This window comes from Thunnus thynnus, chromosome 9, assembly GCF_963924715.1.
Source record: "Thunnus thynnus chromosome 9, fThuThy2.1, whole genome shotgun sequence".
In the NCBI taxonomy this organism is placed as follows: domain Eukaryota; kingdom Metazoa; phylum Chordata; class Actinopteri; order Scombriformes; family Scombridae; genus Thunnus; species Thunnus thynnus.
The window spans coordinates 26,658,172-26,802,350 of NC_089525.1; the positions used below are offsets into that span (position 1 = coordinate 26,658,172).

A 144,179-nucleotide genomic window follows, 5' to 3' on the forward strand; every position below is an offset into this window, starting at 1 on the left:
TCTGTGGTACTAAGCAGCCATTATTGAAGAGTCTGCAGTACCTTGTGAAACCGATTGCACAGTGACAGTGCAGTTGGATTTTCTGTTGAGTTTCTGTTCACACTGCTCTTTTTTGTCTGTTAAGCCCACAGTAACTGTTACCACTCATGCTAATTACTTAGTTAGGTTTTTTTAAGCAAGATGTAGAGGGTTATTACTCTAAAAGTTGGGTGCGGGTTAAGAGTTTGTTTTTCCCCAGAGACAAAATGAATTAAAGTTTGTTGCTTTGAGTAGAGACGCTTAAATTCTACCATGTTGCTGCGGTCTAGGTTGACTGAGGCTGCTTTGGTTTCACAGCAAAGGGGGGAATGAGCAGAGGGGCATATGGGTGAAGGGTGGAAGCGTCAAGTGCTGGATCGTAGTTACGCTCATCCACACTTACACTCACGCATACACAAACATACTAAGAGCCAGACCAACTGCCCACGCTGTCACATCTTGTGCCAGTGCAGTGAGGTTTCCTCTGCAAAGAAACACTGCACCCAATACGGAAGGCAGTCTGTTTAATATTATAAAAACCACATCGGGAGCTGGCGGGTTTATGCAGTAGCATCTGGCGTCACCACAGATGCCTGCCAGGTCGCACATTAGATCAGAATAATTGGCTAGGACAGCAGCGTGAGATGGACAAATGAGAACCTCCTCCTGGGTCACCTGATGGCCAAGGGGGAGAATGAACAACACAGCTCAGTGTCTGATAAGGAGCTTGTGGAATAAAGAAAAATAGATAAGGCTTAAGAGAGAAGTGCTTACATCTTGTGTTTTAAGGTAATGCTTCTAATATTAGGGGTAGAATTGATATGAGTGAATATACTGATGTAAAACATTAGAATTACATATAATGTTATAAACATGCGGTGATGTTTCACTCTGCATATTGCAATTCACTTACTTACTCATTCATGTACAAACCAGTAAATAGTTGTGTGAGCCAAGTTGCAACTCACTCAACACATTGAAGATGAAACACCTTGGCAAAGAAATGCTAAAGAGAGGAAATTACATGCTGTTAAAATTCCATGGTTTGTGAATAAACAAATTTAAGACTGACCATGTGATTTTGTTGTTCTGCGAGGAATATATAGCACCGTAACTCAGGTTCTGCCAATTTCTGCTATGCTTTTTACCTTATTTGAAATTTGAATGTGTGGGCTATTATTTTTACATATCATAGAAAACCTCTCAATCTAATTCATTTTAATAAAGGTCAGATTTTCTCCCACTTAAATGTACTGATATCATTATGGAAACTACACATCTTTGCCAAATATTACCATCATTTCTGCCAGTGATGTCTTTAGACACACCCAGCATTAGTTTTATGTTTGGTACTATTATTTTTTAGTGTTGAAGATATCTTCTTTGACTTCTCTGTTGAGTTCACTGTTCACTAGTCCTAAGTCCTGCACCTCCAATAAGAAATGGAAGAATTTATTTTTGAAGTTCAGTACAATGAAATACAAACAGTTGTTGTGAAAAAAGAGATAAATAACTTTGGCATACAGAAAATGAAAAACATCCATGACACACTGAAAATGTAAAATTACTAACAATAAAAACTGAGGCTAATATTACTGTACAGTGACACATGAAGCAAACAACATTTTGGACCTAAATTTCCCTTTCAATAAACAAATAAATATTTAATATGAACAATCTCAAATGTAGCAAGAACTGCTTGACGCTAGGCATTCCTGAAAGCAAGCAGATTTGACGCAAGCATTGCTGAGATGGGTCTAATGCAGAGCTGTGATGAAAAACACCCAACAGGTTCTACATGTGCAACTTTCAACTTCTGCTTGAGACTCTTTGGTAGAAAAGGCACGATAGTACAGAAAAGAAATGTAAATGAAATATTTACACATGATACAGTCTCATAAGCGAGGTGTTTCAGCGATGCTGTGGCTGTGTTTCACCACAGATTAAATTTGTGGTAAAACAAGAGGGGAGCAAAGAAAAACTGCTCATGAAAAAGCACCTTTCTTTGCCTTGATGGTAATAACAGAAGAGCAGAGGGAGCAAGGCGGCTGGAGCCAGCTCACTTATAGACATAAAAAAAAAGTACTTGAACAAAGAAGCTCCCATTTTCCATGACACTATCAACCCACGCTGGCTGAACTTTAAAAAAAACCTCAAGAAGAAGAGACAAAAATGCCTCAATGCCAAAAACAGTTCTTATCTCTGAGGGGCTGAAGAAAATTGTCTTCAGAGCACATAGGTAATAGTCCAGATCTGCTCCAGTGAATTTTTGTTTCCCTACAATGCACTCAGAGCACAGTATTGGTATTCCACAGCAGTCAGATCCATTCAGTCAGATTTATTAGATTCCAGTCTGTTCTACTTCATCCAATTAGCGAAAGGACAACAGGATAAAAAGAGAATCTTGTTAGCTCCCAGTGGAAGTGGATGAGATACAAAACATTGCAACAGTGGCGGAGGTTCATCTCTAACGTCCTGTGCGATTCCAGTGGCAGCTATTACACATGTCTGAGGTCAGTCCCAGTCATCTTTACACACACAGGCACACTCTTCATGGTGCTCCAAGGGAACATCAGTCATGGACTTCTGCAGGCCTCTGCCACCGCTTCGGTGTTTCAACAGTAGAACCTGCCAAAAAAAAGAGGATACTTGAGTAACAACTGGAGATTAAACACTGTTTAACACTCTTGTCAGACAAGATATGCTAAATGGGTAACCAGAAATTAACGATTTAACAATATATTTCTGTAATTATGCTGTTTTTTGTTTTTTTTTTTTTAACAATATTTCAGTCTTTTCCACTGAAAGCCTATGCACCCAGAGCACAAAAATGATTAATATACCATCCATCTTTCGAGGTTTGAAAATATCTATGACTTAATATCTGGCTTTCAAAACACAATTTTCAAGCCCATTGCATTTCATTTCAAGCCAAAGATGAAAAGTAACCAAAAATATACACATGAGGATGGAGCAAATAGCATCACTTCAAATTCATTTGGCAGACACTTTTGTTAAAAGGAACTTACAATAAGGGCACTTAAACTCCATAGTAACAAGAGATGATCATCATCAAAACTTGGAAGTGCATCCTTCACAAACTATTAAAAGTGTGTTGTCAAAAAAGACAAATGTGAATGTTGCTGCTTGTACAGCCCTGCTGCTACAGTTAAGTAGTTGGGGTAAAATGTTAAGTTTGACCTGTTAATGGCACTGCAGAACTGGTTATGGTCTCGCCAATTTCAAAAGGGTTTCTTCAGTGGAGAGAATGAATGTGCTCAGAAAATGTCAACCTATTACTTTATAATGTATCTTGTGTGCAGCAGGAAATTTTTAAGTGCACTAGACTAAATGCTACTATACAGATGAACAAAATCAATTGGATTAAGGACCAAGAACATCCTTAGAAAATATGATGTTATTTTATGAATAGTTAAATCTAGTGTACAAAGTTGCAAGATGAAATATTATACCATACAGAGGCATCAATTAACATTAATTTCTGGTCTTCACTGCTAATGGGGCACACACAAAAAATATGAAATTGAAAATAGATTAAGCACCCTTTGAATGTAGTAAGCTGCTACTTTGGTAGCATCTTTGTAACTGTTATTGCCATAATGTTTTGCTTTGCATTTCCTTAGATCTGTTTGTAATCAAACGCTATAGGAAGATTCTGCTAACTGGTTTCTGGTTGGGTTTGTGTAGGTATCACTTTTCTTAACTTTGTCAGAGAGAAGAGAGAGGAGGCTGATGGTCATGCCACAGGAACTACCTTCATTATTTAAAATAAATTGCTTTTAATTCTACTGAAAATGTAAAATGCATTACTTCATGGCGGCAAAACTGGATTTTCAAATTTCTGTGTCAATATAAGCTATTTTTATATATATAGCCCCAAATCACAAATTTGTTTCAAAGCTTTATGTAATTTTAGAACTGTTTTCTTGAAAAATACATGAATTATATTTATTGGTAAAGTAACAGATTAGGCAACATGTTTTCTCTAAAATAAGTATGTTTTTGTAGCCAAATAATTCAAACAGTGAATATCACTATTTTCATGCCTGAATTCATATTTACCTCATGGTATTTCTTGGTGACCCTGGCAGGAACACACTGGCAGTCGTAGCAGCGATGAGAGCAACAGGCACAGTTTCCACCACAGCGCTTCACCAGGAGGCAGCTGGGCCAGAAAATGGCGTCCGTCCTCTTTAGCTCCTCACGCAGGGATACAGAGAAGTTGCGTGGAGTGCAGCTGTACAGTCGAACTTCCTCTCTCAACTGATTGAGATCGGCCCCTCCTCAAAGTCACAGAGAAAATCAGAATAACTTCACGTCAATACAATTTGCATATTTCACTTTTTACAGCAAATAAGTAAAAGTATGTTTGAGTTTATATTCAATTCTACATTCTTGAACGTTTAATTTAAAATGATAACACACAAGTTTAAAGTGTCCTACCTCTGACTTTCTTATTATGGATGAAGGATTTCCCCAGGACATGCCATGAGGGTTTGTACAACTCCTCCATATCCAGCTGCCATCGCTCCGGCTCCAGGTACTTCATGACCTCCTCCACAGTGCTCAGCCCCGCCACAGCCTCTGACAACTCATCAATTCCCTGTAGGGATGGAGGAAGCACTGCAGGACTTTCGGGTTCTGATACACTCTGCAGGAAAACCAACAAATGAAATGGTGAGAGACGGCACAGAAAGGGCCTTTATGTAGATACAATATCAAATTATTTACTTATATTATGTATTAAAATGAGTCCTGCTTAGGCTCTGCTTTTGATGTGGCTGTACACTATAGCACATAGAAATGCATGTGCAACGTTCCAATTAGAGCAGATCTATTTAACCCTTCCTGTAAGAAGCAGGATCAGCTCTTCGGTGGCAATACACCAGTGGCAGGCAGACGGTCTAAGGCTTTCCTGTATTTGAGATTCCCTGTTGTCCCTCATTGATCTGCTTTCTGCAGGGCTAAAGATGATGAATCAGCGTTGCTACGGGGAACTAAAAATGTCTTTGTTTTTCTCTACCAGAGCTGTATAATGTGCTCTTGTGCCATCTGAACCCTCCATCGGATACACACTACTCTCCCAACATTATGAGGTCTGCAATAGCATCCTTGTTCCTTAGAAACTATATTTTTATGTTTCTTTTGCCAAATATGTTTAGAATAGAAATGTAATTGCTGCCTGGATTATGGAAACCAGGGTTCGCATCCTGAGTCCTGTGTGTGGTTAGGGTTTAGGCAACAAAAACATTTTTATTAAGGTTAGGGGAAGATTAGTGTTAATAAAATAAACTGTTGACATTTTAGATATTTAACTAAGACTATGATCTTTCCCCAACTTTAACCAAGTTGCCGTGGGTGTCTTAAAATAGCCATGAAAAAACTTCATCATGCTTTTGTTATGAGAGGAGAATATTTTACTGGAAAAGAAATGTAATACATTTTACACAAATGTTCAGTATCAACATTTGTGACTTGCTAGATATATACTCGTTATATGTGAATTCACAATGTTTCATCATTATATTAATAGAAAACCTAACATGAGCATTACAGAAGTACAGAAATATTGCACTTGGAGACAATAATAAATTGACCATACAGACTTTTATAGGCATTTAGGTTACACCCTTAAAACTCCCTTCAACTGCCTGAGGAAGTTTACAGGTCAGCCACTTTCTGTGACATTTTGGAACTTGCAAGCTTGCCCTAGGTTATAAATACTAAAACAAGAAAATTGTACAGAAGGAACAACTTTGTCAGCACTGACAAGATGTGTTTTATGTCGACAATGTGAAAAACTATTAAGGTATAATAAGACTCTACAGTGGTACATTTTATGTCATGGTGAAAAATTGAGTTTAAATTGAGTTCAGGCTCATTAAATGCTACAGTGGTTTGGACTTGAGTTGATTTAAACCGAAACTATGACTGCCCTGACCGGCTGGTAGCCAATCAAAGCTCTATTTGTGAGATCTGGTGATGTGTGGAAGTACTGTGACTAGAGCTCTTTATCACAGAGAGATATTTTGTTGAAAGGCATTTCCACACTGGACACTGCATTGGATAACCACTTTATCATCTATATCTGACAGCAGATGAAGAAAACCTACTCCTCCACAGAATAAATGAATATTTCAATTAAATATACCACCTGGCAGGTCTGTTTTCAACTACACTGTGGGAATGCTGGGTGTGTCCCTGCTTTTGCAATCAGTACCTCCCTGAAAATCAAGCTCTGGGTGGGAAAAATTGCAAGATTGTCATGCATGCTGAACTCCTGCAAGGTACATAAGGCATTTAATACATTTGAAATGATTCCATGCGCTTGAGTTGAGGGGCAAATATAAATAAATTACATCATTTTTTAGGTTGTCAAATGTGATCACATCTCTGTCACCCCATCTGCCTCACTTTGCATAACAACATTTGTCTATTTAGCTCCCTTTAGGTGGCAGCATTATTTGTTTCAAACTCCCAGCCCTCCAGGCTACAGCATGCAGTCACAGAGAAGATTGATACCTGGGGTGTTGGTCTTCCCACGAGAGAAGAGGCTAATCTGTTAAACCTTTCAGTCCTGTGACGCTGCGTTTGTCCAACATGTCAGCTCGCTGGTCTCTCTAATCTTATGTGACTGACAGGTAGAAGGCAACATTGTGACACTTAAAAAAAAAATGCAGCTTGTGGAGCATTGAAAACATCGGCTGTTGGCAGCTGGGTCTTAAAGCCTTTGGAGAGGCAGAAATGTTTGAAAAAAAAAAACAGATTCCAGGAATCTGTATCTTCCCTTTGATGACTTCTAGGGGGGGAATTAGAAAGGAATCCAGTGAGAAATGGGGGTTAGAAGAGGAAAAGTTTCCCTTTCGTCAGAGGCCAAGGCACCGCATTGCAAGGATTTGTGGTTTGATTCCTGTTATGGATACTTATGCTAAAAATGAAAGTATTCATGCTACTGGGAAAACCATTTGGACAAAAGGTTTCAGACAAGTGGCTTATTTATTTCACAAGAATACAAATATCAATCCAAGATACTGGAGGGATTTACGTGCTTTCCAGGGTTAATATGGAGTTCATTAACATGAAGACGTTGTGGAATTACTCCAGAGTGTGCATTTCAGCTGGATCCCAGCGGGGGCAGCACAGAGATTTAAGACAGATATACTGTAGTTACTTTTGTGATAGGCAATTAATTAGTAAAACAGATCAGCAATTGTTTTGGCATTTTCACACTGAATGAATAGTTGTAAAACAGGGAACACCCTTTAGATTTATTGACAGCATAAGTCCATATAACATACGCTGTCAAAACCCAACACCCTTTGGCATTCTCACTGAATGAGTAGACTTTAAAAGAAGATGCCAGTGGTTTGACATGGCTGCACCACAGGCTGCAAAAATACAGCTGATGCACAGCTGTGTTCATGCCATAGATTTGACTCATTGTAATGAGACTGCCTTGATAACCACTGTGCATATCTTTGGTTTATTTGGCACCTACTGAGATAAATAGACACAAATGTGAAAAGACTATTTATGGAGAATGGACAGATCATATAGCACACAAGCACAAGTAAGAGTGAACTGGACAGTCCTTTCTCTGAACAGAGCTGCATTTCCAGACAACAGAGGAAAGCTGTGATTCTTATTAGTCGAGCCTTGGCAGTGGCTAGCAGTGCGGACTGGAAGCCATTAACAGCTTGTGAATGTCGACGGTGCAACACTCCCCCAATTAGCAGTGCTCTGCAAGCTCGGCTTCAGATAGACTAGCCAAGCAATCCTTAAGAGACACATCAAGATGATGTGAATAAACTATAAGTAGCAGATGAGGGCTCCCATTTCAGAAATTCAGGAACAAAGCACTTAAATGGACCACCATAACCTCTGACTGAATTCAGAGCAATGTGTCAATGTGTTTGACACACAAAGACTTGATGTATGAACACGCATGCAGTTAGTTGATAAAAATGTTGAAAAGTACAATAGAAAAAGGCTGTTTGATCACCATAACCAACTCTTCCTTTGTTTCCATTTTTGTGTTAATAAGATGTTTAAAAAAAAGAAGTTTAAGGAACATATTAATAGAAGGGACTGAAACAGAGTGAGTGGGATGACATTTAGCAAAGTCTTGGGCTTGGACCACTGAGCCACCAGGTCAGCCTAGACATTTTATTTATGTCTGACAGTGACTGCATGGAAACAAAGGATGTACTAAGCTGCTTGTTTCCATTTACCAAAAGCACAATGTGCATAGATTTCGCAAATGTCTTCTGCATAAATAAAGGTAACAGTGGGATATAGCACTGTTGCAATGGAAGGATAAAGAGCAACATTATGCAGTTACAAATTTGGTAAATGCACAGTGTAAATTCAGAGATTATAGTTCTTTTTTCCAGACAGTTATTTTTGCATGATGATAATTTTGAACTGTCTGTGCCTAAATTAGCCTTTAATCTTTTCTTGCATAGTGCCCTTGCACACACTAATTTCAAATGAACTAAAATTGCAACTATTATTCTTTATAAAACTAAGTATTTAACCTTAAGGACAACCTGAACCTTGTGAGACATTAAATTTAAGGTATTAAACTCAAACCCAGACTGGCATTTATTATGTTCCTCAGCTCCTTGGTGAAAGGACTTTCCTGTTGGTTGCAGTTTGTGTCAGTCTTTTATGTAGAAAATAGCTGATCCAGCAGACCAAGGCAGACATAATGGAGTGTTCTGTCCTCAAACTAGTCTTCTGAAATATGTGCAGTTGAGGATATTACAATAAGAAGATAATATATGCAGACTGCGCCATAGAATAATTGACAGGATCTGGTGAATGGTAAAAGGTTGGACCTTTTTTTCTAGGTTACGTGACGTATCAAAGTGCAATAACTTGTGAGTCACCTCCTATCACTACCAAACTCCCTGAACCCCCTGCCCCTTTAGAAATAACCTAATTTTCAAGCTATGATTACCTCATTTCCAGCACTCTTTGTTCTTACACAGCACAACCACACATACGTATTTCTGGTAACTAAAATGACAGGTTCAGCTAACTATGTTGAGATGACAATTCTGAAATAGCATCTTGGGAGACATCTGGAAAACAATATCTTCTCTTTCACATGAAGTTGCAAACCACTTCCTTGCACAAGAGAGCTTTGAGTAAGCAACAAGGTCTGTTGTGCGTGAAAAAAGTGTTTTTACTCTCTCACTATACACCACACACTGCAATTGAGGTTGGTGTAAAAACAGACCTTAATTTCATCATGCCAACGGTAAAACTCCTGCATGGCTTTGCCAGTCATTACCATCTGCTTTAACAAAGATTTTAGTCTTAACTTCTCTATCTAAATTTCTCTAGTCACATTGTAGATTTTATGTATTTAGCTTGTGCTGTTATCCAGAGAAACATAATGAGCGGTTTTTATCTTGAGAGTGTAAAACTTTTTTCAATCCATTACAGCAAACAAAGTGGGTAGAGTGATCTTAATGCCAGCGTAGCAGTGCAGTTTAATTCTGGATTGGGACCTCCACAGAGACAATGATGTATGTTTTGTTTGCTCTTTTAACCCACAACGCCTACCACCCAACACCCCTCACGCTCCATTCAACAGACTCCTTCTCTTCTGTGTTTTAACAACCTCTTCGCCCCGGCCCGTTCGCTTTCCCAAAATCAGTTCCTGTGAATTACAGACCGGGTCTTATTTTTTTCCCCCTTCCATTCCATAGAAGTGGTGGGGAGGAATTATTGCTTGTTTAAATATAAAGTAAAGTGCTGGCCCCTGCGTGGCACGAGGTTCCAGTAGCTGCTTGACCACAGAGGAAACAGAGTGCTGCTGTTCTAGCGTGCTCCTCCTCTGTCGGAGGAAGGTTCAAAGTAAAACCAAACTGAACCTGCAGAGGCCAAAACTTCCTTTTCCCCCTCATGGTTTCCGCACCTTCTAGAGTTGGAAAATGAAAGACAAACTTGGCCTCTTGTTCCGTCATACAGTTGGTGGCAGATATTTCACCTCACAGTAGAATAGTTTCATTCTGCTATAAGTATTTGAATTTAAAAAAATTAAAAAAATGAATATGTATGTATATATATATGTATATATTTATGTGTGTATATATATATATATATATATATATATATATATATATATATATATGATTTTATTTGACTTTATATTCATCTGATAACACTAACCCTCATATGATTATTTAAGTAATAATCCAATACATTCTCATATAGATATGGATATAAAACCTCTCATCTCTCAAGTATTGATAACTGTCAAGTACCAGAAGCAGGCACTGAATTTCTGTCCAGATTCGTAGTTTAGTTTACTAATGCTTGATCAAATAGTTCCTGATTTAAATTAACAATTTTCTGATTTCAGACTATTCTGGTTTAGTGTATATAAGTTCTTTGACAGCTACTTGTGTGTTTGTTAAATGAAGAAATTCCTTTTGTAGAAAAACAAGTTTAAATTTCACAAAATAAACTATTGATCAAGTATTATTTTCATATTATTTGGCACCTGGAAGTTGCTCAATGTCCTCTGATATATATTCTTTAATAATAATAATACTAATACTAACAATAACTTTATTTGTATAGCACCTTCCCTACAAACAAGAAATGCAGCTCAAAGTGCTTTATGGCAAAAGAAATTCCATGCACTAAAGAACTTGAAGAAAAAGTTTTTTGCTTTATTTTAAAACTATCGAGCGAGCTGGCTTCCCTGATATCTATCAGTAGTCTGCTCCATAGTTTTGGGGTGTAATTGACAAAGGCTGCTTATATTCTTTATATATATTTTCATACTATTTACCTAATATTGTCATTCTGTTTCTCCATTGTCTAATTTTTTCATTGTCATTTCTGTCTATGCTGTATACACAACATTCATTGCATGTCTGTCCATCCCAGAAGAGGGATCCCTGGTCTGTTGTTCTTCTTGAGATGTCTTCTTTATTTTTTGGGAGGAGTTTTTCCTTATCTGAATTTAGCATTTAAGGATAGAGGGTGTTGTATGTTTTACAGATTATGAAGCCCTTTGAGGCCGATTTGTCTGCAAGCTGCTATTTGCACTAGAAGTTGTAATTCAACAACATTCATTATCTCTACCACAGGAAGCTTGTACATGCAATGATAAACTGTTTACTTTCAACATATATTTTCGAAAAATACAGCCTTGATACCCAGCATGACACTGAATTCTGTGTCAGTTAGTAGTTGCTATGAACAATGTTGTTTTGGGTTTTAAGGGTGAGGAAAGAATGCAATAACAATGTGTATGAGGGATAAAAGAACAGGAAAGCTTTTCAAGCAGAAAGAGAGAGGATATAAAGCGCCATCAGTGACCTCAGTTGCCTATTTGTGCTTGTCAGATTGCACAGTGCTGCAGGCCATTAGGGATTAATGAGGAGTAGAGCTGTTTACTTAAAGCAAGTGAACAGAACTAAAACATGACAGGTTAAAACATGGCAGTTGTCTCTTCAGTTTATCTCCGGGCTTTTGTCAGCGAAGGGATCAGGGACAAAGGGATTCTGTGTATGTGTGTGTGTGGTCTTAAGACCAGGATAGAAAAAAAGAAAGTGAAAGAGAATGAGGGATTGGAAGAGGATCAAGGTAAAGATGACTAAAGTCTGAAGTCTTTTTTAAAAAATATTTTTTCAGATATTTGAATTTTACAGTAGTTATTCAAGCATGTGTTTGAGGCAGAACTGCAGAAGCAAAAAAAAAAAAATCTCACTGCTTCAATTCAAATTTAATGGGTGGATCCAAAGAACTGTAGTTATTCTGGTAAGATAATTTTTGACTAGCCAAGCTGGTTCCTAACCTCTGAATCACTGCCCACATCTCTGATTCATTCAACAATTTAAATTGGTCTGGTGTTGAGCTCATTGATGGCTGTTTCCCTGGCTCGGAGAAACAATTGGCCAATCTGAGCTTTGTAGGCAGGAATAAGAATGGTGATGCAATCCTCCTTCAGCTATATATATATACTGGGGATCCATAACACTGGAGGGCAGATACAACCGAGGTATTTTGTTTTTTTATATTGTTTTTTTGGCTCCACCCATTGATATGAAGCTCATATCTTAGCAAAGTGTATACATAATCACACTTGACACAAACTTTCATGGTACATCTGTTGCATGGGCCTCTCCCTGATGCTCTGTAAGAATTTAAGGTTATGCTGTACAAAACTCTGGATACATTTTTCTACCTGCATATCTCCCAAAGGTCTGAAAGGTGAATGGAAAATGTTATTACAGTCTTGGTTGCGGGCAAAAGAACAAGAAAAATAATAGGAAACAGAAGAAAGAAAAAGTGGTTATGTTCTTTTGCCAGATATATATTGTAGGACTAAATATAGAGTAAAATAACATGGGTATCTTTGTAAAATGGAATACTGTAAAAAGCACATAAAAGCGGATATTACTTTTGGGCTAATGTATGTGAGGATAAAACATGAAAAGAAAATGAGACAGACAGACAGCAGCGTGACAATTTTCCACACAAAAAGCACTTCTATCTCTTAATTCCTACTTTCATTTCAGGGGCTTGAATGAATCCCCCTGAGGGTCAGACCTCTTTGTGAATGGCAAGCCACTTATTTTCTCCATCTCAGTCTCAAGCAACACCATCAGTGACACTGAGACACCTTGACTGGATTTCTAGATACAGTACAGGTTTAAAGGATATGGTTTTATATAGATCAATAATATAGAACATAACAGTTATTAGTTATTATGATTATAAATGTGGCAACAATACTAGACACAGAAAATGAGAAAATGACTGAGTTTGAAACCACTTTAAGTCAATTTTGTCCACTAAAAGACAATCTGTAATCTGTAACTCCAAGAAGTAGCACAAGACAGAGTGTTGTTTTCAACTGTTGTGCTGTTTTGGAACTACTCCAGGGTCTGTTGCAGAAAATTCCAGTTTCAATCCTTTCAGGAAATGTATGTACTACACCCTTAGGAGGGAAACTTTGTACTCACCTCTGTCAGTGCAGAGATTGTGGCCTTTTTTTTTTCCCTGTGTAAAAGTGAATAAGACGTTCTGGCGTCTGTGCATCCTCATAAGGAAAATAAATGATGGTACAAGTGCCAGATGTTCCAAAGTACTTTCTCATCAAAATGCTCAAAACCTGCAGTACACTAAAGCAGAAAAGTATAACCAATTAAGACAATTAAGCCAATTAAGAGAGCATGCTATGCAACAAGGAAATTATTTTAATTGTGTTTGGATGGAGAAAGTTTGCATACCGCCATATCAACTCCCTGAGGTTGGTGCATTTACAAATGGAGATAGAAGCTGAAACATTATATGACAGCTAAACTCTCAACAATATAAACTCACAATGCACGTTTTTCAGCTCCTGACCATTGATACTGTACTTACCACAGGCAGAAGGGAGTAGTGGATGCAGAATCCTGGCTCAGAGGGGAAGTACTCATCAGAGATGAAGCGGATCCTGATCTGACTACCTTTGGAAATGTGAGTAGTTGGTACTGACTGGGATCCACACCAGCGACCCAGAATGGTCTTTTCAGTCGGATCCTCTATCTCCACATAATCATACCTAGTAGGGTGAGACAGAGAAACAGCAGGACGTTAACACGAAATATGATTTTTCTCAGTTATACTACAACTATGAGCCAGTACTTGCTGGGTTTGGGCATTCTTGTGGTACATTTCGACCTCTACACATGCATGTTAGTAGATTTTAATTGCATTTTTGCTTGTTAAAAGTTTGTCAGCACCTTTAATACTTGCCATGGTGCTGTTTCCTTGGCATTGCCTTGCCCTTCTGGAGAGATTGTTAATATAAATGGAACTGCCCAGGGAAATAAAGGCTTAACCAAATTAAACAAGAAAAAAAAATCTTGAACAGCAGGTTACAGTTACAGTTTCTCAGCGGTGAGAGATGAGATTATTTATTGCCTGAATTAAATGAATAAAAATGAACTGGAGATTGCTAGTGTGTTCAGGACAAATCTCAGGTTGGCTGACAGTGCAGCATAAGCGGCTGTTCTTACTGTTTAGCAGTTATGAATGCTGATGTAGCTTTTTGACAGGCACTGATGCTATTTGTAGTCATTGAAATATAGTTTTTCATTAAACCTTGAACTAGTTACACTGTATGTTGACTCTGGGAGAGCTCCAGGCCTCTTTAACTGGACTACAAAACAAATTCTCAGCTGTTTGAAAAACTCACTTTGTAAACAATTACATTTACATGACAGTTGTTTTGTGCTAGATAGACTGCTGAGTTTAGACATAGATATGATATGAAGCTGTGCTTGCAGATATCAGATATCAGCTGGCCACCTCGGTGTTGCTTGTGCTTTAGGTGTTTTGTTGGTCTGCGTCCAGCTTGCGCTGAAGCTGCTGCTGTTACTTTTTCCGGCAGAGAAGCAGCAGCAACAAGAGGTGCTGTCTCTCTCTCTGTCAGAGACAGAGGGAGAGCAGCAACAAATCAGTGACAACAGGGAATCAGGCACATGGCACAGGGACCCGCAGTAGCAGCAGCTTCAGCACAAGCTGGACGCAGACTGACAAAACACCGACAACACGAACAACACAGAGGCGGCCAGAGGGGTGGAGAGGAGGAGGAGGAGGAGGAGGCACCTGCACTGTGACTCGCTTTCTCCCCCTCTGCCTCTGTTATCTCTCCCTCTCTCTCTTCACTCTCCTCATCCCTCTTCTGATAGGACATGTATATATATATATATACGTTGGCTGGTTGGGGCCTGACCTGCAACCAGGCTAGGGTGGGAGGCACGTGGCCAAGCTCCCTATGCCACATCAATCTGTTGGAGCTCATAGCGGTTGAGAGGGTGCTGCACCATTTTGCCCAACAGCTGAGGTGGAAGCACGTCATGGTGAGGTCAGACAACACCACTGTGGAGGATTACCTCAACAGACAGGGGGTGTCAGATCCCTGGTCCTGCACAGGGTAGACTCACAGGTCAGTCTAAACGCTTTGCTCATAGAGACTGAAGACGGGTCTTTAGGGCGGCCCTTCATATTGGGGCAGTGACATGCAGTTCACAATGGAGGAGAATGGGGGGGAGAGCATCATTTCTCGGAATGTGTGTCGTTGACAAAATGTAAGAGGTGTAAGTTTGTTAGTGGTTGTTCTCACTGCGGTTCAAGCAACTACCATATATTTAGAAATCCCCAGACTACGGTAGGTGGAGATCTCCGATTGTCCGGTATCACGAGACTATGTGCAGGGTGGCGGTGACTGTCCTGACCTGGGCAGATCACCACCTCTGCTCTGAGAGCCTGCCACATTCCGGGGTCTCTCAACACAGGGGAGGACTTGTTGTCCAGGGTGATCCACTCCAGGAGGAGTGGAGGCTCTCCTTGAGCTGCTGTAGTCTCCATGATTCAGAATGCGCATGCCCCCTCTACCTCAAGGGCTTACTCATTAGTGGGTATTTGCGGACTGGTGTGAAGCCAGGAGCCTCCCCTGAAGGGTATCTTGGATATCCTGCAGGGTTTATTCGACAGTGGTCGCACCGTATCCACCTTTGGGGTGTTTGTGATGGCAATTACGGTGGTCTACATCGCTTCACCACCAGGAACTACCCCTTGGTGAAGCACTTCCTATAAGGGGCCCACAGGCCGAGGCCTCCCACTCATCACTCATCTGGACCTCCAGACAGTGCTGGACTGCTTAGCAGGTCCACCTTTTGAACCTCTGGATCAGGCAAACCTAGAGGTGCTGTCTATCACGATGGTGCTCCTCTTAGCCCTGGCATCAGCTAAGAGGGTAGGCAAATTGTCCGCATTGTTGAGGCACCCCTCCTGCTTGTCTTTCAGTGATGATAGGGGATCGGTGGACCTTTGACCAAATTCGGCCTTCAGGCCTAAGGTCATCACCTCCTCGTTCAGGTTGAGGATTATTCGCTTGAGGGCTTTCTTCCCCCCTCCTCACACAGACAGGAAGGAGGAGCGTCTTCACACTTTGTGTCCTGTGCATGCGCTCAGATATTATGTGAAGTGCACAGTGGCCTTCAGGAAGACATACCAGCTATTGCCATGGCGGTCGGACTCAGGGAGCCTCTTGCTCACTGGATCTGTGATGCGATCTGAGGGGACATCGTCTGGAATGGACTAAGGTGTTTTTTGTGTGGGTTTGGCCTAGTGTTGGTTCAGGCCCAGCTGGGGCCACATCTTATCCTTATGTCCTTCACTTCAGGTTCTGACCAACAGTGAAACCCATTAGAAGGCGGAGCATAGAAATAGTAGTTACCTGGATGTAACTCCAGTTCTATGAGTACCACAACTACCAGCCCAATAGTGAAGTCCGTTAGAGGGCTACACACGTACTCATAGAACTGGAATTACATCCAGGTAACTACTATATATTTTAAAATACACTGTATTTTTCTGACTATAAAAATAACAATCACTGAATAAAATGCAGGAGCTGCTGCTGGCTGAAAATGAAGTATTATAAGTGGAAAAATTTCTTTGCATTCTTTAAAACAATACTGGTTTTGACATGATGGTTTTAACAGATTTCATTGATCAACTGTCATGTAATTCACTCACACAAATGATAATATACATTTCAGTTGAGAAAAACATAAATAAAATCATCATTTCTATCAGTGCGCTAAATATTTCTTGTTTGTTGTGGTGATCAAACTTTGTGACCCTATAATTATGTGACAGTCTCTCCCTCCACTGGTCACCTTGCCAACCCATAATACTGGTAAACATTCTGAGGTGGAGAAGCATATGGCCATGCTCCAGACTCCTTTGGTGTGCCAAGGCTAACATCAATCAACCTCAGCACTTAAGACACGCAGAAGTTCAGGAGTTCAGTCTTTATTATTTATACCTGTGTGTGTAACCAGTGGCTTCACTGCATTCAATAAAGCCTTGTTTTACTGACTCTTCACAGTCTGGGATTAATCACTTTGCCATTTGCATCAACAGGCACGCTAACCTCTCAGTCAGTGCTGCCAATTCGGATATTTGGATTTCAAGGACATTGTTTACATTTTGCACAGGCTTGACAGATTCAGTTCAAGCTGGTTTCAATAAAACAACATGGAGGGACACGAGCAAGACTAAAAATGGATTTTTCTGTGATGTTAAATAAACTGAAGGGGAGGGGTGTCGATAACTTTACTGACTCTGCTGCCTTTGATTTGGAAAGTTATACAGGAAGTTTGTCAGCAGTACAAACAAACTTATTGGGAAAGGTTAAACTGAAATTGTACGTCTGCGAAAGGATATATTCACAGATTTCATGTCATGTTTAAATGTGCAAATGGTAGATAAACTAGTTGATGCATAAAACATTTATTTATTTAAATGCAAACCAGACTAACATGAATATAAAAATGATTTTGGAAAAGGATGAGACATCAGTTTAGCTTCTTGGTGCCTTCTCGATGGAGGTCAGTGGAGAGGGAAGCTTTGCTCACTAAAAATCATCCTTCAGACAGCTCCAGAGCTTTGACAGATGGCTCATCAATAATGCAGGATGCCCTGATCATTACACATCGCCATGTGTTCAGAATCACCATGTCAAACAGCGGTTTCTCAGATTTACAAATGCACTGACATATATACCAAACTGTTGTACAGTCACAGTGAAGAGAATCCAAGCAACAAAGACATTTTATATACAGCACAAACAGATAGGATTACTTCCCTGTACACTGCAAGGAAAATGTGTTCAGTACTCACAAATCCCTCTCCTACATAGTTTGCAGATTAGTAGCACAAACACTGTTTTTTAGTCCTCTCCTTTCAGACTAAAGACAGTATAAATACATAGAGTATAAATGCCTTTCTGAGAACAGTCCTGTCTGTGAGCCGTCAAGCACGACTCTGCTGCCATGCCAACCGGCAGCAAGACCAATCCCTCTCCAATATGCGTCTCCTCCAGTGGATTTGGTAAGAATGCTTTTCATCGTGCCACAGACAAACAGAATAGCAGATGAGCATCTCAACTACACAGCCTCTCTCTCATCTTAGCAAAGACTTCTCGCTCCAGGCTTGCTACCAGAGTCAAACGTGTCTCCCACTGTTGTTTGTTTTATCCCAGGCCATTGCTGTGAATCACTGGACAGGAGATTACAGGCTTGTTTATTTGCATCACATTGTGCAGCAACACAAGGGTAAGAGCAGTATATCAATAACATTATGTATGAATGTTTTTTTTGCTGTAACACCATTGGAATGAAGGTCTAAAGGGAAATACTGTGAATAAATTTTTAAACACACATGAAAGATAAAGTAGATATGCAGACTAGGCCAGAGGCTTATGTATGTGAGAGTGTGTGTGGGGGGACAGAGAGTGTGTGTGCGCATGTACTAAAAGAGGGAGAAGGAAAGAGGACGAGAGAAAAGACAAGTACTGTAGATAGACTTGTGAATTTGTGTCTGTTTCTGCTTGTGATTGCATGCTGCATTCATCTGTCTGCCAACCCTGCCAAGAGTGTGTATCTTGGGATCCAATCAAAACCTGTTGGGCCTCAGTTGGGGTGGTGAAGAGAATGAAAAATGCAGGAGCTGGAGTGGTAGACGTGGCGATGACTTGAATGACCCTGGAAAAGGATGTTGTTATTGTCTCTCGCCCCTCTCCCTGAGGACGCTGACTAGTGCAGTCTTGTAAAAGCAGGACGGCACAAAAGTTGTCAGTCTGCACCCTGCCCCACTGTGGAACTTTCCCTCACGGGGTTTCGACAGCAACACTAACCTCATTCGTCAACAGGCACCTGGCCCACCAAAGAGGCGTGCTGGGGGGCTCGGATTACCTGCTCTCACATACTGTGTCTTAGTTTTTCTTATAAGCAACAACCAGTAAAAAATAGATACAGGCAGTACACTGTGCAACAGAACCATGAATTCTGGATGGCAATACATTACAGCAAATTACCGTATTTCCTCAAATAGTGGCCGGGGCCTTTATTTACCTCAACTGCAGAGGATACTAGGCCTTTATTGGAAGCAGGTTTACATTAGAGAGAGGCCTTTATTTCTAATTTTCTCTGTTTGAAAAGTATATTTTTGCATATTTTAGTATGAAGTTTCCTTGTTTTCTGATCTGCTTCCGTTTACTCTGTTAAATTATTTTTACTGCATTACCGGTAATTATGGTAATCCACTTACTCTGACATGCAGAACAATAATTCTAGCACTTGAGTTCCACCTGGAATGTTTTGGCAGTGCACCACTTAGCAGTTGCATGTTGGTAGCATGCTCATGGATGCTCGCTGGCTTAGCCAAGTTACCCTGGTTACCCTGGCTACCCATGCTCATGTAGTGTCGCTGCTGTCAATATTATTAAAATATACGCTGTTATCCCCGTATTTAAATGATATCGCATCTCCTCCATCCCCCTCCCCTCTCTGTGACAGTCAGTTAGAGGGCTATGCAACTCATAGAACTGGAGTTACATCCAGCTAACTACCTTATGCTTAACTGGCATGCACATTATATAACAGGCACCAGGAGTTTATCCACCCTTTTTTTTTCCCCGGCCTGTTTTTGGGGTTGGCCTTTATTTGTTTGTGTCGATCATGCCCCTGGCCTTTATGAAAAACCCAGCTTTTAATAGACTATCGTCTTTTATTTGAGGAAATATGGTAAATCAAACCCAGTCTCTCAACCAAAATCAGCACCAGAATCATAAACAACTCACTAATCAATGAAACTGACACTGCAACAGAAGTATAATGAATGCCTCATTTTAGGTTATTTCTTATAAGGTACATTCATCTAGTGCTACCATGTCCAACATCTAAGCCTTGTCAGTGCTGTCGAGAACTGTAATTCGCTTTGTCATCCATTAGGGGGCTCTCCAGGAATGATTAGCGAGGTCACCCTCCCCCAGCTCTTCTCCACCTTCCCCCGACTGGGCTCCTCCATGCTAACCAGTCAGTTGTGATATATTGACAGCAGGGCACTGAGCATAATGCACAGAGGGTAAATTGATCGTTGGGGCTTGGGATCCCTGTTTAAATTGAAAGGCAGCAGAGACAAACCCAGGCAGTAATGAAAGTGGGCTCCTCAATAAAATAGAGGATGTACTGTATGTATGCCAATCAGAAGTGTTTTTCGAGCAATCACGTGAGCAGCTTAAAATATCAATTAAATCAAGTAAAACATGCTGGTCTGTACCACGTCACCACAGTGTCTTGGGCAAAACAAATCACTCTGCTGCTGGGTTTTCAATATTCACAAGCTGTCATGGCAGACCAAAGGCAATTTCACAAATGGCCACACTCTGACTCTAAATCTTTAAAGATGGTCTAGAACACAGGCAGGACACGTCCTTACCTCCACCCAACACGTATCTGACATACCAACCGAGGAAGCCCCCATTTAATGAGAGCTGGCCAGGCGAGCAGAGGAAACTCTTAATGAAACACTGTATACTTCTGCAGGAGGTTATCCTTTTACAAATATGATGGACAAGATTGTCTTTCAGGCAAAAATGCATGGACCACTGAAAGTATACCCTAAGCCAAATCAGTGAGGGGGATCCTGGTAGAAAAATTATCCACTCATCCCTGTGCATCTCTGGTGCATGCTAACCCTTTAGCTCACATTACAATGGAAGGAAAGGAAAGAAAGGACAGGTACATATTCCAAAATAATGCGATACAAAATTATAGCCTAATATTCAGAATTACTGTATAACAAATTTAAAGTTCATGTCATGTTGTTGAATTCCCTGACAGTCTGTTAGCATAGAGAAACATTGATAACCACTGGGTCATTGTCACCATGAATTAGATGTATTCTTCCTTTACAAGGCTAAGAATATTTAGATCTGCTTGTATTTATAAGGAGACATCATAGTATTGATCTAGTATGTTCTTACTTGCATAGTCCATCTTCGGGGTCCTCTAGACCAAACCTCTCATCAAAGGTGAGCTGGATCTTCATGTTGCTTGATGCCACTAGTCTCCAGACCAACACGGTATTCCTGGGATAAGCTTGTGGGAAGTCTGGGCTGTGCACCATTCCCTCTCCAGATACTGTTATTATCTTCTCCTGTTGGGATTCTTGCACTCCTAAAAGAGAAAACAACAACAACAAAACAAACAAATAAATCAATGTTTTGCATTTTTTTTGATTTAACAGAAATTTGATTGATTCAAAGATATTCAGTTAACCCACAGAGATCAATCACCATGATTTGACTTTAGAGGGATTTGTCGAGGGAGGCAAAGCTTACAACAGGAAGGAGGTAGTATATCCAGGTGCTCAGTATAAATGGTGAAAGCAGTGTTTTGACCAAAGATGATCTTCACTGTCTCTCCGACTCAGTTTTGCTTACTTTTGTGTTGTGATACAATGTCTTGACTCCATGAACCTAAAACATTAGCTCAATCAGCAGAGCACTTCCAAGCAAACACTGCCAGAGGATTTTACCAAAGCTCCTCTCATAAAGCCATCAATGCCCATTGGGACCAGTGACTGCAGGGTTTTAATCACACTGACGAAGCGTGTCACTCAGTCCCCCAGGGCTCAATCAGACCCTGTCACCTTCAGGAGAAAAATTGCCAGGATACTTCCACCTGAGCCTCAACAAACACCACAATGACAACACCCTGAAGTCATGCTGATCACACAACCCTTTTTAATTCATCAGGTCAAAATAATAGATAAAATGATAATATGTGAGAGGAGATGAGAAGAGGATTTTTATATTTTAAATTATCAAAATTGATAAAATGATTATTTAGGATAAACGTAGCATTGATTTATCATATTTAAAATAACTTATGGTGCAGAGCACACAGCATAATAGTCATTAACAATTGTCCATTAATACAACATTTGTGGAAATTCACTTATTTGTCTTACAAAGAGTAGATTAGTTTCATCCTGGCTTAGCTTAGCACAAAAGCAGGGAGTTAACAACTAATCTTTTTTTTTATATAAGTGAGAAATTATGCCTTTAAGTAACTCCCAAACGGTCTTGTTTCTTGTTAGCAAACGGGTTGGCAAACAGGTGCTCAGAATTTTAAAAGTGTGCCAAGGTGCCAAGGACACAGGTCTTGCAGACCATGCTATTAGTCAGAAAATGTGTGAGCTAACAGATTTTTGAACTGCATCATCTTGTTTTCTATTTCTATACATGTTAAATATGCAACAGTTAAATACTTCAGCTGTAGAGTTGAGCGTGCACTTTTGACAGAGCTAAGCTAACCTTTTCCCTCTGCGTACAGTCTTTGCGCTAAGCTAGGCTAAACTTGCCATGCGCTATGTTTGCAATGACTGTACAAATGAAAGTGACAATGATCCTCTAAAATCACTCTTGGTTTGACAGAGAATAAGGAAAATTCACAAAATGTTGTATCTACATTTAAGAGAGCAGCAAAATCTTCCTGGTTTGTCCCATAAAGGAATATTGCGCTCTAAAGCAAAAAGAAATTATTTGGATTGCAGTATGGAGGCCGGCCGATAAGGCTACAAAACATTGCGCTTGACTTTTTTTTTTTTTTTTCTAAACAATGTGGTGATGGTTTGAAGTTAAAATTCTACATGTGGCATCTATCAGCGCTAAGGAGTTTGGGATGACAAAAATTGACAGCACAGCAATATAGGCTACTAATAACAACTCTGACTCAACATACTGCTATTAGTATAAACATGCGGTGTTGAAATTTTGATGACATTCTTTCTTAGATGATTTCAGACTATCCCCAGCCTTTCCTCAGTTTGTTTAAGTGGTGTTTAGTTTTGTACCACTGATGATCATTCAGTATTCACAAGCCAATCCAATATATCTACACGTCAGAGGAGCCAGCAGGGGTTTAATGTGCTCAGGAGACGGAGTGTGCTGCTGGAGGTTTGTTCATTAAACGGATGAGTAACCATTTCCCCAGTGCAACTTGTTTGGACAAATTTATATTTGAAATACATTTTGAGCCTGATTACTCTTTATTTTGCCATAAATTTGATTTAAGGATGTGATTCATGCCCAGCAGTGTGATTCATGCTGGGGTTTTTTGCTCGCAATAGAAACAAAAACACAGATCACGCAGATCAAGTCTGTGCCAGGTGCTCACCCTAATTCAGTTCCACACCAACTCTGAGTTGCTCAGGATGGTTCCAAGGACAACAACTCTGTCTGAAGGAGTGGTCACTGAAAATATGTGAGTGAAACCAATGACAGCTGGGTTCTGTCTGTATTTCACTGGCAATACCCATTCTGGCAATTCAAAGTCAATAACAATTTGAACAGAATTGTTGAATGAAAGCACATTCACTAAGTGAAGTATTAAACATTCAATATTTGGTAATATATTTGCTCTAACAACAAGAGAATGTTGAGAATAAGAGAATGAATGGGGAAGTTTTGAATTTAATTAATAGATTTTTTTTTATTTGCAGCAACAGTCCAACATTTTGATCTACATGAAATCTGTACTCACACCAAAAGTTGGTATATGATGCTTCTGCATTTTGTGCTTGCCTTTCAGTTTTGTTTAGGTCTTAGTTTTTGACTGGAGGGTAAATCTGTAATCCAATGAAAACCAGCATTTTTTATCAAGATGCAACCCAACAGCCACACTTTTCCTCCTGGCATCTGACTGATGCTGTCTATCAACGTAAGTCGATAAAACTTAAATGACACCTTTTTTTTAAAAAAAAACAATTACTTCAGATTAGAGATATCACTTTGATGTTTTCATTTGGGTTTGGTGGTGAGCCAGGTGGGAAAAGAATGAATGACGTGCCAGATCCAAAGAAAAACATAGCCCAGGCATGATTTCTCAATGAACAGGCTCTTTCACAACTGTGTGAAGACCTGGCCTCAAGTGCAAACTCTCATCAAATATGGGTACTTTTTTAGAGCAAATCAAACTGTTATTTCAGTCAAACATGTATTTCTTGCGGATTGAAAACAGACATTTTATGTAGCATTGGATTGAAAAGTAGGCCCATTGAACCCATATTTCTTGGTCTAGGAATCTTTTAGGACTACACCTTTCAGGGTTAATAACAGCATGATCAGTTTTGTTCCTGCAGTCAATATTTCTTTGATGTCTTTTCTCAAATTATTGAAAAAAAAAGCTGCTTGCCCTTTTAATCTGCGATGCAAGTAGCGGCAACACACTAGGTTTGATTGACTGTTGCTGGCTCAGAAGGAAACAAGCCGATAGTTTTCATACTATTAAAGCTTGGCTCTCCATCACAATGACATGTTTTTAATTACATCCCCATTACTGTGGGCTCTAACACACAGGCTCATAACCTACATAATTAATAATGATGAAAAACCATGATTCTTTAATATGACTCCAGATGTGCTGTATTGCATGTGTGACAGTAGGTGCACATATGTTATTAATAAGTAACCAAAAAAACAAAAATAAAACATCAACAACAAAAACGTGCACAACTATAAATAGATGTTTACTTTTTGGGGCTTTCCCTGTACATAATTCTTTTCGAAAGTCTGCTAAATGTTGACAGGACTGCCTCTTTATTAAGAGTGTAATTAAAAGGAGCATGTGAAAGGAAAATCTGAGCCTGCTGTTGCAGAGAAAGGGAAAAGAAGGAAAAAAAAACTCTTGACATCAAAGCATTAGGTCCTGATGAAAAGGTATTCCCGAGATCTGCCTGGATGAAATCATACTTAATCCAAAAAGTCTGCAAATATCCTGCTTAATCCTTACACACTCATCACAAGTAATTGCAGTGTGTGGGGGAACAATGTGTTTGCATTCCTGTTCGGTTCAGGTCTTTGTGCATGAAGCTCAAGAATAAACTGTGCAAGTGATTCTTCACTATGGATCTTTTGTACGCTTGCATCAAAGCAGAAACTCCTCTAAAGTGAGCTCTTTCAGGGTATATCAGCTGAAAACCAATATATGATTGAAGAAACATCCACAAGGTCACAAGCCAGCCTTATTCCTTTTTTTCTCCTGAAGCTTTTCTTTATCTATGTAATAAACAATACTGTCTTTTCATACTTCTTTCTTCAACTTTCCCACTGATATCCTCCCTCTCTGATTTATCCTCCATGCACTGTAAAATGCACAGACACGCTACCACTCGGGCCAGATTCTGGGCGTAACTTTGACTTGAAAATGACCTCACTCTCGGGGTTAACCAATGTCATCTAATGATCAGAGAAGCAGTCCCCTAGAGTGAATTACCTCAAACATGACTTTTCCTTGACCTACTTTTTTCCTCTGTGAGGAAAGTAGAGCCGACTATTAAGGGAGGAAGTGACTCTGAATAAATAGGAGCCTATACAGTGCAGCCATTGTGCTTTGTTCACACGTTAGTGGGTGAACCATTCATGCTGTTAAACATTAACCTTTCCCCTGCCAAAACAAAACTGGAGAAGGATGGACATATGCACACTGTTACATTAGGGCACATTACAGCCCTTCAACATGAATCAAAGCAGCTAATAAACTATTAACACTACTAGTAGTAGTAATGATAATAATAAGAAGGAGGAGAAGAAGAAATGAGTAATATACAAATTAATATAAATACAAGACTGCAAAGTTCAGGGGATACAGCACATTAGAAGATGTACACACAACCAAGTTCCACCCCCCTCCCCCCACACACACACATAAAGCCGATGCACCTAAACATGCTGTCACGCAGAAACATTACATACATGCATGCCCAGATGCATTAATAAATGTTAGATGCCTCCAAGCAAAGATTAACTAATGAGAACAGCCCGTTTGTTCAGACTGCAGCATGTTTCTCATAAAAACGGAGAGGGAGGAATGAAAACCACTCATTCTTACCTCTGTTAGGCTCACTAAATTCATCTTTCTTCACATGATATCATTACAGTCTCTTGCTAAAGCAGCCCTTTGCTTTGGAGTTTATCTGGTGGTCACACTGACTGATATAGTCAACATAATTTTGGCTTTCTTTTGTAAAACCAGCAACATTTTGGCCCTGCTACTATCCAGATCTGAGAAAGGAGTAAATATTTCTGGCTGCTTCAAATATGAGGTTGGCCAAATGATTATTTTCACACATCATGGTCTAAAGATTGTACTAACACTACACTGTGTTCTCCCAGCAATGTCATGCATCAAGAATAACCAGTCATGACAGCCATTTCCTGTCCAGTAATCGACAGCCGAGTCACTGTGACACTAAATCCAAATTGTTTTTAATTTCAGCTCTGTTACCTGCTGATCAAAATGAATGAAAGCCCCTAAGCGACAGAGTTGAAGCAGCTTTGGTCAGGTGATGAAACTGTACCTAACAATGCATTCCCCCTTTTTTTTTTTACTACATGGGTTTCAGGTCCGATGCAATCACTCCAACATCTGTTGCTTATTAAGACTGTGCAGTGGTTACTACAGGTGCAGTAAATTCCCGACCCTGCTTATTGCTTTTGGGTTTACAGTCAGTCGGGTAAAAAAGGGCTGAAATATGCCTTGGGAATCTTTCATACCATTAAAAATAATTTGGCTGTGTGGGACTCAGTTCTGTAGCGATTTTAATCTGCCAGGCATATGCTCCTGTGTTACGGTCTAAAGAGGAGGTAGAGCAGGTTTGACACCCAAAGTCAGAGGAGCGGTTGCTGAGATAAGGGCTGAAAGACTAACCCCAAAAGACACTTGTTTGAACAACCTGATGGATGCCTGTATGTTGAATTGGAAAATACAATACATTGACATATCCATTTGCACTCTATGTTAAGATCCTGTGGAGGACTATTTTTTCAGTGCAGGTACGTAGTATAATTTTCTGTAGCCTTCTTTATCAGTATCTGTATGATGTGCTTGCACTGTGTTGATAATAATATACAAAAATAAGACATTATTCACTTTGAGAGTAGCCTGATCACGGACATTGACCAAGACATCATTTCAGTGCTTCTGTGGTTCACAAGTAATATCTCTGGTGTTTGATATTATGTGTCATAAAAGCTAACACAACTCTCAGACATGCAGGTTATGCAATTGCAGTTGGGCCTCAAGCCTCTAGATGGCTCACCAAAACTAATTGTGCTGTTACCCACAACAACAATAAAACCACAAATGCCCCACAGCACGAAATGTAGTCACAATATAAATATTATCCATTAATGGTTTTTAAATGAATTCAAATGAATTCAAATTAAGTTGAACAATAGAAAATATCCTTTTAGCCCGCATCACATCAACAAGATGTGTCATGAAGGAGGATAGCGGTTCCACTGTGTGTGATGGGACGCATGACAAATATGTTACATCACCAGTCATGGAGGACATAAGAGCATGATAGAAAGGTTGCTGAGACTTATGAAGATCCATTAAGACAGACAGTAGCAGGGCTGCCAGACAAGCTTTTTCCTCCTCATGTTTTTTTTTTTAAATCAACAGAAATGGGAGGAAAAAAAGCAAAACATCACACTAATAATCTTGTATTTGCTGTCCAGAGTATATTGTAGCTCCTCCTTCTGTCTAGTTCACTCTCCAAACTTCTTGAACTTCAAGTCCTGTCATCAACAGGTGGAAAATTATGACCCGTGAAAGCTCTTTAAGTAAAGAGTCAAAGGTCACAAGAAATGCAATCAGTCCCAGCACTGAAAGCACTGAGTCCCTTGGTTCCACTATGTCGTAACATAATAATGCAATACTTTATTGATCCATGCAATGAAAAGCTCAACTCTCTTGCCCGTCTCATTACAGGGAGGCGAGACCAGTGATCCTGGGAAGGGGGAAGGGTGATAATAATGTGCTCAAGAACATTTTAGCAGGGCAGATAATTTCCAGCAGGGTGCTGAACCCAGGGGTCATCTGACTGAGGGGTGGTCTCTCTCTTTCTCTGAGAGTAGGTCAACCTTGCTGAGTGGGCAGGAGGGACATCTGTTGACACCTGCTGCAGAGGCAAAGCAAAACATTTGCAGATCATATCAGATGGCCCAACCTGATACCACCAGTTTGTGTGTGTGTGTGTATATTCTGCAGCTTTCCCACATATGGTCCAACATTGGTAACCCTTCCTTTTACAGTTCCCTTTTATAGTATTTACATGGTAAATATATGGTAAATTATAATATATTTCTGGGTAATTACCACTGGTAATAAGTAGGTAAATAGGCTACAGAGAAACTACAGCTGAAATACTAAGAAAAAACAACTCAACTCAACTCTACTAAGCACTGTATAGTTTTGTAGTTTGGTAATAACGCAGACATAATGACAATAATAACATGACAATTTAAACTGAGACTGTAAACTGAAAAGTAAACTGAAACTGTACTGTAAAAGAAAGCAATGCTAAATCCCATGGTATTACAAAGTCCTTACCACATCCTTTCATCAAAATGGATGGTTTCCCTTCCCATGCAATATAGACAAACTTGTACCACATGTCCCATAGTGTTACTAACTTAAACAGGAAATTTTATTGAATAAGTATGCTGAAACTGGAGAACTGTCATAAACGTGATAATACAACACTATGTACCAACACAAAGCTTAAATTGTTGTTACCATGTAAATATATAACTATTATACACTTAATAGAAACTGAGTTCAAACAGAGTCCATACTGTAACACTTGTATTCAATGCTATGATACTTTGTTTACCTGGTCTCTGAGGAGTAAATACGTAAAAACTGAGCGGTTAATGAAACAGTTGGCAGGTTTATTACAGCGCATTAAATATTTCTCTTACAGTTTATAAAAATTGAAAAACCCAAAATGAAATGCCCTTAATCTCTCTCTCTTTCTTTCCCTTAAATGTCTCTCTATCCAGGTAGGATAAATTGGTGTGTGCTGATCATTCCTTATCTGGCAATTTTCTGCAAATCTGTTATGTCAATCCTGTAGAATGGAATCCGAAGCAGCTGGTCACGCCGTTTCCAGGTTTCCCTCAGGTTGTTTCACCACTGGGACTGACTTGCCATCATGTTCCAGCAAAGGGTTAACTTCAAGCTACAAATCCAGCGTCATCAAAAAAACATTCTGCACATACAGTGTAGAATAAATCAGACAAATCATCATACAGTCTACTTTCAAATGAGATCTCATCCATTTCCTCAAAACTCAATTTCACAACCCTATTGGGATTTTTCTTATAATTTTATAATATTCCACCAAAAATTAACTTCATCTGGTATAAGTGAAGCAAGGCATTGCTCATATAAATGAAATACATTTCTCACGTCTCTCATATATAATTATAATTCCTTTTAACAGGATCCGACAAAGCAGAATAACTTTTACAGAAATTAGACTTGCATAACTATATTTAACATATTATCATACAGCCAATAAAAATAAATTTGGGCACACCATATTCATCCAAAATACTTTGTAATACTGTTCAAAATACTGTTCAAAAGACTCCAATTGGTTTCAGCTTAATTTTACACAAATTAACTGAATTGCTCATATTCCCTTAAGCTAGCAAGATGCTATGCTATTAACTGTGCCACTAGAGCAGGCTGATTCAACTCACTGGAGTTTCCAGAGTAAGAAAAAAAAAAAAACACAATCCAACTCCCTTGGCATACGTGACAAAACAATTCTAAAACTTCAAGAAACAAGATTGATTTCTGATGATGTTGCTGCACTTGTGCTTTTTTATTTATCAAGCAGAGTTTTTAGCTCTGTAGTTTCAGACGCTTCCTTCTGTCTGAAGAGAGACAGAAAGAGAGAGAGCTGATGGGATGCACTGAGGGTCAAAACAGCCTGATTCCAAGGGGCTGAAAAATGAAGCCAACATGGAAGTGCCAAAAACTGCAGTTCCTCGAATGGCCACTTGAAGCTGGCTCCAAAAGCAAGTCAATCCCCATAGATCCCCAAGTTAAAATTCCCAATTTTACAGCAGAAATAAACATGTTTACAGCCTGGTACATAAAACGGTTTTGGTTGCTAATTACTCCATTCATGACAACTGTACAGGGGGTGAATTTTTATATAACTTACCCCTTTAAATTTTATTTATGTTTAAAGTTATGCATAATTAAGGGTGTGGCTGCTTTGAGTCACAAGCGGGTGTCGTCACAGGCAAGTCACTAACGTATCCATTGTATAACCCCAGATTCATAGAGTATAGGCATAGCCATAGCCGTCACTATTTCATTGTGTTCTCAGTTCATGAAAGTTCATTGTAATGTTTTGGTCGCCTAAAAAGTCTTGTTCAGCATTTGGTTGTACTACCTCTAAGGAGTCACATGTTTTTTTTCCAGTAAGTACATTTTGTTTTGATGGTTTTAAACCTGTTTTTTCGCTAGTGAAAATTAGCATTAGCATTAGCATTAGCACAGTTAATCATAGACTGCACCATGCTAACGAAGCTAGCAGAGAGAGAGAGAGAGAGAGAGAGAGAGAGAGAGAGAGAGAGAGAGAGGTTTATATCCTCCCAAGTGAATGTGAACTGTGTGTAGATGCAACAGTAAGGTTTGTGAGTGTGTGTGTTAGTGACCTGGCCACGCTCTCGTAGCTGCAGCAGGTGGGCGAGCAGGAGCAAAGGGAAGAGGGGGGGAGGCATTTATCAGCCCTCTCAGTGGCTCTAGGAAAAGCGATGCACGCTGGGAGTCAAGTTGACAGCAGTTTTCTTCAGATCGATCTGCAGCACCGCTCCAGTTTATGACAAAAAGAGTTCATGACATGGAATGTCATCTGCCAAAGTGGCTAGTAAGAGTGACTGTGTTACACGCCACTGCCAAACTCTACCCGCATTTGGCGGGTGGGTGGGTGCTAATATCATGATAATATGTTGAATGTAGTTATGCTAGTCTAATTTCTGTAAATGTTATTCTGCTTTGTCAGATCCTGTTTAATGGGATTATGATTTTATATGAAAGATTTGGGAAATGTATTTCATTTATATGGGCATTGCCTTGCTTTACTGATACCAGATGAAGTTGATATTTGGTGGAATACTATAAAATCATAAGAAAAATCACTAAACAATAAGGTTGTGAAATTGAGTTTTGAGGAAGGGATAAGATCTCATTTGAAAGTAGACGGTATGATGATTCATCTGATTTATTCTGTAATATACATGCAGACATTATTTGTTTGTTTGTTTGATTGTTTTTTGATATCTTGTCTTGATGTTTTTTGATTTGTAGCTCGAAGTTCCCAGTCCCAGTGGTGAAACATGCTGAGGAAAACCTGGAAGCGATGTGGCCAGCTGCTTCGGATTCCATTCTACAGGATTGACACAACGGATTTGCAGAAAATTGCCAGATAAGGAAAAATCATCACACACCAATTTATCCTACCTGGATGGAGAGACATTTAAGGAAAAGAAAGAGAGACACTAGGGACTTTTACAGTACAGTTTCAGTTTACTTACTCTGTAAATTGTAATGTCTCACTTAGTAACATTGCAGACCATACATGGTAGAAGTTTGTGTTTATTGCACGGCCAATAGGATAACCAGGTACAAACGATAAGGTAGATAAGGTAGTTAAGCCAGATAAGCCTGGTAATACCATGGAAACACACAAGGCTTCCTTTTACAGTACAGTTTCAGCTTAAATCTGATAAACTGGGTGTAGCCATGAACAATAACTATATAAGAAAAAGTAATTTATTGGAAAGTACTATCTTAATTTCTAGATAGTACATAATTAAACTTGGGCTGTTGCCAACATAAACCTTGGATAACTACAATTTTAACTTGAATAAATGGGCAATAGAGGAGGTGTTTCTATAAACTGGGAAGTACACAATTATATCTAAGTCATTACCAAGCTAAAACGTTCACAACTACACTGTGCTAAGTTGAGTTGGTGAGTAATAGTGGAGGTTTTTCTTAGTATTTCAGCTCTAATTGGTCTGTATTTACCTACTTATTACCAGTGTTTAATCACATAATATAATATATATATATAATCACATAATATACTGTAATTTACCATATATTTACCAGGTAAATACTTAATTAAAGTAATTAGGGGATGGATAAAGGAAGGGTTACCCTTACACTTGAGTAAGATATATTTTTGTGCATATACTGTATGTCTAATATGGGCATATGTTATATCAGACGAACACAGAGTAATAAAGAATTGAGCAAAGGGATATTAAACATATCTAATTCATACATAAGTGTGTGAAACAGCTCCAGGAACATCTCTAAGAGCAACAAGGGTTTGCGGACCGTGCATCAACACATGCCTTGTATGTTATTACAAAATGGTTAAGAACACGAATTAACTGTATACTAATTGCTAAAACAATATATAGTACTCTGAAGATTAATACATAGTGTAAAATTGATAGTTTGGATAAAGTGTGAAGTTGAGACACAGCTCTTGTCTTTCTGTGTCAGGAAACATCAACTTTATATTAACATACAACACAACTATGAAAACTAAACACGATGAGCCTTAAAACTTAGCTCAGAGTTGCTAGAAAACAATTAAAATAAAAACCAAGATCCAGTAAATATTTCCATAAAAATAGCCTGCACTGAAAAATCTAAGAAGCCCTCAAGCCCATGGAGGATTTAACTTCCATTACTGCTTTGAAATGTACCCTTGATGCAATGCATAAAAGTGTTATCTGAGAAATGACTACAAATTGTGATAAGGTTTTCTAAAGCCACAGCTGCAGGCTGTTAATGATAGTGATTGCGCAGTAGTGTGCAAGCACATGTGACGTTGTGTGAAAAGCAGACACACCAAAGCTAAACCGAAGTAGTTCAACCCCTTGGGCTTCGGCCCGTCCAGTGACTGAAACCTTGTCACCACACAACGGCTTCTCCTCAGGTTACAATGGTTCCCCGCCCCTGAATGATTTTTTTTGGAGCCTCTAATTAGTGCTCACATTTGTGTTTGGCATCCAGAAAGGAAGATTGAGTGTCAGTCTTTTTACTACAGCCGCTGACCCTCTGGAATTCTGTATCTGAGCCCCTGAGCCTGGATTTAGACATGATATCACCTCCAAAATAAGTCATCAAGTGAGGAATAAATCCATCCAATTTCAGTTTGTCTCCCTTTCATTCATGAAATAAAGTGCACCAACAATTCCAAGCAAAGTTACTGTCTCTCTTATTTAAAGAGATATCTTAAAATTATTGCTCTTTAAAAAAAAAAAAAAAAATACCTGTCTTGTTACTCTCTATTTGCTATTTTGGCAAAATTGCTGGTAGCATCAATTTGTCTGGAATTATAAAAAGAAAAAAGAGAAAAAGGAAAAAGAGTGCTAGCTACCCAAACTTAAAGAAAAGTATGGCACAAATAGAAAATTTCAAGGACAATGACATACCACAGATATTCACTGACTTATGATCTCTGAGAGTTACAGTGTAAAAGCACTATAGTAATAACAAAAAAGAGTGTTAAAAAGAGAACCGAAACAATTGCCAAGAATTTTAATAAATTTCATGTTTGTTTGACTGTATGTCCAGATGACATACATTATATAGGCCTAGGATTTTCTGTTTCCTTCCTTTCAAATTTCAATCAAGACCTGGACCTTCATTAATGCAGGTCGCCCCATATCAACCTTAATTTCCTTGCCAGCTGTCAAACTCAGAATATTGTTAAGTGGTTGGACTGATAGTTTAGCACAAATTTAAAGTAAAAAGGCTGCAAGATGTTTTGCAAAAAAACACTGGGAGACGGGCCGAACCTCCCCTTCTGGCTAGAAACCAGGCGTTGACAGATGAACCACGTCTTTTTTAAACTCCTCTCCACAGCTGTGGACAGCAGCTCCAGGCTGCTTTGTAGTCACATCTGTGAGCTGGACAGCTGGATGTTTGGAGAAAATTACAGTTTGATCTGTGGCGAACCAGATTGAAAGACAGCTTTGCAGTACCAGATCCAGACACTGAGATTAGGACTGATCAAAGATCCAGGTTTTGCAATGAATGTAGCTGAGAGGATTGATAGCTGATCACAATCCACTTTGTAGTTCTCTGGCTCCGAGACAGAAACACTCAAATCTGCAATGAACAGCTTGGAAGACGTCAATCATCTTTTCAACTACTGATTTCTAAATTTGCTCTGGGACCGCACATATCTGTGCTGGAACCTCAGAGATGCCTAGGTTGCAACTTGAATAATGGCCGCATTCATACACTAAGTGAATTTGTCATCACACATCTTCCTCCCCTTGTCCTGTTACTTTAATCTTATATCATGAAAATCCAAATAACATAGACCTCCCAATTCCCAGTGTACTAAATTTCCTGACATATGTCATCCTCTTAAAATGTTAAAACATTATAGACACTGAGAAATAGCCATCTAAACATGACAAATGTTTGAAATTCCAAAAAATCATGCAATTTACATGGAAAATATAACCTCTGAAAAACCATTTAAGAAGCCTGGAGCAAGCAAATCTGGGTAAAGCCTTCAAAGGTCTGATGAGATTTTCAGCTGTGGCAAATTGAATGATTAATCCAAAGCAGCAGACAAGGAGACAAGTAAAAGAACATTTTAATTGTGACAGTTTAAGAATAAAATTCTCTGGTCTATGGCTCTGTTTCCAGATACAGATCGATTTCTTTAAGCGGATTGCCCTGGATCTCTAATTACTGCCACCCCACCAAGCCCTCCTAACCTTTTGGCCCAGCTGTCTAGAGAAGAGGAGCTGCAGTGCAGAACCCAGTGTAATGAAAGTATATTCCTTTCAACCTCTATTTACCCAGGGAGGGTTTGCTGAGCACAACTGCTCTTTTCCTGTAACATGCTGCTCTCACTTACACAGATACAGGCCTGTTGCTACCCACTACAGCCTCAGTTCTTTGCTTTGGTCAAAAGAAAAGTGACAGTAGTTGTTGAAAGAGGTGAGGAGCATGTCTAATTCATTGCCCTAAAATCCTCACAGTATTCAAATTGACGACCCCCTGGTCAACAGCTTGCCTCCCCAACAATTCAGCTGCCACCATCCAAACTGCCCAGTCCACTGCTTTCCACCATTCATGACAAAACCAAATGCATGCCCTCCAAATCCAGAAGAACAACGTCTGTGCATACATCCCAGCACAACAACTTGCCAGAGGGCTGGCTTTGCTAAACCAAGCAAGTTTGTACCTGGATCTTCAGAGTTGACATGAGTAGCAATTTGAGGATTAGAAAAAGGGAAAATTGATGTTTCTGAGGGGAAACGTCTGTAGGCGAGGGCAGTGACTTAGTGTCTGCAGGTTAATTCCCATAAGAGGGGAATACAATTATTGTATAATTGCAATGTTGCTCACAGAGAGGCTCTCTATGGATCCATTCATCCAAGTGTTTCCAAAGGATTTGTATTTCAATCACTGTGGCGGTGCTGTTTAACGAAATACACTGGAGTGTATAAAGTTTTGAAAAGCTGATTCTCTGAAACTGAAAGTTGTCCTCTGTCTCTCTGCCTCTTTACCTTTACTGTTCTTAGCAGTGTTATCAAATATATGAACGATATATGCTTATAAAAATATTACGCCAGCACAATGTCTTTGACCCTTTCAAATCTTACAGATTGTTGCTTTGAATTTCTGTGATCTTTAGCCGTGTTTCCATTAGATTTGTAAGAGAATTTTATGCAAACTTTTGAAATGTCGCAAAAAGGAAAATGTGAATTAAGTGCGTTTCCATCAACTGGTTTGAAGCGAATAAACTAGGCTACGCAATGAATAATTTCGTCAGCAGATGACGGTAAAGGTGTAAATAATCCGCCAGTAAACAGAATAGAAGAAGCAGAGGTTGCCGACCAGAAACCAACAACAGTGATTCTCATCTCAAACAAACCTGCTCCTTATAAACACTTCCAGCAACTAAATTAAAAATCTGCAGCTGTAGTTGAAAGGGGAAAGTGATTATGATTTGCTCACATTTAGTTACAAATATTTAATTAGTTACTTATGCAAGTACATGCAAATGTACTGTAACTCATCCGCCACCAGTCCCTTACTGCACAGGGTGAACTTCATTAAGTCTCTTTAAGCACTTGAACTGCATGTAACCTGTGCTTGAACTTCAATCACCTTTGCTTCTAACCATATGCACACTTCACCATGACTAATATCTTCTGAGCACTGCTGTGATGTCACCAAACTCAGTGGGTGTCATTTTTATGCGCTTGTTTGGGGAATGGTTTTGAGAAATGCCAAGTAAATGGAAACGCTAAGCACTTAGCAACCAGTTTTCCTTTTTTATAGTTTACACAGGTCATTAAGCCTGTGACTGTCCACTGTTTGACAAAAGGCCTCCCAGTACTCCTTTCCTCTCATCTCCCTGACTGCTCATAAAAAAGCCTTTCCATCATCTGTGTCCATTTCCCTCCAAACTATTTGATGCAATCCTCATCACAGAAACATAAACTAAAATGGAAGCACACAGCCAGCCTTTAAAAGCCTTATTTTATCTTTGGAAACAATAAATATTAATGAGGATGCATTTAAGGAACAATAGCTGTAATAACCTACTGAGATAAATATTTAAAAACAGATGCATCTCTCTCCAGTGCTAGTAGAAAGTAGATATGTACATCTGGGTAAATACTTCTTACTAGTACCTCACAATTCAATTCCTGAACTAAGCAATCAATAGCTGCAGACTAAGTGGCAACCTGTAATTATCATGTATATGAGGAACTGGTAGTTTCTAATAAATCACAAATTTACTACTGATTAGCCAATTGTTGGGTAATGATTTGGAGAGAGATGCTCTACATTACACCCACAAGAAGGAATCTTTATTTAGATTCACTAGTTTCATACATGAGAGCTTTTCTAGTCAACATTTTTAAATTAAAATGGATTAAACAGCTATGTGTATTGTGAAAGGTGTTGTAGTGTTTAAGTATTTTTCGACTCCTTGTTTTGGTTTTACAGTGCATTTTACTGTTGCAATTAAGTCTTATATCTTATTAAGAGACATGTTAGCTTGGCACATAAGCTTGAGGTGAAGGGAAATGGCCTTCACCACTTTAGCTTTTAGCAGCTCCAGAGTCATATTTACGTGGTGTGTCTTCTTAGCTGGCTAGCTAGCCATTGCTGAACCTGCAGTCAGGAAACACCTGTTTTTGTTCATTCAGTTGTTCAGTTGTTGATTGGAAGGCAGCTCTGAGTAACAGAAAGTAATGTAATGATTGATACAGCTAATCACCTCTGCTACTGAATAATGCAATTAGTTTTTCAGTGAGTAATGACTATTTGATTACTTTTTTTAAGTCGCTTGCCCAACACTGCCTACAGTATAAGTTTGTGCTGAAATTATAGCTCATGATAACAGCCTAATTGATAAAGCTAATTAATTAACAGATAATTTATTTGCCTCTCTGATTATTGCTGTAGTTATTGCTCCTGATTTACATATAACAATTCCCGTCAAATTAACATGATGAGAACTGATTGGCTATCATCCAGTATTAAGACAATAGCTATATGTGTTAATTTGTGGGCACTGGCTTTTCACTAAAGTTAGACAGTCATAGCCACGGTCTTATATGGAGAGTCCTTAAGGTTGTAGTTGCTATATGCCTACTGTATCAACTAACATTTAGCGATATCCCATTACTGGCTGTGAAATGATAGTGATCACCAAATTCCACTATATCCTTTATAAATGCCAAAAAGGAAACACATGTCCAACAAATATCACAGATCCAATTTGGCTGAGTTTTGAAAATGCATCATAATTCATTCAATTCTATTCACTATCAATCATTTTTTAGGGCATTTTAAGTAGTGGTTATCTACATTTTGAATTAATTTGTTTTAGTGATGTACAGTAAGGCCACATTATTGTTAGGGCATGTTGTAGAAATGTCTCATTACTATGATTTGTATTTCTGGAAAATGTATTCAAACAAAATACTTGTGTTGTGGAATTTAGGCTTCAGTGATCTCTTTGAAATGTAGATTTATGCAACTAATGTGGATTTCCACTGAACAATTGTCAACAAGAGGGAAACAGAGTGATGAATAGAAATGTTGTCAGCAACAGTGGTGAAAAATATTTCATGCATGCATGCAGAGATGTCAGTGATCTGCCTGAGAAAATCTATCACCATGAGCATCTGATGCTGCAAACTATGTCAAAAACAAGCCAACTCAGTGACCCGCTTTAAATCAGAGCTAAGGCCTGTCAACAGGTGTGAAGGGAGACAAAGTGTTGAACAAACTTTGGCTGTCAAGGCAGAAAATGAAAGATAGAATTTGACAAACGGAGTTGTGCATGAAAGATCTGCCTTGCCAATGGTGTCTCATTAGTTGGCGTGGTTCCGGGGCCATGTTAATGCTGTCGTCTGTAAAAGCCCTAATTAGAGGCAGCTGAACAGATGTAAGATGTGGAGGAAAAAAGAGGAGGAGGAGGAGGAGGGGGAAGAAGAGGGGGCTTAACACCTTTTCTACAAACTGGTTGGTAACCTGTCATACTCCTCTTACAGGGTCTGTATTTCCCTCAGCATTACTCATTCAGGTGTCCTTTGAAGCTGTTATCAGACAATCTTCCCTGTGAAGAAGAAAATGGAGTGGAAAAAGTCTTGGAGAGATATGGAGTGTGAATGTAAATGTTTAACACCCTAGCCAGTCCATTTCATATAGCTTCAAACTAGTAGTAGAGAACCTACCCATATATATATATATATATATATATATATATATTAAAAATCTAAAGTAGGCACTTACTGTCATTGCATGTTTGTACTGCAACTGTTAAGCAAACAGCATGGTATGGTACTATCTGGTCTTTTTCCTTAATTTTTTTGTTTATATTTGTTTTGTTTATTAAGCCAGTGGTGGTGACGTGTGGCCCATTTCAACAAAATTGCAAAAAAAAAAAAAAACCCAAAAAACTTTGATTTGCTACTTAAGATCATTTCCTCTCCCTAATTTTGACTCATATTGCTAATCAAAGCAAACACCATATTTGTAGCCCATGCATGAGTATGCAAGAGTCTTTTCATCTGCTCTGCTGCCACCATATACAATCTGTGTATAAGTAGTGCTTAAAAACCCTTGCTTCCATATGCAGAAGGTTCAGCAGCAGTTGTTTTACAGATGCATTAGTACAGTCACAAATGTTTAGCATGTGATTTAGTGCCAACTAAAAGACATCTGAAAACAACTTGTCTCTCTACTACAGTGCAAGACCATAAATTTTAGACTCATCCACTCTGGAGAATGTATGTAAAAAACACTACGTCCAGATGTGAAAATGGCAGTTAAGTGTGGATAGAAGGCCAAAACAAAAAGGAATACATACAGTGCTTTCCTTACTTACTTATATCACTGAATATACAACACAATCAATCAATGCATAAGAAAAGCAAAAATTACACGTGTGCACAGTCATGCCTTATAAACTGCTGACAGAACAGATAGGACAGCAGCCATGTGTGCAATGTACAAATTAACAAGCAGCAAATGTGCCAAGGCTGGAAACACAAAGAAAACACCATTAAATAATGTTTTCCTTTTCTTAATACCCATTACAGACTTGAGTGGCGAGCTTCACAGTTTATGTTGCGTTAATGATCACCTGGACCAAAACATAAACTCACTCCACACTCATTCTAAACCAAAAACACAATCTTCAACTACATTCAAGACTGAAAGCCTTTAATTTACACATTGCAATTTAGACATTTTAGGACTTTTTCAAGATTACTAGACACTCTCTTATTTCTGCTTGCTTTGCTCCAAGTCGTAACAATATGTTGTGTCACCAACAACACTAAGAAGACCTTTCTTGCAATTGACATTGTTAACTTGTCAGTCATGGATGTTTTAGGTGTGCCAGTTCCAGGATTCTTGGTTTGTGCATGCTTGCTTACTGGCATGGCTTACTGGCACACCTAAATGGGGTAGCCATAATTAATGTTATTAGTTGCACCAGTGCTTTTCTTGCTATGACAAGACCAAATATCTGCTGTGATAAACGCCTGTTAACTTGCCAAATCCTCTCAGATTAAGACTCCTTTATTATAATTTCTTTCAGAACAATAAAAAAAATCCAGCAGTAAATTACAACACACCCACAACTTCCTACAGACTGGCTTATATGATGCTAATATGCTTGTAGAGGGCTATCCCACTGTCTTGGTGCAGCCGTGGAAAAAACTGCCAATTGGCATATATCATGTTACTTCCAGTTCAAAGCTTGTTTGACATCCTCTGATCACACCATCTAGTCACTGTGTGTAATTCCAGATCCTTTTTAAACTTGCCTGGGTTCTCGCCACTTGACTGAATTTGTCATAAGTTGTATGCCTCAACTGGTGCTGAGCCACGCAACATCTGGGCATCGAGCCCTTTCCTCTCCACACCTCTGCACTAAGTGCCTAACCACAACCAGAATCAGAATCCCTTTTAATCATCAAGCATGATAGATTTACAGGCATTTAGCATGGCAACGTGTGCAGAGACAGATCAGCCACTTATAGTACGCACTGGCACACAGTGCAAGGACTTGTAGAAAGAGTGTTGCAACTTCAGCAGTCGACTAGATGTCCAAGTAACAAGAGAACGAAATGTGAAAAATAACTCGACATCACTGACTGACTTACTGGAAGAGTCTTCGTGTTTTTGACATGGGGCTGTTGAATGAATAAAGTGCACTCTTCCAGTAAGTCAGGTAGTGCTGCCAAGTTATTTTTCACATCGTACAAGGACAGCAGCTTCTCACATTGCAACAAAGGTACAGATTGCACATTGTAGCATATTAATCACAACAGTTTCCTCAAGGAACAATTGGCTGTGGAATAGAAAAGGCCAAGCCAAATATTAGGATATTAGATACATCGATGCCTAAAAATGTCATCCAGTGGGTTTTAAGACTTTCAGATCATATTTTATTAAGTATCACAGTAGAATAAAATTCCAGATTATCAAGAGTAAAAGTAACCATAAGTCAAGAGTGTTAGAAAATGAAGCTGTATCTCCAAGACTAAACATTTTCCAGTATCACACAACAATCCTGTATTACAGAGGAGCTGGCTTGAGTTAAAAGGTAATTTCACTCTTATTTTATTAAACAGATATTGCTGCAGATCCTGTTCAGTGTGCAGTCAGATACACACAAACATGCACACACACAGTTGGTGAAATCATTCCAGTCAGTCATAAGACCTAATAGCTAATGTGCATTTTCATTCCATTTGGGCCGTAGAAATGGATACCCTCCCAAAGGGATCTAAGTGTAAGCATGCCGTGGCAGAGCGTATCCAGTCTGCACCGAAAACCTATTTGTGCTTTGGGAAAAGCCATACATTCTCAAAATAGTATGTGTGATTGGGTTACCGTCTCTGTATGCCAGTGGCATAGCGTCGTATATCACATCTCACCATGTGCTAGGTGACATAATCCAGCCAGCATGGAGCGGTGCTGCGCCGATGATTACTGGGACAGGTGTGTTTTTTATTCCCCCCTTAAATGCACTGGAGCTAGGATATTTCACATCTCCATTTAATAGCTTCTGGTTCTTTTCTCACTCTCCTCCGATGGCACATAAAGAAGACACAATGTTAGTTTGATTTCAATGGACATGCATGACTTAAAAGTAAGTATTGTGAGTATTTTAAGTAATAGGAACTGAAAGCAAGAAGAATGTCTCTTACAAACGTTGTAGGGATGAACATTTGAGTCATGTTTGCGTCTTGTGCCACATGAATGCCACATGGAGAAAAATATTCTGATAAAGTGTACATCAGTTCACCTATGCATATATGAACCCTAGCATGCCAAGCCAGCACAATGTCCGAGTAGTATCTCAGACTCAGTCAAATGCACACGGCTACACTGTATAAAGTGTCCCTCAAACAAGTGATTTACTTCAATATTGAATCTACTGACTGCTTCTACAGCAAGTATAAAAGTGCACAATTTGATGAGGCACAAACAAGTACTGACTTAAAAAACAAATACTGTAAAATATGTACATTATAATCACCAGTGGCAAATGTAAAGAACCACTGAAGAAAGTTTTAAATACATGGATAAACACTGATAATCAAGACCCACTGTAATTGGCGGTTAATATGAACATAATGCAACAATGAAAGTTAAGTGTACTGGTGATCTTCCAGGTTACAAATATTGATATTTATTAGCATTTTAACTATATAGCAGCCTGTCATGTAGTAAGTACCACATCATACACAAGGTGTGCAATTTCAATAAAGAATGTAATTGCACAATACAAGGTTTGAAAGTTGTGAGAGTACGCACATCCAAAAAACTTTCACAGGTGCTTGATCAAAAATCACAGAGGCAAAAATCAGAAAAAAAGATCCCAGCAAATTTGTTTGAGCAACGTTTCGATCTATCAGAGCTCTTCGTCAGGCATTGTCAAATCACCATCACAAAGCAAGACATACAATATGTAGGCACAAACACGCTGAATGTGTCAAATGTGTGACAATACAATATCTCTGGTAGATCGAAATGTTGCTCAATTGAATTTGCTGGGAGCTACTAGTACAGTGTGCGGATCTTTTTTCTGATTTTTGCCACAATACAAGGTTTGGCAATATGTGAAACCAAGTCACCAACACCTTGCGTCTCCTTATAGTCTTAAGATTTGACTACAAACAAACCTGAACAGCAGCCTACTGTAAATCCACCCAGTAACTGATTAGAATGCATTAAGTTGTTTTAAGTATGTTAACAATCCCCGTCTTATTTATGAAGCCAGTTATTTTGGGTCAACTGAGCCTGTTCAAAGGAGCATCAATATGAGATAATAGCAGACACTATAATACTCACTTTTTTACTTACACAGCAGGGTTTTAAAGTCAGTAAAATGACTGTAAACATGTTTTGGTTTTATTCTCGTTTTAACGGCTGAAGCTAGAGATTCATATCACATCTGCATGAGGTGTCCAATGTGTATTTCTAAACTGTATGAGGATGTTCACGCATCAGTAACTCTCATTGCTGCTTTCTAAAATTAGCATGCCTAATGATGGTGCTTGATAACCATGAAATGTCTCTGCTGCATCAGATTAATCCAGTAGCTCTGTTTCACACATGACGACACATTCATAATGCCAAGGAGGGAGACACTGCGAAGTGAAACCAGCTGAGTTTGTTGGTACCACAGTGATGGGTCTCAATACTATGACCTCTGAGGCAATGTTGTTTTTGCTATCAAGCAATGTGGCAGACTACATAGTCTACTGTTGTGTGTGGATTCTGTAAATATTGTCACACAACAAACTGACTGTAATCAGTTTAGGGTATGTGATGGTTGTAATTATCATTTTGTTTAAATAAATGTACCATAATACAATAATAAAGTTTTAGAGTGAATGTATGTCTGGGGGATCAGAAGGAATTATATGTATTTAGTTATTTGTGTATTTATTAGAGGTCTCATCCATGAGCTAATAGTGTATTCCCAGTTACTTAGTAATTATTTGTCACAAAGGGGGGCATAGATAGTGAGAAATATGCACAAAATAAGAAAATAATGATAGTTATTGGTTATGGTTATATATTTTGTTTCATTTAGCACCCAATTTACGATTAATAACAGTTGATTCATTCAGAAAGTAGTCAGTATGCAGTATGCAGCAGTCTGTTCTCAATCACTTCATCAGTATTTATGCATATAATCCATTCAGATTTTTAGCAGTTAATTCTTTTGTTTCTTACTCGTTCTTCACTACTCAGTATTTCATACAGATTGATGTCTGTTTTGTGTTACCAAGAAAGTCTTATTCTATCATAAAAGACGCAGCTGTGAGATTCTTCAGCACTTATTCTGGGTCAAGCTCCCTGTCAGTCAACTGCAAGGGGATGCCCACGAAGCCCAGTGAATTGAAGAGAAGAGTCATTACAGGACACTTTGAAATACCTCTCTGATAGGAGGTGATGACATCTGCCAAGCTATGCAGACATGCCCTCCAGAGACGGTAACCAAGGTCAACTCATCTTGCTGCCAAGATTTTTAGTCCAGTGGAATTCCAGTTGCCATAAGACAACTAATACTTGCAGGACAACTGAGCTCTGTATAAAAACAGTGCCATACTGGCAAGGTTTCAAAAGCTCACAGCCTCAAGCTGATCCAGGTCTTTTATCAATGGAAGCTTCTGTTTTAGAGGGAATCAGGGTTGTAACAACAAGAATGATAATCATTCTTGCCAGCATTTAGATCAAACAATCTTTTAGAGCTCCTCTTTTTTCACACTATCATAGTTTTTTATATTACATAGCTTTGGAGATAAATGCATTTACTTGCCTTGACATGCTCAGTTTTCAATGCCAAATGCTCAAAAATTACCATTGTATTACTTACATTCTGATGCACCCTTTAATGAAGATTGGGTTATATAAGTACGCATAAAAGTGAAAATGCAATATGTTATGCAGGATATATGTTTTTGAGGGATATGCTGGTTGCATTAGAGTGACTGTAATATACAAATGTTCTTGTCGTGAGTGAAATATTTATGTTTTTAGTTAAGTTTTATGAACCCAAGTCATTCAGACTTGCTAAAAAAGAAAAAAAAAGCTTATTTAAAATAAACATATCAAGTGCCAATGAGGGATAAGCACACCCTCCTTAGTTACAGTAGGTCAAGACAACAATCAGTCCTGTAAAAAAAAACAACAAAGGGAGCTGAGGAAATGGTGCTACCTCGCAGTGAATAACAGGTATTTGCTCTGACAAGTAATCTTGACTTTAGGCAGATATACTCCGCCCTTCATGTTTAGACTGCGCCAGGCAGACACTTTGCTCTCCCCGTCAGAATCAATGTGAGCATTGGGACTATTTACCGTACCTTGTTTAGAAGTACTAAATGTATGCGCTATACATTTTTCTGCTATGGGAGTCTCACAAGCATGTAATTGACTCACAATTGCTAATTTATTTTGCTTTGTTTCATTCAGTCTGCTTCATGTGGAGCTCCTTTGCTCTGTGCCAGCTAGTCAGACTGTAGCTACTTGAATCATTGTGCAGAAGCAGCTGATAACATTCACCAAGTTCTTCCGCTTAGGAAGCTAAATTGCTTTTCGATTTAAGTAATTTCATTCCGCAGATAAGGAAGAAAAAAAACACATGATAGAAATGTTATCTGTATATATATTTATATATTATTCGTGATGGAAAATGTTAATATAAAATCTTTACAACTGCCAATGAAATGGTGGCTTCAGAAGATACATTTTGCAATGAAACATTGACAAAGCAAAACATTTGAAATGATAATGCCAAGCTGATGGTGTAACCAGCTGACAGTCCTTATCTGCAAACTGGTAATATTCCAGAAAGTGGGTTTCTTATTGGAGGGCTGCAGACAGAGACAGGACAATGAGACCACTACAGAAGAACTGATAAGAAACAGAAAGAGGGGAAACACCGTGCCACATCAAAGATATTACTTAAAGACATTATTTATCCAGGCAATGTTTGCTCAGCATGAATATATTTCCTCACCAACACCCTGATTTCTATTCATACCATCTGAGGCACACCTGGGAGCTTCAAGTCCACCCGCTGCACTCTGATACTCAACACTCATTTTGGGGTTAAGTGCCTCACTCAAGGGCACTTCAATTGTAGCTAAGATGAAGATTTGTTGTATGTTTTTTGTTGTTTTATGTTGTTTATGTTAACTAGGATTTTTTTCTTTCAAATTTGAACCTTCATTTTAGTCCAAGCTTGATTTGAAGCTCACAATTTGCAACCAACGACTATTAACCTGCCATGAATAAAAAGAAAGTTATATATCTTTATTACCAATTATGTCTAATTGCACATTGTGCATATGTCAATGTCTATGTGTTTTTTATAAGAAAATGTTTGATAATGGTTAAGTTCAGGCATATAATAACTTATTACGGTCAAGGTTATGCAGCTAAAACCAATTTTGATCTTAGAGTATAATTTATTACGCACTATACTTAAAGTATAATGCATTTCTCCTTTCCTCTGAAATGCTCAACTGTTGCTCCCTTTTTCCCTATAGTCTAGTTTTATTCCACTGTACCTACATTTAAGTACCAGTAGGAGCAAGTAAGTATTTTATTAGTACCTTATTCATACAATGAAATGACACCATAAATCGAGAGCTGTATTATAGTGTTACCTTGTGTTACTGGCCTCAGTTAGTCCAATAGCCTGTTCACTCTCCTTTAAGTTCGTAAGTTTAAGCTTCATGTTCACCGGTCAGTTGCCAACTTTGTCTGTTTTCCGTTTGGTGCTGGGCAGCTAGCATACAGTGGGTTTATCAAAGCTTTTTTGCTAAAAAACAAAAAAAACCAAAACTGCCGGATGCATCTTAAATTATGCCTACAAGGAGACTGAAGCAAAAAAGTAAAGTTGTGGGCCACAAAACCAAAACTATGAGCTTAAAGATGCTAAAAGCTACATAAAGCTGATGGGAACTGCAGAGTAAAGTGATCATTTCTTTGTGGGTTTGTCACTGCAGGTGACCCCTTCCACCATTATATATACAGCCATTTCATCCATGTTAAAAATATCGATGGGAGCAGCTTTTTGGAGACCAAGGTACTTCCCATTTCTTTACTTAATTAGACCTGACCAGAGCATTGTCTGCAAGAAAAGAAAAAAAAAACACTTCATTAACATGTATTAGGCAAGGCACAGATAGACTTGGTGTTTGTGCAGGACATTTCTTCAGCAGAGTTTAAACCTGTGACCCAGATCCCTTGAAAAGTGCTTGAGGAGGTGGGAGAGACGGTGCGCTCGCTGCCTGAAATGACAAACAGCAGGCAGGCGGCTGCATGCTTTGCTTGCCAAATACAGCACTCCATGTTCAAATAGTGCTGACAGGGAAAACATAGACACTTTTATCCAGGGTCCCCCTCTCCAGAGTGAGATGTTGAGGGGAAAAACTCCTCCTGCCAGGAGACATAGACCTTCCTGTATTCAGTGGTCGAGGGGTTGTCCTGTTACTATCGTGGAAAAATCACACAACTGCAGATTTAGGAATTTTCTTTTTCTTGCTTACACTGAATGTTTACACAGGAACTGATGTGTTTAGTGACTGTCAGAATGGATGGGCCCATGAAGGTTGTTGAAAATACATTTTTCAAATTAAAAAATACATTAGCCTTGTTGAAAAAATAAGAAATCACTTTCAACCATCCTGGCAAACCTTTCTTTATATATGCGGTTTTCATCTGACAATGGTGATATACTCAGTGTAATTGCTGCCCTCTTTATTTTGCGCTGAGTTCATTGAACATTCGAGCCATCCATTTTCTTTGATGGTTTTAATTCAGCCAAGCATACCGGCTTGCTATTGCACTGCCCACTACGATGATTAACTGCATAGTGCTGCATTCATTCATTCAAGCATATCCATCAAAGTACAGCTTCTTCTAACTGGAAACAAGCTTTCCCAGGGCAGCAGGCTCAGGAAACATCTGACCTGTATTAAAGAATGAATGGAGATTCCAAGACCGGCTAGTTTTGTTTCACTGGTTTAAGAGCCGTATCGTAATTTCAAATTAAAACACAGAGTTAAGCACTCTGGAGACCACTTAAAATAACATAGTGGAAACTTGAATGCCAGCTGGCCACACTTGTAGTTGCCGGTAGAGGAGGCTCGTACCTACAGTATTTAAACCTCTATGTTTGGTCTTGTGGACAGATTTGGTAATAATTGGCTGAGAAAATGTTGATGGTTTCTAACTTTACATATGTAGATATGTGATTTGATGCAGCATAATGTTGCATGACTTTATAGGTACAGTAACAGAAAGACAGAGTAAAAGGCTTTTTTTAAAATAATACTATAGGTTTAATCTATTATAATTCTTTCAACTTTGTTTCTGTTTTGTACTGAATGGTGGATGGCTCTAAAAACAAAAACAAAACAAACCAAAAAATTGTGTGGAATTCCGCGTTAAGCTCCATGATTAGATGTTTCCAAAATACTTCCTGGGAGTAGCTGACTTGTCCCAATAAGTTTTTATATATACAGGCTTGTAACTTCAATCAGGAGAGTTTCTCTCCCACCTAAGCCTTGGAAGCGCACTAACTGCCAATCACTGCAAACAAATGAATGGCACTTTTACTTCCAGAACCCCAAACACCCAAAATATCTCCTCCCACTTCACTGCTCTGTATGTGTGCTTTTAAACCTGTGCTCCCAGTCAGATCAGAATGAATGGATGATGTACACATAACAGTGCACCTAAAAGGGTTTTGATCTCTGACGGGGGCCACCCACTTTCTTTCCTGTTTTTAAACCCCCACTATAACCACTTATTTAGCTGCATCATAATCTAATGAATGCACAATACACCTCTGTATCTTTAACCCTCCATGTATACATATGAGGAAAACTGCAGATTTTCCCCATAGGCCCGTGACCCTAATAACCCTAGTCTACTCACTAATCTCGTAATCTTTAGCGGAACAGCAGCCTCTGTGATCATTGGCAGGTCTGGCGCGGTGCATACCTTCCTTCAGTGGCGCTCAGGGGGGATATGTGGGAATATCTGCAGGTAATCCACATCTCCTACAAATATCTGAAGCCGGATTTTTCTAATAAGAGCTGGGTCTGTGCTTATGGGTGGGCTAGGTGGTGGTAAAAACATGGCCTTCTACGGGAAAGTGAAGCCAGACCACTTAACTCAGAGGAGTGATATGAAGAGGCGCCCCCTGAGATGACCTGTGTGATTGGGAAACTGAGATGCACCTTCATCTGGATGTAAAATGTTATACAACTGGCTGCTCTGCCAGCAAATCACAGCGTAATGGAAACAGGCATTATAAACACTGTAGCATGAACAAAGGACATATCAATGTAATGAAACAAGCTTATAGGGGCCGTTAGTTAATACGACTGGAGACAAGGTGCAGTGTAGCTTTATTGTTATATGCCTGAGTCTGTTTGCTTAGACAGGAGGGCAACATTGATTGAACTTTCTCTATAAATGCCACTCTGTCAGATAAGAAGAAATGTGCAGTAATGTTGACTAGCAACAAGTGTTCCAATCCAAGATGGATAGGTTTACAAAGCACTGTTGTTCATATCTTATGTCCATTGTGTTGGTAGGTGTAGGCTACTAAAACACTTGGTCAAAGTTAGAGAAATACCATTTTTTGGGTAACTTTTGAAAATGCATTCTGTATCATATCATATCATCATATATTTTTTGCAGAATTTAACCCTGATGCAACATCTTTCCCAAAACATGACCAAGTGCTTTGTGTTGCCTAAACATAACCACAAAAATAAAATTGTGCATTAGTTGCCAGGAGTGGAAATTGTAGGGAAAGCAAATGAAATACTCTACATTGACAGTTATAGTTTTGACAGACAGAATGAACATTTTGCATAGGCAGTGAATGGTTTGCAGACATGTCCCTTGTTACATTGATAAAAACTTAATCTGGGCAGCCTTTTGTTTCTTACTAAATATATTTGGTAATGCAAATGAGTTGTTTATTAATGTAATATTAAGGAAACAAGGCTGCAAAACAACACCACATTGGCCTTTTGCCAATCATCATGAAAAAATGTTTTGCCTAATATTCAAACATGACATCTTCTGTGAAATAGCAATGAGAGAGAGACTTTTCCTCCCAGCAAAATAATAATTTGTAGACGTGACCAGAGGTTGTGGTGGTGATGGTGGTGATGGTGGTGGTGGTGGTGGATGGGTACACATTCAGATCCAAAACCATACAAAGCATTTTTGTAGTGTAACTATAGATGTCCCTTTCAGCAATGATTTTTCTTAATAACCACGAAACCTTATAGCCATGTGGCAAACACATGAAAATGGCATGTGAAATACATGTTATTGTAACATAATCCTTAGTGGTGGAGACGGAGGAAGGAAATGTTCATATTATTTACGACCACAACACATACAATTTACATTTCAGAGTTCATGCTCATTCTGTTAGCTTTTTTGAGACTTTTGTCCAAATCATTTAGTGTGACAGATGGTTACTCCACAAAGCACAGGCCCTCAATGGGAGACAGCCTGCTCTGATATCTTATGGAGTCATCAGCAGCTGCTTGCCAAGTTTAATACGACTGGGGACCGTAACTCTCCAGGCAACTACTACTAAACATGCCAGACAGGTCTGGCTCTTTCCCCTCATCCAGATCGATATCAAATTGTCTCACAAACTATCAGCAATCAAGCGCGTCAGAACGGTGAGCTTTCAGACACTCCAGTCAAAGGTTACAGACGGCCTGGGCAGCTTGAGCCAACGTGTGACCGCCGTTTTAAAGAGTTCTTTGACAGTTTAACATCTATTCACCCACACTTCCCCCTCCTCCTTCTCCTCCTCCTCCACCTCCTTCATCCCTTTCCCTCCCTTCTCTCCCCCCTGTTGTTTTCCTTTCTCAGCCGTTCTGATTAAACCTGGAGATCCCGGGGGGAGGCTCTGATTTCCCAGCTTGGACTGTTACTGTAGTGAAGTCAGCGCTGCATGTCCTCACACAAGGCCAGTCAAACCCACTGGCTGTAGAATACTGAGGAATGAATGAAGTTTGACCAGTGCAACATCTGCAGGATGCACGCATGTTGTTTCTTTGAACCATACCCTGTCAGGTACTGTTGAGTTTTATGTTGTTGTATAAAACTTTTGTTTTCAATCTTTTTTTGCTCTTGCTATTAAATGAATCCCAATTCTGATCCTAAAAACTTATTTTGGTGACACTTTCCACGGCTGAAGCTAAGCTCTCAGTAAGCATATAAATATTCAAGAACACATTCTTCTACTGCTGCTTTAGAGGCCTGTATTCACAGGATTGGTCAAATGCCAGTTAAGGATGGACAACTTTGGGAAAAACTGTCTTTGTGGACTATATTTCTAAAAAGTCCTGGATTGGTATAAATTTGCAGGATGATTATTTATCTAAGTCAGTCTATTGGGGATGAAAGTAAAGGACCAGTGGATAAACTGAAGTTCAACAGTTGGATGAAACAGTTGGATAAAATAATAATAATAATAAAGTAAAGATAACACATGCAAGTGCACCAGATGCAACTGTGGAAAGTAATGAAACATAGCCCCACCGTGCCCACTAAATCCCACTTGTGGTACACACGTGCACAACCATACACGCGCGCCAACACACTCCCTCCATAAAACAACAAAGAGCTTGATTGCCAAATTGCCCGAGATGGCAAGAAATCATTGGAGGGTAATCATTTACTTATCCAGCTAAAGTTAGGGACGCCGTCAACTTCAGCCTGGACGTAACATTAAACATTGACAAAAAGAAATTTCTAAATGTGATAGTGCAGTTCAGTGCAGTGCAGAGGGTAAGCAAATTACATCGCCCGGAGCGACTACTGCTGCATGAATGGAGCCTTTTTTATGATCACAGGGAAAACTTCTCCCGGGGGACATGGAATTTCAGAGGGTTTCCCCCCTTAAACATACACGGGTACACTTTAAAGGTAAAAGGTAATTTTGCACTTCCTATCCTGGATAAAGCTGTTTGAAATGAATGAAACGCTCTCATTCATTGCAGTTAAACTCAAGCAAGATGTGCCTTTTAAAAGAATGGCTTTAAGCCCAGTAAGAATAAACATTTTGTTATGCGTGTGTGAGAAATTCCCAAGTTTATGTAAAACTTTATGACTTCGCTGCATGAGAAAAAGCGCATTGAAAACTCACCGTTTTGATCCTTTACGCTTGGAAGGTGAAATTTGCTGACATGACTTGATTCAGCTTCCGAGCCATATTGTTGGAGAAGCGATGCAAGAAGGAATAATAATGGAAGGATCATTTGGATGAGTGGTGGATGGCGATCACAAAGCGCTGTAGACGGGATGGTTTGTATCACCACACACATGCGTCGTTTACAGGACACCAGTGCTGTTTTGGACACATTTGGAGAGGATAAAAGCAGAGTAGAATCCACATAATCTTAATCATCAGTCCCTCTGGAGAAAGTGAAATTTATATCTCCCTAAATCAAGGCAAATCCTTTCCAGACCTTTTCCACATCTGCCGTTGCTGCGCAATGCAAGTGCGCACCTGTTGGTTCTGAGAAAAGTTGAATACTGAGTTGCAGAAAGTTTGGCTTCAGTAAAAAATAATCCTGGAATTACTTGTGAAAGCGTCCTAATGCAGGCATATCATCTATGGTTCGAGATCACTAGAAATGCACAGATGCATTTTGGCTAAAGCGCGCGTCCACGGTGCGTTCTTGACTCAGTGTGAATAAATCCTCGCAGATCTTTACGCATTACAGCAAAAGCTCTCACACACACAGACAGCGAGACAGTCCAGCAACCTGATACAGTCTGTACCGAGAAACCATTCGCAACACCAAGACAAGTTCTGTTGTCTGGCGAGGTCTTGAGTCATAACTTGGTGGAGACTGACATAAAATATCGCTGCGTGGCCGGGGTTGGGTTTTTGGAGACTGCCAACTGACGGCGCAACAGGTGCTATACATAAAGTACAACTTCCCAGCCGAGGAAACTCCCCGGGATGTTAACTATTCCGTTGCTGCCTGGACCAATGAGATGGTTCAACCACTTTCACTGACAAACTGGCAAATACAGTATGTGTTTCCAGTAGTTTCCTGGGAAAAAAAGTGTCAGCATCTTGAGATAACGAAGAGTAAAGCTGCTGTCTGTTATGATGGAGATGTAGTCTTGACACGTGGTAATGCTTAAAATAACTTTGCAGACTGTTTGCCCCACAATTGAAAAAGAGCGTTTAAAACTCAAGCAGCAGCTCAATACAGACAACTTGAACATTTTAAGACTTATATTTTAGTTATCTGACCATTCAGGATTTTCAGAGCAATATTGCCTTAGAATACAAAACCAAGAAGAAAGAGAATTCAAATTCATTTGACTTTTATTCACATTTACTGGTTATAAATGTATATCCTTTTTAAATCAATGACTGTGAATTTTAAGGAACTGAACTGGAAGTGAAATTAAGTATTTACTCGCTACTGTGCATATCACATCTTCTTCCACTGTGTTTTTGCTCATAAATATTTCTTTTAATTCACCTAATTCTTCTGGGCTACAACATTGCAGCCTTTGTTGCCCACGATCTTTTTTGCCCAGTGCACCATGGTCCACCAAATTTATAACATATACATGGTTCAACACATGAAGTCCACATTGCATATGCACATCAGGGACCTCATCATTGAAAAGGAAATTTCCATAATAAAATATGTCTAAGTTAGCTTTTTTTAAACCATGGAGCGATTGTTTAAATCCTTGATGCATTTTCCCCATATAGAGATGAAAGATAAATGTGGACCCACACAAGACTTTTTAACACACCGTGGTGCTTTCTGCTCTAAATGTTCCTGTGGAAGGAAATGTTTAAGAGCTTCACAATTTGTCATATCAAAGCAGAGACACCGCTTGGAACAATACTCCCTCCTGTTCCCAATTTCCTTTCTCCCCGGCACAATGTTGTACCTCATCAACTGTGTTTCATGTGGTTCCTCCCATCCTATTGTTGGCAAAATCCACTAGTGTATCCCCCTGCTGTATGGTAGATCTGCTGCTGCACAGACACAACAATCAAAGGAGAGCTGGAGACATATTGAACCCATTGAGCCAGACACATGATGCAATGCTGCAGCAATTTACCCCCAGTCTCACATAGCTCAGAAACTACCACCTCAAAGAAAGTGCAGAGCAGCCATCTCTCCAGCATTAAGGTATGAAGGAAGGTTTTTGTGGTTTTAATCAAAGTTAATGGCTGGGAAAAGAAGGCATGGGGCTTTGATACAGTCATTTCATACGTGTGTTGCCCCTGTGGAGAGGGGCATGTAGAGGTCTTCTTGTGCCTGCTGCAAGGGCCAAGGCCCTTTGTGTAAAGGAGAGTATCACATTCCAGCCCTGCAAGGGCCTGCAGCAGATGTCAGCACTTCACATTGTGGAATCCCTCTCTCTTTCGCACACACACACATACACACTCAGTCACCCCTTGAGGTTTTGTCTGTAAAAGCGGGGTATTTTGTCTCGTTGTCCACATTTGATTGCTGCTTCCACGGTGGTCTTGTGAAAAGCGGAGGCTTTGATACAAAGAAATATAATAAACAGAGGAAATTAGAAACAAGACAGACCTTTTGGGTCACGGCTAACATACAGAGACATGCCAGCCAGCAGGGCTCTGTGTCCACCGAGCAGACTGAGATGGAAATGTATACAACGGAGAATTCACAGTCATCAGCTCCCAGCTAAATCCCATTAGACTTGCTTGCCTTTCAGGACGCATACTGTCAAACAAACAAATGCCCTTTCCCAATCAGTCTATATAACACAACACATCTGTCACAGTGTCTGCGAAACACCAGTTTTGTTCCAGGTTAAATTAAGTGAAACACAAGGGAGAGGACATGTTTGCTAAATCCAGATTGCAGCTCATTATTGCACCTTGTAGAAAAAGGCCTTTGAGATGACTTCATTTATATGGTAAAACCTCCTGTAGCAGAAGCAGCTTTCGCTGTGTGGTCCTGCAAGAAGTCATTTGTGGTTTTCATTCAGGGTGGGAAATGTGCCAGCAGAGGAATTTAGACAGAAATGACTCTCTCTTTTCTTAGAATAAATACCAAATTGAAATCTTTGACATCCATTGTTATGCATGATGACTTCTTATCATTGAAAACACAGATAAAAAGTCATGCTAATGTTGCTGCAGTGCTGTTTCCTTCAATATGTGGGTACACTTGAAATCCTGATCTTTTATAGATGTTCAGGTCTTTTGCTTAAGTTTTGTGATGTGTAAAGTGTGGCAGCACTATGATTAATTGCCCCTGGCTGCACTTGGCTTTGAAACCAGAGCCCCCTGGTGGTGCCCCTCAGGGCTACAGTCAGACTTTTGCCCCTTGATCACTTGTTGATGCCACTGCAAATACTGTAGAAAATGTCTTGTCTCTCTGTACAAAACGACATGTGTTTTCATTCTGTTAAATAAAAGAATATGTCATCATGTGATTGAAATAAATTCCAGGACAAAATGATACCATCTAAGTATTTCTATCTTCTGATAGAATCATCCATCCATCCATTAATCCATCTAATCTGCTTAATCCTGTTCAGGGTCACAGGGGTTGGAAACTTAATCTTTGTCCTTTTTTGATTTCCACCACTAAACACATGCATCATTGATACATTATAGAAAGGTATATGGTTATTTTCCAGTGCCTAGACAATTTTACTGGTTCTCAGAGTTTGAGACCGAGGACCTTCCACATTCACTGAGAAATTAAACTGTCAGTGTTTTTATTGGTTGCTGGTTATCTGCATATTTATTCTGCTGTGGCCCTGTTGCATTCACGAGTTGCTCTATCTTGTTTAAGGCAACCTGTCAGTGGCTAATGTGTTCCTGGGTGGGTTAACAGTCTGCAGTAGATATTCAAACCATTAATTCTCCGGTGTCCACAGTAAAAGGATCATCTGTTCAATACTATGCAATCAAATGTATCATCTACAATAACAACAGTCCCAAAAATTTAAATAGTAAGTAAAAGTAGCAATACTACAATATAAAAATACACAAAAACATCTAAAAGTCCTGTATTTTAAAGTTTTACTCAAGTAAACATATAGAAGCTTTATGCAAAATGTACCTAAAGTATCATAAGTAAAAATACTGTACCTGTTATGCATAATGGCACCTTTAAGAGAATCAGCTATTTAATATTGTAGCAGGTTGAGCTGGAGGTGTTTAATTTAACATTGCATCATATTGTATCATTTGATCACATGTTTTGTATGTAAAATCATAATCTGCAAAGTAACTAGAAGTGAAGAAGTGGCATAAAATCAAAATTCAAAAGTACAGTAATGTAATTGCTCTAATAGTGGAAGTGAAATACTTGAATAAATGTACTTAGATCACAACTTATATGACAAAGTCTTCACACAAAATGAACATGATAAATTGCACAAAATTGCATCTGTGGGACTATTGTTTATATGCTCAAGATACTTTGTCCACACTTGGAAGAATTTAGGTAATTGAGATGGTTGAAACAAGATTAAAATTCATAAATAAAGTTAAATCATCAACATACACGATCATTTCATTTGATACAGCCTGTTATTCAAAGCAATGTGGAATAATAAATATATATTCAAAACAGTATTTACTGTATGTTAAAACTTGTAGAAGTGGCCCCGGCGAGCCAGTGCAGTGCATGAAATCAGCATTTTGTGTTGTGTTCTGCACTTTAATTAAAACATTGTGACTTTGTCCAACACATTTGTCTGCAGCCAGCCTTTCTCAGCTGAACCTGAACTGAACTCAATTTAAATTCACCTGTTACTTTTGTGATGCTGTCTGACCCGATTTGTTATTGCTCCTGAATGCTCTGAAAAGGAGACAGGAGGACATCTACACTGCATTTCGTACAAGCTGGAATTAAAACAAGGTACCTGATTTGAACACTATTGTACTATTGTACAAAATACTGAAGACAGAAAAAGATAATCTCAGGTGGTGCTCATTTCAGGAATTCATCTTATCCCATAAACAGAAGAGCTAAAAAATGTATGATGCATCAAAACATCAGTTTACAATAAATTTAAACATTAACTTGTCATATTTCTATTCTGTGTAACCTCTAAAAAACTGTTAGACATCTCTTTTTGGGGGAGAAAAAAAAAACAAAAAAAACCCAACAACTTTGCTCCTAGAGGATTTCCCTTTTTACGTCTGAGTGGAGAGAGGTCCAAAAACATTGGGAGAGAGCTCTCCCGCTGAACAGCTTTCTGGCATAATGCCTCCATCATACTCTCGGTTAGTGTTGCCCTTACTAAACATCTGCTGATGGGGAAGACTCAGTTTCCATTATGGCAATTTGTTTATTTAATGATCTAGGGGTCAAATCGACTACAGTGCCAAACTTCATCAATACAATATTGTACTGCAGCCTGGGACTGTGTTGTGATAGATTGTATGAGGGTGAACATCTGTTAGCCTGTGATTCTGTGCAAATGTTTACTCGGGCCTATTGCATTAATATCATACTTCATCTGTGTAGTTTGGTAGTTGATAGTATACGCTGGTTTGTATTGTTGAAAGATGTTGCAAATTCTTCTTTAAGTTGTTAAGGTCTTGTATGATATGGGTTCAGTGGGTTTAAACATGTTTTGTTTACAGGTGAGATAGAGGAAGCACCATGTAGAAGGCAGAGACCTTGATCAATAACTAAAGGAAGAACTCAACAGCTTGGACGATGCCAATACCTGAACATGCCAATATTCTGTAAAAGTGCCTGTTTACAGTGCTGCTATAATGAGGATTTAGAGGCAGAAAATACAGGACTTTCTTCTGTGACCTGCATGACTTTTTTTTCCATACAATTAATTTGAAATATATTAATTTACACATCTCAAAAAGAGAGAAAAGACAAGAATCACTGCAAAAATCACCTATAATTATTTTAATAGAGGCTTTTTGTGTGGGTCCCCTTGAAGAGTAAATGTCTGATCTCATAAAAAATATATATCTGGATCCAATTTTGCCATTTTTTTTAATGTCTTTACCCTGAAGAATGTATAATGTTACCATTCTGTGGGAACATCGAATTCACTTTACACACATACAGTAGTTGCACTAAATTTAAGACCCCTTGAAAATATTATCTTACAAATACGCTGATATTTTGCAAATTTCCTCAGTCCTGCTGCCCTTTGTTTTATCTTCATCCTTCATGATTTACATCCCAATTTGACTCACTCTGGCAGCTTCTGTGAAATTCTCTTCCAAGCAGTTTATCTTGTCACAGATGTTAAGTTATGTCCATGAAGCGTCTCGGGGTTCAGTTGAAGAGCTACTCATAACTTCTAGACTGAAAACAAACATGTTACTCAGCAGTACAAAGTGGGGAAAAAATATAGTTAGTTGCAACACTACTGTGTCTCCACCTCTGTCAAAAGGTTTATTTTCATTTGAATAAGAATATGACAACACATATTACTTTTCTCAGCCACAGTAAAGTAGCAGAAATGTGGCCTGCGTGCCAGGTATAATACCATAATTGATTGGTTCAATCCAGCCCGACACATTTCTGGAATGGCACATGGCTGTCCATCACACACATGACTCATGGCCAGCCAGTGAACATTTTTCTAGACAACACAAAAGAATCCTTGTGCTGTGTTGCAAGTCTCTTGATTGTAACTCCAGAACCATGCCCTGTGACATAAATCATTAATCTCTATGCATATGGTGTCGATTAATTTGTGTATGCAAATGGAATGCCGTGTCAGTTAAAATTATACTACGGGGATCAATGTTGAAAAGGCCTCCCAAGTTGTTTGACGTAAAGTGATAAATGAGATATGGATCAAAACTGTGGGAAAAAATCAGCTCAGTCGCGTTCTGCGATGGATTTTATTTTCACTGAAAGAACAAAAGATTAGGATTCCTGTTCAGTTCTTTTAAAATTAAAAATGACACAACTGATGTTTGCAAAAGGTTTTTTTTTAAAAATGTAAATGGCCACAGCTAAATCCAGGATAAAGTTGTGGTTTATAGAAATTAATGCCAAATCCTTTTAGGGAATTCGAATTAAATGTTAAAAGTAATATCCATCATCCTCCAGATAATCAATTCTACTTGTAACCTGTTTTCTAACACTGACTTGATTTCATAATGGACCAGAACATTTTATATGAACCATTTGGACACACAAAGTTAATACTAGAAAGCTGCAGTTCATACTCCAGGCCAGCTGTTATTGATTTGTCACTCTGTATTGTAGAAAAATGATAATCACTACAGGTCAACTGATAAAAATACTGATAGTTATTGTCTGATTGCTGATACTTTATGCTAATATCAGTCTTTTCTCATCCAAAAGTTACATTAACTATATTCAGTCCTATAGGATTTGATTTCCCTACATTGTTGCAACACAACCTCTGTTTTGAAAATAAAAATAATTCAGGTACTGTAAGGTATTACACTTATAGTAAAAGAGCTTTAAAAGACTTTTTCTTCAGGATGTGTTTGTTCTAAGAGAGAAACCACCATCATAATAGCAGCTGTCGATGTGACAAGCAGAAAGCTCGGCTCTGTACAGAATGCTTTGTAGTAGAGGAGCATCAATCATGTGCCATACAAAATTCCTACCATACTGTACAGTATTATGCTGGATAAAACACCCATGATTCATAGATTTGATAATATTTGATGAGTTTGTTACTGTTTGGTCCTCTGCCAAAACATTTTTTTAATGCTTCTAATACAGTACAATGCTTCTAATCATTCAGCCATTCACTCAGTCATTCATCTGCTCTTCAGTTTATTAATTCATTAAAGACGCAATCTAAATGTCCACCACCAATATGACAAACGATCGGAGCATGATATGACTGGTACTCTAACAGACTGACTAATAGACAACAGATAATAATATTCAGTCATATTCTTCATATATATCAATTTATCTTTAATCTTGACATCTGTACATACACAATCCTGGGGTGTATTGTGATATTGGGCTATACGAATAGAACTGACTTGACTTGACTGAAATCTAAGTTATGGGGTTCCTTGATCCTGGGAAACAGCTACAATCTCAAGACATGGTTAATTTAGCAGCAGCTCTGGGGCTTTTGATCATATCACATTATCTTCATCAGCAGATGGCGTTTACCCAGTTTTTGAGGAAGTTAAAATTTTCTTTTTTTCTTGTCCTGAGAACTTTAATGACTTAAATCTCTATTTGATGTTTATCACAAGCTCCAGAACAAATGGTGAGATTGTTTTCCTGTGATGTTTTTTAATGCTGTTAAAAGTTTGTTTGGATCACTAATATTTAAAACATAGCTAAGCTGACAAACAGGCCTCTACATTCAGTTACGAATATATACAAATAAATAAAGCAAAATTACTGATTGGTCTCTCTATTTTTCTCTCTCACTCAATCATGCACTCAATCACAGTCTAATTTGGACGTAAAACAAATATTACCCACCAAATTTCAACATTATATATAGGACTATATGGGTCTATATATAAAACCAAGCCTGAACACCAGAGAATTCACTATAATAAACACCAATAGAAGCCCTCTGCTCATAGCGCCTGAGCCTGAAGTGTAATACATCCATAATCTGCCGTCGGTTTCTGTTTTATGGTCTACAGCCCTCACTATTCGCGTCCATCTGCCGCTAAATACCACACAGACACTGCCATAAATAGTGAGGCTTTTTTTTTTTTTTTTTAACCCTGCCGTCACGTCAGCGTTTAGCAGCGGCTGTATGAGTGGAGGCGGGGAGCGGCTGTCCGTGGTGCTGATGATGAGACTGATGCTCTCCGGCTCTGTGCAGCCGCTACTGCGCATGTTGCATGACAGGTACACGCAAGCCTCCATCTTGGGCATCCCGAGCCGAGGCGAAAGGGCAGCAGCCATATACACACAGATTCCAAAATAACAACAAACCAAGCGCGGAAATAAAAAAAAAACCTGGCAATTTGCCGAGATGTAACTTTTTTTTTTTCTTTTGAAGCCCATTCAACAAATTACTTCTGTGAAAAGAGCGGAGAACAGAATGGAAAAGAAAGACAGCGACTGGTCTGGAAGGCTCTGTTAACGAGTATTTGCTCAGTCAGCTCTCATTAGGTCTAGTTTTCTGAGGAATTGACACATGACAAAGCCAAACGGTGAGTGGGATTGCGTGGCATGTTTTGTGTTTAATGACTCTGGCGTTATTTATGTTCCTAACGTGCTGTCATGTGAAGTGAAATCGCATGCTCTCGTTCATATGTACAGGCGTCTTCTTCCTGCATCCCACCCTGCCGTCATGGTGGTCGCTGTTTGCTGTGTTGTTCTCACTCCAGTACCGCTCATCTGATGCTCGGGCTCTGGGCAAGTGTCAGCCTGTGCTACTTACTTTCCTCCTGTTTTAGAAAGAGACCCAAGGCGACGTGCAGCCACAGGTTGTGAGAGTCCTGACAGCCTACACATTGTGGTTGTTTTGCGTTGGCTGCATATCAATATTTTGATGAGCATAGCACAGGCCTTTCCTCGTGGGTTAAGGCTTTTTACTGTTAGTCAAGGATACCAAACAGTCCATTAAATTGTGTTATATTATCTAGAATGAAATTCAAAGAAAATATAATCAATATAATGCTATTTACACTAAATTGCAAGTTTATTATATTACCATTAACATTAATATCACTAAAATATTCACTCAATTAATCAATAATAACCACTATTTTTCCCATAATGGTATATTAATACTCCAGAATGTAACATACAGTGGAAGCACAGCCCGAGGACGTCATGTGGGCAGAGCAGAATTGTTAATTGACCTTGGACCCATGGGGCAGACCATGTAAAGGCTGCTTGAGTCACTGTCAGCAACTGTATGACAAAGCCTCTGCAGTTTTAACATTGCCAGTAGTAAAATACAGCAAGGGCAATCTTCTTCAGTGGTGGCACAGAGTTGACTCAGTCAGTGCCAAGGTTAGTTTTTGGACTTTGCCTCAGCTGAACCCACATTTCTCTGAATGGTAGTTTGTTTAGTGTGGGTGTGTATGATGTCCTTGTTATCTTTTAGTGTCTATATAATAATAAATTGTATAATAAAATGTGTACATTTGAGACTGCGCACACACAGAGGTGGAAACTTGCTTGAGTGCTAATACAAGTCTATCAAAGTGTAACAAGTTGAAACAATTTTCTCCAACAAACCATGCTTTATTCCCCAGAGAAACAGGAAACAATCTCAGATGACACCCTAGTTAAGGTAAAAATGCAGAAAATTCTGGGGAATAAAGCATAGTGGAGAAGAGAGAGTTTTTATTGACCTTTTTTGTGAAAACTTTCAGTTCATCAGTACGTTTGCATACTGATACTTGTGCAGTTTAAAAAGGTTTTTTTTATTATTATAAGTGCTTCAAGCCCACAATAAAATTGTTCCCAGTCCCCCAAAGGATCACGAGATAAATCTTCAGTTGAGGAATGTTTTACAAGAGAGGAAATAAGAAGAAAAACATTTATGCTGCAGAAAATCTTCTTATGACTTTTCTCAAACATATTTTTTCTTGTGAAATATAACTCCGTTTCAGTCTGGCTTCAGGCCTAAACATAGCACTATTTCTTTATTTCTGCTTCCCCTATAGTAATTAACAATATAGTCTTAGCATTAGATAACAAAAAACATTGTGCTGCTCTATTTATTGAGTTAACTAAAGCTTTTGACACAGTTGACCACTCTCTGCTTTTACAACGACTTCCTTCTTTGGGTTTTGACAATGCTAGCTGCTTGTGGGTTCAGAATTATCTCTCTGATAGGTCGCAGTGTGTCAGGATAGGTAATATCCAGTCCTCTTTTCTCCTCATTGCACAGGGAGTTCTGTCCTTGGACTAGTCTCACTCACTATTTATATAAACAATATTACCTCTTCATTGTACAATTGCAACTTCCATCTTTACACAGATGACATGGTCCTTTATTCCTATGCAGATTGTATTCATACTGCTACTCAAAATCTACAGCTATCATTTAACCTACTTCAAAAACACCTTCATAATTTGAAACTGGTCCTAAACTGTGCAAAGACAAAATGGATGTTGTTTTTGAATGCAAGAAATATTGACTATGGCAGTTTTGAAATTCATTCTGTTAATAACACCATGATAGAGAGAGTGCAATACTATACATATCTAGGTATCTGGGTTGATGAAAAACTGACTTCATATAAGTTCATATTGATGTATTGTTATCAAAGTTGAGATTGAAATTCAGCTTTCTTTTTAGAAATAAATCTTGTTTCCCTTTATTCACAAGAAAAAAAAAAAAATTGTTGAAGCAGTTTTCCTCTCTGTATTGGATTACAGGGATGCTATTTATGGGCAGGCAGCCAGTTCCACTCTTAAACCTTTAGCATTAAGATTCCTCACTGGAGATAGTTATGGGACACACCCCTGTCTACTTTAAAAAACAAAACAAAACTGGCTTTCCTGCTCTGTTAATAAGGAGGGATCAGCATTTGTTCCAATTTATTTAGAAAGTTATTTTACAAAAACTCACCCCCTATCTCTCAGCCCTGCTTTCTTGGAGCGTTTGGTAGCCATTGTACCATTGCATTCTGCTACTGTGCCCCGCGTACTTGGAATATTCTTCAAAAAATCTTTGAGTTAACCTAATTAATACTGAGTTTTTTGATTGTAATTGTTATTGCTTCTAATCTTTTAATTGAACAACAATTAAAAGATTGTTTTATTTGTCTCATTGTCAATTCCTGCACTTACCTTTTAGCACAGTTAATTTAACCTTGTTTTTCATTGATGTAGCCATGTATTTTTCCTTTATTGCTACCTCCTAGCTTTCTTTTGTGATTTTAGTTGTGTCTGCTCTTATAGCATGTCTGTCAGCACCATTGTAAATCAGGATTCTCCCTCAATATATTTTCCGAGGATGTACATAAATAAAATGATGAAAATGATGGTTGAAGAGTTTAACCCCAATTGAAATTTTAAAAAATCTGTAAAGGTAATATGACTCTTTGGAATCTACTCATATCTTACAGAAACATGTAATCTGAGTCACATTTAATTGGGCATTGCTTTGCTATTAAGGGGTCACAAGCAAAAAGGTTTGGGAATCATTGTCATGTGCTGTATGTTCAAGCAGTGATCTTGTTGTATGCATTCTAGTTTTGGACCCCTTCTCTGCTTCTTCTTCTTCTGTTCCTTCTTATGAGGGAGACTAGAGCAGAAGGTCAGAGATAGGAGTTCTCATATAGAGAAATGCTGGAAGGAACATGACAATAGTTGGTCTAATAAGAAACGCTTTCCAAGAAATGTGTTTGGTTGCCAAGTTATACATTCATCATCGTTTCAGCGGGTGCCACCAGATCTGTGTGGGTCAACGTTGACATATGTTGGCTATTCTGTCCTCTAGAATGGGGACACCAACCAACCTCCTGTTTTGTAGGAATTTTTCCAAATCGATGAAATGATGTTGGCTTTGTTCAGGTGAGGCAAGGTGTTTGCATGGAGACAAAAGGCGCTGAACAACAGTGGAAGTGATTTCCGCCGGAGAATATGATGATCAATGTGTAGGCGGGGAGCAGACAGGGAGTTACTGGGCCAAGACAATGAGAAAGAGAGGGAGAGCGTCTCTGTCTAGACAATAAACTGCTTCAGTTAATATACAGTTGTGCTGGCAGGGCGAAGGATGAGACTGTTGGCTTTGCTGTTGGTCTCAGTGTCCCAATGCAATGAAAGGGCAATGCTGTTCTAGATGGGGAATGAATCACACAGGTACTATGGCTGCTAGCTGATTAATGACCCCTATCAAGGAATGCAAAAATGCACTGCCTGTTTGTAGAACTGTTCATTTATATACGTATAGTTGTGTTAGCTTTAGACCTGGATTTGAATTTTCTATCAGAAAGATTTATGGTAAACACATGGCACCATATTATCTCCTACATTTTAGTATTTGTGGCGTAAGAGGTGATTGAACACCACACCTGTCATACTGTAGATCAAATCAAATGATACAATTTATAAATATCATGATACACAAGTGCAGAAATAGCAAAGAGAATCTACAGCTGCATAAAGAAACAGTGTTATTAAGCCTTTTTTTCTGCTGGTTATAAACTGAAGAAGAGGGTATTTCATCTAAAATTTATTTCAGCCATCGTTTAGAGGTCACATTCACCTGACAAGTCTTGAATGACCATCGTTATTCAGGTGCATTACTCCACTGATTAGATTTATGCTTGAACTTGCTCTTCTTGATTAAACCATGTCAGATTGATTAATTTACATTTCAGACATTTACTGTATGTGACGCGAATCCAGAGCAAATGAGAATACATTGCATCAGGAATGCAAGGGCCAAAGTCACAGCGTTCAGGAAATAGATTAAGTACTACTCCCATGTCCCATGCACTTTTGCCTAGATTTGTTGAATGTGAAAAGAAAACAATTCAGTTTGGTTTGTTAAATTGCATGCCATTAAGCTTGAGTGATTTCTTATGGCGTCTTCTCTTTATTTAAACTGTTTATTTTTATCCTCCACAGGCTCAACTCACACCAGAATGGGCATTAAGAAACTCGCCGTCTTTCTCCTGGTTCTCTGTCTTTGTCTAGAGGGAGGATCTGCCAAAGAAAAAGGAACAAAGAAGGGGAAGAAGAAAGGGAAGCAGGTTTACTGTCCATCGTAAGTATGGAGTTAACATCACGCGGGCTGTCTTACAGTACAACATAACATACAGTATGCACTTTGTGTAGCATTTATTGCCAAGAGTTAGTGCAATAAAGACACAACATGATGATGTGATGAATTAATTTCACTTTACAGTGTCAGGGTGGCTCTCTGCTCAAAATATATATATATACTAGTTTTGCGTAAAAAGGCTACTCCAGCAGTGTAGCGTTCTTCTCTCATAAAGCTGTACTACTCACAAGAGATAGATTAAAGAAGGAATGGTCAAAATTGATGCTGCAGAGGGTGAGGCATCCTGACTACCATTCCCACAACGCAGCCAATAACATATTTTCATTCATCAGTGGCTGGGACCATGCATATATTAAACTCAATATCGTGTTCCAAGATGGTGCCCCATTCATTCCTGTGACAGTTGCTCAGTGGACGCATATGCAAAAATATTTTTCAGACTTCTGAGGTCCACGCAGCATCACGAGAGTCCTCTGTCCGAGCAGGTAGCGAGCATGTGTTACAGACTTCCTCTGGCTGTGCTGGCTGACTTCTTGCAGGCTCTGTGCACACATGCATGGCGTACAATAATTTAATGACACAGTTCTTCTAGACTTAATTGGACAGGTCAAATTTTGATCATACAAAGAGTAATAAGAGTTTTTCTGATTTTTAGAAAAATGTATAAACCTTTTTACAGCCAGTGTATGTCACATGATCCTGCAATACAGAGTGGTCACTACATCAAAATTGCCTCACAGCCCTGGGACCCTGGAAACTCAGATTTTCATTTATAAATTTGTAGTTTTCAAGCCCAAGCCGAGATAACCGTGATGCCATCACTGGGGTTATTTTCCTGCAGAGCCACAGAAGACATTATACAACTTTCTAATATAGTATTTCCAATACGTATTCAGTTAAAAGATAAACTAAAAAAACCTGTCTATTTGACACCTAATGGATCTAACTTCCCAGTACCATATTTTATCAGACCTTATCACTTGCTTTACTGCAAAGCCTCTACAATACAGTTCATTTGGACCAATGGACATTCCAGAAATGAAAAGCAAACACACCAAAAGCATGCTGTGTTCAAAACACTGAACACTTACAATGTAACATGTTAGAAATGCGACATCTTTCTTGTAGCAACACTGATGCTATCTTGGCCATTACCGAGCACTTCTTTGCTCACTCTTTGCCAGCTGGCTGCAGCTCTCTGATAGCGGATGCCACTGTAAAGAAGCGCGAGATAAATAAATAAGTTTTCAGGGAAGTTGTTGGATCACGGATAGACTAAAGAAATAAATAATTTACATTTCCCCGTAGCAGAATGAGCGTCAATATGTCCTGACATGCCTTTGGAGTGTCCATTAGCCCTCGGTATTGGAAAGCTGCACCCACTGCTTCCTTAAATGGTAACAAATGTCTTGACAATGAAACTTCTTGAAATGTGGGAGAAACTGTTTGATGTAGTCCCAGTATTGGCAAGTGTAAGCTGTATGACATATTTCGTGTTTAGTGCTGCAGATGCCTTTGTGGATCAAGGGAACCACTTGGTTCCAGTTTAGCTGTTGTGCTGGAGGTTGTCAGAATGGTCTGTTAAAAGAGAGAAAAAAAGGGGTTTAGTGGATGGGAATTATGTGTTTCACTTTGATCAGGGGAACCGCAGAACGTACACACACTGCACAGCATTCCTGTGGAGCACTTTAACTCGTCCTCAGTGCATGATAAGGTTTACATAATGATATGTAAAGTGCTTTAAGGAGGGGAAATTCTTTGGCAGGAGAATTCATTGCCACCCACAGGGAGGCTTTAAGTTTCTCCTTTCTCTCCTGCCAGATCCTGTTCTCCCCTTCCTTCTCTCTGTCCCATTGTTTTTTCATCAGTCAACCTCAGAAAACAAATGCTGTTTGACTGAACATCTTTGAAAGTCACCACTTTATATTATGGTGGTAATTTTCAGTCGACAGCTGTTTTTTGCTATTTTGCAGGATGGTTGAGGGGGAAAACTTCACTTTGGTTTCAAGAAAATGTAGAAATACTTTATGTCTTGACAAAATCAATTATACTCATACCCCCACAGAATGATTGACTACATTTTTTGAAATATTTTTCTCAGGCCAAGTAAAAATAAATCTGGAGAAAATAGGGTGAAATAATTTTTGTTGTCATTTGCAAACAACAAAATTCAAGTGCCATTTCCCTGTTAGTAGAGTGATTTACTTCACCTTACTTTACTAAAACTTCTAACTTATCCAATACTTTGATTTATGACCAAATAGCCTACATGCAAATCTAATTAAGCTTTAGCGGTACTTTGTGTTTAGTGCTAATTAGTAATTGTTAGCATGATGCCACGTTAATCTACGATGGTGAACTTAAATGATAAATAAACATTACCTGCTAATTACCTGCATGTTAGCATGGTCCCTGTGAACATGATAGCATACAGATGTCAGCATTTGCACTCTTAGCGATGCTTAATACATTTTTGCTGATATTTAGTCAAAAGGTTTTCCTAAAAAATCTTTTATGTAATTGTCCTTGAAGGTGGAAAGAAATGTCCTCTATCTGCATCCCTCCCTAGTTATGATCTGGAAACTTCTCAGAATAGCACCACATCATATCTTCACTCACATTGCCTGGGTGGTCCAAATCCTAAAAGCTAATTTAATCCCTAACTGGTAGCTCTCTCGAGTTATAGTTTAATCAAAGAGTATACAGTGTAGAAGTGGGAGTGCTGTGCATCTGCACATCTGTCAGGAATTTGACCTGTTAATGTAATCGTGCCTACAATTCCCTGTCTTCTTTGTTTGCAGACAGCTGTCATCTGAGGATCTGGCCCGAGTCCCTGCAAATTCAACCAGTAACATCTTGAACAGGTTACTGATCAGCTATGATCCCAGAATAAGGCCCAACTTCAAAGGCAAGCCTGTTTCTCTCTTCATCTGTCTCTGTCTATTTTTAATTTACATTTTTGCAGCAGTGGTGTCATGCTAATTACAGAAACGAATATACTGTGAATATGTACCTCCAGATTTCTCTGCAGAATCTGGTGCTGGAACAGGTATCTGCATAAATGGTGCTTGAGACATTAATAAAAATAAATTCCCTGGTATGCATACACCTGCATATATCACATACTATGACACGGTTACATTAAGCTGATGTTCTCGGGTTGACTGTCTTTTCTCAAAGACAGTTCAACATGTTATTGATTTGTGCTGACATGCTGTTATGGGGATGAAATCTGTGACTTAAGACAGCCTCAAATCTTAATAAAAGACAACATAAAAGGTGAATATTTATATTAGAATTTTTGGAGCAGGAAATTACATTTCATATTCCATTAACCTTATTACTTGAGATTAAGCATAAATATTGAAATACAGGCACAGAAAAGCAAATCTCTGCCTCTAACATCCGTCACTTCAATGCCCACCAAGTATCCATCTTTACAGTGTTTACAGTGTACTGTGAATGTCACACTGTAGGGAGTACCAGCCTCCAGTCTCACAGAAACTGCAATAAAAATAACAAAGAGGTGACTGGTTGCCTCCACGTCTGACTGATGGTCTTACCAGTCTTCAGGTGGATCCTCTGATAGTTTCCATCCTTTGGCACTTGGCAGCAGGAGAAGTATCTGGGACCTGGTGTTTGATGTGTTGTGAGCAGAATCAGTTCCCTGTCTGACTGCCTGTGACTGGTCCAGGGGCCAAACATCTGCTCTTGATTTCAGGGTGGGCTGAAATCTCCCCATCCATTAACATCCATGTCATGATCTCCCAAACTTCATCCTAAACCGTGCCTTGTGCATTACTTTACCCAGGCCTATAAAACAGTGAGCTGCTTTTATATGCCATGTAGAGAATTTTAATCTAACACCAAAAGTGAATATTAATTAGTTTGCTTGGTTTCATAGCTGCGTGGAAGATGTGAGCTATATGTGCCTCCATATTATGTTTATTAATTTTGCGAATTGCTTAATAGAATTTATCCTGTGAAACTCCTGAGCCTCTAAGGAAACACCTCAAAGGAAATCATTTATTCAAAGCAGGGTGAGCAGTCTGCATTCGTCAAGGATTTTATTAGTTTATGCAAAAGGAGAGAGAGATGCCAGTATATATGTTTACAGCATTAGCCTAGTGGAGGGATAGAATGCTCATGAGAGAGCATTTGTATTACTTTGCAATGTTGATAAAGTCTTTTACGAATCCTGATCAATAATGAAATCTATTTAATCACCAGGAACAATATGTATTGATGTAAAAATAAAGACTTACAGGGTTTTTCAAAACATATTGATACTGATTGTAAGCTATAAGCACACCGGTAAGTCAGTCTCATTGCACAGTGGACTCAATATTACAATTTCTTCTTCCCTCCTTTTAAATCCAGGAATTCCTGTGGAAGATAGAGTGAACATTTTCATCAACAGCTTTGGCTCGATCCAAGAAACAACTATGGTAAGAATTCACTTCAATTGCACCTTAGCCTGACAGTATTGATAATCAATATTTCTGCCAATCAGGAGCAGTGCTGAAAAGTGCTTTATCCTACAAGTTTTAGGAAGAATGCATGAGCATGTTTTCTAGACGGTATCAGATCATTTAGCAGTGAATCATTATGAAGACTGGGGGTTTTCATGCCTCATTTATCTGATGGCTTAATTGCTGATAAAGAAGTGCAGTTTGAATGCTAATGAACAGATTAAACTCAAGGACGGCACTGGGTCGACTCTCGATCACTTAGGAAACAATAAAGGGAACATTTCTGAAGGTTTCTAATAAGCTGTTTCTTACTGGTGTGTTTTATGTTAAAGCTGCTGGGAGGAGCCAATAAACATTAACAGTCTTTAAGTAAATATATTCAGTCATGTGACAAGGTAATTGTAATGAAGTGATCGACAGAATTCAGACATTCTCTTGTTTCTATCCCATGAACTCGCCTCATCTGCAGTTTTACAGGTTGTTATTTGGAGAGTTTTATAGTTTGAACCTTTAACCTCATTGAAAAAAATGATTGCGCAGTAAAGATTTGTCATCTCCCACAAATCATGCAGACACTTCTTTCTCCAATAAGTAACTATACATTTCATCAAGCTTAATCTTTTTACAAGACAACAGTTTGAAAATTTTCCATTTAATTAGTGTAATGAAAGCGCTAGGGACATTTTTTTTTATACTGTAATTTTCAGAGCACTACCAAAATGCATAACCCATTCAGATTTTTTTATTTTATTTCAAAAAGCAATTAGAGATACCAAAGAATCAACTTAATGTAATGATCATAACATGACACATTAATGACTATGTCTATTAATTACTATGGCCAATGAAATAAAATCAAATTGGCAAGTTGCAAAAGCTGTCATATTACTGTCTGCTAGCAGATTCCATTTCTTTTCAGCTGTGATTATACTGGCATGTTTTGGTCAGTGGAATTCATACCAGATAGAGAGGATTTAAAGTTGCTATGGTGAGCAGACACAACTCGCTCTTCAAAGCAACAGCTAAACAAATAATCATAATAACACACACAATACTGAAAGATTTTCCAAAATGCAACCAAAAATGTTGAGAGGTTCAGAAGGCAAACATGCATACTATGTAGCCTAGTTTCCTGCTTCCAACCGCAAGCATCACATTTTTAAGAAAAACTGTGACTACGGTTGTCATGGTGTTAACTATTGCCATGACAACGAAGGTTGCCTAACTTTAAAGACATAGTAACTTTAACCCACACCACGTTTGTAGTGATCATTTAAACCCAAACCACGATCTTTCCCTAACCCTCCTAACCAAGTGGTTTTTGTGCCTAAACCTAACCAGATCTTAACCACAGCATCGTTAAACCATAAAACTTCATTATTTTTACAGACAAATTATGTTGTGCTGCTGATTACCGCTAGTAGAGGTGCCATATTAGAAAACGCTCCTAACATACACGTATGTACTTTTCACGCCTAGGCGAGGTAAAACATGACACTGACACGGCGGGCTGGCGGTTGTATTACATGCTTCAGCATGATATCAGGTTGGTGTAGCATCTGAGGTACAATTCACTTTTTGAAGTTTGAACAATTTAAATTTTCATAGAATATACTGCTAACTGAAGTTAGCAGTATACTAGCAGAAGTTATATATGCTAACTTCTGCTAGCAGTATACTAGCAGAAGTTAGCATATACTGCTAACTGAAGTTAGCAGTATAGTTATAGTTATAGTTATAGTTATAGTTTGGCTAAAATTTTAGACTTGTTCTCCCACAGTCCTTTTGCAGGTTTGGACAGTGTCTCAGTCCAAAGCAGTGATTAATATCATACAATACTTCACCTCATGAGGAGCGACTCTGTCAACAAAGCCTTAGCTCACATATTCTGAAGTTTGAGCTGCATGAAAATCTACTCTTGAATAACTTTTTTTGGCTGTAGATCAGTAGAATTTGTTCTCTTATAAAATCCACCGGTGGAGGTGGAGATGCTCTCACAAGGATTAATTATTGACCGATTAGAACGGCATGGTGAAAGTAAAAAATCTTTCAAATTCAAAGAATATGGGGGTGGTTTTGGAGGGTTGGGTTGAGTTGGAACCGATTAAAACAAAAAAGAGGAAAAGAAGAGAAAAGAAGAAATGAATCAAAGGGAATGTAATGAAAGAGCAGGAAGAGGGGGAGACAGAATGACGGTTGAGGAAAAAGAAAAGAAAGCTGAGACAACAAGAAGAAAATAAGTGACAGGGGTGACAGAAAGTCAGCAAGTGGTTGAAGTTATAAGGATCCAGGGAGGAGGGAATATAGAGATAGAATAAGAGAAAGGGAGAAAGAGGGAGGTAAATACATGAAGTACAGGTTAAAGAGAGGGGGGAGATGAATAAGGAGACTGAAGATGAGAAAGATGAAGGAAGGTTTAAAAAACAAATGAAAAGGATACACGGAAAAAAGGTGAAGAGACAGAGGAGGAAGTATAACAGGACAAAGTTAGAGAAATTAGCAAAATCAGTGAAGAGTGCAGAAGATGGAAGAATAACGATGTAGTATGGAGAGATGAGGAACAAGTAAGAGCCGAGACAGAGACAGAAAAAGAGAGATGAGACACTCCCAGATGGCAACTTCTGTCTTCCCATCCCCCTGGACGCCCAGTGAAAGACAGGAAGAGAATGAAAGTTAGCGAATCAAGGAGGAGAAAGAAGAGACAGCTGGTCACCTCTCCCCCTCAATTTATCACTCTGTGGGGTATCTGATGTCAGGAAACCCTCTCTCATCATTTACACCTCCCCCGGCCAAACACCACCACGCATCCACTGTAGTTAACACATCTATTTTCACTTTAAGATTGTATTCATCAGGAGAGGATGACTAATTTGGTGTTGTGAGATGATACGAAAGGCATCCGTGTTTTCCTGTGCGAGATTTCCTTGTTGTGTTGAGTTAAATCTCTCTGGGATCGAATGCAGTACTGGCAGCTTGATAGTGAGCCAACAAGAAGATATATTTCCTTGTCTGGTTTTCAGAAAGGTGAAGGTGTGGGAATTGGCCTGTGTCTCTATCAGACAGAGAAGAGCCAGCAGTAGCTGTTCATGCTGTCGCTTGAGGACTAGTTGGAAGCTGGAGTCTGAAATTAGGTTGTATAGGAATGATGGCTTGCCTTCCAAAATTAGATATCAACAATTTGACCACTGCTCTCAGAAAAAAAATGTTTACTGGCATGGGAAATATAGCACATTCTGGTTTACAGCTGAATTTATAAACCATCGTAAGACCTCTGTGTATAAAACTGTGCAAGCAGAGTTTTTGAAATAGTTTGTGCTTTTCCATAATGAGTGAGTAAGAAAGCCTTTCATATGGTTTTCTGTCTCCCGGAGGTTGTGCATCAACATGTATAACAGCACATTACAAGGATTCATCATGCATTGCTAAGGTATCATCTTCTCTGCTTTTCTGCCAGGAAAATAATATGTGCATTTAAGTTGTTCTGTACAATGTATCTTGCATGTGTACAGGATGATATTTGGTTTATTATAACAAATGTAGTATATTGAACAATTGCACAATACTGAGCTTAGCTTTTTGAATTTCCATGAAAGGTAAAAATGGCCTTGAGAGTTCAAAGAATGCCTCAGGGTTCAGAATAGTTTTGATTGTACAAACAGCTGTAGAAGAGTTGATTTTGGCTTAGTGTGTGTGTTGTTTTGGTCCCGAGGCAGGGTTTTAGTGTGAAAAGTGTCTTACTGTCTAAACAGCAGGAAGGAAGAAGGACGGAAAGAGTTCCATTCTAATTGTTCACAGTATTACTGTGTATATAAAGAAATACACAGACAGTCCATTTGTGTGTCCACTGGTGTGCAGCCGCATGGTTTAGATGAAGATACCACAGTGCTGGAAAAAAGAAAATCACATAACCAATGTACTTTCATTGAGAACAGATGTTCTATATAACTACATTCAGGTCAGTTGGCTGTCTATAAGTATCAAACCTGGCAGTAGCTGAAATATTTTCCAGTTAGAATATATTTTGTCAGCAAACCAGCGGAAACTTAGTAAAATAAAAAGGGTATATGCCAGAATTGGCTCTGCTCACTCAGTCTAGTTGTAGCTAAAATATATGATAATAATAATGGTGACAAAAACACAAACTTTTTCTGTAAAAGAATAGTCAGTGAGCATGGGTCATTGAGTTTTTTTGTTATTATTTGTTATTTGGCATTTTGCCTCATTAGATCAGTTACAGTAGAAATCCTGACCGGAAACCAAAAGGGAGTGAAAGGTGACTTTTTAGTTAAAGTTGCCAAAGTTGGAAGTGCAGATCATGACAGAATAGACAGCTATAAAGTGATGAAGACAATTTCCTGAGAATCACACTTTGGAAAACCCCTCACAAATTTATTTTTGTGTCATTTACATGAGCCAGCAGTTGGCAAGACTCAACCACAGACATACTGTAACAGACATGTGTAACGGTCATGGAAGTAAAGCAGTCTGACTTGGGTCAGCAGATGTTACTGGAATTTATGCTTCTATATGTTTGGACACCTCATCGATTATTTCATATGAGTTTCTTTGCACTTGAAGACTGATTTACCAGACAATAGCTTCCACTCTCAATTGAGTTCAGAGAACTCCACTAATTTTACACACCAAAGTCGGTTTACAGGTCTTGTGGAGTACTACTGCATATGTTAAAAAAAGTTGTTTTGTAGCTCCAGAGAGAGCTGCATGAAGTCTGATTAATTGCTTGAAGTGCTGTCACTTGACGGTCGCTGGTTTGGGCTGAAGACTACCAGTTTGAAAATGAAAAAAATCGAGGGGTTTGGGGTTAGAAAGAAGTGAGCTTACCCGACGTTTGTAGACTGTTCCTCATATCCACTTAAGGCTTGTGGCTCGAGGCTACATTAGTTGCTACTCGTATAACACACCTCAATCTGTGGAGTTGATTGAATTGTGGGTAATGTAGGCACCAGGTTTTAATAATATCCGTGGTTCTGCTCTATCCTATTAAAAAAACTGTAAAAAACTGTCCATCGTGAATCACACAATGTTATAAGAGTGCAATGTGAAATCAGTAGAGTACTCTTTTAAACAGGAGCAATAACTAACACATATGATTACTCCAGTTCCATTATTTGCATTGTTATAGTTTAAGAGTACATCCTCTGTGTACATGATCTGTCTCTGATATCTGTGGTGATAGTTAGTAGTGGCGGTGGTGGTGGGGTCATGGTCCATCATGGGTCCTACTGCTGGTGTCACAAGAGGCTATGAAACCACTGGGTTCTCAGTATATGAAACAATAGAGCCATTTTAAATATTTAAAGACAAGTGCAGAACATTAAGCGAAAACACATTTAGCAGAGGCAAAATGAGGCTCTTGCATGAAAAACATAGAAAATAACAAAGGCAACCAATATAATAAAATCTGTGAATAATGAAGGGATGGAAGGTAGAAATTAACAGGAAAACACCACAAACACACTCACACATACAGCTGGTATTTTGGCGGCTTTATTTGACATGTCATCCATCTTCACTTTCAGCATTAATAGTCCCTCCTAACACCTGGTCCCAGAACAGCTTGAGGCACGCCATCAAAACAGGCACAAAAAAAAAATGTCTTAAGGCCTCAAAGACTCATACTTTCCCACTTTCCCACCAACCATAGTGTAGAAGTTTCACATATAAGCTCATTAATGAGGTATTTGCCATATCATATGTTGCTGTATTGATAACATTTGACCCTTGGACTGTGCAGTTCCCTGCATGTTGACTGTCTTAAATGTATTTGTCATGAGTGTTTTCAGCACAGCTGTAGAATTTCACTCAGCACATTGAAGTGGTCTGGATGTTTGCTTTGAGAAACTGAGTTTAGAAAATCTAAAAATGTGCGAAATGTTAACCTGTTAACAGGGTTGAACTTCCATATGTTGAAAAAAGTGAGTGAACTGTGTAGAAAACACATAGCAGAATGGTAAAGGTGTGAGCTAACAGTAAAACAAATGTTCACGTCAATACAATACAAAACATTTACCATGTTTGTGCTTGTCTGGTTTGAACCTAACAGGATTACAGAGTCAACATCTTCTTGCGACAGCGCTGGAATGACCCCAGGCTGAAGCTGCCACAGGACTTCAAGTCTGATTCTCTCACTGTTGATCCCAAGATGTTCAAATGTCTCTGGAAACCTGACCTGTTCTTTGCAAACGAAAAGAGTGCAAACTTTCACGACGTTACCCAGGAGAACATTCTCCTTTTCATCTTCCGTAATGGAGATGTCCTCATCAGTATGAGGTAATAATGTGTAATTCTCTTTTTCGATTGTCTTCTCTGACTGGTAATTTGCAGGTAATATTAAACTACATGCCATGCAAAGATATCACTTGTGTAAGAGATTGGAGGATAGACCTTTTTCCCAGCTTGTAGAATGTTTGCAATGTTTAAATATTGCAAAGTTAATCAAAGGGGACATTCCATGCTTTTTGTGATTTCCTGTTAAATTTGTATTGTTATGAGGTCAGATGTCTATGCTAAATATGGTCAAAGTTAAGTTATGTATGTAAAATACTCCCTGCAAGTCAAAAGCCCAAGATTCAGCCTGCTCTGAAGGCTTCGTTTACAAGTTACCTGTTCAGCCGTCAGTTCCATAGCCTTTGTTGCTAAGGTTGTTCCATGGGTTGTTCACCTTGTCCACTGGCATATTTTGGATTGGATTCAGGCTCAAACATGTACGAATGCATTTGAGAAGTTAATATTTCGATTGAAGAATGAGAAAAAGAAGCAAAATCCAACTACTTCTGTTTGTTTACTTAGCCTTTGGAAGTCTGACAAGGGGCAGCTTCCGATAGCTGACCAATCAGAATAGAGTGGGCTCAGCAACAGGGGGACCTTAAATGAGGAGTTTTTTTGAACTGTAAATCATGCGAAGTTATTCCAGTAGGGACCCAGAATATAAATATAGACCTGGAAATATTCATGATATGTCCCCTGTAAAAGTTTAATCAAATATTCCCCCCAAATAAGGTTGTTTCAGCAGTTATTTTATTGCTCCAGGAAAATGTAACCTCACTCTGAGAGTGTCTGATGTCTAATAAAAAAATAAGCAATAAACTGCAAAAATTGTTATAGAGAAACAATTGACTAATCAGAGTTTTTTAGGTGGGATCAGGAATGGGGATGTCATCATCCGACATACCTCATTACATTTATGATTCACACAGCTGTACAAGTTGTTTTAACTAGACTTACAGAAATAACAACTCTTTAATAAACATATTTCTTTGACATATTAAAAACATTAAGTTAACTGCTCCTGTCAACTGCTACCATAGCTTCCATGTCAACTGAGAATTATGTTGGTGGAATGGATACACCACTCGCTACTGATTGATTAGGGTAAAACAAAACTAAATAACCCCCATCTGAACAAATAATCATCAAACATGAAGATGATGTCAGGCTGAATGAATGAAGAGCCAAATTTGCAATGATTATTTTAATCCTGTTAGGAAGTTAGGGTAAGCTTTTTCCTTGTTTGCAATGATTCCCTTGTTTTTCTTTTTCTTATCGCAGAATATTATGAGACAGTCGATATGCATAGCATTTAAAAAAAGGAAAACCAAACAGTTTATATTTCAACAGGATTGTGCGAAGTTGGGGATACAACTGCACTGTTGTGTTAGGTGTCAGATATAATCCTTCTGATTTGTCTGTAATTTTGAGTGTATCATTGTTTATCCTGTGCACATTCAGTACAAGACAAACGGGCGTAATATTGTAAACTATGAAATGGCCAGATAATACTAGTGTCATGGAAAAAGCTTCCTGTGTGAGCATAAGTGGATATATGAGGGTAACAAAAAACAGTATATATATATATATATAAAAAAAGAAAACTGAATTCTTTTTCTTCCGCCTCCAGGTTGTCCATCACACTGTCTTGCCCACTGGACCTGACGTTGTTCCCTATGGACACACAGAGGTGTAAAATGCAACTTGAAAGCTGTGAGTTTGCCTGAAATAACATAACCTTACATCTGTTAACACATATTCTTGTTGGTATTTGGGAGATTCAGTATTTATGAGTTGGGAATATATTTGGTTTTTTTTTATATAAATGTGTTGTTTTGGCATAAATGGGAGCTTTTTGTTTGTGTTTAGGAGCCAGTTTCACTTAGAGAAGTGGAATAAATCATCATATTTTATCGTCGTGAAAGTCTGACAACTAATTGAGCTTGACTGTGGTTATTGCATCTTGTTTACAAAGCAGTTAAGACCAAATAAGCAGAATAACTTCAAGCAGTTTCCCTCCAATGCCAAACCCAACAGCTGAGACATATAGCTTTCTGCATGTCTTTATGCATTTACATTATATTTTTGTGCTCTGAATGTATGTTTATTTGTATTATGGACATATATTGTATGTGTATGCATTCATTTTAGCATTCATAATTGTGGTTTAAACACTGCATATGTGTATTTGTGTAACTTTTGTTCATCCAGTTGGCTACACCACAGATGACCTGCAGTTCATGTGGCAGACAGGAGACCCGGTGCAAATGGATGCCATCGCTCTGCCACAGTTTGATATCAGACAAGAAGATATTGATTATGGGAACTGCACCAAATACTATGCAGGAACAGGTATTGTTACAGTTAAAAATCTCAGACTTCAATTTTCTCAAAAAGCAAGTTAGAAAAATGCTTATTAGTAAGGAAAGTAGGGAAAAGTAAGGGTAAGGAAAGTAAGGAAAAAACAAAATGTTTTTTTATTCAGCTTTGATGTCAACCATGTCTAAAAAAAGTTTTGATTTCATTGATGTTCATCTTTGGGCTTTCTCTTCATCCATTTATTAATTATTCTCTCTGAATTTTTTTTTTCTCAGCTCAAAGCTATAGTATTCTCTTTAAATTTAGACACCAAAAGTATGTTTATGTTCCTCATTCTTCCCCTGATTATGATTAAAAAATATTTTCATATTTTCACTCTTTTAAGTTTCTTTTGTTTGTAATGAAAGCTTGGAAATTGCCCATCAGGTGATGATTGGGCACACTAATTTGATCATTATCTTGTCTGGTAATTATTGTGCATTGACTTCTAGAGGGACCTTCTCTTTGAGTTGTGTAGTGATGGATTGTTTTGCTGCTGGCTGCAGTCCTCATACTGGTGGTGTGATACGCTAAAAGTGTTATAAGTTCCCAGTAAGTGAAATCACACAAGGATGATAGGTCTTTTTGTTAAAGCAAGATTAGTTGGGTTCTGTTGATTGAAAGATTAAATCTTTCAGATCCTTGGCAGCAGCAAGCTTCAACTGAATAAGGTATATGACTATATTTTTTTCTGGCAAAGGCAGAAAGATTATATCAACGTCATCCTGCCTACAATACTGTAAAGATGGGCAGTGGATTTTTTTTGCAATGTGGAGATTCACAATCTTTTAACATGAAGAGAAGAGATGTGCATGTGATGCGTTACTCTCTGCTCCTGTCCAAATTAACTGATAACTGTTAGAACAAAAAAACAAAACCAAAAAAAATGCACTGAATGAACATCACTGATAGTGGAAACTGTGAATTATATATATTGACATTGACTGATGTGACCAACAACTTTCATTTGGGTTGCATCTTGGCCAATACCCAATCCACTCACTAAGGTTAGTATCTGTGCTGATAGCAACCCTCAGTAAGGCTGGTATGGGGTTGGATTTTACTCATGTTTAAGTAAAAAACATGAATACAAGAGGTAACACATGGAATAAAACCTTGACAAATTAAGTTTGGTTGTTCAAGTTGAAGTCAAACGTATGCACCTTTTCAACACTACTCTTTAGTTACTTCTCTAATGTCTTGTTCTTTGATTGTCCAGAGGCACATGTCACTTTTTGCAGTGTAAAATTTTTCCAAATTTTGTGTGGCTACATGGTAATTTCCAAGCTTTTTGGTGGACGTAGATGTACAACAACTCATAAAGACTTATGTACGATATGTCGCACTGTCTAACATATTTGGTGTTTTCCCAGGATGCTGACAAGACTAAAAATACTCGATTTTCCTATAATAAAATGAAGAAAAACTACAAATAAGGTCCTGGTACTGCACCAAACACATAATTGGACCAATGTGAATACAAAACAACACTCGCCATGAGATGGAAAATCTCTATCAGCCAACAGAGCTGGTATGACCTCAGTGCTCTCACACTTGGGAGGCACACTGCTGGCAATGAGTCAGCCTTTTAACAGGTTGCCATGGCAACCTGGCAAGACACAAAGATCACCTCTGTGTACGATTGGTTTGAGCCTGCTCTGCGACACAGGCAGCCCTTATATGCTGTGTAAAACTCACCCAGAGATCCCTGGGCTAGTTAAATATTACTGCAGCCCATCTACTCCACCATCCCATTGGACCTACCGACCAGCCTCAAAGGGCAGAAATACAACACTGCTGTAGGAGGTCTGAAGTGTATAGATGCTTATTCCATACTGGGTTAAGCCCAACTAATGGAGACCATACCTCCTACAGAGATGGATCGGTTAAAATTGATCATTTATGAGTAGAAATCTATGTGGTACTGTTAAGAAGAATAATCTGTCTCTCTGTTAAAAGACAGATCTGGTTCTTCTGCGTAGTTGGCGCATTTTCAATAGGATCAGTGCATTTTGGGATGCTGCCCTGAGTGCTCAAACAGGTCTCAGCTATAATAAAAGTAGCTGTTATGTTGTTAAAGTCCTTATGCCCATTGACCTTTTGCTTTCTCTATTACTAATGGTGCACACAGCTGTGCTTTGCTTTGTGCTTGGGAAACAGGAGGTCAATCAGATAGAAGACTTAACTTGGCTTCTGTCAATCCTTTCCACTAAATGCCTAATGTGGATTTAATAGACCAAGTCAGTATAGGGCCATTTCTTCCAACACTGTTGTGTTCCAATTCAGCAATTGGATCCACCTACTGTAAGTTCACATTTCTAGACTGAATAAGTCATAATGGGCCAAATGGATCAAGATGGTCTTAATGCACCATTAGTTTTGGACTCTACAAGGCTAGACTGTCACATCAGGGGAGGAGGTACCTGGCCTTAAGTTCCTATGGAGACCCACTCATGGGTTGTGTCTTAGAGGATCCAGCCACTGAATTGGGACACATCTACCTTGTGTATGATGCCAGTATTTTGTCCTGCCAGGCAAACTGTGTTTCTGAATGTAGTTATTTAACTATTTTTGACCATTGTCTCCTTTTTGATGCAGGGTACTACACTTGCGTAGAGGTTATCTTCACCCTAAGGCGACAGGTCGGCTTCTACATGATGGGCGTTTACGCCCCCACGCTGCTTATCGTAGTCCTTTCATGGCTGTCCTTCTGGATCAACCCTGATGCGAGTGCCGCCAGGGTCCCTTTGGGTAGGGTTTTATTTTGAGTCTATTGATTAATTCTGCCATCTTCCACTGACATTTACCAATACACGATCTGTAAATACCCCCTGTGCTGTTCAACCAGGTTGATTGCATGGTTGGATGTTATGTCAAAAATGTGAATGGGTGAGAGTCTGTTATTGAGGTAATTAGGCGTTAAAACTCCTACTGTGAAGGATTTAAGATTGTGGTAGAGCAAATAGAAACATGGATTTCTATTGTTTTAGGGATCACTGACATTATGGCCCCAATCATTTCCAGCATGACATCATCAATCACTTTGACACCACCACTTTATCTATTAAGCATGGGCCTATGTCCAGTGTTCTTTATGCGATAAATCACTGAATACAGCTGTAATTGAGAGATGGGACACACAGCAGTGGTCCTTTCGGTGCAAGTAGCTCTTTTCTAGTGTAAAACTAAAATCTTTCAAAATTTTGTTGGTTGGCTTTTGGTTATATGTTGTTGGAGAAACCAAGATATAAACCAGGTCTCATAGGTTTGATTTCCACATCTGTCCTCGATCTTCCAACTTATTAAGTCACATTAAATTACCTAAATGTCTAAAATCTAAAATATTACCCCACCTCATTTAGTTTACTAGCCTGACACTCAGTTTCCTAGCCTGCCTAGTGAACTCTGGTGTGATGCCTGCTTAGCCATATACACAGATTTCCACAGCCATCACAAATGAGATTTTCCAGGACGTCTTCTGAAGTAAAATCAAGTTTAAAACTTGCCAGGTATAAAGCTGAGATGATGGTAGGAGCCAAGTACAGGCACTTGAGTTTCTGGTAAATGCTTATAGTAATAAGTTTGGACAACAAGGGCTGCTCAGGAGACAGAGAGAACTGGGAGACACTAGCTTGCCAACGAGGCATACCTGATCCCTATTAACCCAATTAATGAAGGGGTGTGCTGAGCCACATGAAGAGCAATGCTGTTACTACAAACCGGGGAAGCACACAATTTGCCTGTATCCTGAAGAAGAACCAGATTGCTAGACTGGGCCCTGAGGGGGACAAGAGAATGGCTCAGTATTGGTGATCAATTTATGTTGTGTTTCTGTTTACTTTCTGAATAAATCACAGGGAAGATCTATCTCTACTGTCTGTCTTCCTGGTTCACATCCTCATTGTTCACCTTTTGTTCACCACTTTTTCTATGGTTCAGAATATCACAATTTCTATCATACTAGTTACCAAACATAGTATTGGAGCTACAGTATGTCCCAAAACAGGATACTTTCTAACTGATTATTTGGACATTTACTCTCTGACTAATAAGAAAAAATAGAGATTTTTAGTATTTTTTCATGTAAACACATGTTTACATATAAACAAACTGGCTGATTTAGTTAAGCTTTAATGAGTATCACTCTCACAAGAGCCCAATTGAATTTATTTGTATGGTCTACATATTTAAGTATGTGCTACATACTGTACATTTTTGTAGAACCAGGATGAGAATTTTCTAATTCAGCTCCCCTGAAGTACATTTCTTTTTGACATTTTTAACAAAAACAAACAAAAAAGGTTTAGTTTATTACATGTATTTGTCAGGGGCTTTATGCAAACAAAACATTCATCTCACACAAGGAGAATAGATGTATTGTACCAGATTTAGCTACTAGCTAAATCAGGTACAATACTCTGTTCTGTGTACAATTTAATACTTTCAAATACACATATGCAAACACTGCACATGGTGGAATTTAAGAAAGATATTAACAATTCAGACAAAGCTTGTATTTCCTGGAAATGTGCCCAGTCCATCTCCTACTTTTTCCTTTCCCTCCATAATGCAGCCTAGGTGTGATATGTCAGTGTCACCTATTTGGAGTATCGCATGGACACCCCTGTGTGTGCAGGGCTGCATGGACACGATAATCCATTGTTATCCCACTCCAGTCGTCCACTGCCTCCTTTTCTCCATCCTCCCTCCAGTTGTTTATCACCACTTTCATCCCATCATCACATCACATCTCCTCCTGGAAGCCTTCTCTGACTTCTTTCTAAATGGGATCAGTCCAGGTCAGTCAACACCCAGGTGTGGGACTACTCTCATTTATTGCTCTGTGTGGGTGTGTGTCTGTGTGAGCTTTTATGTGTGTTTGTGTGGCCATGTACATATATGTTTTCATGTATACACAATGTGTTTCTTTCCACAAATGGAATGTGTATGTAAGAGTACAAATTTGGTTTTATTATTACATTACAGAAATACCATATGTTTTTTTCTGTGTGAAAAGGGTACTTATGTTCATTTTGTACATGCAGCTGAGTGTGTCATTGTGGAACCAGACAAACAAAGCTGTTGTATCTCCATATTTCATGTTTATCTTTGTTAAATAATGAGTGGGCTTCTAGTATGACAATGCTCCCTTTCAAAGTAACTTCAAATCCCATGAGGAAAGAGCAGTTTGATTAGAAATCCTGAACCCTGTTTGAACTCTTCCTTGATGAGTGACCATAATGAGGCTGGAAGGTGAAACCCATCGGTCATTTTAATGTATTTATTGTCTCTCTGAAGAAGCATTACATTAATGGAAGGGGAGTGATGCTCGTTAATGATGTTTAGAATCCCCTCCTAAGGGTCGGTGCAATTATTTTTGCTCTTGCCTGAAAGAAGTGCTACTGTGGAGGGGGAATCTCTAATGTGCAATCCTGTTGGCTATCAGAGATAAATTAAAAAAAAAAAAAAAATTACCCTGTCATCAGAGGTTGCCTGAGTTCTTGGAGTCGTCCTAATAAAAGAGGTAAAGGAACGACAGAAACCCTGCTTGGGTGTGAGCATTTTGGTATAGGTTTTGTTCTGATTTGGAGATTAATTTGTTCAGTATTTTGTGCATTGAAGGGAAAATGCATCAGATTTTTGTCTCAACAATAGGTGGATCAAATCCTTGTCCTTACTGGGGAAAAAACATGTAGAACACACAAGGAAGAGGCAACTCTTTGAAATACTCAATCATATTGCTATGTAGGGATGGGTATTGATCCCCAATACATTTTTGGTACTGGCCGAAATAGGTCTGTAGCATCAAATATCAAAGACTGTGACATACAGATGTTGGCATTAAATGTCTGGTCAGATTTGTTGTCTTGTTTACTTATTCTTTTCATCAGATAGTAGATTTAATCATAATTTCTTGCCAATTCTAGCTGGTAATTTACGTAGGCAAAGTTCTTCTGTGGCTGTTTGTTTTGAAAAAATAGCATTTGAGAAGTTTTGCTTCTTTTGTTGAATGAAAAAGGGATTTTTAAAAATAAATAAAAGAAAACAATAGTATAAAAAAATGTTACTGCAGTTGCACTATGCAGGATGGAATTACGGGAAGTGTAGAAATGAATCATGCATATCAGAAAAGTTGCAATTTCGATTGTTTTGTTTTTCCTCTTACATCCAACTCCCTCTCACTTTTTCTGACTGACAAGGTTACCTGTCTCCCCTCTCCTTGTAGGCATCCTCTCTGTGCTCTCTCTGTCCTCTGAGTGCACGTCCTTGGCTTCAGAGCTGCCCAAGGTGTCCTACGTCAAGGCCATCGACATCTGGCTCATCGCTTGCCTGCTGTTCGGTTTCGCCTCGCTGGTGGAGTATGCTGTGGTTCAAGTGATGCTCAACAGCCCGAAGCGCATCGAGGCCGAGAAGGCCAAGATAGCATCGAAGGAGAAGGCTGTGGGAAAGAGCCCCGCTGCTAAGAACAACACGCTCAACGGGACCGGGGGGACACCGCTTCATGTCAGCACCTTGCATGTCAGTGCATCTGGTTTGATAACTTGAGTTTGTTTGTTTGGGTGTGTGTTTGTCCGTGTTTATTTGTCACATGAGTTACTGAGTGAGTGAAAACTTCAAGCTAACTGACGCATTTTGTATTCAAACATCCCACACCTATCAGTATCCCTCCGAATGTAAAGAATGTACATACATCATATACACACTGCTCAAATCAGAAGAATTTACTTTCAGGCATAGCAGTTTGTCTGATGTGCCTCAAGTTTAATCATTCATAAATCATAAAAATGAGAAAATATAATAGAAAGTGCTTTTCATAACTTCAGATCTTTACTGATAAATATTTTCTTTTGCATCAAAAATATTCCAGCTGATTGTTGTCTGCACCTTAAAGTGTTCAGTTAACAGCAGCACTGTAGAGTTGTGGTTCACCTGCAAAATGCCACTGGAATACATGCAGAACCTAGTGCGGCTCTGCTTGTATCCCTTACTAACACTTGCCGTCATATCAGTAATTTAAACCTGCATCTTATTTACTTATTTACTACAGCATCTTACAGAGCTCAAGTGGGAACTATTTATCACTCAAAAGTACCTGGACTTGCCCTGATCTCAAGCCTGTAGATTAAATTTTATGGTGTAGATCATTACAACCTTTATCATTATATGCTCTATTTAAACAAATAGCTACTAGCTGAGGGCACATCGACACACTTACCTAATCTTGTTATTCCTAAATCTGATTCTTATGCAGTGGTGTGAACAAATAAACACAAAACTTTTTAAAGATAACTAATGATATGACAGCAAGCGTCAGCCTCCACAGAGTTTCTTCATTAAGAGTCACCCTGCAGACTCCTCTCAAAATCAGTTCATGTATATTGCAGTGTGACCAATGAAATGCAAGCATAGACATTAGTTGGACAGACATTAAAGGTAGATTGGGTATCTGAAATTGCTTCCTCCTGTTTGGTGCCCCTCCTGCTGGTGGCGCCCTAGCTTGTCTTTTCCTAAAAAAGTCCTGCATAGAGATCTAATCTAAATGCAAAACAGGGAAATCCAATCATTAATCAAAATTGGCATTGTATCCAACACGCACATACACACAGCTCAGTCAGGACTCAAGTATGATACTCACATGAACATCAGGCACGTAGTATGTTGTATGGGTCTTCCAATTGTACGCCTAATTGAAATTAATTTACCTCCGAGTCTCCGTTAGTCCGGACCACATTTGGTTTGAGAGGATTACATTATTCCATTGAGGTTTAATGGGTTTCCTTGTCAAAACCAAATCAAAATAATGAAGCTTTAATGAGCTTAATGACTTCAATGAGTAAGCATCCATAGTCTGATTAGATCCTGTTCACCCCGCAGGCCTTTAGGGAAGTTGATGAAAGGGATTTTTTGGATGACATTAAACTACATCCTTTTGCAGATTGTTTTTTATAAACACATGTTGTCCGCTGAGATTGCACATAGAGGATGTAGAGGGGTTGCAGGACCCCAGATGAGAGCAGCCATATTAGGCAACATTCTGGAGCTCAAAGTTAATCTAATTTTGGCTCCAAAGATATTTCTTTTTTCTCTTAAAATAACAGTAGTTTTGATTTACCAGCATGGGTTCTGTCCAAACTTAAGGATCAAACAGCTCCTTTACTGAGTTTGTGAGTGAAGTCTGTTTTCATTCGAATGCAGCCATCCTATCCAACAGCCTCATTTAAATGCTCCTCTCAGTTTAGATGAAACCTGCAGTATGGATGTGACATGTAAGAGACAACATAGCTACTGTATACATACATGACGCTTTTTATGTGTCAGTCAGACAGACAGCAGTCAGAAAATATGGAACATGCAGTTGTTTTTTTGCCAATCAGGAATGTCAGAAATGTTTTATATGAATATTTGTGCAGTTTGATCATCCCCCCATACATCGAGTTATACATCCATCCAGTATACAACATACATACAGTATATACATATGCAGCAGACATACAGAGAGGTATAGAGAGGGGACAAAAGGTATCGGATGTGACGTGAAGACCAGAAATGAATGCCAACGTTTCTGTGCCATTCTGAGATGTAGGATGATGTCATTACCAGTAAAAAGGTTTTTGGCTCATTTAAAGATGCAGCACTTTTCCACAATTTCTGTCTTTTCCAAATTTGCGTGTGTAGATGGGAATAATTGATTAACTTTTAAAACTGTTTGCGTGATTAACTATATGTAGATAAAAAGAGAATAGAAGATTTTGTGGGCTGAAATTTGCATAGTGACAAGGAAGAGAAGGAAATTTATATTTGATAATTTTATTTTACATATGTATGTCAATCTAATATAGAAATTAGTTACAATAAAGTTAAAAAAACAAACAAAACGCTATATTTGATTATTATTTTTTGAATTTGCTTTGTAGTATGGAATAATATTTGTGAGACCGACCGTCGTCCTTCTATCCTCTGTCGTCTGTAATGTTGGTCCTGTTGCTCAGTCGGTCAGTTTTAAACCAGCAGCGCTCTCACACCATTAGTCAAATCTTATCTTGGCTGATATGTTCCTGATGGATAAATACATATTCGAATGAAATGCTGCAGAATTTAATAACCAGTTCTATTTTTCCTCATGTTGCTCTCTTTGCATCCAGGTGGCAGAGACTCGCTGTAAGAAGGTGTGCACCTCTAAATCAGATCTACGGACCAACGATTTCAGCATTGTGGGCTCACTCCCGCGGGACTTTGAGCTGTCGAACTTTGACTGCTACGGGAAGCCCATTGATACCGGCAGTGGTCACGGCAAATCCCAGGCCAAGAACAACAAGAAACCTCCTCCTCCGAAACCCGTCATCCCATCTGCTGCCAAAAGAGTCGACCTGTACGCCCGAGCCCTTTTCCCTTTCTCCTTCCTCTTCTTCAATGTTATTTATTGGTCCATATATTTGTGATTATCTTGAAATCATCTTCTATCATTAACACCTCACTTCACTCCCACGAGTGCTTTATTAATCAGCTCACATTTGAAAGGTTGAAAGTGAACTTTGAGAAATGTGAAATCTACTCATGCAAAATGATTGCTGAGATGAAGGTAAAACTACTATGTATTATTATAATTATTACATTTACCTTAACATAAAGATAGTTAAGTATCATTCATCTGTGTATTAAATAATGATCAAAACTTTATCTTTCTTTACCTAAAATGGATATATTGCATCTTGTATTGAAATACTTTATTTATTGATAATGGTACTTGAGAGGTTAATACAGGATTGCAGATATAACTGTTGTGATGAATCGTATGTAAACAAATCCACAAAGATTGAATGAGCAACAACCAAGCAGAAGATGCACAGATCTATAAAAGAGCATTTGTAAATTGATATTTGATTTTTTATTTTTTTTTGCCCTCGCTGAGTGGGAGTCTACCCACAAGTTAAATAAGTTAAAACATTTTATTTAAGCTTAAATGCAAAGTGTAACATTGTAATTACCTTGCATGTTAAAAAAAAATGCATGTATATGAAGATAAAAGATAAATATATATAAAGTATTTATTAGATTTTATTAATCTTATAATTTGCTCTTGAGAAGATACTGTAGGTGGATATGTCAAACACTCTGTTCCTGTCTAGATGGTCATGTGACACTGCCACTCCTTGAACAATTGTAATGTTTTACACTTCCCACCTGTAGCGTGTGTAAATGGGTCACTAGTAAGCTGTGACCATGTGTTTGTGAAATTTACAAGCAAAGAAAAATAAGGAAATTACTTTTCACCATGTGATGTGATTAAAAATGAACACACTGATTTGAATTCTTAATCACTGTATGTCATTTTTTGTGACCATAAATGGCAAGAAGGCAGCTATGAAGTTTGGATTCTCACTCAAACTGCAGCTTTCTAACGTGCATCTGCATTTTTGTTCCTGTAGGGACTTAAAAAAGGGACGACTATGTCTGTATCTCCAGCTTCTCCCCTTTACACTGCCGACATGTATCCTGCACATCACACAACAACACAGCTGTTTCTTCCACCGAGGCTTGACCTCTCCTAATCTGCCAAACCAGCCATCTATTATTCATGCAAACCTGCTTGGAAAATGACCCCTGACTATCATTGTGAGACTTTTCATATGAAATCTGTCTCCAGCTTAATGAAGCAAGATAAACGCTGACCTTATGTCACGACAACAGGGTCATATTAATGAAGTTCGAGGCAAATTGGCCCTGGATTGCTGATGTAAAAGGACAGCAAAATTGTCATTGCTGGATTTTTTTCTTTTTTCTTTTTTTAAAGTCAGAAAACAAGATTTTTTTTTTCCTCACCGGCTGCCATGGTTACAGACATGGGAAATATCTTTTGTCTGTCATTATGAGAACAAGCCTGAGAAACAGAGTGGCATCCAGACTGAGAGGACTAATATAGGAAGCGACTAATAAATCCCAGATGAATGTGTTTTACTTTGGTTCATGAAATATGAATTTATTCATAGATAAGATTGTCTGATTTGAAGGCTCATTTCAGCTCTGCTCGAATCTAAAATGAGAGAGATTCTGCATTGCAGTGCCCTCCGATGGCCAGAACTATATTTATTTAATGTACAACAATGAGGAGATCAAATGCTGTCATGAGAGAAAAACAAATTTCATGCAAGGTTTGGTGTAAAGTATAATAATGGCACTGCCAGAAAAAGGAGACTGATTTTCATTTTATGCTAAAATACAAGTATGCACAAATGATTCTGAAAGGTTTTCACTTTGTTGCAAAAGACATAATTATGATGCCTATTCAGAGCAACTACATTCAATTATTAATATCAGTGAGTGATGAATGTGAGCTCTGAAGTGATGTTTAGCGTGTTAACTTGTTCTTTTCATAAAATCTATTTAAACACTTTACATATCAGGTGTTTAGATGAGGCTGCCTGCAAAAAATATAATAAAAGCAGACAACTTTACAATAAGCATCAGCTTAAAATGCTATGCAATAATATTATGGAGTGAAATCACTGAATCCACATCACCAGGATAGTAGATGTATCAAATACAGCCCTTGTCACTGCTGTGACTCATACGTCTGCGTGTGTGTTTGTGTGTGTGTGTGTGTGCACACTCCAGCACTCCCAGCACCCTGCTAGTAGCACAGTGCAGTAACCTATATCACACAGGGTGCTTTCTAATCCAACATGACCTCTCACCAGGCAGCCACACAGGCCACCAAGAAAACCACCATGACAGTCAGGCAATGATTAGTGGAGGAACAGTGGGGGAGGAGGCCACAGGGCTTATTGGAAGCTCATTTAGTGTGAACAAGGCTTTCACACATCAGTGTTGTGCTTTTACAACCTCTTCCTTGCCAAATAATAATAAGAACAATGTTGTTTGTATCAAAAGAAATAACATTTCTACTACTATTCAGTGTAATATCATCATAAAAAGTATTTTAAATTAATTTATCAGATTATTATATAATAGAATTTGATATATTATATTATTTCAATAGCATAGTGATAAACGTTAAGCCACGTGATACCTGCCATCATTAACAACCTAGACTTATAGTCCTTCTGCTCTCCGTGTGTTTACTTGTTTTCTTGCTGTCATATTTGTAGAGTGTCATGAGAGAATTTTCACAGTTTTATCTGAAAGCTGAGACATAATAGGCTATTTCCTGAATGCCACAGTTGATTTCAGGTCAGTCACAATTTTCCACTCTCTTACCGGCACTGTGGCTGTTTGGTTGCAGATTTTTGCCATTGAAATTGAAATGTGGAAGTCTTGAAAGTGTGGAGGATGCCATTTCCTGTCAGAGGTCAAGGTGGTGAGAAGCTCAGTTCCAGCCAGGCTGAACCAATCTGTAAAATAACCATGACTTTAGGTCCCATCATTAGAGTGAGTTCTGCCCAAACTGGAGAAAAAGATAGATTGACCAGAGACAGACAAATTAAATGGTGAAGGTGAAATAACATCAGGTCTGAAATGCCTGATGGTGAAGGGAATAGGGGAGAGGAGACGGAAAAAGTTGAGAAATGGAAAAGGTGGCTGAGGAACAATAAAAGAAGCTAGACACTGGCACATCAGTTCTAATCAAAATTTCAAGACTTGAAAACCATTTTACTATTTTTTATGCATCTTTTACTTTTCTGAAAGTGATATTTTGAATTGGGGTCATAAAATGAGGACTACATAAACACTCAGCTCAGCCATGAAACATGCAAACCATCAAGCAGCAAGGGGTTCGGAAGGATGCATCATTAGTAAGACAAGAGAGGAATAGAAATAGATGTAGAGAATGAAATACACGATACAGACAGCTGGAAGTACTATTATGTTTGTTGGTAATTAAAAACAATGTTAACCAGTGCACCCGACATCATCCATTTACTTTCCATATGTTCCAGATCTCTTTCTCTTTGAGCTTGAGTATATATATTTAAATTTATCCTTTATTTATCCATTAAATATTTGGCCACCTGCTGTTTATCAGCACAACTGTGCTTCACATTTTCACTGTGCTACATATTTTCATACTTGGGAACCCAGTTCAAGCACACAAAATTTGATGGTTGATGTTTCAATATTTCAAAATCACAAGTGAGTCTAATCCCCAACTTCCCCTGTCAATACAGTAGGTCAGTGTGTCCTCAAATAAGATATTGAACCCAAAATTGCTCTCACTGGTCAGGCATAACAGCAGTGCCTAGCATGTTAGCTCGCTGTCATCGGTATCCCAGTTTGTGTCCAGTGCAGTCCATTATGCTATTTGTCAGGTAAATACGACTCATAATTGAAACTGTAATTGATAATACAACAAAAATTGTTACTAAACATAATGAATAAGATTATTTCATCCTTTCTAAATAATAATAATAATAATAATAATAATAATAATAATAATAATAATAATAATAATGTTTTACTTAATTATTACACTATTAAGTTATTCATTTGGACTCTCTCATCTGATTCAAGGCTGAACTAATGAAAAAGGGGCTCAGTGCAACATTGGTGCAGAGTGAACGCTATTGACGCAAGCTGATGCAGTCAAAGTATCCAGTCTCAGCACTCTTTCTGACCTTGGGACCGATCCCTGCAGGTTTACCTCCCCGGAACTGTTCTAATGGCAATAGATGCTTGGCTTAGAAGCTTCTGTGTGTCCAAAGGCCTTGTTATGTATTCACATCACCTCTTTACTATATGCTCAAAGAGCCCCTAAGTCACTGTCATGTCAGCAGGTGCTGTAAGTCCCAGAGTCACTGCTCTTTTCTTTTACTGATCAACTGCTACAACAAAGAGATTGACTAGAGCCTTGTCAAAGTAGGGCAAATTTGTTTCAGTGTTGTTTTGATTATTTAAATAAAATTTTAGCCATAAGTCCCAGTTGCACTTCCTATAATTAGCTACCAACATGTGGATACTGTAAAACTCCTGTGAACGATTTGACATGCTTTGATGATGTTCCTTGTCCTCGTTTTGCTGATCTGTGCTGTAGGAGTTTGTTGTAGCTGTAGGAGACATACTGTAATATGCTCCTGTAAATGCATTTTGTTTGTGGGTGTTCTTGTGCTCAGCTGTTTAATAGCATGGTGCACTTGGCATCAGTGGTTTGCCTGAGGTAATAAAAATGTTCCATACATAAAGAACTGCTGGGGATACTTAGTTTACCAGTGGCAGAGTTATTGTGCAATTATGCAGGTATAATAAATCAAAATGTACATTCCACAATCAATTTACATACAGTAATGCACATATTCATTAATTGTTAATACATAATGTGTACTATTTCCTGAAATATAATCATACAATCAGTTGTCCAATTGTCAGCTTGGAATCATCACTCTATTTGACAGAGGTAAGTGCTCTCACAATATAGAAAAGGTTCCTTTGACTTACTTGAGCCTGGAGGGCTGCACAGTGGCTTGGTGGTAAACACTATCACCTCATACCAAGATAACAAGAGGTTTCTGGTTTTCTCCAAAGAAACACAGTACAGCTGGATGGGAAACACTTTCTCAAATTTATGAATGTGAGTGCCTCTATATCTGTGTTAGCACAGTATTTAAGTGCAGACGTGTCTGAAATGCAGTATCTCCCTGCTTCCTGCTCAGTGCATGTTAGGATAGGCTCCAGCCCTCTGTAACTTCCTGAAAATGAACAAAACAGTAAAGAAAACGGATGACTGAGCTACATTAAAAATAATACTAATGAATTATGGCATGGAACCGACAAATTATACAGTGGCCTTAACCTTCTATTTTCTTCCATATTTACCCAAGTGGGTATTCATTTAATTTTGGCTTATTGTTGCTGAGACTTGTAGGGTAGGGAATCTCTAGAGATTCTCTCCAAACTCATTTTTGGAGGTCAGTCTAAACATGGAAGCTAATTCTAAAATTAAAAAATATAGGAGAGAAGAAAGTAATTCAGGAAACAGGCTAGATTTTAGACTCCCAGTGGTCTTCAGTGAATACATTCAAACACACACACACACACATACACACAAAACATTGTTTCTCTATGTCACAGGTAATGCCGGCTCTGTTGCAAGCAGTCATTATGCATTCTTTTACCAAAAGGTCACGTGTCAGCTCCACACAACAGCCAGTTTGTGTCCATCACAAGCTAAGTGTCTTGTTGACGTGCCCTTGAGTAAGGCACTAAAATGCTACCTATTGTAAGTCACTCAAGATAAGAGCACCAACTAAATGCCAGAAATGTAAATGCTTTCTTGGCAGCAGTCGCACAGGGTTTCTAGGACATACAAACCTGAGTGGTTAAACATTTCCTGAAAGGTCATTGACTCGGTTTTTACCAGCTTTTTTCTCTACTGGCCACAAAGTGTTGGAGTCTCCAGGAAGCCCAAATATTTTCATTAGCATGTGTAAAATTTCCATCTCATTCTTGTGGTTTATTTGTGTAAATTCACTCAAAGGTAAACATTCTTACACATCCAGCAGGTTCATAATTTGATTATGGGTTACTCTCATTTCATCCCTGAAAACTCATTAGAAAGCTGCGTTCAGCGTTGTGACAGTTATATTATCTCTCAGGCTTCAAATATAGTACATTGTGGAATGTGAAGTAAGATAATCAAACTGAAATTACATTTCAATCCGGCAGCAGCAGAGTGTATTCATGCATAGCAGCTCCAGACAAGGTCAAACAGATGAGCATATGTGAGCCTGTGTAACGCAAGCAGTTGAGCATGCAATTTACTTGACTAGAGTAGGATTTTCAGTCAGAATGGCACCAAAATACAAAAGGTTTGGGTGTCCTGTTCATGTAGAATGCAACAGGTAGAGCTTGGCATTACAGGTTAGACAACTTGGGTTTATTTGATATGGTCATCATTCTTTTTTGGTAATAATAACATTGTGCTCACTAAGTTGAAGTCTAGGAACATGGTGACATTGCCAAAAAAAAGTCTGATAGGGCAAGAAACACACACAGATGATTCTACAGGTTTAGGATAACAGTACAGCTATTGGTAAGTCTGTATTTTACTGATTTCCTACTAATTTCCAAGAAGATTCCCGGAAATAACTTGTATGATTTGATTCTAATCACAAAGAAAATAGTAAGCGTTTAGTTAACGCACCCCCAATCAGGGTTTGCAGTGTTTGAATCGAGATGTGATGACAGTTGCAGGGTTTTTTTCTTATGTTGCCAGCACTGTCAATCACTTCTGATCTAATCACAACCACACAGAGTTTTTCAGTATTAAACCCTCACTTAACAATAACTTAACTAAGGGTGTTTGCTTAATAAACTTTTATTTAGTTATAAATATTTCATATTACAAAGAAACTGATTTGAAATTGTGTTTTCAGGGGCTTTAATTTAATGGTTCTTCAAATAATCCCTATATACCAAATGATATCATTATTTTAAGGGAACTTCCTGAGAAAATATTGGAAAATTACAGACTTTCTATTCAACTTTGACCTACCATATTTATCATAGTTGTGCACACACACTTTTTCCTGTGCATTGGTGGATATTTCAGGTGTTCTTGCTTTCAATTTGAATTCCAAATAAAGTGTTTAAGATATTCTGGCTAAATGTTTGGTTTGTCTACAACCTGTATGGTCATCTGACAGCTTGTATTTCCTGTCCTGTTGTACCTCACTGTACTGTCATGTAACATACTGTCACATTTCAGCAGTTATTTTAGGGAGTAAAATGTTATCATAACCAAAAGAATAGATTGTCTAAGCCAAGAAGATAAGATGCGCGTCATAATAAACCAGAATTTCAGTTTAAATTTCCACCTATGTGTGTATTCATGGAGCAAAAGGCTTCTTTGCCCAGGAGCCAGTGTTACATGTATTGTGCTGTCCATGGTGCTGAAATCTGACAGACACTCTGTTGCTTCTAACTGCCTCTACCCTCAGCTCCCCCCTCACTCTCGGCCTCATTAGTTTGCTCCCAGACTGCTATCTCACACCGTCCAATGATTAATATACATCTGTCTGTGCAGGCTGAGATATGCATATCATAAAACCAGGGGACAGGAATGCTATTTATTTTCTGTTGGGATGGAAGGGGGGCCTTTTAGGAGGAAGCTCTCCTCCATTTAACCCTCTTCAAAATGGCACTTACACACCCAGCCATAGATTTGCATTGGATTTCTATGCTAGATCAAAGTTAAAGAGGAGATTCATTTAATGCTTATTCCTGGAGGGCAGGAGTGATGGCCTCCAGCTGATGCGCTTGATGAGTTTTTTTCAGTAAGAAATGCTGGCCTTTAACATGGTTTAGAGGAGACTTGTTCTTCATATGATCGAAAAAAGTAATTGCAGGACTCAATCCAAGATGATATTCAATATATTTTTTGCAGAGAGGGTTGTTTGTTTGATATCTGACAATTACAGAAAGCAGTTCTTAAGGTTGGAAATATCTTCAGTAGTACTACGATATACATTTTTCTCTCCTATCAGGAACTATTGAGGGAGAAAGAATTACTTCTTCTATGTAGTTAAAATCACATTTTTAAATTAAACTGTAGACTCATTCTCGGCCAAAGATGTTCAGCAAATTGAGTTATGATTGACTGCACATGAATTAAAGGGGTACTCCACTGATTTTAAACATGAAGTTTACTTTACTCATCATGATGAGTACTACTAAGTCTGTGAAAACAGTTGTAGAATGTATTTTGTGGCTCTGAAGGGAATTGACTGTGGAGAGGATACTTTGGACTCATCATTAGTCTCACAAATGTCACATACCAAACAGGGTTGCAACTACAGATGTCAGGGGCATATCTTTTTATGTGCCTGATGTGCCTGTTGGTCCAAACACCAAAATAACAGCACAGCGTTCTAGGACACATTCACCCTATTTTAAGATCTGTTTCCTGAAAAAGACACATTGGGTTCACATTTCATTTGACCTCTTGAGGTGATCTTGAGTGCCTTTACCTGCCTGCTTGCTCACAATAAACTCTGTATATCAGCCAAGAGACTAAAACGTATAAGCTAGTAAGTATCTAACAGTTAATAGATTCATGGTGTGTGGACTAAAAGACAAGAGTAGAAACAATACTACTGTCACTTTGTCCCAATTTTCTATTTGGAATAGGAGCTTTGTAACTGTTTTTTCATATGAAGTCAAACTCTCTCCTCTTGGTAGCCACAAGTAATGTCACTATAAGTAGGATAACATTCTCTACAATTATTTGTCTGTGAATGAGATATTGGCAAAAAAAGGTAATATAAATTTGTCAATATAATATAAAACATATAAAACATATGAAATATGTCCCTCTTTGGTGTAATAGCAGTTCTCTCATGGGCATTCCTCTCGCCTTCATTACACATGAAATATTGTGGCAGAGGGAAGGGTTACCAGTTACACTTGTTTCTACACACTGGTTTTAATAAAGTCAGGAAATAAAGACATATTTAAAGGGGAAGAAAGTGTTATTTTTTTTTATTTACAGCAGTGAGGCCTGTGTGACCCCAAACAACAAGGAAGTAAAGTCAGAGTCAACAAAACACAAATATTAAATGTAAAAATTTGAAATTGATACTCCTCTCAAATTCTTGTCTGTTTATTGAATTGAACTTAATTGACTTATATGGGTTAACAAGGAGTTAACAGTTAAATAGTTTGGTGGGTAAGATGAGAAGTCAATCCAAATGAAGCTCTTGGTGTTGGGTTGGAAAACCTTTTGACCATTGAGCTTTGACAAAAAAACAGATTGACCTTCTGGCATATCTGTCTGTGACTCTGATAAGGAAACTTTACATGCATTGGAGGTTCTTCATGTGGACAGTTATTAAAATATGAACCAACTGCAAACATTTGATGGCTCTAAGATGTTATGAGTCAACAGCCTTCACGGGTGTCAGCTCATTATAGCGCGTAAAGCAAAGCGAAAAACAAAGCAAATATATGATTCAAACTAGAGGTTTTGTTTCCATTGCAGCTCGAAGTGAAGTGTGCACTCTTGTCATCAAGTTGTTGACGCTCGGCTCTTTTCGTCTCTGTCCGCCATCTCATTAACATTCATCACTTGTGGGTGTGATGCTGAAAGGGTCTCCGGCGCGCCGAGCGGAGACGCGCAGTGTCCCTGTGCGTTTAGAGGAGGTATCAGCTGCCGGCAGGAGGGGAGCGACGAGGAGGAGCGGAAGCAGAGACAGCAGACCTACATTGCAGGGTACCATTCCTTTACTGCCGCTGTCCTTTCAGTGCTAGCCACCTGCAAAAAAAACGCTCCTTTGCTGCTGATTTTTTTTCTCCAAGGCTGAAAGTCTTCAATATGTGTTGGATCTAACATCTCCTTAGACAACGAGGAATATCAGACTCCCCTGGTGGATGTGGACACTTAACCTGTGGACATGGAAAAGATAGTGAATTTATCCATTTCATTCCTTCTGGTTTTATGGGGATGCGCGCTTGGAGGCTCGCCCAGTGTTCAAATTGGTGGGTATCCATTAGTTCAAAGAAAAAAAAAACGAACTGGATAAAATCAGCGACTTTGTGCGTAAAATGATGAGGAAAATTGTTTGCAAATGCGTCAAACTGTACAAGGGTGACTGATAATGTTATGTCTCTTTCAGGGGGACTCTTTCCAAGGGGCGCGGATCAAGAGTACAGCGCATTTCGGATAGGAATGGTTCAATTTGGCACCTCGGAATTCAGATTGACGCCTCACATTGACAATCTGGAAGTGGCAAACAGTTTCGCTGTCACCAATTGTTGTAAGTGACCAATATATAATCCCCCCATTTTTTTAAAACAGTTTTGCATGTCATCAATGAAATGTCACTACGTGTGTTGTGCGTTTGGATGTGTTCGGATAATCGTATCAGTTATTTTGATTGAGATGGAGATCATCTAAGCTGTCTAATCTATATTCCGTCAGCAAACATATCACGGCTGGGAGCTGGGTAGTTGAAGATGAACGAGCATCGTGTAGGCAGGGGAAAGTTGGTTTCCACAGTAACAGTCAATCACATCCTTCCCATTTTCCCTTCCCATTCCATCAGATTCAGAGATCAAACACGGCTACACTGCAAAATTATCGATGTTACCCCTTCTTTTCATCCACCACTTTTAAAACGAATTATTTTGTCTAATAACTCGAAAAACGAGTGTGGTGAGATAACAATTGTACTTGATTCCGATGAACATTACCTGTTTCCTTATAGTCTACCAATTAAGTGATGTGATTATTTTCTTCCTTGTTAAAAAAAAAAAAAGAAAACAAATCTTGAAACAAAAGGATAAAAGCGATCTCGCCACATTGACTGCATTCTTCTGTCGTTTCGAGAAGAAAAAAAAAAGAGATAAGACTTGCTGAGATGGACATTTTTTGCAGTGTGTGTGTCGATGTCACGTCTTTTCTCAGCTCAGAAGGAGCGGTGTTCATCCATCGTTGGTGCCTGTAAGACAGCCATACATAGATTTACACTGAGCGTCACTGGGCGACGCTTTAACATGTATTAAGGACTAATAGGGTATGATTAATTAACAGCCAAGGCCCTTAAAATAATTGGCACTCCCATGGGAAAATACAGAGAAATGGCTTATGATCAAACCATAATCACGACTCTCCAATCTAATGAAAAGCTGCCTCACATCCAACTCTAACATCACTTCATACACCGTTTCTCAAACAACTGATGTAAACTGAGTTCAGTGAAAATCTGATTCAATTAGCCTTTCTTTCTTCAAGTAGAGCCGAGCTGCTCAAGATTTTCTTTGAAATTGTTGCAACAAGAGGCAGCAAACAGGTTTTTTATGGTCGCTATTTTTAATAGCTCGCACAATTCATTAGGCGGTTGCCAAGCGACTACTCCTCTCAACAGTCCCTTAAACATAAATCAAACGCTTCTGATTGGTGCGCGCATCGGTCCAATCGATTTCATTACCATATAAAAGCTTCCTGCTCGGAGAGCCTCACTGCATCCGACAGATCAAAGCGAGAGACATGTCGATGTTCGACATACAAATATTTGTCACTTTGTCACGAAAATAAGACCATATCTTCTGATTTTCCACTAAATTGTTCGACTTGAGAATTTATAGGAAATGTCTCCGGAAATGTTGTCTATTATTCCTACCGTTAACCTAAAGTGACGTATCTTATGATCTTATCTTATTCACACAAAAGGCAATATTAGCGGACCTGTTTTTAAATGTGTCTCACACATTCAAGATGATAATAATAATAATAATAGACCTACAGCATCACTTTAAAAAAAATTCATCCCATTTTTTCTGTCTCTGCTTCCTCTAATTATGCCATTTTGGTCCAACTGGCTTCTAATTTGCTTCTGCTAATAGGGTTAACTAGATTATGTCAAAACCTTTGAAAAAGTTGATTACAAATACCTTAACTTGGTTATCTCAATCATATTAAGATAAACATTGAAATATTTTATAACCCGATTAACAGATTTTTGAAACAAACTTTCAAGTCAGTGTTTGAAATGACTGTGGCACATAAACACCTCCTGATTTCATTATGTGGTTTGATTCTGTGCATGCCCTGAAAGGTCAGGGAGGGAACCTGATGTAAGAATGCATGAGGTAAACACAAACAGTAACACGGAGCAGTGCTGGAAGATGTAATTAAACACTAACAAAATCCCTTTATTCACTCATGGCATTGTTACTGTTGATAACAACATATTCATCTAGAAATTAACCTGATCACTAAACAAATCAGGTAGATTCATAATTTTTTTGGTAAAATCAGGACACTGCAATCATTGAAATATGTGATACTTATTTGCTTAAGCAGAATATTTTTATTATAATGTGCATGTAAATGTACTGAATGGAGCAACTGCCTTATGCTAAGTAGTTGACGTGTGGTGTTTTAGACCGGTGGGATGACAATATGTGGTTCTGGTTCACCACCACTTGAACAACAATAGCTTCAGCTCAGTTATTTTTGGTCTAACATTAAAACACTGAATCACTGAAACCTGCAGACAGTCACTGATAACCCTGAGTAGGAATAAGTGGGTACAGAAAAAGGACAGATGGATGAATGGGTTCAAACTGTTCAGTGACAGAAGACTTGATTTGTGAGGCAGCAGCTAAAAGAGGTTTTCTCTTTTTGTCCTTTAACACGACACCCAGGCTGTCAGTGTGTACGTGCATATCTCTGGTGTTTCCAAAATGTGTGTGTAGGAACCCTATCTATCTCTTCTAATGAACAACTTGAGTGGGAGTTAACAGTAAGAAGGGTGAGGGTGGTTGGGGTAAGGTAGAGTGGGGGAGGGGTGGGGGGGTTTTGCTTTTAAGCCAGTAGATGGCAGTCTGCCTCACAGTCCACCTCCATCTCTAATTGTAGTACATTAACACCACTATTCTGTTTTCTGTTAAAATGCATTTTTTGAGACAGCTCGCAGTAGAGAACAAAAGGAAAAAGATATCGAAGCTGACGTCGAACATTGAGAGCTAAAACATTGTAACTGCAGGCTTTATGAAGGTGTGAGCTTCCATTTTGGATCCAGTGGTAGCATATTTGTCATTAATACTGAGAGGGAAACATGGGAGAAAATGTTGCAATTTGACTGAAGTTGACTACAGGAACTGAGAGACAGATTTACCCTCCCACTTTTACATCCTAAGAAAGGGAAGAAGTTGGTATTTTGGCCAGTTATGAATAAGGACAGCTGAGTCCTGATTAAACTGTGTCTGCATCAGCAATGAAAGCATTTAAGTACCAAAATTTGGCATGGAATACTTGTTGAAGATTTTTTTTTATCACATATCTGCTGACTTATATCATAATTTAGTTAATTGTACTATATTTTACTTACATTATTGGTCTGAAAGAGTATATTGCTTTTTTGTTTCCTTGCCAGTTTATTTTTTTTCTCCTATTATGGGATGAGAAACAGAACATATGGATCTGTGCACTCTAGATGTATCGTACTCTGGTTGTACTTGGCCTGTACAGCAGCATACTTCATCAATGCAGTGTGTCAGAGACAGTGGGAGGGAGAATGATACATTCCTCCATCAATAACAGTTCATCTGGACAGGCCTGCATCTGCTGCCAAGACCGGGGGGAGTCATTGTGACTGTGTGTATGTATGTGTATGTGTATGCGTGTGCTGTTTTATGGTCCTGCTGTCCACCCAGAGCTATAAATGTATAGAAATCTTCTTCCATCTTCCTAGAATACAGCCACCTCTGAGACCACATGTGCTTAAATGACTTATACACCCTAAAAACTTCTCGGCAGTTAAAAATAACAGACATTCATGATATATGTTGAACTTCTGTAATTTTATTCTCTGGTGTTGTGTTTTTCAACTTTGAAATAGAGAATACCTTGTTAAGGGTTTATAAGCCCTAAATAACGACTCATTGCCGTTTGATAAATCATTTATTAATGCTTTATAGATTAGTAGTAGTCAGTTAACAATGATTATGTTAGGGTTGCAAATGAATGCATTTGATATAACATCCTCTTATAAAAAACCTTTTCTGTACCTGTCACTGTAGACATTGTGGCTCATATTTGAATTAGAGCTGAAACAATTAGTCAATTAATCAAGAAGTTGGTAAAAAGAAAACAAATTTGCAACTATTTTGATAATCCAATTATAATTTTGAGTCACTTTTCAAACCAAAAAGCTAAACATTTGCTGGCTCCAGCTTCTAAAAAGTGAATATTTACTGCACTTTTCTGTTTCATATGATTGTTAAGTGATTTTCTTAGGATTGTAGACTGTTAGTTGGACAAAACACTACATTTGAAGACGTCATCTTGGGCTCTGGAAAGTTGTGATTTGCATTTTTCACTATTTTCTGACATTTCACATATAAAATGAATAGAGGAAACAATTGCCAGATTGATAGACAAAGAAAAATAATTACTTGCAGCCCCAGTTTAATTTTGGTGTACAGATACATTAGAGGTTAATAGGAGTTAATATTTCAGCTGTAAAACAGAATCAGGATTTCCATTAAAAAAGAGTGAGGATTCCTTTCAAAAGCCCTACATTTTGTCCATTAATGAGTCTCTTTTTCATTAGTGGTGCAAAATATGACTTTTATATATGTCTTTCACAGCTTTTTGTTTTTTTGAACAACTGAGACACATATCACAGCATCATCATCATCTCTACGGTTCTCTCTCATCTCTACAATTAGACGAACCACCCACACAACTGCAGCGGGGGATTATTGAAAGGCATATATATGGATAACAAAGGAAACCTTCAAGCAATTTACACCAGTAGAGTATAGGGTTATATGGATTTTCCTTTAATACAGGGATATTCTCCATAAAAAGGTTTCTCATTACATCTCCATATACACAAATGTGTGTGCTCGTGTGTGTTTGCCTACCAAATTATACTTTATATTCTGCTAAAGTATGCTCCTATGTTTTTATTTTTGACACCCACCTCTTGCAAAGTAAACCTCTCTTCCTCCTCCGAGACCAGCAGAGCAGTTTGAGGTCACTGACAGCCGGCCGGCGATTTAACACTTCAAAGTTCTAGTTTGTCATGGTTGAATCACGTCATACTGTAATTTCATGCATCTACATGCACACGGCATCTCAGGGACATATGCATTCAGGGACTTTGCTGAATGATCAAAAGCCGAAACTGACCATATATGCGCAGCAGAGCATTGGTTATGGCCAATTTATTGTTCACACTTAATTAAGTGCATTCTCCTCCATTTCAGAGGGAGCTGTGAAATATTAAATAGGCCTGGGAGCTGGTCGGTCAGAAAATGAGGCTAAAGAACCCTCTGTGGATCTCTGCTTGCCCTGAATACAGCCCCCAACCAAGCCCTCTTCCCTCTGTCCTCAAAAAACACAAGACTGAGATAGCGTCAGTTACAGCATGATTCGGAGGCTCTCAGCTGGAAGTTGCCTCCTGTCTCGTATCCAGTGACTTAGTTGCTTATTGCCTCTAAGGCAGGTGGCTCAAATGGCATTTTTGCTCCAAGCGTGGTAGGAAGCAAACTTTTATGTCCTCTGCTATTAGAAGCTAGTACATCTTGAATTTCACCAGCTACACAGACCACATTTTAAAACCAGAATATGATCTTACAAAGATTATTCATTGAGTAGAAAGGCAACGCTAAACTTAACAGAATCTGACAGGTGGCTTGTGTTTATTTCCCCCCTGACCTCAAGAGAATCAGGGTGGTTTGGCTTTAAAAATGCATTTCACAGCAAAAACCTAACAACTATTTCAATGACACAATCCAAAGATGACCTCAACTAATTAATTTTGACTTTTACAGCTGAGTTATACATTGAACAAATCAAACAATTGCAAATTGGTTTAATTTATTTAACTCAAAGTCCATTTCAAGTTTTTTTTATGAAGCTTTTAACTGTGTCTCATGGTCCTCATCAGCCCATTCGTAAATGAGTTCACTCAGTTGTCATCAGGTGACCTGAACTGAACTGATCAGGTGAACTTCACATGCACTCAACTCAGTCAGCTCCATTCACTGATGAATACTGAGAGATGTGGCTGAAAGTTCCAGGAGAAAAAAAAGCTAATATATGGACCATAAATTAGGATTATTTTTGTCATACTACCAAATGTCAAATGGAACTTTTTCCTTCATTTTTATTTGTTTTTATTTTATCTGATTATGGTTTTTTTGTTGTTTTTAGGAGTATTGGCATTTTTTTCCCAAGTTGATGATAAATTCCATTTAACATCGGAAGGCTAAAATTCAGTACAGGGCACATGGCTTTTCAGTGGATAGCTGTTTTAAGCTCTCATTTGCTGCATTTGGAATCAGAGCTGACTTTTACTGTTATTTATTGCTCTGGTTAATATTATATATGGAATGTAAAATACAGTCATTTATCACATCTGCTTGGATTTTACCTACCTAGTACTGAATGAGAGAGGGATGATGCAATAAGGAGTCACCTAATAGGCTTTCATTGCCAGATGGAGGGTCCCATCCTTTAGCTGAGCAAGCATGCAGCATAGAAAACGGCCTTCAGAACAAGTATCTTGTTTTCCCTGGTACTGGGATTAATTAATGAATCCATTTATATATTTCTGTTTTATTTATTCACATTTTCTCCGTCTAAGGTACCGGTACTGTGTGTCTCTGCACAGAAGAAGAATTTTTTTTGCACATCTTTGGTTGTCAAATAAAGAATCAGAGATTGTCTCCTCAGATCACAGAGCCTTATCCTAAAAATAAGTAACCGAGGCCTTATCCTTGGCAACAGACAACAACATCAACACCAACAACACCGTTTACCTTCACTGTTTCAATATGGGACTCTGTCAGGTTTCAGAGTGAGGTGTTGCTGTGGCAGAGGCAATATCTATCATAAGAGTCAGGCAGTGTGTCATGGAGATGCAGGGCTGCCAGAATGATTATAGATCAGCTGTCTTTGGCATCTGGGATTTATCACTGCTATGGTGCACAGCATTATTTCACAACCGCATCCAACCTTTGCGGATGTATTCAGTTGAGTGGGCACAATGTCCTCTCATAAATGCAGTAGCGCATATAACATACACACATAACATGTACAAATGGTCATATTTATAACACTGAAGTCATTTGGGCTTCAGCTCAGAAAATATTAATTTTAATTTTAAGTTAAATTTATAACCGCAAAAAGGACAATAATGTATTAAATCATTTATTTCTTTTTCTATAGACAGTGAAATAAAGGTTAACAAGTATGGTCATTTTAACAGGAACAACATGACATGAAAACTGAATTTTCACTGAGGCTTCACTGAGCAATTTACAAAAACACGTCTATAAGGCGCTGACATTCAAATATATGTCGAGTCAACTTGAAGTTCAGTTAATTAGGATTGGGTGGAATTCTCTTTTTTAATTCACTGAGTAACCTTTTCTGCTGAAGTCGGATGCTCATTAGCATGCATAGAGGGAAATCTGTCCTTCCCATCATCGTGGTGATTAAGATTTGATCCGCTTGCGTTGTCTGGTCTTACAGGGTGTTCTTGTCAAACTTATTAGGATTTGTGTGTGTTTGTATGTGTGTGTAAGGGAGAGAGAGAGAAAGGGAAAGATAAAGAAATAGGGAGTGATGAATGAAAATGACAGGGCAGAGCGAAAAAACGCCTTTACAGTGTGATAAGCAGAGCAAGAAAGCAGTGAACAGACAGACGCGTCCCTGTACTTTCTGTTGTTGTAATGTTATGTCTCGCTGAGCAAAATGTAAATGTAATGTAAATGTAAGAGCAACTGTCTTCAGGCCGGCTGTGTCCTTTAAAAGGGGCAGGATGACTCAAGCTAAAGGTGGATAAGAGCAGGGGAAATAATCTTGGTGGGCCTGTTTTTTGATACTAGCTGTTTAGCTGTTGTGTATATCATAACAAAATATACTCAATTATTAATACCTCACTAAAATAAATGTATGCAGATATACAACCACATTTTATAAACCTGTGTACAGACACATGGTACAGGGAGAACTGACAGCTGACTGTTCAGCATTATACAGTACATGCCACGTGATGATTTGGGGATTTTTTAATTAAAAAGCTAAATTTATCCTTTCTCTCATTCTGTGCATTTTTGACTCACCTCAACTGTTTTCTCATTTACTCTACTCTAAACCTTTTCTTAAAGAAGGTATCTCTGTAAAACCTATAGTGTCATCCCTCCAAACACTTCATTATAAGCAACACAGAGAGTTGATCAATACATTTCCTTGCATGTTTGCTCTTTTCTTCAGCCCTGTGTCTTAATCAGCTTTCACTTTGTCCACTTCATTTAGAGCTTTGATCCACTTGAAACATTTCTTTATATTGTCAGCAGTGCTGCTAAGCGCTGTCTGTTTTGCAGACAATGCTATTGTACTCCTTTAAGGACATGTTCCCTGATGGTCTGCCCGCTTAAACAAAGGTCTCATCTGGATTGTAGCCAACACATCTCAGCAGCTGTTGGCTTGTCAGTTGCATTTCCAATAATCATACAGATTTTTTTTAATGCATAAAAGGGTGCAAGCTGTGAAACTGATATTACACTGTCTGCATTGACTGCAAATTAAAGAAAAAATCTAACTTTAGATATTGTTATGACCTGACTCTTCGGCCACAACAAACAATTAGACACATCATGATAAAGGAGTAACACAAGATAATTTATGAAATCAAATTAAACAACTATTTACAACCACACCTCATTTATACTATAGGGTATGGATGTCAGTATAATCAGTAGTGTAATGTGCATGAGTGAAAGATGTGTGTTTGAGTGTTGTACAATGCATAAAAGCAAAGTCAAAGAACAAAAGCAACATAACCAAATCAAAAAGGCATCTAGGGGGAAGGGGGAAGAGGAGGGAGGGGGGAGAGCTCGAGCAGCAGCCACAGCAGCTGAGTGCCAGAGAGTAACCAGACAGAGCTGCACCGCAGCCAGGCTTAAATAACCTGGGAACACACCGGAGCCCTCAGGTGCACCAGGTTACCCTAACGATCCACCTGCAAGGTGAGCAAAGAGTCAGGTGAACCACACAGCAACACCAGATGACTCAGCAGGGGGTCATCACAGATGCTTTTACACTGTTATGCAAGAAACTTTTAAGATGTTCTTTGAATTCTAGAGGTCATTTTGTTCTTTTTGATCAGCCTTTTCTCAGATGCACATTCTCTTAGCTGCTCCTTTAATTACTGATTTCCCAAAATTACTTTCAACATTCTTCAAAAAACAAACCTGAACTGTTTGCATTTAGCAATTAATTGCACTTGTGGATGGAAAGCATGATTCCAACAGCATAAACATAATATGTATTTTTCAGTTGTGTGTAAACGGGTAAAAAAAGACACATGCAGCAACATGACTTGTTGGTGCTTTGCATTCTGGTTTAGTGAGGTAAACGTGATATTTTTGTGTGTTTATCTTTGCTTATCTTTGCTTATAATTCAGTTCAAGGTCTTTATTTGTCAAATGTGCAACAATTACAAGCGTGGGAGTCATTGCTGGCAACGACTGCCATGTAATATCTAAGGACATAATCAAATTATTAAAAGCTAAAATAATATGAAATATTAAAGTGATAATATGCAAAATGTTTAGTCTATAACAAAAATTTTTAGACTTTGAGAGTAAAGTCTGATATTTAGTACTGATGTTTCAGAAAGTTAGTTTTGTGGATGTTTTAACTTTTTTAAAGTGTGCCCGGTGGATCTACAGTCTGTTGGTGCACATTGTTAGTTGAAGCTCATTTAAACCCACCTAGAATAGATAGACTTCATGCTAATGTATCATAGAAATAAATAAAAGGTACAACAAAGTGAGAATATCATTTTGGGAAGATGACAAAGTCATATCAAACCATCATCAAATGTTGAAGAGTCAGAATCAGAACAATAGTCTGCACACCGAAAGCTTGGGTTGGTTGTTGATGGCTGGATATACATTGGATTTTATGTTACTGATGTACATTATTTAATGTGAGCTTGTGTTTTGGGGGTTAGCATATGTTTTTTTGTATTGTATTATGTTTTGTGTTTCAGTCTCATACGGTTGTGTGTTTCCTCTGGCTCCCTTTGGGAATATAAAGTTGAAAAGCTGAAAAAGGCTCCAGTTCAGAAAACAGTGTATTATCATCAAAAATGAGCGACTGAGGTTTCAAGCGTTTGAGCGGGATCTCTCACAGGGAGAGGTAACTGCTCTCCTGCTGCCTGGCTCTGTGGTGATGTTTGCCTCCATTAAAGGAATCCGGGTATTTCACATGTGAAGCCCTGTTAAAGCCACAGTCTGTGGGCCGTTTCTTTGATCTGCCCGTCTCATGGGTCAGTTAGGGAACAATTCAGTGAACTCTACAGGGAGTTCAGGGATTGGAAACAGGACAGTTTTATGTTTTTTTTCAGGTGGTTATGCAGTGGATGTTTCATTGTATCTCTGTGTCAGGCTTGTGTATGGATGCTTTTATGTTCTCCTTATGTGTTTATGTTTTGTGTGTGTGTGTGTGTGTGTGTGTGTGTGTATTTGTGTAGTTTTGGTCATAAGCTTGCTGTTCTGCTCAGAGATGAAAAGGAAAGAGGACAGTTCATCCCCAGCTTACAAGGTTATTCTCAAAGAATTTCGAAATCAGACAAAGGCAAAAAGAAGAGCTAAGGTGGTAGAGATGAGTTCAAAACCACCAAGTGTTTGTTTTTTTTCAAAAGTAACCTGCAGGTTAGAGTGCAAATCGATGTCCTAAAAAGGCAAAACTCTGTTCTGTTACAGTTTTGATTCTGTATGTATCTGTAAATTAAATGTCATGTGCTCTCTTCTGAGAAAAAAATCAGAACCCACAAGGAAGAAATGTATATTTCATATTTTATGGTTCCATCACGTTGCCTTCTGGCTGTGCATTGACCAGTCATTAGTAACACTGATTCTCCATCCAGGAATAGAAAGAGGACTTCTTTGCATTTAGCCAATCAAATCATTTCATTTACATGAACAGTAACAATTCTATTATTGACTGACAGTGATGAGACAACAGCATGAGACAAAACATAAACAGAAACACAGACTTTGAACTTCAAGCTTTCTAGCTAACGTTGCTGTCTTATCTACAAGCAGGGAGACGTGTTGTTCTGTAACAACTTACCTGATCGGTCAGTTTATAAGCTAAATAGTGTGGTCTTTATTTTTTATACCCCTAACAAAACTCTGTCTGTTCATGGCTCGTAAACTACAATTATTGCCAAAATGTGTTTAAGTTGTCTCTTGCTGGCTCAGCTGTCAATCAAATCAGTGGCTTGGTATTTCTCTTACTTTCTCAGTTACGTCTAGTGGTTTCTTAACTATGCTGATAGTTTTGATTTCATTTGCCTACTTTCTATAGAAGAAACAGTCACGATGAAAAGTGTTAATGGCATGTTCTGTGGATTATTCAAAGTAACATGGTCACTGAATCTGCAAAGAGAGAAAGAGAGAGTTGAATTCAAGTTATCAGAGCTGTGCGCACCACAAATAAAATTCCATTCATTTCCATTGTAGGCGGATATCTAAAAAAAGTAGACTTTGAACTTTGTGGATATCTACTGCTAATCGACAATCAGGTAATTTTATAGAGAAGGACCCTAATCTTGCTGATCACAAATCGCTTACAAAACAATATGATGTAGTGTTTTGTGTAACAATTTAAAACAAAACACTACAAAAAGTGTATGTTGAAAAGCTATAGCAGATCTACTTAAATTGTTTAGTGGAGGTACCCAGTGGCATCATGCTTACAAGCTCAAATTCCCAACACTAAAAACCAATTCAAAGAGCTATCGACAACAAAGACAGCTGAGTATGTAATAGGTGCCAGGGCAAAACAATTAAATGAACAATTAGAAAGAGATAAGAAAACAAATAACAGAGAAACATGATGAGATGGGGAGAGAGATAGGACTTCGGCCAGCGGCTGCATCCACAAAAGCTAGGTCAGCACCTGCAGGTGAGAGCACTGTGTGTGTGTGTGACACTGTGTCTGAAAGAGAGGACAAAGAAACAGACACATATATATACACACACAACACATATACTCAGCCATATACACACTCAGGCAGCAGACAGGCAGAGAGTGTAATGATGCAGCAAGGAAGAGGCAACTCCAAACTGTTCCCAGCTGTCGGCTCCTATTTTAACACAGCGAGACTTAAGTTTAAGAGGAGACTGTTGGTCCTGCGGTGGATAGGAGTAGGTTGCTCATATCTGAGTTTAGAGCTTTTCAGTTCGGTGTTGAGACCAACTGTGTTATGCAGCAGTCAAGTCCAGAGCAAACATTTCAAAATGACACTGAAAAAAAAACCCTCACATCTCTTAGCAGCTCCAGATCCCCCCTGCTGTGATAAAACAGCAGGAGAAACACTGGGAAAAGGAGGCCGCTGCATAAATTATCTGACATTTTCTGATTTCACCATTTGCTCACCAGAAGGAAATCAGAGTAATAGCGCTATATCCAATGAAATACCTTTTAATGCTGACCTTTTATTCTATTACAATTCTGCCTCTGTAAACAAGAATCCAGATGATAGACTCAGGGATTTACAGTTTTATCATATTGTCACTGCTTGTAACCAGGTTGAATTTATAGCTTTCATATAAATGCAGTTTATTGTAATTGTTAGAATGATAGCAGAGGATGCAATAAAGGAGAGAGAGAAGTAAAGGCAGCTTTTTTTTAATCTTGGAAGTTTGATTAAAGAAAGGTAATTATTTCTAACTCTTGAGTGTGCACCTGATAGTGAAAAGGATTGATTCTGACAGTGGTTCAATAAAGAAGAAATTTCTGATAATCAAGGAGATGAATCAGGGGGAAATACAGTTTTTTAAGTCGTTTTTACACTTTGATCTATGCTCCAATTCAGTGAAATGTCAATAGAAAGAATTACAACGTGGACAAGTGAGGATATTTATCATGAACACCAAGATAACAAGACAAGAGGATTCTGCCAATAGATATCACAATACCAACATGTTGCCGATTCATTATCCAGACTTCCTTGTAGGTACTTGGCTCTACCCATCAACCCAACCACATTAAGCTGCAATTGCTCAATCAAGGAGAGTTTGACTGAACAGAGTTATGAAAATAGCTATTGAAAGTACAGCAATCCATAATCCTCACAATACTCTACTACATTAGCACCCTAATCACATTTAATACCTTAACACACGGCTACAGCACATGTTATTTACTTTTCAGCCATACAAACAGATTATTTATGAGCAAATACCAGTATGTCATGGTCCAGTGTTCTGTCAACATAACAAGTTCTGTTTTGTGTTTTGCCTGCACAATAAAACAGCCCTCTGTATAACAGAAGGTGCTTGTCAAAAATAGTCAAATTTGCATGAAAATCACTCATAGTGATGAATGCATCAAAGCCCAAGAAATGATTGCAGCTGCAACCTCAATCTTACTTTTTAATGCTCACTTTATGTTGAAAACCGTGGCCTGAGGAAGGTCACTGCTCTGTTTGTTTGCTTCCTTTTGAAGTGGTAGTATTGTGTAATCTCCATATTTTTCTATGGGATTTTGTACTTTAGCTTATTCAAAGTGTGTAAGCTTTGACAAAGACACAATGTCAAAACTGTTTTAAACAGTACAAGGGAGCACTTGTGTATGAAAACTGAAGCCACTCTCAGGAGTTGCTGTCTTCCTCTCAGTGGGATTTTTCATACAAATGACAGTCAGTGTGCATCTCATCAACTCTTTTTTGACATTCAGAAATGTTTAAGGGTGTCATATCCTGTTACCCTAGATAGTGTAGAGTATAGTAAAACATAATGTAGTATATAGTATAGTATATACTATATAGTAACCATATTTAATAGTGTAATGGCTAGGTAAAAACAGACCCAAAATCCCAACTGCCAGACAAAGCAGAGAAGATAAAAAGTTCAGCTTTTATTCGTAGTCAAAAAAACCAAGAAGGCAACAGGCAGACGAATCAAGGGAGCTGACAAGGTGGCATAAGTCCAGGAAGGCAGGAAAGGGGTTACAACAGCAGGCAGAACAGACTGGCAGGAAAAAATGGCTGAAACACTTTATGGCCGTGGCTCAAAAGACGATCTGGCAAAGAATGAATGGGAACGGGCCAGTTTACTAGGCAGATTGGGGAACACAGGTGTGCAGAAGGGCGAGGAAGAGTCAGGTCAGTCATATAGTTGATGCTGTGCTGTTACTGCAAACTCAAAACTTTGTGCATATTTACATGCCGTCTTCATACTTTCAGTATATCGTAGTTTCAGTATATTGGTAATGCAGTATAAAATTCAGTAATTCCAACAGTACAACAACAGAAACATGTCAGACCCACCAATCTGCTGCTCTGAGTGTCTCTTCTCTTACAGAAACACTGTTTTTATCATCTGTTATTTCCAATCATTTCTATTTTGCCGTTTGATCGCTGCTATAGTTTCAGCTTTGTAAAATGCTGCATATACTAAGACTACATTCTTCACCAAAGTCAATGCCATTTTCACTAAACCACACCACTAATGAATGTATTGAGTTTATTGAAATTAACTGTCCAATGGAGGTAAAAATGATGGTCATGGGCAGAGGGATAAGATAAAGGTCATGGACAAGGGGATGAGTCGGGGATCAAACGCGGATGATGAAGTATTGAGAGGTTGAAGGTAACTGTGAGTGTAGGGGTCACTTCTCGTTGATGGGAGGTCAAATGGCACCATCCTCTTCTACTAAGAGAGTGAAGAGGGTAAAAGGAAATCAAAAGGGTCTTGGTCTTCACAATTTCCTTGTGATATAAAAAAAAATATTCAAACAGGAGCCATCAAGCACAGGATAGTATGTATTACTGTATGCTCCACTTCCTGAGTTGATTCGTATTCATCTTCAGCAAATACTGAGCGTCTGGTTGCTATGGCAGCTGCCTCCTCAGATGCTCGATGAAGCTGTGCTTTTAACTAATTTTGGTCTGGCAGGTTCTGTGATCATTACAACATATAACTGCAGATACAAAGTCTGCTTTGGTATTTCCTCTAAAGGTCAGTGAACATACAATGTGTTTTATTACAGGAGGCAGATGAAATGCGAACAAAGTAGCTATATGTGATGTATGGGCTGGCTTTGCAGAATCAATATGGCTGAAGTATTCTATATTGTGCTTAGCGGGATGGATTGGTGAGCCTGTTCACACACACAACACAGCACAGTGCTTCCCTTTCTTCAGATCTAAGATGCAGGACTAAAACCACACTACTTAGGCAGTGATTTTAAGGTACCAAATATATTTAAAAATTTATCAAAGCACTGCATAATTTATGTGAATAAGGTATAAATTAGCCTTTACAAAGAGCTGCTATTAGTTGTAATTGTGTTTAATCTTTTCATAAGATGAGGTGTTACATAATCAAACGTTTGAGCATTTCATATTGGACCAATACTAGTGTTTCTATAGAATATGTAGTGCTTATAAGCATGTCTTCCAGAATAGCTCGCTGTTCTTACATTCTCAGTTTAAAACAGATCTCATGTGGCAGAATAGGGCATTGCAACACAATTGTTTTGTTTAGCAGTTTACTCTGACGGAAACACACACACACACACACACACACACACACATTACACAGACTTACATTACTTTCCTGGAGACCCTGACCTTAACCATAACCACTACTTGAATAACCACTCAACATTACTAATGACTTGTCAATGCACAGCCAGAAGGCAACGTGATAGAACCATTAAATATGAAATAAACATTTCTTCCTTGTGGGTTTTGATTTTTTTCTCAGAAGAGAGAGCATGACATTTCATTTACAAATATATACAGAATCAAAACTGATTGTAACAGAATAGAGTTTTGCCTTTTTAGGACATTGTTTCGCACTTTTAACCTGCAGCTTATTCTTGAAAAAAAAAACTTGATGGTTTTGAACTCATTTCTACCACCGTAGCTTTTGTTTTTGCCTTTGTCTAATATCAAAATTCTTTGAAAATAACCTTGCAAGTTGGGGACAAACTGTTCTCTTCTCTTCTCATCTCTGAGCAGAACAGCAAGCTAATAGACCAAAATTACACACACACACACACACACACACACACACACACACACACACACACACACACACACACATACCCTTAGTCGCTGTGTTTAAATAAATTTGGAGGCAGAAGATTTTTCCTGACTTCATGATATCAAGACAGCTGGCTGTTGCACAAACTACACTACTGTTAATTAAAAGAACAATTGTATTGCACTTCCATAAATTTGAGGGACTCGTAAAAATTAATTAATTAAATTAATTCTATTTTAATTTATACTTCTTTATGGCAAGGTCGCTTTGTAAATGGTTAGGTCTCAGTGGATTTTGCTTTTGTATTGAGTGTTTCAGTGTTTATTGATTTGACTATATATTAGAAAAACTTCTGTAACAGGTTTTACTCCCCAGGTCAATCTCCCAAAATCCTGGATACTACACTTCCCATCATGCAAATGGATGGCATCTTGTAAGAGTTTGTTGTAAAGTAGGCTACATGGTCTCCAAGCTGAGATAACCCTGGTGTTATTTTTTCCCCTCCAGAGCCACAAAATCATACAACAATTTTTACCAGCTGAGTAGTGCTCACCATGACTAATAAACTGACTTTGGTGTGTAAAATCGTTGGAGTTCCCTTTAATGTTTTGATGTTATCATCAAAAGTGCATGTTTTTAGTTAGTGGTGGGTGTTGTTGCTATAGTGGCCAGCAGTCCTTCTTAGTCAATAACTGGCACAGATGAGCTGTTCAGACAGTTTCCTCTGCTCCACAGCTTGCACATAGTCGCTCCTCACCCCCTCCCTTCAGCTAGAGCTAAAGCATTCAAAAGTGCATAGAAAACAACAAAAGGCAGAGCTGAAATGACGACTGGGACATTGGGGGCGCTGCACAATGATCACACATTGGGTGTTTAGTATAGAGAGCATTCATCAGGCTCCGTTCTTGTGAAACCTACATCCTCCATCCACGGCCATCAGAAAGCCTCCAGGAAACAGGTCAGTGAACAAAAGGAGAGACGGAGGAAGAGAGAAAGAGACAGAGAGAAATAGGATGGGGGAAGGGAGGAGGGGGGTCAGAAGTTGATAAGAACTGAGCTGTACTGTTCTTCTAGAGACCAGCTGCCGGAAGGGCTGCTCAAAGGCAGACAAAAACACTTGCTAGTGCGCCTCGCTGGCCCACAGTGACACCTCCCAGAAGTCTTCCTATCGGCCACTCAAGAGCATGACTGAGATCTGTCACCCAGGCAACAGCCTGCGGTGCTGCACTGCATGTATGCCTATCTTCCCAGTGAAAGAATTTCCTAATGAAGACATTTTCAGGAGTAAGTTTGTGGTAGTATAGAAAATTTGACAAAAATTTCCCCATGCTGTAGTTATTTTGTGAAATGTCTTATAATTAATATTATATAAATAATAATTGAAAATGCATTTCAAAAAGCAAACTAACTCATTTTGCTGATTTCTTTAGTTGTGTTCAAAAAGCTGACATTTAAATCCTCAACAGTACATGAAATTACATGCCGGGGTAAATATTTTCTGCAGTGTAGAGAGAACATGGCTGAAATATGTAACCCTGGCAACAGTCGACAGAGGGGATGAAACCACATTGTGCCTTTATGGGCTGCAGACAAAGCTCTTAGAAGTTAAAAAACACTTCCTATGCTCCTTACATTTGACAGGGTATTGATAAATATTTTGCTTTCCTTAGGTGTTGCAGCTTCCAGCCTGATGATCAAGTCTTTCACAGTCCTTTAACCTAAAGAAATCCATTGGAAATTATGTGAATGGGAATTCCGTTGTGGGCTAAACCGCACATTGATTGAGACAGGAAGAAAAGATGAGGGTCTCAAAATTGTTCCTGGTCCAGAGCCTTAAGTCAGAAACATCTCTGACCATTTTCTTTCTGTGAGGCGTAATGATAAAGAGGGAAAAATCTGATATTATGAGAGCATCTGGGAAGACAGGCATGATTCTCTATTGGAAAGCATTCTTGAGCTGTATTTGCTTCGCCTGCAGCAGTACAAGACAGACAGGAAGACTGTGAAAGGACTTAAAAGTGTTGAGATTACCTAGGAGAGCCAAAACATGATGTTTACTTGTGAGCGACCTGCTGCTGAGGATGAAATAGGTGATAAAAATATTATTTTTATTAGGAAAGTCTGACAATTCTGTAGATTTATGTAAAATCAGTACAATATAATGTACATTATCCACAGCTTTCTGTTTTCATGAATTTATTAAGCACTTATTTGTTTTGTGGCTCTTACATGCTAATTCAGTCTCCTAACCCTGTCCCCTACAAACTACATTAATATGTCACTAATTTACCTTGCAAAATTAATTTTGGAGGAAATAATGTTGTTTATATTACATTCACTGGCAACACTTTTTTTCCAATTCAGGAGATGTGACATCCTTACACAGTGCAGACGTCAAGGGGAGTGATGTAGCATGACTTTGAGTTTGCGTCATGCTTTCCACGTTGTTCAGTTTAGGCCACTAAAATGTTTGGTTAAGGTTAAGGGAAGATTATGGTTTTAGTTTATTCAAATTCAACATGAAATGAGATTTTTCCCTTATCTGAACCAAGTACTTTGAGTTGACTAAACACATCCATAAAAACATCGTCAGGCTTCAAATTCCAGGAGTGAATATTGGAAAACAAATTAAATAAGTTGACAGTCAACATTTCTAGATACATTCAATATAAATGTTTTCTTAAAAACATATCCACTAATGCACATTAATTGTATATGAACATCATTTTCAGCAGACAGGGCTGCCTCGGGGCGCAGGTCAGTCGGTGACTTGTAGACTTTGTATTCGGGTACACCCCTAGTAAACGTAGCCATTCTTAAACATAACGGTGGCAGTTAGAATTGCCTCATATGAGTTATTACTTTTTGTCATTTTGGGTTATTTTGGAAGCCACAAACAAACCACCTAGTTTGTCCAGTTTTTACAATACACAAGGTCAAAGTCTACCCATTCAGAAACTATATCAGTGACAGATGTGTTCAGGTTGCTTTGACGGAAGGGGTGGTGGCTTAAAGCTGCCTTGCCAGCTGGTGACAGATCAGTTTTATATTAAAGCCCCAAAGTCCTGAAGCCTTTCACTGTGGTGAGAACAGGAGTGTTAGAGAGGGTGAGATATCTAACAGTCAGTTCTGTTAGCTGTGACCAGACTGCTGATGATCATCACGACAGTGACGTGGTATGTGTGTGTATGTGTGTTTAAGACTGATTCACCATTCTACTGATGCACTCAGCCGGTGTTAGTCTTCTATTAAATATCAAATATGTTATCCACTGCTGATTTAATGAATGATCCCTCTGATCACTACAAATACATAAAAACCCTCTGTGAAGCCTACAATGAAAATGCTTTAATTTTATTTAACTAGTGCAGTGCCCGTTCAAAATGTGCCTGTTTGGAAAGGGCTGATTTCTCAATACCTAGAGAGAACAGCGCCTGTCCCCTAAACGTCTCTCATGCAGACTATCGATAGATGCTACAATTTACCGATGCTCCCTAAACGCTTCAAATGCAGAAGTTGATCGGCTGAACTGTGGTGCCCATTTAAAATGTGCCTGAGACATCCTGCATTATATCTTGAACATACATACAAAGTTCCCATCTGTGAGGAACAGGAATAGAGCTTAACTCTCTAAACTTTTTCACTTCATTCTCTATGGTAGTTCTTATCACTACAGAAGTAATTTCATCTCTGAAAACAATGTGGGTTGCATTTATAGATTAGCCCTGCCTGTATTTCCACTTGTTGAATCCACATGCAGAAGAAGCAGAATCAACGTTGTTTATAAGGTATTTTTATATATTTCTGAATGTGCCTGAGACATCCAGCACTAAATCTTGAACGTACATGCCAAATTTTGTTCACACTTCACAGCTCAATAGTAGAGCTTAAGTCTCTTAAATTTTTTCAAGTCATTAACACTACAGATGTAATCCCACCTCTGACCACAATGCCAGAGTGTCGCTGTCTGTATTTCCGCTCATTGACTCCACGGGCAGAGGAAGAAGCAAATCAACACTGTAGAAGCAATATTGTTTATGAGGTATTTTTATATATTTCTTGAGAACAGCTCATTCAAACAACTGCACACATCGACACTGCACTAACATGATTCCTCAGCAATCCACCTGCCAGATATGAAGTAGATCAGATGAATGTTTCTCGAGATATGCAAAGGACAAACACACAGACAGACAGAGATTCCTTATATATGTATATAGAGAGAGATCTCTCTCTCGTGACCATAGGTGAGGGTTGGGACATAGACCGACTGGTTAATTGAGAGCTCAGCTCTTTCTTCACCACAATGGTCTGGTACACCACCTGCATTACTGCTGATGGCTGCACCGATCCGCCTGTCAACCTCACACTTCATTTTACCCTCACTTTTGAATAAGACCCCGAGATGCTTGAACTCCTCCACTTGGGGCAGCAATTCACTCCCAACCCAGAGGGAGCAGTCCACTTTTTCCTGGCAGAGCATGGCCTCAGATTTGAAGGTGCTGACTCATCCCAGGCTGCTGAAAACAGCTTTGGCTAAGTCCTGCTTCCCCTTCCTGAGTTGCCTGATGGTTTATGAAAAATATATAGGTGTGGCAGTTAAAATGGTAAACTCGGTGTGCTGTCCTAGCCTTTCTTATCCATTTTGCCTGATGGTTTGCCAGAACTTCTTTGAAGCTAACTGAAAGTCTTTCTTCATGGCCTCCCCAAACTCCTCCCGCGCCCAGCAACCATGTGAGTTGCCGTCCTTTTGGCCCTTCAGTACCCATCTGCTGCTTCAGGAGACCCCTGGGACAACCAGACCCGAAAGGCCTCCTTCCTCAGCCTGAGGGCCTCCTTCTCCTCTGGTGTCCAACAGCGAATTCTTGGGTTGCCACCCTGACTGGCACCGATGACCTTCCAGCCACAACTCTGAGCAGCTGCCTCCACAACTGAGGTCCTGAACATGGCCCACTCAGATTCCATGTCCTCAGCCTCCCCCAGGATACAGGAGAAATTCCTCCAGAGGTGGGAGTTGAAGAGCTCACGGACTGGGGCTTCCACCGGATGTTCCCAGTCTACCCTCACTACTTGTTTGGGTCTTCCAGGTCTGCCTGGCAGCCTACCTCACCACCTGATCCAACTCACCACCAGGTGGTAATCTACTGACAGCTCTGCTCCTCTCTTTACCTAAGTGTCCAAGACATGCAGCTGCAGATCAGATCCATCATTGCCCATGTGAGCATTGAAGACCCCCAGGAGAACTATGGACTCCCTCCCAGAGACACCAAGAAAGCCATATACTCCAAACTGCTGTTTGACGCATATGCACAAAAAACAGTCAGAGTCTTCCTCCTAGCAACACATAGTCGCAAGGTGACCCTCTCATTCCATGGAGAGAACTCCAACACCACTGCACTCAGCCAGGGACTAGTCAGTACCACTCCACCTCCTGCACTAGTTCCAGCTCCTTCCCCACCAGGGAGGTGATGGTTCACCCTGGTCTCTAAAACCAGTTTGCGATGGGATCTGGGATCAGCACGTCCAAGTCCCCGCCCTTGCCTGCTGCCTGTTTGGCAACACATCTGACCCCGGTCCTGTGGTGGGCCCACAGGGCGGCGACCTCATGTTATTTCTTCAGGCTGTGCCAAGGCCAGGCCACCAGAGAGAAGTTTTTCTTTTTTTTTTTTCTCCAAAATCTCAATCTATTTTCTGATATTCCTCTGCTTATATGTTAATGCCTAAATTGACACCGGTCACACTTACCCAAAAAAGAATAGCCATGTAATAATTTTATCATGGTCAAACTTAGTAGTGTACACTATGTTTTGTTGTCTCATTTGGGATGATAATAAGTTCAGCTTTTATTCGGTTTAACACAGTTTTGACTTTAAGAGAATAAATGCCTGTCATCTGTTGCCAGTAATGCACGTCACATTTAATGCAAACACAAACTGAGAATTTAAAAAAAAGTTTTAGTAATGTTTTGTTCAAGGACTGAACAACTTCAACTGCTTCAACTTCTCATGAAATTTCAAACTAATGCAAAACATATTAGACATCAGCTGAAGTTGGATGTTTTATGAGCGGTTAATTTATGCAAGTTTAATCTTTGATCAGTGATGTAGCAGTAATGTAAACATTGGCTGAGTGGTGGAGATGCCTTCGGTGCCACAGTGGTGAAAATGAGGTCAGCTAATTGGGACGGCTAAATATATTTCACAGGGTGCACCTTCTCCTTGGAAGGTGATACGCAGTGCCAGAGTCACTGCTGCGACAGATTTAACATCCTGATGATAATGAGGTGATTAGGACCTTCTGATGACCAAAGAGTGTGATGAGTGCCCATACATCTGAGATAATAGGATACATGGACTACAGAAAACAGAAAATGAGAATCTTTTCTAGAATCCAGCCATTAACCTGATCCTAAGTCTAGACTGAACAATCATAAACCCGACATATCTGCAAATGAACCATCATGTTTTCTGTTTAATGCCACTATGCATACTGTATATTCTAATGCACTATGTACATACATCATATACAAATTTATTTTAATTCTGAAATTTCAGGGAGGCATACAGTACATTTTTTTCATCTTGATAATTACATTCACTATTCTCAACTTCATAAAACTTATTTTACTAAATATTTTAAATTTAGCATTATCAGCATTAAATCAGTTAATATCAAATGATCACAAATAATATGTTGACTAAATATGTATAATATGCTGAAAAAAACCTGCATTTTATATGAATGTCCTGACCAGGCTCATTAATAAAGAAATAATAAAAATAGGCATCAGCTTTCATTGGATTTTGAAAATTACAATTTCACTTCTGTCTTCTGAGTCTATGGCCACCCAAACTTTCATATAATTCTCCATGAAGGATGAAAAATGGAATAATTTTGTGGCATGTTGTGGTGTTGTCTTATCAAATCATCTTAAATTGACTTCATCTGAACTGCGTCAACTCCTCGGGTCATAATTACTATGGCCACTAGATGGCAAAAATGACACCATAGGTCATTTTTCCAGCCTGAATTTTAGACCTATACTGTCGTTTTTCTTGTGAGGACAGGTTTCGAAAGCTATCAAATGTGTTAGGAAACAGAATCCAAGGCTCTCAGTTTTAAGACCATGGTATTTTACATTCCAACCTTGTTGCTCTCTAAGCCTTTTCGATAAAGAAGTAATTTTCTTTGCAAATACTCCAATGCAGAAAGTGCTGATGCATGGCCTTCATCCAAGCCACACTTTTATAAATCTGTTTTCCTGATATACTTGTTCTTGTTCTTTTTTCAAATAACATATTTTTTGGTGACATTTGAAATGCAGCCGACAAAAACTGAATCATAACTTGCACAATGATTGTCTGCACTGTACTTGTTCTACGTCACATATTTTACATTGCCCTCATCACAGATGAAAGAATTACAAAAAAAAATTGTGGGGAATTTGAGACCAACACACACACACACACACACACACACACACACACACACACACACACACAACCAAACACAGACGAACACACAAATACAAGCACACACATATTTTGTTGTCTGCTAACTACAATGTTAGGATTACTGACAGTGTGTTTATCTTACTTGAACATTCCCCAGATTAATAAGTGTAAACTGCATTTTGAATAAAAAGATAGAGAGGGAAAACTGGGTCTAAACCACAGCTTACAGGCCCAGCAGTGAGTAATAATAAGATTTGTTTCAACATTTTGCTCATGGTGCCTAATTAGGGTGACCTTGTCAACACTAGAAAAAAAAAAAGATTTACCTTGTCAACACTAGAAAAAAATATTTACACAGTCACTTCATTTTTTTCTGTGTTCTGAGGGGAGTTTCTGAGGGCGAATACTCCCCGGTTTCATTGAAAAGCAGTCAGATGTGACAGAAGCTTAATGGCTTTTTCCACAATCCTCACTGTTTCTGAGAGCGTCTGTATGTGGCTGGCTTTTCTTCCTTAATTAAACATTTCTAAATTCCTCTTTGTAGAAACACACATAGATGCCTCGCCCATTAAAAACCTCTTGCTCTTCATTCTTTTGCTGTCACGTTCCATAGCTGGCAAAATCCTCTGAACATTCACTGCGTGGAAAAACGGGTAGTGCATTGCTTCTGGAAGTGAATTACCATATTTGGTAATAAAGTAACATGTTGTCAAACTGTTCGCTCTGGCATAAGCTGCAGCACAGTCATGGGGATATCCAGTCTCTAAGCATGAGCTCAGAGAGTTTTAATCCTAGGCAAACTCAGCAAGCTCACCAGTGAGAGTGTCAGCAAAGAAAGCCTTAGTAACATGACAATGGACAGACATGACACAGAGACAGAAAGAAACTCTACAGCTCTATTAGCATCAGGGGGTGGCAATGAGGAGCAAGATAATATATTTTATTTATTCTTTTCTGTGATACCATGATCAGACTGGATGCTTCTTTTTTCTCTCTGTGAAACAATGTGAGCATTGCTAAGCATAAAGAGAGTTAAAATGGCTCAAGCAGAATTCCAGATCACTTCATATGAAAAAGGGGATGCAATGCTTAAGAGAAAAGGTTGATGAGGAAACCACGGTGAAACAGGGAATTTGGGTATTTATATTATTCTTCCAATTTGAGAACGGGGCACATAGTTTCTACATTTTCCAGCAGCTCTTTGTAGACAGATGCACCATGAGTGTATGCCTCATAATTTTCAGTTTTTATAATCAGAAAAAAACTTTAATTTTATTTATATTCTATTTTTTTTTTTAAATCAGAAAATAAAATCAGTAATACAGTCAGCAATTCCTCCCCATTCTTCTTTTCATAAACAGTCTTCAGATTTTCTGAGCTCAGCTCATTACAAAAGAATGTCATTTACTGTAAACTATGGTGTCTACTGACCTCTTGCAGCAGGAAACATTATGGGGCCAGAGAATCTGGGTGAAAATCAGTTTTATGTTAATCTGGGAATTGAATTTTTTGGTGAAAATTAATCTTTGCTGAAAATTATGAGCCATAGGTAATCAGTAGTGAAAGCTATATTCAGATCCTTTACAAAAGTAAAAATAGCAATACTGCAATATTAAAAAAAATACTCCATTACAAGCAAAATTTCTGCATTCAAAATCTTATTTAATCATACTCTTACCCTTGTACTATATGTGTCTATGCCCAGGGGCCAATCATCTCATAATTCATTCATGGATTTTCACATGCAAAACTAACCAGCAACTAAAGTCGTCAATTAAATGAATATCTCTGAAACATAGTGGAGTATATAAAGTAGTCTTGTTCTGGTTCATTTAAGTGATAAATTGATCATTAAAATAACAAGTAAATGACTTTGAATGGGGGTTGATCTAATATGCCCTACTTCACTATCAGACCTACAGATTTACATCTACATGTAACCTCGTTTCATTCGCCTTCACTGAATTGTACAAAATCATTTTCTATTAGCTCCCAGTTAGACAAAACTGAAATTAGATTAGTGAGGTCTGATCTCTCTGTGGCCACATCACTGTCCACTGTCATCTGTTAAAGAGATTAGGAACAGTGCCACAGACTGATGGAAGTGATCGGACTGCCGTTAACGGTTTGTCTCGGGTGTCTGTGATGAACATTTAATTGCTTGAGTCGACGGAGCTGTAAAGATTTTGGAAGCACATGAATACTGGCAGTGGATGAAAGCTGGCCTTGCCCTCACTTATGCTGGCCCATTCTTGATGAGCTCTGCATGTTTTTTGAACTCTGAGGGGTAAAAGGCAGCGGGGGTTGAAGTAGCCTTAAGGATGGAGAAGCTGGCTTTTGATTATTGTGCGAATGGTTTGAATACTTCAGAATAAGTGGAAAATATGAGTTTGATAAGTGAATGAACACTCTCCCATCCTCATGAAATATTGCTTCAGTGTGCAATAAACACACTTTTACATTTTTTGCTCAATTCATAAGGGATGGTATAATAAAAATAGCCATCCTATCATAGATATCCTTATTGCATCTCAACATAGAAACAAGGGAGACTAAGTGTGCTATAGCTCTATGTTATGGCCACCACTTCTAATTATTTAGACTTTGTTTTTGAAAAATCATATTTTTTCTGTGAGTTTGGCGTAGTACATGGCTCTAAATACTACATTATCAATAAATCTCAGCCACTGTTACTATGGACAAAAAGCCAGAGGGTTTTAGAGCTGTAGCAAATTCAAATGTCATTGCAGTTGACGACAAAACATTGCACCTTGGTTAACAGATTCATTCAAAATCGACCCAGAAACCAAAGTAAGTTGATTTTAGCTGTAAATTGTTTCATTTATTTTCAATCTGTAGCTTTTGTCCACTGTTAGCTTGGTGATGAATGTTTCTTACTGAAATGCACCTTGGGAGTCATAGTCAACATCTCCCCTCTCATTTTTATGTACACAGGCTTGCACCTTTAACTTTTTAACAAAAATCTGGATATTTTCTGATGTGGTTGCTCCTTGAAGTTTCATGTCCATTGATGCCTTTGATTTTCTCCAACTGTCACCTACCATTTTCTGTGCACAAAATGAACAGGACGTTTACTTGTGGAACCAGGAGCACCTGAAAAAGAATTCACTTAGCATCTCTGTTGGAGACATGGGGAGTTAGTTATAATGTGATGTGTCTGTGATCCAAGTGAATCTGTTTTGACAAAGTTCGAGAATGGAGAGAGACAGAAGACTGCAGGCTACTTGATTCATTTGCCAAAGACAAATTTTAATGAGCTGCTGTTATTGCCCCAAACGTCACTAATGAAGCTGCTCAGTGCTCAACAGTACAAGAAAGTGGCTGTGCAGAGCACTCACTGGTTGTTTGTGCGAAACATTAAAGCAGGGATTGAATAACTCTTTAGAAAACATTACTCCTTGACATAAAGTCTGAACAGGAAACCTTTAATGCATTTTGTTTTTGTTAACATTCCCTAATTTGCATGTTGCTAAGACCACAACCTTCACTCTTCATGCTGCATAGCATGTTTGCATTTCATCAAAGATAGCTGCTACTGCCAGTTCAGAAGTGGCAGGGTCCTTACAGTACTTAATATTTGATGTATGGACTCAAGTCCCCTATGTCAGCAAGTTATCCGAGTTATACTGTGGAAAAGGAAATGCCTCATTAGATTAATTACATTGGAGGACACATATGTCCAAGTCAATAAGCCTGATTAACTTACATTTGATCAATACACATTTACAAGCAACATGCCAATCTGCTGACCCCAGTACAAGTTTGAGAAACAGCATGCAACCTAAGGATTACTGAGACATTCAGTATTCATGTTTACCTTCAGTCCACAGGACCCTTTACTGGTCTGTGCATAATGAATGTTAGAGGCCGGAAAAGGTACTTTACTGTATGTGCTGGAGCATGGGTCATAAATTATTGAACAAAGGTGATTTTGCAAAGTCAACAGGATGAAAATGTAATACAAATAACCTGGATGCAAATTTACGGAATCATCATAAATGCTGGATGGATACCCTAAAAGAATCCTAACAAATGCAATGATTCAAGTTTAATGGTGTCAGAAGAAGATGTGTTAAGGATATTATATAAACTACAATGGATACATACTGCTAATAGGTAGTAGGTAAAGAAGTGTACTGTAGCATATTTCCCCTGCCAAGTATTCTCACAGGAAAAGCCTGAAATGGTTTTCTGCCAAAACAGAAACTGAAGAGAAGACAGCACCATTACAGCATATCATGGTGCAGCACAGTTGGAAATCCCAGATGAAGAATTAATGTACAGTTTTGGCGAGTGTGTGACTCATATGGCACTTCAACATCTCTTATTCCCACTGTTTCAAAAAGTCATAGGGCCACTCATAAAAGTTTCACATAGTGACTGGTGTACAGTGGATCTTTTACTGTACAATACAAGCACTCCCCTGGCAGAGCTTATGGAAAAAGCTATCCATTAATCAGCTGAAAGAGAAACTGAAAGAGACATCCCTTAATAGTTGTGTGCAGCCCTAATGTGCACTAAAGGATTGCAATAAAGGTCTTGGGGTATATACATTGTTAGTGAGTTATGGCAGAGAGTTGTAGGAATGTAGGAAGAGTTTGTTTCTAAAATTGATCTGACAAAATCGTTCCTGGCATGAAAGTGAAACATACGTTATTCAAGATGTCAAGACGTTAAGGATGTGTGACAAGCAACATACCTTAACATTCCCCTTTTCTCTGCTTCAGTCTGTTCACAGTTTTCAAGAGGAGTGTACGCCATTTTTGGATTCTACGACAAGAAATCTGTCAACACCATCACGTCATTTTGTGGGACGCTCCATGTCTCCTTCATATCGCCCAGCTTCCCTCTGGATGGGAATCAGCAGTTCATCATCCAGATGAGACCTGATATCAAGGGACCCCTCCTCAGCCTTATAGAGTACTACAAGTGGGACAAGTTTGCCTACCTGTATGACAGTGATCGAGGTAAGACACGGACACCATTATGTTGGTTTTGAAAGCATGTTTTTGAAAGCTGTGATTCACCAGTTGTGATTCACTAAAAGCTTTCACCAATGTTCTTATCTTAAAATGACATCATAAAAAGATGGGACTGACTTCTTATAGATTTAGTTGCGCCTCATGATGTGCTGTACTTTTCATTTGGGTTTGGAGAGCATGGCATTCATCAAAAGGACTCATATGGAGCTACATAACTAGATAGTTAGAGTGGACCATCATTTCCCCTCTCATGACATCCCATTATTTTCATTTTAAACTGGCATCAGTGATTGCCAGTTGATTAAAATTTGAATGATAGTCTCTATAAAGGTTGTGTTCAAAAAGTTTCTTTCCCCACAAACAACAATGTTACGTACACAACACACAGCAAATAAGTAGCACCACACATGTAAAACGAGGTAAAGGGAATTTTGGTTCATGACAAACAGCTTGTCACATTCAATCAACTATAGCACCTCCTGTGTTTGAGAGTCTGTTTTATGGAATATCAAGGGGAGGGGAGGTAGTCAGAGTCATCTCTGACATGCAGTAGAGGTGATGTGCCCTGCAGCTCTGGACTTCCACACTCATTCTAAATAGAAGCGTCATTTGTTTGCATTACACGCTCATGATATGAATATAGTGAGCACTCGGAAAATTCCATCTGGCTTCACCGCTAAAACTGTGCACATATTACTGTGCTAGACAGCAGAGAAATCAACCTTCTCTGTATGTAATCTGCAATTATGCAGACAGTTAGCTCTTGAAAATGATGCAATTGTACCAAATAAGAATTTTTAAAGAGAGACAGAGTGAGGCATAAATCATCCCATAGGCTTAGTAGGGCACTTCAGCCATCTAAAAGGCTCTTACTGAAGAGTGAATGGTTTCCTCTATTCATTTCTCATTATAATGTAAGTACATAAAGAAAAACTCCCCAATTTTGTTTTTGCACAGTATCAGCAACATAAAGCACCATGCAATTTCCAAAAGAATGCCACTGTACAAAACAGATGTTGTTTAGATTGTTTTTTTTTTCTTGCAAGCATTTTAAAAGTCATAAATTAGTTAATTGTTACACTTTTGCACATTAGGGGAGGGGTTACAAAATCCTGCAATGGGCCCCAAAAGGCTTGATTTACTGTAAAAGACATACAGTATCTTAACCTACAGCAAAGCCATGAGTGGTGTCCATGGAAGGTTTTACTCATAGTATAGTGAGGTTTGTCTTGTAGGTTGTTTTTTAGCTCTGCACTGCTTCACATTCAGAGAATGGACATTCATACCTGGGAGCTACCCAGTCTTGTGCTGTTGGCCTCTGGGTCAATGGTGCTTTTTAGTGAGGCGACAGATACCCCCACGCACCATGACACCAAAGACACACACACACACATACAAGCACACATCTTGTTAGTGGATTTAAAGAGCTGGTGACTGGTCACAATCTCTACCTTAATGTCAGATACAACAAACCACCTTTATAAATCTTTTGTACATACAGTTTCCCCAAGATGATAAATAAATGTTTTGTAGTAGTGGCTGAAAATTAAAAGTTGTTGCAGGCATGCCGGCACTCATTATCAGTGTCCTGCCCATTTAAGTAAATGAAAGTCATTAATACAGACATGATAATGTCCTTTACTTAAAAAAAAATTTTTTTTGGAAAACACTGTAGGCAAAATTAAAGTATCATTATGCTGAGCCTGTGCACCTTTAATTTCCATCCTTGATAAGATCATGGGCTGAGCCTGATTTTATGCAAAGGCAACCAAAGATGAAAAATTATATACCCTCAAGCAATAATATCCAGATTTACTTCATATTCAAATCTGTTCTGTCTCTATCCTTTGATTCCTTTCATCATGATTATTTTCAATTCAGCATTGATATGAATCTGGAATTAACGTTACGTGTTTTTAGGGGATATTTTCTCTACTGTCTGAACAGTTCCACATGCAGTACATGTTTTATAAGCCTGGAGATGTAAGCTTTTTTATTCTTACTTACATCAAGCTAGCATTTAACACGTGAGAGTGCCTGAATATCACATGTCAGAAAGCCATGTGTAAAGTGTACAGAAGATAAGAGCAAAAATAAAGAGAGTTAAAGGGAATACACAATTACTGCTTGCATGTTATCTCATTTTGCTGTGTCATGTAACTCTTTTCATAGTGTCATCTGCTAATTGTGATTCTGTGACTTTTACCCTTGGAGAACAATGTAGCCTCCTGCAGCACAGAGGGACCATCCAGCACCGAAAAGGAAATCTCTCCCACAGATAGAGCTCCATTCTATTTTAACACTGTTACTGCAATGAAAGCGTAGAATTAAGACCTCAACAGTATCCGGTTACAGTGGAATAACATTATCGAGTCTTTTCTTTTTCTTTCTTTCTCTCTTTCTTTCATATCTAATAAGGGTGCTCTACTTTCAGGTTACATTTTATAAACCCCATTTTTACTTCTTATTATAGAATGAAAATCACTCATTATTTTTTATTTTCAGCACTATAAAGAGGAGTTTTGTGATCCCTTTCAAAAAGCACTTTGAGGATGTTGGAATGATACCTGATGAATGCCCAAAAATGGCTTAGGAGAACATTTGAATAATGCACTAGCTTAAGGTAATAGGAAGTGAATCTGCTCAGAGAAGTGGGATCGCTACTGTCTATACACTAGTGTTTAGGCTGAATACAATTTAGTGCCAATGGCTTAGGAGGGATTTAATGCATCTTTGCTCTAACTTTCTAGTTTCACATCACTTAAACTCTCCCATTGCACCTTTTTCCCCACATGCACATACTCCGTTTTCTGTTTATCTATCTATAGCATCTCCTTCTATGTCTCTTATGCTACACCCTCCCTCTCATCTCCTTCCACCAGTTCTCCCAGCAGTCATTGCTATGTCTTCCCAGAATCAAATACTGCCCCCCTCCAAAATCAGCAGGCAGGTTTCAACCGTCTGTTTTAGATTGTCTTCCTGCTAATGCTAGCTCTGACCTGCTGTCCCTATACTGTACGTCTGCAATGGCACTAAAGGGCCTGTTGTGCATATTTCATCATTGCATGGCTGTCTAATTAGGTCAGTATGATCCACTCATTCCCATGGCAACCGAAGTATGAAGAGAGAGAGAGAGAGAGAGAGAGAAAGAGAGAGAGATTGTGACTGAGCAGGTTGGTAAATGATGCAAGGATGTGTGTGGGTGTTTCTCAGTCAAAGAGGGAGCCGAGGGAGAGGAGGCAATCGAGTTTCCACTGGTTATGATGAATTCTATTAGCACATTGAAACTAATGGCTGAACCAACACCATCATTGTCAGCTGTTGTCAGTTAGTCAGTTCAGATAATGGATGTATATCTGTGGGTGGATAGGCACTCGAAGCTTTCATTTTTGCTTCCCTTTGTCTACCTGAATGCAGATGCATTCTCAGTCAGACTTTTAGAGGTAAAGGAAAAAGAAAACAAAAAGTGAAAGGAAGGGAATGGGAAATATATTCCTTTTTCACAGTCTGGGTCTTTGGTCAGCAATCCTGCCTCCCTAGGAATCACATCCACAATCACATTGATATTAGACTATTCCTTGTCTCATGCTTTACATTCAATACACCGTTCTATCTATGCCAATGCAGGATAGTGTGCCCTTATTTTGATCTGTGTTTACATCCCCTCACAGACCTGCAATTAATGTTAACTTTTTTGTGTGTCTTTTAACTAATTGTTTTCATTAGCGTCTTTTCCAGATGGGGCAGGCAGGTGTTTTTAGTGGAAAAGCTCTAAAAACTCACCGTATGCTACGCGCCCAGAGCAAACAGTGGGCAGACAAAGTTAGTAACTAGCTATAAAACTGTTGGTAGAGAGCAAAATAGTGCAACAGACTTACATTCATCAGCAGGTGGACAGAAACACAACTCCAAATGGATGCAGTTTTGTTCTGTTGGATGTGTAAATAGGCATCCGTTTGGTTCACAGTTTGTTCCTATTGCCCTCCAAAAATCAGTTAATGGAGGTTTAACTAAGTGTAAACTATACCTTACTTTAACCATGCCTCCATCACAGACTTGGTGAAGGCCTTTCTCTAATCTTTCACCATACCGTAATTGCACAGATATTATAGGAAGCAAGAATTTATAATAACATTGGTGTTGAATGTTATAAAACCTTGTCTTTGAATACAGTATACACTGGAGTTTAACTGACTTGTCCAATATCAACATTCTTGGCTGGTGATAGGGTTGTATTATGATGTCACTCACCTAAATACAAGGTTATTGCTGCTGTCATGGTAAAAAAAAACAAAAAAAAACAAAACAGCACTTTTCTTATTATCCTCCTTTTATTGAAACTGAATTTACATTTTGATTGTTTTAATTAGCATGTTTTATAATCTTTAGGGCCCTGCCTATTAGATTTTTTTTGTCAATTTAAAAAGTTGCTGAAGTCATGAACAACCATGAGAAGATGAACACTCTTTCCTTATCCCTAAGGAATAATAATAATGCACTACAGGCAATCACAAAATTCTGCACTATAACCACTTAGCAATTGATGTAAGTGGTGCTTCAGTTTGTATTATGCAGAAAGTGGACAGGTAATCCTGGGGAATGGATGTTGGACCTTTACCACAGCAGATGACTCAGGAAACAATAGCTTGAAGCAAAGAGATTATAGCTAATATGGGGCTACATTTGTAGGTATTGGATTGCTTTTCTTTATGCATTATTTATAAGCCTATTCTTGACTCATTTGAATATTTTTGCATCATATTATGCATATGCTCATACATTCACATACACATACATAAACTCACTGAGATGTTTTTGATCAATGAGCATGAAGTTAAGCTTTTACAGTCAAGGCTGCATATGCGATCACAGCGAGAGAGAAAAATAATCTTCCGACTGGGGAAGTGTACAGTGATTCCCATATCACAGCTGTGATAACTCCATTGCTACTGTATGTCAAATGGCTGAATAACAAAAACGCTACTTTGTCTGCTTATTCTCAGCCGACCTTTTAAATCCAGGGTAACTTAGGGGTAAATGCAAGGTCACATAACATCTTTGCTTTCTAGTGCAGTGGTAGCTCTGTGCCTGTTTGAATAGATGGTATAAAGTTGGCTGCAAGCCAAAACCTAACATATGTCTCATTCTAAAGAGAAGAGATTTTTTATCCAAGGGGAATATGCATCATACAGTAGCATATGAACTGCAGAGGAAACTAGAGAAGCCAAGTCTCTGCTTGAGTCCTGGAAACGTTTTGATAATAAGTTTAATACAAGATGAATTATATGGATAGACAGATCATGTCTAGAATGCACAACAGATTAAAATAGGAATGTCTATGTGTCCAGTGCTATACTCAGCTGAAATGTCAACTTTATACATTAATAGAGTCAAGATTTTGCGGGTATTATTACATTGGGAAGGACAGCTACAGTTTCTGGATATGTAACAAATAATAATAATGCTATGTGACTCTAGAGATGGCAATTCTAATGAATATAGTGATCCTATGAATTTTCATTTTGCACCACCAGCAAGGCAAAAGTTTCAATGTGAGTAAAATATACACATACACCAGATGGATTGGCACAAAATGTTGTACAGACATCTGTGGTTCCCACACCATGAATCCTAATAACTTTGGTGATCCCATGACATTTCCTCAACACTGTTGCACCACCAGGAAGTTGGCATTTGTAGTTCTGAGAGAAATATCTTGAGAATTATCGGATGGATAGCCATGAAATTAGGTGCAGACATTCATTATTCCTTCAAAATCAATTGTAATGACTTTAATGATCCCCTGACTTTTCATCTAGCATCATCAGTGGGCCATTTTTAAATTTCACCAATACTTTGGTTTATGACAAAATACCTGTAAAACTAATGACATTCCCATCAACTGCATCTGCATTGTGTTAAGTGCTAAATTAGTAAATGCTAACATGCTAAGCTAAGACGGTGAACATGGTTATATTATACATGCGGCGATGGCCTCTGGCTGAAACATGTCATTTTCTGTCCACAAAAAATAATAAGAAGATAGATCTGTGAGTGCTGGTGTTTTGTTTGTTTCATCCTTGTCACAACCATGCACCCGATACTCTGTTCAAGACTTGGAGCTGTGCGCATAGCTATTTTTTAGTATATCATACATGCTAAATGTCAGCATGTTAGCAATTTCATTGTTAGCATGATTTTAGCATTAGCATTTAGCTCAAAGCACAGCTGTAGCTTTGACAATACTTTGTGGCTTAACTTTGAAAACTGGGTCTATGGGTTCAACAGAATTGTATAACTAAACACCTATAGTCAACGATTTAAATGAACACCTGCCAACCAAATAGAAACAAATATTTTTCGTGACCACAGTTTAAGTATTTAATAATCCATTACAAGCTGTGTGGTTTTAAAAAAAATGCACAATGTAATAGTTTTTGGGTTTTTTTTCAGATATTTTTTATAATTATACCTACACTGGTCTAGGTAGATTAAACCACTAACAGTGATCAAAGAAGAGGTATTGTTTATAGTATATAATTTGGTCAATATAGAGTACAGTATTCTTGGCACTATTTTTCTCAACGTTGGAATAACTGTTACTTTCTTATGAGTAGGAGAAGCGGTAGCATAGCAACAGCCGAAATTAGTAACCTTCCAACTATGATTATTCATTCAAAACAGTGACTCAGACTGCTTCATTACAGCCTTTGATTTTCTCAAATATATCAAAAACCATTCAAAATACGAGAAACTAAATTAAAAACCCTTGATCACCCAGTGTATTAAACAATTTACAATAATACTGTAGGCCTAACTGAGTACATTATACATGTATACTATGCATTATACAAGGATAGCTCCACCTCATATACAGTTCAAAGACAATAATTGTCTAAAATTATAATTTAACCTTAACTACCATTAATACAGAATCAACATTTACTAGAAGATTTTGCTTTTGTCCTTGCGTTATCCTCACTGTAAATCACTCTGAATTCTAATTATCTCTTTTAATAAGCATCGATGAAACAGTCAAATTTAACCAGACCATAATGACCTTACTGTAATTATGATGTATAGTTCACTCAGATAAAACTGAAAGACTCCATTTTCCTCCACTTTCCTCCACACCATCATAAAACCACCGCCGTGTCGCATGAATTGATTACATCTGTAATTCACCTCACTGTAGCAAGGCGGAATGAAACACTCGACCCTTTTATCAAACGACTCTCCAGCTACCCTCTGCAGACCAGGGATCAATATCAGCAGAGATTCAGCTGTGAAACAAGATAGAGAGAGGGTGATAGGAATATAAGTTAAAATAGACAGTGTGGTCAGTCTTTGTCTTTAACTCACTGCACTACAGAGCGATGGACAGGTGCAACATGCAATTAAATGACTCAGACACTGCAGCTATGACTGTTTCTCACTGTATCATTTTTAGCTAAAGAATAAAGCCAAACCAAGTGAATCCAAAGGAAGATATTGACGTAAAGACTGTTTTACCACACAACCAATGCCATAAGGAGCAGGGTTCAATTGTTTCAGGTGTGGCTGAGTGCTTTGTGCAAACACATTTGTAAGTTTCCACTGGTGGGAAGCCATTGAGGGATGTAGGTAAAGGAGGTTGTCTACACCCTCCCTACAGGCCAGGAGAAGGGTTGGGAATGGGAATTGGCAACAACTTTGAGCATTACATACCATTCTTGACTTTAAAAACAGCAGATGACAAAACAATCTCCATACAGGGACCAATTAATCAGCTTGTTATGCATTAGCAAAACATTTGCTTAATGTTCATGTAAGTGTAGGTGCTCAAACTTTATAATGCAATTGAAAGCTCCAGAACAGATGAGACCCTGACTAGGTAATGCTTCAGAAAGTTGCTACAGAAAGTTGCTCAAAAATGCTGTCATAAAGCAGTCATATGAACCGTTTGTGTTGATAGAGTCAAGTGTATTGTTAGACACACTTTCCTCCCACATGTTGGTCAAGTTCATGCCAGAATACTGGTGACTCATCTTGATGAGCTCTTTATATAAGGCACTGAGTCGCTGTAAAACCTCCACAGGCTTTCAATAAGCAGACAGTGAATGCAATGCAGCGAATCTGCGATAGAAGAACTATGTTCATCCATTTTATTCAATGCATTTTGTCTTCCTTATAAATTGGTTTTCATTTATTTTCATATTTTTTTGCTGCTTCTGCCAGTTTTGTTGTCGCTCTGTTGCTTTGACTTACTTCATTTGTGGCTGCCTCCAAAATTTGTCTGTGGCTTTTCCCATAATGAATCAATGAAAATGGTTTATACCCAAAACACCCAAGACATTACTGTGAAAGGTCTACTGGTTTTTCGGTAGGATTTCAACAGATACCTCTCAAAAACAACAAAAAACAAAGTATGAATTAAGTTTTGATCCCCATTCAATTTTATTCTCAGGCCTGACGACACTGCAGGTTGTTCTGGACACAGCGGCAGAGAGGAAGTGGCAGGTGACAGCCATCAATGTGGGGAACCTGAAGGATGAGAGGAAGGATGAGGCTTATCGCTCGCTGTTCCAGGACCTGGAGAACAAGAAGGAGAGGAGGGTGATCCTGGACTGTGAACAGGACAAAGTAAAAGACATCATGGAGCAGGTACAGTGTAGAGTTTCATCATCATGCTGGTATTCTGGTCAAGTAGATACCAATCGCAGAAGCAACAATATTCAGCATCTCCTAAAAATTTTGTATGCAATGCCAGCAAGTTGTGTTAGATACATACTGTATTTTGATTAGATATTTGATTAGATATGGGGGTTAGTTCTTGTTTAACTTTGCTCCCCCTTTTTGATAACATAGTGTTGCATTAGAACATTGATATCAGGCAACAAATTTTCACATTTTCACATTTTTTTTCTTTTCTGATTCTCCTCATGTTGCTCAAACCCAGTCAAGCCATCAGACAAACAAATGCAAGACTTTCACTAACTACAGGGCATTAACTGGACAGAAAATAAATCATAATTTTACACAATTAAAGCACAGAATTAGCACTCTCTAATTTGAATACAGCCAAGATGAAGGAAAAATTAATAGTATCTCATTATGTGAGAATGCAATAGGAAGTATAAATTGCACTGGGAAATGATCAACGGTAATAATATTTTTTAGCAAGAGAATGCAGGATATGTTAACAACCATTGTCCTTTAATTGTTCCTATAGGACAAAAATGATATTCAGCCAAAATATATGCATCTGATACAGCACTTGGAAAAAGAACAATGTCATGGACCCAGCATTCCAGCAGATATAGAAAGGCACCACAACAATTACACTAATTGTTCATTTAGGCTGTAAACAAAACTGCAATTAAAGGCAAAACAGATGCACATAAACAGGTTATTTTTACTCTACCTTTTACCCATGAGAGAGGCTTATTGATTAGCATTTAAAGCATGTATGTTTAACAGAAGGCTGAATGAAATCAATGTCTGCAGCCTCAGCGCCTGTTTATCGGAGAAAAACAGAGTCCGCTTGGGTGGAAGTTTCTTGCTTCATGTCAAATACATTTCCGTATGAGATACAAGACGTTATTATTCAAATCTGTTTCAAGTAGTGGTCCAGACAAACGCTGGTGCCGGTCAAGCAGTGCGATTAGTTTCAGGTGTGTCATTTATGTGAGGCACTGAAATGGTCCATAACTGAGATATTTTTTTTTCTCCTGTTGCTTTACTGATAAGGGAAGTGGCTTTGGAATAGAATATCTCTGTCTAGCATTATTTGTGACTGTGAACGCCACAGTTTTTTTTTATTCAGTGATAATGGCCAGGACTGTCAGCCATGTTAGGGTTGATAGTAGAAAATTATAATGTCTGAATTTAATGGTAGATTTGTGTAGTTTGGATATTATTAGTTTTATATTTATGATTGTCTTATCTCTGGTTGTCACAGTCTTGGTTTAACAAGGAATTTGTCCTGGAAGTTGTAATAATAGTGACAGAAAATGCTTCCTTTGAAATAACACGCAGTTATTAAAACTGTTGGCAAAGTCAAAATTGTGTACAAGTCAAACTTTTCAGAGGCTTTTATTAAACTATCTTGCTATAATTATTGATTTATTCTAGTGGAACGTGTCTCATATATCTCTTTTACATATGTACGTCTCATAACCCTGCAGGTCATCACAATTGGAAGACATGTTAAAGGTTACCACTACATTATAGCCAACCTGGTAAGTGTAAAATACTTCTACACGTATTGAGTGATTGTGTTATCACTTTCTATGTTTCTTCAGTTCCCTTTACTGTTATGCAGCAACCACAGTGACAATAATTGGGTTTCCATTTTCATGTTTCAGGGTTTCATTGATGGAGACCTGTCCAAAATCCAATATGGTGGTGCCAATGTGTCCGGCTTTCAGATTGTTGATTTTGATGATCCTTTGGTGTCCAAGTTTGACCAGAGATGGGAGGCTCTTGAAGAGAAGGAGTATCCTGGTGCTGACAGTAAAATAAGGGTGAGTTTAAGCATGCACACGTCTTGTATATCTAACCTTGTATATTTGCAGGATGTGATTGCTGCTTGAAAACGTCCTTGTAAGCACTTAAAGGTACCTGAGTTGTTCTAATGTGTTTGTAACTTTGAAGTGAATTCTGCTGTTTCCATCTGTGTCACCTAACTTTATACTCACACGTACACACTATGTGTGTCTCTCAGGAAAGATTCTTATACTGCACTGTTACACAAAACTACATTTTCCCTTGAGTTGAGTCTCCTGGGTTTCTTGTCTAGGCTTCGGTGCTAGAATTATATAACTTTATATGCTTTAAATGAAAATAAAATAAGGATGTTATGCTATTGAATTGAGTGATTATTGTATTTACTGCATATACTACCCCTTTGATGTAACCAATACAAGATGAGCTCTCTATCAAAACTGAAGTTTACTCCGACTCTTTGTCTCAAAAGCCAGACACTGTTAATATCAGCCATCGCCAAAAATATTCTCTTACCTTTTGTCCGCAAAATTGTCAAAGTTCAAGTTTCTTTTTATTGCCACCCAGCCAGTCTGCTGTGAGGGGTTTGAGTCTGGGTGAAAAATCATTCTGACATTTACTACATAGAATAAACTTTAGTGCAACGCAGAACATAAACACAAGATGACTAAAAAAGAGCACCGGCACCAGACATCTAATATATTGTATCCATTATAATTAAGACAAGATGCCTAAATAACAGGATGGAGGAGGATAAGGAGCAGTGGGAGTGTAGAGGAGGATACTTTATTTCAAAAGGGACTAATGATATAATAGTCAATCCTGATTTGTTCTATGGGTAAATTTAATGTTAGGACTTAAAGTATCACAAGGCAATGTGAGCGTCAGTCTACTTTTTTGTTTTTTGTGTCAACTAATTGTTCTATCTCTAACAAGTGGATGTCGAGATTGCGCTTGAGGTTCATGCTTTGGCTTGAGGCTCAGACTTGACAGTTTCATTGTATTATGCCTCAAACCATCGTACACAGTATTAAAATGCACGGATGCTGTTGAGACAAGTCAAAGTCATCTGCAGTGGAGCAAAGAAACTCATTTCTACTAATTACAACCCCACTGTTTTGCCCAAATGAAATCTCCTTGGCCCATAGGAAGTGAAAAAGGAACATTTGGAAGGAAATAAAACTGTCCTGGAGTGTTCTGTCTCGCCAGTGTTACATGTTTTGCTTCTGTAATCTCCCTGATGTCCTTAGGTTTAAAGCAATCTTTGACTAGCCAGGCTGGTAAACACGAGCGTGCTGCGCTTTCTGCAGTTTAGTGACTCCACCTTTTGTGATGTCTCGGTGTTTTGGATAAAATATTTACCTCTATCTCTGGCATTTGAAAACCCCAACATGTAAAGTTGCATCTTTAAAAGATATGGCTGGCAATATTCTCTGTTACTGTTATTGTCAACCAATTCCAAAGACCAAAACCAACAATGCTTTAGTCCATCTCACAATACTTTGTGACTTCTGTATTTTGTCTACTGCTCTCAGCCCCAAACCCTTTATTCCTACTGAAGACGTAAATCTTAAATAAATAACCAATGTATAACAGCTGGACACTCAAGTCTTTTAGCAAATGTTAATCAGTAAGCAAAACTTAGAATATAATCAGCCTTATCCTTTAAATTTAGAACATAGGTCAGGTCCTCTGTATTCTTGGTTGAGGGTTAACTTTCTGATGAGGGTTATAGTTGGGTTGAGAGATTTTTACCTCTTTGGCAACGATATGTCTAAAATCCTTTCCCATTGTTCTGCTCTAGTACACATCAGCGTTGACCTACGACGCAGTTCAGGTGATGACGGAGGCCTTCCGCTACCTGCATAAACAGCGCATTGACTTCACTAGGAGGGCCAACAATGGTGACTGCCTGGCCAATCCCGCTGTTCCCTGGGCTCAGGGAGTGGAGATCGAGCGAGCACTGAAACAGGTAACACACACACATACACACACACACACACATACTCCATACACATCCTTTTGTTGGTGAAGACTCGTTGCCGTGGTAACAGCAGATCTCCCTTAGGAAATGCACCAACACCCACAAAGGCAGTAAGGACTTCACAGAGATTGATTAAAGACTGATGTTTTTACCACGCATGTGCACGCACACAGATATAACTATTCTTCAGAAGAGAAACAGTGGTCTACCCACAGACCGTCCTCTGAGCTTTGATGCTAGGCAAGATTAGCTTCACTCCTGCTGAGAAATGACGCTTGGCAGCCAAAGTGAAACCGAAGTGGTGTTTTTTTTTTTTTTTCTTTTCTCTCTTTGAAGTTTTTCAGGTTATAGCTACAGGTTCTGAGCTTGGATTACAATATCAAGTCAAAGTTATTCTGCCTTTTTAGCCAATAACAAATGATAACATCATCTCACTGTAGAACCTCTGGATTTTATGGATTCATATTCAGAAAATATTTGCTTTATCTGAAAATACATAATGGATACAACCCTCAGTATGTCACAAAATGGCTCAACTAAAAGTTTGCATCAAATACCCCTCAGATATACAAAACATATTTGACTTCCCTGTGATGTTGCACCATGTGCTTACAGGTCGTCATTTTGGGTTTGATAAGAGCAAGCAACTGACTGACAGCATCCACATAGCGTCTTCCTTTTATCTGTGTCTCTGCCACTCTGACTCATCCATCTGACCTTGGGAGAAGTTTGTGAGATTTTAGTTTCACAGTTGCCATTTTTGTTCATCACAATCGATCAATCCTGAATTGATCATGCCAAGGTGATCTTGGCCATTACCTGTTACGGAGGAGGTCAGTTTGGTTGCCAAAGATTATGCACACTGCGATCTTCATGGCTCACACCTTCTTTAGCCAAGTTTCCCCAAAGGGAGCAGCATGCGGCGGGTTCTGTGAGAAGAAGAGTTTGTATTTTCCTAGCTGTTCCTTGAACTCAACAAAGCTTATGCTATCATATTGTCCAAAAGTATTTCAATGGGGGCTCCGCACCGAGCTATAACGCAGGTGAAAGAGCACAATACCAGTGTTCAAATTGGAGAGAAGATCACAGCACAGACACAGCATGTGGTACAACATTTGAAAAGTATTCCCTTTCAGCTCTTTTTAAATGAAAGACATGCTATATGATGGTCCAGTTTTACACTATTCCACTGACTGATAATTAGTGGCAGTAAAGGGCCAAGAAACGTAACCACCAGCAAAAGGTGGAAAAGAAGAAGAGAAAAGAGAAGAGAAGAGAAAAGAACAGGAAGCAGAGTCCACTTTTTAAAGAAAGTTCCCATATGCTTTTGAGAACTTGGAAAAGGGAGGGAAGGGCTATTAAGCCCACACTGCAAAACTGAGGTTTTGAGGATTGTATTAATCGTGGAGGTCTTGAACTCAAGGCAGCTCCTCCTCATGTCTTATATGCATGTCCAGACCTCCCGGGTACCGGGTGATGGAATCATAGCCAAGTACCATCTCGTCAATTACGGAAAAGCCTTGTGAGCCATTACCTATGCACAGTTCAGTGATGACAAAAGTGAAAATAGAATATCCTAAATCTTACCCTGAATATTTTTTTTTATGTCTCTGGATGCCCATCTATGCTCTGCTTCATGGCCAATATGAAAAGTTCAAAGACTTCCCATGGTCTCACGGATAAATCAGAATAGCAGGGATACAGATAAAAGGCAAAACCTTTGTGTGTTGACATGTTAGTTGGTTGATCACTCTTAGAATATATTTTTAGCGACATCATAACAGCTGGGAATCACTTAAAGAAGACAATAGTTTATTACAACTTGGGTTTTATTTTTGTAGCTTTACTCACCTAGGTAATTGCTGAGATATCAGAATGCGGCAACATTGCTAAGAAAAGGTCAGACAGGTCAAGAGGCATGAGCATTCAGACTATCAGTCAGGTTGTAATCCAACCCTCAGGTTATTCAGATCAGCTAGTCAGGCCTTATTTGAAATAGAAAACAAAGGCAAACAGTAAAATGAATACCTGCAAAAGTGAGGGTACCCAAGATGTTGCTGCCACAGGTCAAAGATGATGGATGTTGACATCACATCCCTCACTTTTGTTTTTGCAAGTGGTATCTGATCTGCTTATGCATCTTGCCCCATATTACTTTTAGCATTGTCGCCAACATTGTAATAAACCTTAGTTTTCCTTTAAAACTCCAGGTAAAAATACCATTTTCCGCAAGCTTCAAAAATGACTCCAAATTAACTCCTTCCATATTAATTCTCATTCAACTACCTGTGTCAACCACAACGCAGTATGATGAATTACACAAGACACTACTAACAGAATTAATGTCATAATGCTGTTTTCATGTGACACAGCAGTCTAATATGCTAGGAAAGCCAGTTTGAAGATACTTTGTTGTTGTAACACTTTGATTTTGTGTCTTTAAGGTACGTGTGGAAGGCCTGACAGGAAACATCCAGTTTGATCAACATGGCAAGAGAGTCAACTATTCAGTGAACATAATGGAATTAAAGAGTAATGGTCCCGTAAAGGTACGTTTCTGGATGTTCCACAATGTACATACATTGGTTTGGTTTGAATTTGAGGTTCAAATTCTAAGCAATCAAGATTTAATGTTGTGTGTGCTGTTTTAATGAATGTCATTATGTATTTATCCCAACAGATTGGATACTGGAATGAGGTTGACAAAATGGCTGTCACCAAATCTGATGTCTTTACAAATGAAACAACAGGAATGGAAAACAAAACAGTTATTGTCACCACCATCTTGGTAAATATTTGGAAAAACTACTTTTTAAATGGTTTAATATATGACTGTATAATTAAGTATAAACTGCTTTAATTGTACTTCCAGCATTTCCTCTCTAGTTTGATGTAGTGATTGGCACAAAATATGGGACATTATTTGTCAGTGATTGTTTTAATTGTGGTATTTTAATCTCACATTTCTATAGAGGAGAGGATACTTTTTGCTGTAGTAGCATGTTTGAATTTCATCTTCAGATTGACAACCAAAATAACACAATGCTGCTAATTTCTTGCCACATGATTGTAATTTGTTTTAAGACCAGTGCCCTCTTATATTCATAATGAACTGTCAGCCTTGTGTGAAACCCTTGTCTTTGAAGCTGCTTTTTACATTGCAATTCAAACCTCTTGTGCTGAACAGTGTTTTCTGTTTTTCTCTCTGTCCTTCAGGAAGCTCCATATGTAATGCTGAAAAAGAACGCTGACCTTTTTGTAGACAATGACCGCTACGAGGGTTACTGTGTAGATCTGGCTGCGGAGATAGCAAAGCACTGTGGCTTCAAATATCAACTGAAAATAGTGGGGGATGGTAAATATGGAGCCAGAGATGCTGAGACCAAAATCTGGAACGGGATGGTTGGAGAGTTAGTGTATGGGGTGAGTTACCAAATAGTTACTTAAGTTGATATTTTGTTGCAAACCTCAAGACAGTACTTGTTTTTCAGAATGATTTTGTAGCATTTTGGAAGTTAAGATCTAAAATAAAATCCTATCGGATAAGTACTGTCTTAATCCTTAGATCTTTTGTCTTTTGGTTTGATAGAAAGCAGACATTGCAGTGGCTCCTCTGACCATCACTTTGGTACGAGAGGAGGTGATCGACTTCTCCAAACCCTTCATGTCTCTGGGAATCTCTATCATGATCAAGAAGCCTCAGAAGTCCAAACCAGGCGTCTTCTCTTTCCTGGATCCACTGGCTTACGAGATCTGGATGTGTATTGTTTTTGCCTACATCGGTGTCAGTGTGGTGCTGTTCCTTGTCAGCCGCTTCAGCCCGTATGAGTGGCACACTGAGGAGTATGAAGACGGGCAGATCCAGACCAATGAGTCAACTAACGAGTTTGGCATATTCAACAGCCTGTGGTTCTCCCTTGGTGCCTTTATGCGACAAGGCTGTGACATATCACCTAGGTAAGAAAAATCAACTGCCATGTTGCCCTTGGTTTAATTAACCAAGAATAAATAATGATTTCATGCAATTATAACTTCAAATCTAAATGAACTTCATTTCACAATAACTCCTCACAATAATCACAATAATGCACTTCATGCACTTCATTTCACAATAATAAAATAGGAATAAACTAGAGTTTTATTTATTTATTTATTTATTTTTATCTTAAAGCTAATATGCAACCACATTATCTGTCTTGAGCCAACAAAGTGTACTTTTAGTTATGCTAGCAGTGTGGCTTGAGGTATAGCAGTATTGGTTATTAGGCAGCAATCTAGAGGTTTAACACTTCAGGAGTGTCCAGGGAGGGACAATACATAAAGTATCTCAAATGGATCACCTTGAAACTTGGTACCGACAAGGACAGACTGAGTTTTTGTCTAAGTACTACCCACAGGTATAAATTTCCACTTTTTCAACACTTCAGTTCATTAGAGAATACCTCTAAAACGATAATGACATCAACCACAGCTGTGCTTACAAATTAATGCTTACTGCCAATAGTAGCATAATCATAGTCATAATCATGCATCATAGTATGCTACGAATTTAGCATTGTAACATGTTAATGAAATTAAATAATAAGTGCTTAAATATCAGCATGTTAACATGAAAGAAACCTATTGATGAAAATTGCTTTCTTCTGGCAAAGATCAAGAGCACAATTTTATCTCCAATCTTCATTCAACTTTGGTTTTCTGGTGGCTGATGAGCATTACGACCTCATTGGGACAATAGCAGGCCATGAGTCTGGTTACCATTTTATGCAAATTAGTGGATTTTCTCATGTACACAAGGTCAGAGTTAGGAGCTGTGCTGCTATAATTGATTCACTGGTGGCTAAAAAATGATACCATGTCCTCAATTTACTAGTCTGTGATTGTTCATGCATAAATTTTGGATATTTTTGGCCATGCTGTTCTAGCCTATCTGTGTGGAGGGCAGTGTCGGACTATCGGTTTATCGGTCCACCACTTTGGTCCAGACTGAAATATCGCAACAACTCTTGCACCACCATGAGGTTGACATTTTTGGATCTTAGTGAAATGTCTGAACAGCAGTTATATGGTTCACTATGAAATTTGGTACAGATATACATGATGTCTAGATGATAAATATAAATGAATTTGGCGATCCCCTGACTTTTCCTGTATAGTGCCATCAGCTGTATAGTGCCACCAGTCAAAGTTTTCACTCATCCTGAGAAATATCTCAACATCTACTTGATGGATTGGCAAAACATTTTGCGCAGACATTCATGGTTCCCAGATAATGAATCCTACAGACTTTTGTGATCCCCTGACTTTTCCTTGAGTGCCACCATGAGGTTGGCATTGGTGTTTCTAAATGAACTAATAGACTGCCACAACATTTGATACACACAGTCATGTCTCCCTTAGGGTGAACTATAATCACTTTGATTATCTTTTAATGTCTCATCTAGTGCCATTATCTGCTCTTAATTTCAATTTACCCAATACTTTAGTTTATTACCAAGCAAAAATAATTACATTCTCAGCTTCATGTGCAGTTTGTGTTTAGTGCTAATTAGCAAACCATGTCATGCTAACACATTAACGTAAGATGGTTAAAATGGTAAACATTA

At 38.6% G+C, this 144,179-nt stretch overlaps 3 protein-coding genes across 8 annotated transcripts in view; 2 read left to right on the forward strand and 1 right to left on the reverse strand.

The window, feature by feature from the left end:
* Positions 1 to 1,455: 1,455 nt before the first annotated feature.
* pdgfc (platelet derived growth factor c) lies at positions 1,456 to 52,449 on the reverse strand. Of its 3 annotated transcripts, XM_067599889.1 has the most exons (7): positions 51,845 to 52,446; positions 51,523 to 51,723; positions 20,894 to 21,086; positions 13,435 to 13,615; positions 4,483 to 4,690; positions 4,102 to 4,322; positions 1,456 to 2,646 (listed from the first exon to the last, which is right to left on the reverse strand). In XM_067599889.1, the coding sequence occupies exons 2-7, from the start codon at positions 51,698 to 51,700 to the stop codon at positions 2,533 to 2,535; spliced, it is 1,095 nt and encodes a 364-aa protein (XP_067455990.1). In that variant the 5' UTR covers positions 51,701 to 51,723; positions 51,845 to 52,446; the 3' UTR covers positions 1,456 to 2,532. The 3 variants fall into 3 exon arrangements, with proteins under 3 accessions (XP_067455990.1, XP_067455991.1, XP_067455989.1); XM_067599890.1 differs by having other exon boundaries at positions 4,102 to 4,319; positions 51,523 to 52,449; XM_067599888.1 differs by having other exon boundaries at positions 51,523 to 52,320.
* Positions 52,450 to 59,910: 7,461 nt separating this feature from the next.
* On the forward strand, positions 59,911 to 88,485 carry glrbb (glycine receptor, beta b). 2 transcript variants are annotated; one of them, XM_067599891.1, is made up of 10 exons: positions 59,911 to 60,510; positions 64,895 to 65,033; positions 67,853 to 67,959; positions 69,432 to 69,499; positions 75,588 to 75,814; positions 77,442 to 77,524; positions 78,023 to 78,163; positions 80,768 to 80,920; positions 84,396 to 84,688; positions 87,313 to 88,485. In XM_067599891.1, exons 1-10 carry the CDS (start codon positions 60,495 to 60,497, stop codon positions 87,607 to 87,609), a joined length of 1,524 nt encoding a protein of 507 aa, XP_067455992.1. In that variant the 5' UTR covers positions 59,911 to 60,494; the 3' UTR covers positions 87,610 to 88,485. The 2 variants fall into 2 exon arrangements, with proteins under 2 accessions (XP_067455992.1, XP_067455993.1); XM_067599892.1 differs by lacking the exons at positions 84,396 to 84,688; positions 87,313 to 88,485 and adding an exon at positions 82,743 to 82,876.
* Positions 88,486 to 97,243: 8,758 nt separating this feature from the next.
* gria2b (glutamate receptor, ionotropic, AMPA 2b) overlaps positions 97,244 to 144,179 on the forward strand; it is a 56,188-nt gene continuing 9,252 nt past the window's right edge. For all 3 annotated transcript variants that reach the window (XM_067599893.1, XM_067599895.1, XM_067599894.1), the window contains exons 1-11: positions 97,244 to 97,594; positions 97,732 to 97,872; positions 125,850 to 126,089; positions 134,551 to 134,747; positions 136,271 to 136,324; positions 136,451 to 136,609; positions 138,394 to 138,561; positions 141,018 to 141,122; positions 141,254 to 141,361; positions 141,790 to 141,996; positions 142,163 to 142,530. In XM_067599893.1, coding sequence (XP_067455994.1) covers positions 97,510 to 97,594; positions 97,732 to 97,872; positions 125,850 to 126,089; positions 134,551 to 134,747; positions 136,271 to 136,324; positions 136,451 to 136,609; positions 138,394 to 138,561; positions 141,018 to 141,122; positions 141,254 to 141,361; positions 141,790 to 141,996; positions 142,163 to 142,530 — 1,832 coding nt within the window. In that variant the 5' untranslated portion in view covers positions 97,244 to 97,509. The remainder of the gene's footprint in view (positions 97,595 to 97,731; positions 97,873 to 125,849; positions 126,090 to 134,550; positions 134,748 to 136,270; positions 136,325 to 136,450; positions 136,610 to 138,393; positions 138,562 to 141,017; positions 141,123 to 141,253; positions 141,362 to 141,789; positions 141,997 to 142,162; positions 142,531 to 144,179) is intronic.

What these genes read in the sequence shown, in the direction of transcription:
- pdgfc (XM_067599889.1), bottom strand. Translation starts at nt 51,700, where the DNA reads ATGTGTGTGGTGATACAAACCATCCCGTCTACAGCGCTTTGTGATCGC. An exon ending in AAGCGTAAAGGATCAAAACG is followed by an intron (nt 21,087 to 51,522) that starts GTGAGTTTTCAA and finishes TTTCTCTTTTAG; the next exon opens with GAGTGCAAGAATCCCAACAG. An exon ending in CCATAATAAGAAAGTCAGAG is followed by an intron (nt 4,323 to 4,482) that starts GTAGGACACTTT and finishes TGTGACTTTGAG; the next exon opens with GAGGGGCCGATCTCAATCAG.
- glrbb (XM_067599891.1), top strand. An exon ending in TAAAATGCAACTTGAAAGCT is followed by an intron (nt 77,525 to 78,022) that starts GTGAGTTTGCCT and finishes TTGTTCATCCAG; the next exon opens with TTGGCTACACCACAGATGAC. An exon ending in TGCCGCCAGGGTCCCTTTGG is followed by an intron (nt 80,921 to 84,395) that starts GTAGGGTTTTAT and finishes CTCTCCTTGTAG; the next exon opens with GCATCCTCTCTGTGCTCTCT.